This window comes from Grus americana, chromosome 1, assembly GCF_028858705.1.
Source record: "Grus americana isolate bGruAme1 chromosome 1, bGruAme1.mat, whole genome shotgun sequence".
Lineage (NCBI taxonomy): Eukaryota > Metazoa > Chordata > Aves > Gruiformes > Gruidae > Grus > Grus americana.
This window is the reverse complement of record NC_072852.1, coordinates 149635246-149779424: the sequence shown is the minus strand read 5'-3', so window position 1 is coordinate 149779424 and position 144179 is coordinate 149635246.

The window sequence follows — 144179 nt, the reverse complement described above, 5'->3', positions numbered from 1 at the left end:
GCAGGTGTTACAGTTGGGACTACTAAATAGATAATATGTCTTCACACATGGGAATGTGACAGCATACAGAGCAAAAAGCATGCCTCATGGAAGATGCTTCCTTTTTTTCCTTCAGTTGAAAACAAAGTAATACAGGTCTCAAAAAGGGGAAAACGCTGTGAAAGAAAGGTAAATAATTGCCCCTCTGGGTTTTCATACACAACCTACCTCACATGTGCAGCAATGCCTGAAGCTAATCTCTCAGTACTTTTTGTAGCTCCAGTTAGAGTGATATTTGGCAGCTGCTCGATGAATCTGGCTTATCTATTGCAAAGTACGTGAGTGTGGCAACTGCTATCTTCACCAAAAAAAGATTGGCTCAACAGTATTTGTCACATTTTCCTTCTACTGTTTCTACCCCCAGGAATGTAACTTTTCTCTATTGTTAACCATTTTTTTTTCAGTCTTTATCTGGCTACAGAAATGGATTCTGAAGTGGTGCGCTGTCCCACCAGAGCTGCAGTTTGATCCCAGTCTGACCACTTCTCTGCATATGTCCCCAAACTTGACTTGGCTTAAAACAACTTCCCTGCTTTTTTTTTTCAAGTAGACTACTGCTTTTAGAAGTTGTCTACAATCCTTTTGCTCTTTCTGTTTTTCTCCATACTGAAGAGTAGAGTCTGATAACACAAAGAACGGCTCACTCACCTCAGGGCTTACCACCATAGCTCTACCTGTCCTGCTGCCCAAACCAGTGGGTCACCAGTATGCAAACAATGTGATGCCCAAACCACTTCTGGCTGTGTGGAAAAACGCATTGAAACCAGCAAGGCATATCCATTTTGTATAGACTCCTCTTCTACTCTGGAGATGATTGGCCTGTAGTTTGTCTGCCCAAATTAAGTAAGCAATGTAGAGGCTTGGAATAACAATCTCAGCCCATTTTAGGTACCTAAAATAGGTCAGAGGAGTCATGTTTAAAAGTGACTATCCCTGTCCTTAATAGAGAGCTTGGAGTAGTTAGCTCAAATGTAGATACTTTAAATTTGACTGATGCCCATTTTGTATTGGCTTGGCTCAAGCCCTAAGATTTATTGTCAACATCACTAGGTATGTTAATCCACACCCTGGCATTGCAATGGACCAGGGAAGCTGCAAGGGCCCTCCTGGGTCTCCTTTAAGTGCTTGGAGTGAGGAAGGTCCTGCGTCCCATGGGGCCAGGGCAAGGGATTCTCTCCAGGCATTGAGTGGAAGCAGACTCAAACAAATCTGCCAAAATTACAGGTTTTTGAATTTCAAATGTTGGCAGACGTGATCTCGGTAGTTTTACAAGAGCATGAGAAGGCCATCTGGGGTCAAAGCAAGGCCTCTGCCAGCAGTCTGTCTTTCACAGTAAAGGATACCCAGGGAAAGGAGTATAAGAAATTGAGCAAATCCAGGTTTTCTGGCTAAGTTCTATGCTGGAAACAAATATCAAAAGGTCCTCTGCTTCCATTTCCTTTGTAGTGTTCTTTCAGCTTTTCTCATTTTTAGAGGCACTCACACTTCCAGAGACTGAAGTTGGGACAGTATTGGATATCTCAATATCTTTGAAGGCAAGAAATTTGAGATTCAGAACTAATACTAAAGATACTCTTTCCAAATTTCAACATTGGAAGCCTTGCTAAGGAAATGAGTGCAAGTATCATTCCATAGCATTTTCACTTAATCTCTCTAACCTCCTCTATCAGGGCTAAAATAGTTATAATGCAGATGACATCTCAGTGGTTCCTATTAGCCATAGCAGCAGACACAGTTCACAAAAAAAGAATACATTTTATGGCGAAAACCAGCAGGTTTTTGTAGGACTTATCAAACTATGTTAAACTATTTTATCCCAGGTTTTCTGATGCAGATGACTAGCAATCGTTCTTCTAGATCTGTCCTGCCTGGAATCTGCTAATATTAATGCACTGACAAAATGATTTTGACATAAGGAACCACGTACAGTAAATTGGATTCCCTGTTAAAAGTAATGAAATCATTATTAATTAATTTTAAAATGTGGGTGATAAAAAACTATGTTTGCCAAATAGAAAAAAGACAAGCTGATGAGGGGAAAATAACATTTTTAAGAAAGCACCACTAAAGCCCAGGTCTGATCTTTCATGAGACTGGGCCCCTCTTGAAAGGTATATTGAATACTTGAGGAGATCAGCACAAGTCGGTCCTCAAGGATGTGGGCAAGTGAAGCAACAGCACATACTGTGTTCTAAAATGTTTTGGCAATGGTCTTTGTGTCACATTTATAAATGTCTGCTATGAACAATAAACAGTGTATCTCACTCTTCTGTCCCAATGTTCCTACTGTCAGCAAAGCGGTGCGCAGACTTGGTGCACTCCAACCAGCTTAATCCATACATTAAATGTTCACACACAGCAATTCACAGGCTTCGCATCCACCTGCACAATGGCTCTTCCTTGCCCAAACCCAGAGGTATGGAGCCTAATCTCAGGCCTTCTGTGGTTATTGGATCAGCTCTCACAACTCAGGTCCTGAGGTGAAGTAACATCCTGGTGTGTTGAAGTGGAAAATATCTATGACTCAAGTCCTGAGAAGGAACAGTTTCTGATCATGCTGTCTACACAAGGAAGTCTGTCTTGGAAGCTACTTTTGTGTAAACAAATTGTGTCCCCACAGTAATCTGGTAAACTGTCTGGTATGCATCGAATTTTGTCTGTGGAAAGAGATCTGAAAAGCTGTTGAATGTGTCCAACAAATACTGAGCTAAGTTGACCCCTCTCACGTATAAGCAGGTAACTGTGTGTCACTGTATGAACATCCCACTGTAATAAGCCTACCCGCAATGGCAAATGAATAGTACGTCAGATCCAGCTCTGAACAAAGTCAATGGAATCATTTACATTGATGTGAATGGGAGCGTTTACATTGATTTCAAAAGAAGGAAGATTGGACCACCAATGGATAGATATCATTCTCCCAGAAACTAATCTAAAGTACAATAAATCCTGTAGGAATGCTCCAGACCTTCTTTGCTTGAGCTTGCATATGTTTTAGAGGTATGGTTCTGATGTTAGTGTTTTAAAAATGTAGTGCAGTATTCTTTGCATAATATTCAGGCCTATTGTCTGCTCTCTTATTTTACACAGACCACACTGTAAGCAGCTGCATTTCATCACTTCCATCTCAAGGATGTTTGTTCAATTCAGGTAGTCTTTTGCATTACTTGAATATTGTACATCATACATGGAAAGTAAGCTCAAATAAGCATCACAAGAAAACCCTCTTCCCTTGTACACAAGGACTGATCAGAAGCTTGAGAAAGGAAAAAAATTCTGGCCTATAGCTAACTTGAAAGATTTTAAACAGAAAATACATATAAGCTGTATTAAGAAGAAAAGGCATACATCCAATTGGATTAATGCATCTGTATAATTAAACGTGTATAAATTTTGCACGATAAAGATGATGTGGACTTTACTTTTTCTTAAGAAAGAACCTGTCCTGTTCAATCAATGCTATCTAAGTAAAAAGGTGATAATGAAAAATACACGTAGTCATAGTAAAAATAACCCTTTCTTCTGCAAGCACTTTAAATAAGGATCCTCAAAGATGTTCACATATTGTAGGACCTAGAGATGGCTATCTGCATCTGAATCATTTCAGAGAGCTTAACATGTCTCTGTAGATTGGGGAAGAAAGTTTAAAAAGTATAACAGAAAAGAAAAAAGAGCACTAAAAAGAACACTGAACGCTTTTTCTCTTTTTGTTTTTTCTGAACTTCTGAACTGATTTTGTTGAAGATTGTGAGCGACTTCAGTACAAAGCAAGAAGCAAAGTGGAAATTCTATTTCCCTCATCCTTCCCAGCCAGCCTCAGTAATTCCCCAGGAAAAGCATGCTCCATGTTTCCATGACATGTCAAGCTTCATTCATCCTTTTTTCAGCACTCCATTTTGCAGCCAGTGTGCCAGAGAAAGCACAATCCTGTTTCCATACAGTCAAGGATTATGCATGCATTGTCTCTGAAACAAACATGTGTGGATGTGTTAAGTTTGGCCAGGCACAAGCATAGGTTTTGGATAGATCTGAACCACCCATGTACCCCAGGACATGCCATCGAGCATTGTGCAGAGTTTATTAATGAATCCTATTGTAGTTGAAGGTAGGCCAGAAGAGAAAAGCCTGACTGCTTGTTTTGTCTTCAGCAGGGCATTAAAATGCCTCCTTTAGTCGAAGCCAAGAGGCAGAACTAATAAACATCAGGTTGGAAGAAAGTAGAGCTGCAGCCCTACCTCTTGCTATAGCTTTATTCCTAGGAAAGGCTTTATCAACAGTGTGAGAGCCATGGGAATAAGACGACTTTCTTAACGGGCAGCGACCATCTTTCAGACTACGACCTTGCCAAGACAGGATTTTATTTTATATTTTAAACAAATGATTTTGTGCAGCCTTACATCATATTTTAGACAGGAAGGCAAGGAGGATTTTAATTGGTGAAAAGCTGAATTTCACCAGACAAACGGATGTAGAAGCAATTATTTAGCTATACTGTATACATGACCTTAATATAACGGGGAGAAAATGTCCTTACAAGTTCTGGTAGTACTAGACATTTAGGAAACTTGGATACAACCGGCATTTCATCACCTTAATTTATATTTCATTTCTAAACTTTGCAGTGTGGGAAATCCCCTTAATGAAAAGTAGAGGGTAGGTAGGTAGCAATACTGCACAGTTGGATGGCTCTTACAGCAGTCACTCCTTTAAAAGTACACACACACATGCACACAGTGCCCCCCTCAAAAAGTTTCTATTTATAATTTCAGGAAGAACTGAGTAGTAGCCCTGATTTTTAGCAATTAATGGTTTCTAATCTGCCAGAGCCAGAAACCTGCACTGCCATTAATTCACCTGCAGACTTCCCATTGTTTTGAATGGGAATTGTGCAGGGAAGTCAATTGCAGGAATGGACACTTCATAGCAGTTTAAATGAAATGAGCTTCTGCAATGAACAAATGAACACTGAAGCCAATCTAAGCCAAGAAAAGCACATCAACATCCTGAGTGAGAGCTGACCTGAAAGGATGGAACATCAGGTGCAATTGTAATTTTTCAGTTTTAAGAGACAGATTAAGTGCTGAGAGCAGCTGGCAAAATGATAGAGATTATTTATAAGCATTTTTGTTTTTTCTGGAGCTAGGTCCTGTTCTGAAGGTCAAGGGACAGACCCTGCTGCTGCTTAAAAAGAACTTTCTGGAGGTGAGATCAAGCCCATGCCACTTGAAAAGCTTAGTGGTTTAGTTTGGCCTTTGAATAACACCTGCTCATCCACTCAGCACCAGCCTTCTAGACCATCTAATGGAAAAAGGAAAGGCAGGCTGAACACATCTGGTCTTTTCAGTAGAAGTTTCTCCTGCTCTCACTTCCAGTGTTCCTTCACGGGCACTGAGTTTATTTCCTTAAGGAACAAGTTACTGGGCTCATGATTCAATGAACCCCAGGGGATCAGCTGTTGTCCACACACCATGACATCCCCGCTTCCCCCCCCCAGTAATGCCTTGCATCCACAGAAGTGCTTTGCAGCTGAACGGACAAAGGTTTCCCAGTGAAGAGCTTCTCGTTGCAGGGGTAGGCCTTTCTCCCTGTCCACACAGGGGTGGGGAGTGAATGTGAGGAGCAGCAAATAAATTCAGGTATTGCACTACCTTTCAGGGGAGGAAGCAGTACATATTTGTCCTCAGATCAGATCACAGTACAGCTCTTGCCCCAGCCTCAACTCACAGACCTACTGCTGTTGTGCTGAGATCAAAGAGGACCTAGGAACTATGTAAGTGTGATAAAGATTAGAGGTTTCTTAGTCACTCTTGGATGATGTTATAGGCAACTTCAGCTAAAGGTATGTGAAACTTCTGTTTGGCCTTTAGGAAGAAAAAGGCTCAGTATCTCTTCAGGAATGCCATACTTAATATTATGCATACATGATTGTATCATACATGATAAATATTATGCATACATGATTGTATCATACATGATACGTATGTGACTGTCTCTCTTACATGATTGGTGATCGCTAAGATCTCAAGCTCCATTTTAAACTTAGACTTCCGTTTCCCTTGGATTAGTTTTATTCCTGCTAACCTCTAAAATGAAGTCATTCCAGAACAAAAAACTCTGCCCACATTTTACCCTTTTCTCTGTGCTCAGTTCCATACAAGCTTCCAAAGAAATTTGCTAACTAGGTTTACTTTTCATACTCAGTGTTATAATTTATAGTGATTGACTGAAAATAGAGAAGAAAAAAGAAACAATGCTGGAAATAATGTGTTGTGTTTCAAATATAAGTTATAACCAGGTATCCTGATTTTTTTTTTTTAATTATAGCAATTCCCTTTAGTTATTTTATGAACTTAGCTTTTTGAAATGATATCAAGATGTGAGGTCCTACCTTCTCAAAATCAGCCCCCTTTAATGTTTCACGTAAAACATACCAAGATTACACCACTTTTCATAAACCATACAAAATCTTAAATGGATCCTGACAAATGCAAGCTGAAAGTCTTTTTCTAAGTATAGTCCAATGATACAGCCAGGACAAGGAAAACTAAACAGTTAAGACATCAAATTTTAAATAGCACAAATAAATAAATAAATAAATCCCCTAAACAAACCAAAACATTATGTCAGTACTTCTTGCCCTTGGAGAGGTGTTCTGGATAGTTACTTACAAGGATTTTCCTTTCGCAGTGATGGAACTGCATTACAATAGCTGAGCTTCTGGCTGGACGGTGACACACATAAGGACAAATTTCTGTCTACATACATGCAATCTCTAGTTTTTGAAACCCCCCTCTCCCCAAATCTGTCATTAAACACTGAATTTTTTCTCTCTTGCAACAAAGAAATGTAAATGTATGAAGTGCATAGATTTAGGTTGCTATTATTCTATATTCAAATAAACTTAACAATGTTATCTGGTTTTGTCTGATCAGATATCATTGTTTGGAGCAACGTGCCCCACAAAGTAATTGAATCAGTAAAAGTATACCATATGAGCCATGATCTTCTTGAAGTAACATTGCAGCCTGAAAAAACATTGAGAGACAAAGTCTAGCATGCCTAAACAAATAGGAAATCAGAAAGAACTCATAAAAGCCTTTATAATATATTACTATACTTTACACTCCAAAAGTCCTTTTCAACTGTAAAACACTTGGTAAGCATTAGACAAGAAGTTATCACAAATTTCCTGTCTGATTCATGACATTTTTTTACTCAAGCTGCTGATGGAGTAATTGATAGAGAGAGGCGAGTAACCTTTCTAATTTCATGAAAGGAGTCATGATGCTGTTCAGTCTGAAGGACTGAAGGAAGAAGGAACTCAGATTGATTTCTGGGGAAATTGTGAGACAATGTCAGAAGAATAAAAAGTAAAATTTTAGCTTTCCTTAAATTCCACTTCAGAAATCTCAAGGACAATACTAAACAAGTGAAAGTAATTTACGGATAGATAAGTGAATCTTAAGTGGATCATTTTGCTGCTCTTTTAGAAAAGATCAGAATTATACTTGTACCAACAAAAATGAAATGTATGGCAGTGACTATTGCTGGGATAAGTCTCTGTGACAGGCTGCGTTTCCTGGCCAGACTCAGAGTGTGAGAAGGAAAATGCTCTGCCTTAAGTGGAAGAGCTCTGTTTTTCCATTGTCAAAATTAATTTATTCCTGCACAAGAGTGGGACTCATTTCACATACCTTTAACTATCTTAATGTTAAATGTTTGTTTTAAGCTAGTCATCTAACCTGCCTCTATAATTAATGGATACAGATAAGCACTTCCAGAGGCAATTCATCCCATCCTAAAATAGTTATCTTAAATAGCAATTTATTCCTAGCTAAATTAGCCATCTTAAACTGCTTAATTCTGGCACCTAAATCAGGTAAGATGAACCTTAAACCAAGAATTAGCGAAGAATAGCAAAGCCAGTGCAGTATCAAGACTTGCATGGTGAAAACACAAGTGTCTGTTGAATAGAAAACATGACAGTCCAAAGTCTTCTGTGAAAGCAGAAGAAATTCGTGCTCAGCGAGCTTGCCTAGGCTGGTAGAAACATCTGTGCAGGATTCAGTGTGCTACAAGATTCTTTTGAGGAATGAAACACTAGTGCTGATAGAGAGATCCATACTGGAAAAGTCAGCGAAAGCTTTTACGGAAAAATAGAACTCCGAGTACTTTAATAAAAAAGTATTTTGCACCAACCTATAGTTTGTACTCAGTTCAACTTTACCAGCTAACAGTGTCAGGCCTTCAACATGGTGGAAGTTTCTGCCAAAAGACCTTGCTCTGATCCAGTCTTCAGAGTCTCTCCATTTAGCGCAATAAATGAGATAAGAGGACCACAACATGTAGAAGAATCCGCATACCTTGGGCTAGGTATGGGCTGGCAGGATAGGAAAGCACATGGTATGAAGCCACAGTATGGCTTCTGGATATGAATGGTGTACTGCCCACAGCTCTGCCACAAAAAAAGAAACCAAGATTCTTAAAAAAACCCCTCAAAATTCATTTGCTCTGTAAAAAAAATTACTTGCCTGAGGTGATGTGTTCAGGAGTGGGAAGACTAACCCATATCCTCGGGAAACTGGGTGCACCTCAAGTGATAAGAGGAGAGAGGTACGATGAAGTGAATTTCTCAGCTGATTGTTTCAAAGGCACAGTTTATGAGGGAAAACATTACATTTTAAAGTCTAGTTGTTGACACCAAGGAGTTGGAAATGGAACCAGGTCAGATTCTCCTTTTGTTTACACAGTTGTAAGTAAAAACACCCAAACAAACATGCGGCACTTAAGTGACCAAGCCTGACAGTGTTTTCTGAAGATGCTGGTTACAGAGAGAGGTGGGCTTGCTCTGCCCACCCTGGGAGAAGGGGTGCCTGCACCACATGGTTGTATCAGCAGCGGGATGCCCAACCTGATCAGTCACTGTGAGAGGCAAGGCACTGTGCGGGGCTGCTGCCTTCGTGTGGCATCCAGAACAGGTCTGGCCCACGTGTTGTTGAGTTGGAGTAGAGGCAATGCAACCTCTCTATATACTCACACACTTATGTATGGAATTGAGAGCAGCATTTGGTTCAATACAAACTTTAATACTGAAGCAACAGGAATCTTACTTCATTTCAACTCTGCAAAAGCCAGGAGTCCGGTCCATGCTCCAAGGGTCCCTCTGAGATCAATGGAAAGAGACAGTAATCTCTGGGTCAATTCATCCTGAAATAGGTGTGTCTAAAACAGGTGGAACAACCCATCCTCTGCTTCTCTCTTTCCATGGACCAGAAAAGAATCTTAGATACCATGTTTGGACCAGATATCTAGCCCTTAGAAAGTTAACATCAGCTGAGATGAATCCAGTCCAAAAGACTATTTTAAGGCAAAGATAAATCAGTAATTTCACCATAAGAAGTATGCTAAGGCTGTTGTAGTTTTCCCCAAGCCAAATGTCACAAACCCAGGAAATTCATTGCTCAACTTAAGCATAAAAGATATCCCAATGTATTTGGGTACAGAAATGCAACTAAGACATATGAATAACTTTAACTGCTCTCTGAAGTATTGCACAGAAATACACAGCATGTCTGTAGTGCCAAATTAGACCAACTGATTTGTAAAGCCATGTTAGATTACTTTTTATATCTCACAAATGTCCACGCACAAATAAAGAGCTTAACAATTTATTCCCATACGTTTTTTATACTAATGAATTCCTTGCCTTACTTACAAGTTTTTAAATAAATATTTTATACATCATTGCTGATAATCATTTGGCTATACGCTGTATCAAGTTACATTTCATACGGCAATAAACACACACCAGCGTAATAAGATTAAAGCAGAACAGAGTATGAACACATTCATATACTCATGCATAAGAGTTGAGGGAGACCAATAAAAGAAGAAATCATTTGTATAGTCTAAAAGTGGTACATCAGCCATTTTCTGGGCCTCTCCATACAGGGAGAGTTCCACAGTGTGTGTGAGAACAGATGAAAAAATGAGGCAATTGACTGGAGTGCAGCACTTTTTTTTATAAGTTTTTGCCTAGAGCAGAAGGGAAGCATATATTCCTGTATGGATAACTTATGTCCTTGGCGTTTAAGGGCCATGAGCTGCAAGAGTCCTTTTTATGATATCATTTTTCTTAATCTGGTTAATGTTTGAATAGAAGATAAATAGCTTTATAATGAATAATAATAATTATCACATAAATAATTGCTTAAAGCAATTTTTTGGCTGTCATGGAAATTAGGATATCTAAGTTATCTTAAGAATAAGGAGATTCTGACATAATATAAAAGGATTTTGAGGGAATGTCTAAAAACAATGAAGCAGTGTCAAAGATTATGTGTCAGTTGTGCCTGTATTTTTAATGTTGCTAATTGAGACAGGATGGCACGTTGGGAATACTTTTTAGGCTTTCTTTTACACACACGAGCTTGTAAATTAATGAAAATTTAAGTTTCTGAAGCGTGTATATACTTCTGCTGGAAGTGCTTATTTTTACTAAATAAAAAACATTAAAAATGCAGACTGAAGCATGTAAACAGAAATGAGATAAAATAGTACATAAAATTAAGAAATATGCATTAAAAGTGTATGTCTTTAAGCAGCAAACCGCAAGCTGTGGAAAGCTACCATTGAACTACTGTGTTCACAATACTCTGGCTTAAAGATGCAGCTACAACACGAACATCAGAACTGACATTACAGCTGCAGTGCGGTTATTGATGTGCTGCTTGCCTAGAGAGGGCTATATTACCTTTATATAGCTAACATCTTTTTTCCTTACAATTCCGTTGGTTTTTTTTTTAAATGCGCACAAAATATTTTCCTTCAGAAGAAGACTGAAGAAATCATGAATCATACATGACAGCTGTCAGTTAAGCACTTTTAGAAGATTCTCAGATACCATATTGATGGAAGCACTCCAAGAAGCTGAAGAGAACAATCCTGTGCTATCAAGAAAACTGACATGATGGTCTAATAAGTGTTTTCTGAATCTTAATATTTGGGAATTTGTGATCTAGAGCTGACTTATCTCACAAACAAACACATGCCACTCATAGGCTACTGACAGTAAGAAAGACATGATAATTTTAAACTGGGACCAATGACAGAAATTTAGGGAGAAAAAGGGAAGAAGTTAACAGAAAATTCTACTTTGTGATTCAATTTGTACCATACATTGAGGTCTTATTTGGGGACCCTTTTTGGAAAGTATGAAGCTGTATACTCTCTTGACACCAGTTCAGTCCATGGTCCCTAACTGTTTGGTATCAATGCTCTATGTGACACCACAGTACATCCTGTAGAGACAGGGATGCTCCATTTGTGAGAAACTCATTGATGGTGGAGTAGCATCACACCTGAGGACACTGCTTCTGCCATTTTAATAAGCAAACATGTTTTCACCTTTGTAGGGATTTGCAAGGAACAAATTTCCCTCTGTCCCTTTCAGGGTCTCAGAAAGACTGTGGCAATATTGTAAGGGAAGGATTAAGCCCTTCTGCAATTCTAAGAAGCTTTTTTGAACTTGGCAATGAGACCGCTCTGCAGGACTTTGTCCCATCAGCCCAGAGAGAAACTAAAACTAGAGAAATATGAGGGACTCCAGAGCAAAAAGGAAAATTTTCCATACCTAGAAACCAGTAGCCACAGTGCCCTCATCTCCTCCATAAGGCGATCTGAGCCAGTCAGCTAGTCAGCTCTTCTCCATCTCTTCCCCTTCTCTTCTTCCCACCAGGTTTTAACCTTAACTGTACCTTCTTGTCACGTTTCTTCTGATGACTCTGATACTTGTATGAGACCTGGTAAATCCATTCAGGTCATTGACTAGACAGAAAGTGAATCCACCAAAAATTGTGAATGATGTTCTACTGGTGTAATGAGCTGAGCTGTCTCACAGAGGGCTCAGACGAGTGCCAGAGCGGGTACCAGAGAAGAAAGTTGGCTGGAACAGGAGGCAAAGCTGCCTCTTCTGAGGGTAATGAGCTGTTTCACTGGCTAAGCTCCCTTGTCCCTCACCGTGAACCTGCCAACTAACCTGTGACCTAATGCTAAGTTAAAAGAGTAAATGTTCTACATCTCTGTGACAGTATTCAACTGAAAACAGGGCTTTCCAAATTTTCAGAGAACTAGGAACCAATCACAAGTGCATGTCCACAAGAATCTCTGACTAACTTGTGCAGTGAACTGGTATTTTTCCCTCCCAGGGAAGTAAAATGTTAAATATCACACTTCACAGATCCCTAGAGCTACTGCCAACTAAGGATGTTCTATGGCTTCTATGTTCCAGAGAATCTAAATACTTCAATAGAAATGCGCTTAGAGTTGCTCTCTGCCTATCTCATCTGTCTGGATTTAACTTCACCAGAAACAATACAAAGAGAAGGGAAAGTACATCTGGCTGGCCGTTCGCCCAGTCTTGATGGGGGGAAAAAAACCCCAAAACCCCCCAACAAAATCCAAAAAACACAGACTTGATTTCCACCTCCTTCTTTACATAAGGAAACCAAATGATTAGAACTTTTTTTGTGTTCTGGAAAAACAGAAATGAAATAAACATGTATGTTTTTTTCCTGAACTGACATTTGGCTTGATTTTGTTTTAAACAACAAAATATTTTTTTCACCATATTTTAATTCTCTTGTAAAAGTAAGAGAGGAGGAGTGAAACTGTCACAACTGAACTATGTGGGCAAATTATTGGTTTTAAATGAGATACTTTGTACATTGAAAATATGTTTGAGATATTCAAAGAATTTCTACCAACTTTAAGCAAGACATGCCTGAGTATCAACTCACAATGATGTAACATTTTCAGTATTTACATGCCTCTGTTTTCTGGTCAATTGCAAACAGTGCTGGAACTTGTCTGCTCAGTCTCAAAATAGTCAAACCCAATATTAGTTGTGAAAGATTTGGGGGATAAATTACTTTTCCATGCTGGGATACCATCCTTAGGATTAAAGACTACACAACATTCATCTAGAATATCATTGCTGTCTTAGAAAGAGTTTGTGTCCATGGAATGAGTTTCTGCTCTGTGTCAGCTCATCAGGCGAGCTGCTGGAAGGTGAAAAAGTCTGGGAGTTCAGGAGCTGTGGAGCTGCGGTGGCTTCCCATCGGCTCAGGGGCAGGGTGCCAAGGAAGGAGGCAGGTGATCTGTCAGAAAATCAGCAAGGAATCAGCTGCTGCTTTATAAAAATGGAACCAACTCAAGGATATTTCACTCTCAGTTTTGATAAACATTTTTCAACAGAGCAAACCTTTCAGCTGAGCTTTCAGGTCAGCTCTGCTACAACCAGACAAATTCATCTGAAGTGGGGACTCTGAAAATCTCCATGGCATTTTCTCTTTGCTTTGCCACCTCCATCCAAAAACTGTGTGAGTCTTTTAACCGTTTATGCTCACTGAGGGGTTCAAAGTGATACATGTCAGCCACGTCTCCCTCCACCTGCTCCTAGGTACCTGTACTGGTGGGAAGCTCAGATTAACTGTCCACAACTCCTCTGCCGCAGTGACCTCCAGTGGGAAGGAGCAGAAAATGGGAAAGTGCATGGATGGCAAACCAGCCCTGCCAAACGCAGAAAGGTCACAGGAGATGCATGACTCTTGGCAGCTGTATGCAGGAATGGGGGGAGGAACATGCACTGAAGGGACTCTGAATCACCGGCATTGTTCGGACAAGATGGCCTTAGGAGGCCCAAGGTTCATGCCAACACAAACTCGGAGAGTCACACTTGCTCTGGGTCTCAAAGTTGAGAAAACAAATCCCCGTTCCAGTGTTGGTTATATATGGCAGTAGTTTATAGCACACCTCAGCTCCCTTGAGGCCAAAAGAGCCTTTCATGACCATTATTTTCAACTTTATTCAAACTCCAAGCTCTACAGATAAAACGTGGAGTAAAACAAAATCCTGGCCACAATTTTCTCCCCCAACGAAGCTGTCCCTTCTCCTTGGAGGTGTCTACCTGCCTACCTGCCTCTTCTCTTCTGTTAGTTGAGAAATGTATTTGTCCTGCTTGGGCGCTTGCTGTGTCAACCATTACGGCTGCTTCTCTGATCTGAGCACAGGAGCTGGATTCTCTACTCCACTCTTCTCATCTCTGGGCATGCTCAGTGAAGAAGTTGCTGCTGGTTTCAAGAGATACTCAAGTTGTTGTGAAGCCTCTGCTTATTGCTGCTCTTAACATAATTTGCTTGTGAGTCACCCATACGTAGCATCATGAAATTTGTGCTTCTAAAAATGCTTGAAATGAATGTTCCAGAAATTAATATAAAACAGTAATATGATGTTGACATCCCATTTGCTATAATAAAACTTCATGAACACTGCAAAGAAGAGAAATTGGCCCCAAACACCTAAAAATTACAATATGCTAAACTTCTGCAGTGAATCCATGCTTTTTCTTATGATTAAGCCATTTATCAGTTTTAATACCTGGTCTAATTTCTAACTGACTGTAGTCTTCCTGCAGTTTGTCACTGTATCTTTTTGTGGCTGTTTCCTTTCTGTTTAATATTTGCCTATTTTAGTTTAAATCCCTAGAGCAGAACCCACAAACCAAACAAATACTCACAGAAAACAGAGAGCAGCTCAAATGTCCTTGGAGACACTCAATTTTTTGTTTGCTACCATTTGTCATCCTCTGCTCAGAGAGAGATCAACAGTTTTTAGCACACAGATCAATATTCTCTTAACCCAGACCTAATCTAAGGAGAGTTTCCCCAGGTTTCACCTTGGCCTACTCCTATGTGCCATAGTTGCCCTTTTTTTCAGCAATAATTTTGTCTGTGTAAGACAGCAATTTTTCATCCTTTGGTCAAAACTGGTGACAAAAGAGGGAATAATGGTTCCTGACATATGAAATGATAGATTTGACACATGGCATGCTGAGCTGGGAGCTTTCACGTGCCAAAGTAGAAAGACAGATAAGCAGCCTAATGGCCCTCCTGACATTGCTGCCTCTTTTTTTTTCCCCTGGTATACCAAAACAGGCTCTGCTTTTTTTTTTACTTTTTTTTTTTTTTCTTTCTCTCCTGGAGAAGTTTTTTTTTCTATAACTCTGGGCAGGAAGCAAGGAAATGCACTCTACTCCAGCCCAAAATAAACGTTTCCCTGTCCTGTAAAATGATCAATCTATGCCCTTTTCCTCCAGCACAGTAAGGGCAATACAACATGCTGCTTGAGGAAATACTAACAAATATAGCCAGTGAGAGGGAAACAGATGGGACTAAGAAATTAAACCAGCAGATTTCTGGAAGGTATTCAAAGAGGAGAGTTTATAATACTGAAACAGAACTGCTCTTTAATTTTTTTATTTTTTTTTTTTAGTTTTTTTTTTTAAAGCAATGATCATCAAGATTTACCTTCGGCAGGGCTCACACTCTCCCTGCTAAATCCCCCCGCGGAGTGATAAGAAAGGTCCCTTTTGGTATCGTTCTGGTGAAAGTAAATCGCGTTTCCCAAAAGCCGGTGCCAGCCTGGAGATAGACAGGCTGCAAGTTTCCCTACCTTCGGTACGCTGGGACAAACACAGCGGTCTGTGTACCACGGGGCATGGCTCCAGCCGTGGGATCGTGTTACATCTTTACACACAAAAGCTTCTTTCAGAATCTAAACTAACAAAACAGGAACAACTTTTATTCCTGTATGGTTTCCTCTGGAGCATGTGTTCACATTTAAAATCCTGACCTATGTGTCATTTGCTTGCATTCAAAGTTATTTGTATTGCTTTGGTATTACAAAGCAACAGCCAGCCCTAACCTCGCTTGCTTACCAATAGCCTATGGACTTTGGCAAAATGTTTATCCTCCTCCGGTACTGGTTCATAAATTCTTTTTCTCCCACTTTCTTTTTTTTTCCCCTTTTCCATATTTTATGGCCAGACAGTTGTGTTAGCAGCCAGCTTATTTTTCTCCACAGTAATAGTTCTATGGACATTTTAAATTTGATCCAATAAAGGAAGAAAAAGAAATGAATCCAAGGAAAATGTTTTACTCACAAGGTCATCAAACATCGGAATCCGATGTTTGTCACCCTGCATTTAAAAATATCACAGTGTTTGAATGTTCTGGGTTATTTCTTTACAATTTTCATAAATGTTTAAATATCCATGTTATACATAAGGGAAACATTATATGTATATAGATCAAATGCCTTTTTTTTTTTTTTGCTTCCTTGTAATGCATTTTTTTTTTTTACCCTTTCCCTTAATGAAAAACATTTTCCCTATAAGTATATACTTCGGCACATTCTATGGTATTTTTCACAGTTTCTACATTTTTGACATTTCAGCCAAACCTGCAAATAGTAAGAAATCAGATTGAAGAACGTGAAAGTCCAACATTTAATTTTTCTCATACTTACTTCCACCAATAACTCAGAAGAGAAAGACAGTCTTTTAAAGTACAAAATCAAAACAAGTCATCAATGAGACATCAAACCAAATAAAAATACATTCTTTTGATTGCATAAACTAAGAAAAAGCTGCATCAATGAGGTATAAAGAGGTCAGTTCTTGGATGCACGAGTTCCAAACAGAAAGCAAGCATTCTGCATTATTAAAAAAGGCACAAATAAAATAATTAGGCTTTAGTAACACCTCCTTATGAGAAAGTCTTTTTCACTAAATGTGGTGAATCACAACACTGTCGAATAAGGCATGGTGAAGCACACGGAAACTATTTCTGACTTTCACTGTGCTCTCCTAAAAATAAAGTGTAACTATGGCTAAATATATTGTAAATGAACTATATAAAACAGATTTCAGCTTAGTAGACAAATGTAAATATTGTTAAAAGACAGCCTCTTGCTTCCCTTATAATAAACTTACTGCAAATGACTAGGTTGTGATATTGTTTGCTTCAACAAGGGCTGCAAGTATATGTTATTTGTCAAAATATTCTGATTTATCAATTTGGTTCAAACAAAAAACACACACAAGAAGATAAAGAGTTAAGATGATGTTTCTTGTTGTAGAATTAATCAGATTCATATTAGCAGTAGTAAATGTCATGTTGGCACCTTTTCTTTCTCACACATTACAGTTTCAAGTCTTTGCTATGAGGAAATAATGAAGTAAAGATATGCAGTGCCATATACCATGCATCTTTTTTGTCAGTCTGCATAAGAAATGAATTGTATCTGCTACTAAGGAGGTCACGGGGGCAGCAAGTTAAGAAGAATGCTTAAAGAAAGGACATGTCAAAGGAAACAAGAACTTATTTTTTCAATACTTTCTAACAAGTATTGCAGTTTTGGGGAAATTAAATGCTCATAATAAATACCCGCCTATCCTGAAAGCGTTTATTGCTTTTCAATGATGCAAAGTTAACCCTGGTGACCAAATGACCCTGAAGTCCCCACTGCAAACTCATGAAGATCAATAAAAATGGTCTAATGTTACAAGCCCTAAAATTCATGCTTCAGTAGTAGTGTGATCAGTGGGAGAAATGCTACTTTATTGAGAAGATAAAAAACTTAAGGACTGCAAAAAGATCATGCCAAACGAGATGTACATCTCATGAGGTTACCCCACAGTGCACTTTGTTGGTTTTTTTTTTTAAATGCCATACTTCCTAGTTACACTTCAAAGGTAAAAAATGGGCAAAAAAAAAAAAATCTTCATTGCCAGCAAGAAAAAAACTGGTTTTGACAGTTGGATGATGCTTGTGTCTTGTGGTAAATTTTCAGCTTTGCCTACAAACAGAGCCTTTCCTTCCAGCAAACGCTATGCATATCTTAAGCGTGGAGTTAAGGCAGAAGCAAGCTATTGGTGTGCCAGATATTGCATCAAAATTACAAAATGCATTTTAATTTTGTGCAATGACTAGGAATTAATGCCAAGTGTACTGTCAGCATGCAGCAGAGCATCTCTCTGATCACGCGAAATGATTGCCTGAGATATAGCAGCCTCCACTGCCTGCCGTCCTGTAGGTGCCACTGCTGCTAAGTGGAGCTTCTGAAGAAAACTAGGTGAAGAGGCATGAAGTAGATGAAGAGACGTGTGACTGGGGGGTTTTAAAAATGAAAGACCCACGGCATTCTCATTTACTCTACGGATGCTTTCTGCCACTCTGACGGTACCAATGAGCTTGTCAATTCTTTCTAGTGTGAGGTCAAAATGTATAGAGGAACCTTAGTAAAAAGCAAGACTCAGGTCTTAGAGGTAATAAATGGTTAATAGAAAAAAATAATTTTATTTATTTATTTATTTATTTTTACTAGCATTTAAAGAGATGGAGGAAAAAACAGACTTCAGTAAAACTTTACTGGAAACTAATCTATCTTTCCACTCTCTTCACATCCAAGTCACACCCTTCCCTATACCCTGAGAAACTGATAGGGGCACTACACATTCCTGAATGGAGAGAGAAGGGAGAAGGGAGACTAAACCAACATCTTTCTGGAGTAGTTGCCACTTCCTTTATTTCAACTTCATAAATCACATAGTGCAGCTTGTATCTTGTCCATTTTCCTGGGCTTTCTCTGTATGTGATCTGGTCAGAATTTTTATTTATTTTTGCTCAAGAAAGATCTTCCCAGGAATATATTACATTCGTTACCACAACGATGACATCTTGGGCTATAACTGATGGGAGAGATTGACAGAATAACTTTGCCCTGATGACAAAATCATTCACACAGTAGGTAGGACATCAAGATTCACATTTGTGCTGAATGTCACTCTGACCAGGAAATCAAACTACATCCCATGTTTTTGCCGTCACCGCCAGGTCATATAGAGAATGTGGTGTCCCAAGAACTGCTATTGGAGCTGTTTCATTTCCTATAAATAATTAAAAAAAATCCAAGAACAAAACAGTGTGCCATAGTTGGACTGATTGCCTAGTCTAGTGGTGTAAAACTGATGACCAGGTTGTTCCCTTAAGGACTGGTCATGAAGTACAGCAGCTCCAACTGTGCACACGAAGGCAGGCCCAGAGTTTCCACTAGCCTGGTAGAGCAGGGTGTGGGAAGCAAGGCTTAAGTCTCCCGTCTCAGTCACGCGGAGTGCGAAGTTGTATTTTGGCCTTCTTTCTGTTAGATAGAGGCTATACCTGTGTTTGTATGGAGTACAGGAAGAGCCATTGCATTTTAAACTTCAGAAGTTCTTTGTTTCAGCCAGATTGGTAACAAATATACATTTTTTCTCACTCTTAAGATACTTCACATTGAGAAAGGATTTTTGTCAACCCAGCTGAACTACTGTGCTGGTTTTGGCTGGGATAGAGTTAGTTTTCTTCATAGTAGCTGGTATGGGGCTGTGGTTTGGATTTGTGCTGAAAACAGTGCTGGTGACACAGGGATGTTTTGGTTACTGCTGAGCAGTGCTCACACAGAGCCAAGGACTTTGCTGCTCCTCACACCACCCCACCAGCGAGTGGGCTGGGGGTGCACAAGGAGTTGGGAGGGGACACAGCCGGGACAGCTGACCCCAACTGACCAAAGGGATATCCCATACCATATGACGTCATGCTCAGCATATAAAGCTGGGGGAAGAACAAGGAAGTGGGGGGACATTCGGAATGATGGCGTTTGTCTTCCCAAGTAGCCGTTACACGTGATGGAGCCCTGCTTTCCTGGAGATGGCTGAATCCCTGCCTGCCCATGGGAAGTGGTGAATTAATTCCTTGTTTTGCTTTGCTTGTGTGCGCAGCTTTTGCTTTACCTATTAAACTGTCTTTATCTCAACCCATGAATTTTCTCACTTTCACCCTTCTGATTTTCTCTCCCTTCCCACTGGAGGGGAGTGAGCGAGTGGCTGCGTGGGGCTGAGCTGCCAGCTGGGGTTAAACCACAACTACTCACTGACCAGTACACAAAGAAGAAAACCTACCTATGAAATAACTATTTTGCAGACATAAATGGACCTCTGTGGACCAGACAATCACTGAAATGGGTACCCGATTTACAAGCAGACAGATGGCAAAAATATGCCACACAGTCCTTCGTTCTTCTGTGTCCCCATCATTCTTCCATAGATCCACACTGCAATGACGAGTCCATCAAACTAAGAATCTGTGGATTTCTCCAGTTGAAAAGTGTTGCTCAAGAACATCAGAGGAAGCATTTTCCTCAAATAGAAAGAATATAAAAAATTCACAATTCACATCTGGGGTGTAATGGATGGCCAGGTGGCCAGATATAGTTAACTGTCAACACTTTGTATTTCCCTTTGCCATTGGCAAAGTTTGCACTCAGAAGTGAGAGTATAATGTGAAGAAACTAAAGCATGAAACCACTTAATATCATAATGGTTTGTGTTTGAAAAACCAAGTTGTCTTTTTTTTTTTTCTTCCCAAGTTTTCCTCAGTACTTGTCATGTTCACTGGCTTGCACCTTGCCAAACAGTATTAAAGAAACAAGTAATTTATGGACCTTCTTGTGATGACTACATCAAGGTTATAGCACATTTTCCTCTATTTTTCTTTTCCTCTGTCATGATAAATTGAGAACTGACCGGTTTGTATTATTGTCGTATAATTCTAACAATTCATTTCCAGTATAGAAAAATGCCTATGTGGACAATGTTATCACTATATTTATACTGAATAGTACATTATTACACAACTGCTTAAAGTAAAATGTTGCTTAGTGTATGAGCATCCTAATTCTCTCCTATTTCTATTTTTGTCCTGAAGACTGTAAATGTTCAGTGGTCCTACTTTGCACCTAATGTGCTTCTCTATGCTGCTTTTGCTTACACATTCCTGAAATAAGAGAAAAGTTCATGGAGGCTGTTTTAAGGCAGGGTACAGTAAAATATTTTCAAAACCCTAACAGCACCTAATAGGAAATTAGTTGTTTGGAAATACCTTCTTTCTTCATCAGCTCATGGTGGTTGGTACATTAGCAAGCAACAGTTCATTCTGCTTTTCGCAGAGAAATCATGGTCAGAAGCAGTCTTTTACAAATGCGATGCATGGTCTTTCTCTGATATAGTGTACGTATACCCTCAGAAACACTGGACATGATCTAGCCCTAAGAGAACTCTCAACATTTTAACTTGTTATCATTCTTAGCCAATGGATATTTCATTACATTTGGATACTATAACAGACTTAGTCCTGGGGGGGAAAGAAGAGCGAATTATGGAACTGATGTTGATCATCTATACTTCCACCTTGTGAGAGACGGAAGATACTCAGTACTTCTGAAAATCAGGTTTTACAGATTCTATCTATCAGCAGCTGTGAATAAAATGAGCCATCCAGATGAACTTGAAATAATGAAAGACAGCCTGCAACGTATTTCCAGATCTATCTTAGGTCTAATCTGCTAAGTGATAAAAATTGAAAAAGATCAGGCATTCACAGAGCCCATGGAAGGAATTTAAAACAAAGGTGTACATTTCATCCACAGGTTTATAAGTGTGAATAAATGTTCTGGATGTGTTTTTTCAATGCAAGAACCTAAGCAAAATATGATAATTTGCTAGCTAAGCCAAAGTCATGCAGATAAGAAAATACCAGTATTCCCATAGAAGGAGGAAAATATTTAAGTATTTGTCAGTTGCTTTAAATCTTTCTAGAAAGAGTTAGCATAGTGAGATTTCAGTTGAGTCTCAAGTTACTAAATGCAATCTTTTCAAAGACTAATTCTTTGAAAAATCATTGCATTTCACACTCTTCATAGAAATCATTTACAAAAACTGAAGTGAAATGGAACTGATGGACTATAAGCAGCGTTTGCAAACCCAAGGCTCCATTCAAATTAAAGATCACCACATTAGGAGACATGGCTGCCAGACTGGAACATAAACAGAAATTAACTTGATAATTTAGTAGAAACATAAGATATATGAAGGTATGGTTAAATGAAATGAGTCAGCCCCTAAAATAATACAAATATCTAAACAACACCCAGTGATATAGTGGAATCCTCAACTTATTTCTAGAACAAATCCTGAACCAAATCTTACATGAAGTTATGATATATTCAAGTTCTTCCTCTTTCCCCACCTCCTGACATACACTTCTGTTTTTGACAGAAATACCAAGAGAAAAAGCTCTCTTGTGTTATTACGTGGCTTTAACTAGAAGCTGAAATGATGGAAATTCTGCAAGAAAGCCTGTTATACAGTTTCAGGGATTTCAGATAAGGATCCAAGAATTCAAACCAAATCCAAATGCTGAACCTTTTGAGATACACTACACTTTGAAGGCGAGTGACTTTATTCTGCCAGATGGGTCTTTGAAATGCTCTGCAGTGCCCACATGACTCATCAACAAAATTTATTTGGCTAAAGAAGCAGTCAGGGAATATACTGTACTATACTGTACATGGGCCCTCTAGGACAGTTCCAGCTGGAGCCTTAGGCAAGATTTATGGAAATGGAAATCTTAGGAGCCTTCGTGCCTTTTCTTCCCATTTGCTGTGTTGCATCAATGAAACGATCGCGTGCAATCTTATCACATGAAGGCAAATGTGCTTGTTGGTGGCAGCACCCCCTGAAATGAGAGCAGCTGCACAGTGGGGAGGTGAGCTCCACGCAGTCAGAACAGGCAACTGAAGGAGGAGGAAAATCCCATGTCTTGAAATCAGGAGAGACTACCAAGACAACAGTGAGGGTGTAGAAGAATGGCATAAGTCTTTGCTCCATGTGTTCAGGAGAAGGGAGTGGGGCCACATGGGGCCGCTTCCCTCCTCTGGCACTGTGAAGTACTGTTAAAGATCAATACAGTTAATACTGTGATCCCCTTATCTGTTTTCCTATTCCTTTCCTTCTCAACTAGTGAAAGAGCTCCTCAGTACCTTTTTACCTGGCCAGTGTCTCTCTAAGCGTTAATAGTGAGGATAGGGTATCCTGGAGACCTCAGAAAAGATGATGTCCTTTCTGCACTATGAAAGCCTCAGCAGGCTGCTTTAGTGATGCTATAGGAGTGGAGAGAGGTTCCCTACAGTATCTATTAGTGTTTCCTAGCTCACACAGAAAAAAGAAAAGAGGGAGAGTGGGTCTTATGCAGCTGGCAAAGTGGTCTAAGAGCTTTCCTGAGCAATACCAGGGTAAATGTCAGGGAACGGAGGTGCCACCTGTGTTCCCCACTGCTGCACCACTAGCATTATTTTGCCTTATTTTGACACCACAGTGTCCACAGAAAGGAAGCCAGGGACAAGGTCTCGTCCTGGCAGTGTGGCTCCAGGAGGTCAGAGGAGCCATGGCAGTACCGTGTACATATGCAGGATGGCAGGGCTGAGTGGGTGACCAGCTACTCCCCACAAGTATTTTGCACTTTCAGGGCAAGCTGAGAAACAATTTCTGCCATTAGTAAACACAGCCATCCTCTTAACTATGGACGATAACACCAGATTGAGTATATTAAACCCCTAGGCTCAGTGTGGATGTTACTCATGAAATGCAAATAGGTGAAAAAAGGAAGGAAGGTCGTTTGCTGAGGTTTAGGAAGTTATTTGATTAAGTAGGTACCCTTCAGAAATTCAATTAAATATTAGGCAAAATATGAAGTAAACTTTGGAAGGGTTAGGAGGATTGGCTAGCAATGAGAGTGTTATAGTTTAACCTGGCAAGCAACTAAAACAACCACAATGCAGTTTGCTCACTCCCCACCGCCCAGTGGGATGGGGGAGAGAATTAAAAAAAAAAAAAAAAAAGTAAAACGCATGGGTTGAGATAAAGACAGCTTAATAGGACAGAAAAGGAAGATAATAATAATAATAATAATAATAATAATAATAATACAAAACAAGTGATACACAGCACAATTGCTCACCATCCACAGACCACTGATGGCCAGCTAGTTCCTGAGCCATGGTCTACACCCCTGGCCAGCTTCCCCGAAGTTGTATACTGAGCATGACATCATATGGTATGGAATATCCCTTTGGCCAGTTTGGGTCAGCTGTTCTGGCCACGTCCCTTCCCAGCTTCTTGTGAACCCCCAAGCCTCCTCACTGGTGGGGCAATATGAGAAGCTCAAAAGTCCTTGATTTAGTATAAACATTGCCTAGCAAAACCCAAAATATCAGCATGTTATCAACATTATTCTCATCCTAAATCCAAAACACAGCACTATAACCACTACAAGGAAGAAAATTAACTCTATCCCAGCTGAGCCCAGGACAGACAATCTTCTCATCATATCCCAAGCTTTGATGTAATTAATTTTACTTTTTTTTTTTTTTTAAGGAAATGGAAGGAAGGGCAAGAGAATAGAGATGCTGAAGTAAGAAGAATGGTACAAAGAAAGTTTTCTTAGCTTTTGATAAAGAACAGAGAGATCTAATTTCATGTTTCACATTCCTCACTTTAGCTTAAGTCACTTCATGAATGTCCCCATTGCAAGGAAAACGCTGTCAACAGAGAATGACTGCTCCTGTAGTCTGGAACTGGCTATTCCACGAGGCTTAAATGTTTGAAAAACTGCTCTTCCAGAAAGAAACTTGTTATGGTTTAACCCCAGCCAGCAGCTCAACCTCACGCAGCTGCCGCTCACTCCCCTCCAGTGGGAAGGGAAAAGAATTGGAATAGTAAAAGTGAGAAAACTCAAGGGTTGAGTTTAATAAGTAAAGCAAAAGCTGCACACACAAGCAAAGCAGAACAAGGAATTAATTCACCGCTTCCCATGGGCAGGCAGGGATTCAGCCATCTCCAGGAAAGCAGGGCTCTGTCATGTGTAACAGGTACTTGGGAAGACAAACGCCATCATTCCGAATGTCCCCCCACTTCCTTGTTCTTCCCCCAGCTTTATATGCTGAGCATGATGTCATATGGTATGGAATATCCCTCTGGTCAGTTGGGGTCAGCTGTCCCGGCTGTGTCCCCTCCCAACTCCTTGTGCACCCCCAGCCCGCTCGCTGGTGGGGTGGTGTGAGGAGCAGCAAAGGCCTTGGCTCTGTGTAAGCACTGCTCAGCAGTAACCAAAACATCCTTGTGTCACCAACACCGTTTTCAGCACAAATCCAAACCACAGCCCCATACCAGCTACTGTGAAGAAAATTAACTCTGCCTCAGACAAAACCAGTACAGACACAACAGCAGGTCATGACATAGTCCCTAACACCCTGAGGGGATATTGAGTGTTAGGTGTCTCAAGTTGAGCAGCTAAAAATTAAGACATCCACTCCCATGATCATCACTGGAAACACTGGCTTATTTTGACCTCTTTGAATATTATACATGCAAAATTATTGTCATGATTTAGGGATAACAGTACAATATTAACTTCATATTTTCATTTTACGATTCAGATATTCTTACTAATTTGCTGTATGACATTAAAACCATGCATTCTACTGAATATTTTTACAAAGCAGCAATAGCAATTAACATTTCATTTTAGCATGAAAAGGAGATCTAAGATAAAGCTCTTCTATTTGAAAAAAACAGCAAATAAGTATACTTATACATATGTGTATATGTACATGTATATATGAATCACAGTCCATAAAAACTACAAGTCAGAGCAGATACTAAGCAGTAGTCTGCTTTGCTATTGCCATGTAACCTACTCTGAAATAAATCATGACGTACTGAAAGTCACATGCAGGAATGAATAAATTCTATCACAGTTGCATGAAGGATGTTCTCAAAGCTCTTCATATCTTTACTTACTATTTTTTTTTATTATTTTTAACACTGTCAGTATGTTTCTTAGCAGTTTATACATGAGAAATGTAATTTTCTGAGGTTAGGTGCTTCACAACTAGAAAGAATTAGGAAACACTTTTTTTCCTTTGTATTTCATTTGATATCGCCTATGAATCATTTTTCGAATTCTGGTGAAGCTAAAAGGTATTTTTGAGAATCTGTCGAGATCACATTCTTACATTAAGAACAGAACATTAATGCATTCCATAGTAAATAAGTGGAGATCAATAGTTTAGTGGATATGTAATAATATGCTTTAGTTTTTGAGGAAATACTAAATAAAGGTCTTTCAGGCCTAGCACAAATGTATTTTTTTTCTTTTTTTCAGTCTGGTTTAAAGTAATACTGGATTGTCTGTTTTCTTCATGTAAACTTTTAATCTGCAGTGCTAGCTTGCCTCAAGCAAATTATGTCTATAGGGTGTTTTCCAAACTGAATAATTCTAGAGGGATTCTGAAATGTCTTTTTCCAAATAATATATGAAAAAAACTTACTTGAGAAAGAGTCAGACCCATAAAAGCATTACAAAATATTTTAAGCAAAAAACACTTTGAAAAAAAAAAGGAGAAATTTTAAAAAGTGGTCTAAATAATTGCTGCATTAATATAACTCATGCATAGTACCATGGTTGAGGTGGAAGGAAGATATCTGAATAACATTGTCAATTAACAGAAACTGTTTAAAAGATTATCCCTAAGGCCATACTTTCAAAACTTCACTAAACAGTATAATACAACACAGTGTATTAATTATAACTGGTCAGAAATCTTTTTCATGAAGTATTTTTTCATCAGAAATATTCAGCTCCTCAAAACGTGAATTTGTCACAGGGATGAACCTGCTAAAAAAACCCAACAAACCAACCTAAACCAGCAAAGATTAACATTTGGATCCATTTCTTCAGGTTCCACAATGAAATTCCCAGTCAGAGAAAACTGCTTGATGGCCAACGGAGCACTCACTTAAGACACTGAAAACCCAGGATCAAAACTTTTTATTCTTCTTCATGGACCATGTTAATAGCTCAGCCCAAAGACTGCTGTGACCATGCTGAAGCTGACCTTTTTTGTCAAAACTGTTCAATACTAAATCATAACTGCAGCAAGATCTTGACCCCAGGAATGATGCGTGCTCTAGCCATGGGTCTAGAGCCTAATTCTCTTTGGACAATAAGGAGCGATCATTATAACTTCTACAAAGTGGAATAGCTGCAAGGCACAACTGAGAGACCCCCCCAGCCAGTGCAGGGAAGGCCCTAACTTGCAACTTGGGAAACTCAGGTTCAGATCCCTTCTCCAAATCAGGCAGAATTGAATTTGCCTGCAGCCTAGCCACTAATGCTTCCAAAAAGTACAGCAGCAACTCAGTTAGTTAGTTTCCCTGACTCAGTACTCCATGGAAAAAAAGATGCAGATTCCTTCATGCTCTGTTTCTTGCCCTAATCTGCTAAAAACAACTCTAGTTACTATAGTAGAATAAAGTTTCCTTTATGACTTGGAGCACATGTTGTAATTTTAAATAACTGTTGCTATAAGCACAAAGTCTTGGTGTCCATGATGCCACAATGAAAACTTCTGAGTTTTTCCTCAAGCTCTTCCCAATTACTTTTTAATCCAAGAAACAGCAAGCTGGAAAGACAATCTTGATTTCTCTTCCTTTTTTTTTTTTTTTTTTTTGGTAACTTTATCTGTTAGAGTTTCTTTGCCTATCTTGTCTTCTATCCCACTATGTTTTTTCTGCTCTGGCACCTCTTTTCAATAGGTAAAGATTTTACTTAGAGAGATAGGACAAAGCACAAGTTATTTGCACAGCTACGTAAGTAAATGAGATTAGATTGGGTGCCTACAAGTCAAATGCTCGGAACAGAGCATTACATCTGCAGCTGCCTTATGATCGCTGTAAGTAAAATCTGTACTGCAAATCTAAGGCATGACAGGCAGAATTAGTCTTTTATGGGCAGCAGGAATCCTGACATCTCCTGACTTTTGGATCCTTAACTTTGCATATTAACAACTTTTAAAAATACATATTTCTAATGAAGTGTTACCGGTGTATTTCTTCATTTGAATAAAAAAAGTAAAAAACCCCAGGGTCTGTATGTAATGATCGTGGCACTGTACAGAATGCCAGAGGTTAAGCTCTGAGTATCCAGTGCTACAGCAGCGCCAGCGACCACCTGAAGGACAGAACTAGTTTTAGTGGCGACCAAGGGGGCCCAGCTGCTATCCTGGAGACAGAGAGGTTCCCGATTGCAGGTGATTGGTGAAGAAGAGGCTCAATCTTCCTCCCCCCATCTTCTCAACTCTGTCCTAACGACACTCAAGAGAAGCTGTGGCTGAGTGCTGGACCTGGAGAAATCTGTCTCTGTGAGAAGGGGAATTTCATTTCACACCGTTTTCAGATGCTTTAACACTTGATAGTGCTGTCTGACTGCTGCTGTGTTCACAGATAATGAAAAAAACATATTCTTAATTTGTATAATGGTTCTACGACTACTGTTCCAGCTAGGTATATACCTGTGAGGGTACATACCTTACTGCTGTAGGGTTCTACTGAACACTGGCCATTTGAGTTCCCTGAATTAATGCCAGGGAGAGATTCTTAACCATTTCTGGTGATTCCCATACTGGATATCGAATAAAACAAATCGTGTTTAGCAGGATCCTGCTTTTGTATATAACCTTCCTCACTTCAGCAGTGCTTCATCTGAGTGCTTGTCCATCCAGGGTGGAGTCTGACTGAAATCTCCATGGCTATGCAGGGGTTTGCCCATACGAAACTGTCTCAGTGTGAAAGTCCAATTAAATAAATATGCATCTTCCAATAAAATGAAGCAGCATTGGAATATGCAGCGGAACAGAAATTTGCTGTGCAATGCTCCAAATGCTCAGTGGTGAATTTACAGACAGAACTCTTCTTGGGGCAAGACCTGCTTCTTTATTATTAATTTTCATGCTGCCTAATATTACTGAACTTGTGTTCTTGATGTGAGTACTTTAGAATTTCATCATAATAGGTATGATAAGTCATAAAAATGAATCTTTCCCTTATATTAAAAGAACAATCCTACAAAAATGCATGTATGAATTAGTAATTATTACCATTCTTAAAATACTAGAAAAATAATTTAATAATAGCATTGGAAAAAACCTCCACCAACATTTCATTAAGCATTGTTTTACTATATAACTGCATTGTGAGAGTGGGTTGTTAAAATTTCTTTTAATTATATATGAGCCTGAAATAAAGTCCTCCCTTTACAACTTCCTCAACACCATTTTAGGGATGAAATCTCTATTTGGAGCTTGATTATAGAGCTCACTACTTTTAATCTTCTTTTTTCATGCTTTGACAATTGCAAAAAGAGCACACCCCCACCTTTCTTCCAGTGTCCAACATACTAAAGAATAGTTTTATTTGGTTATTTTATATTCCAAATTCTGGATAATATTCTGGCAGTATGAAAAAACCTGCTGTTTTCATATATACTGCTTCCCTGATCATATTTTGACAATGCTATACATATTCAAAGTATTGATGGAATAGCATATGACTACTGTATATCCATCAACACCATTTCCTCCCCTTTTTTCTTAAAAACATAATTAATCCTATAAAATATATAAGACCAGAATCTTTGAATGCAAAACTTTCAATATATTTTTATATATGTTTCAAATAGTACTAAGTCACTAGAATTCACTTCCTTACATGGGCTAACTTGAAATATAATTACCTTCTACCTTTTTTAACTAAGTGTGTTAATGCAAAACTACAGCTAGTGTAGTTCAGTAACTGAACAGTGGCTTAATCCTCACATGATAAAAATATAATGTGCTATCTTTAATATATCAATGAATTAATCCCATGCAGTAGTATAAACCACATAGTAACGGTAATTGCTTAACAGAAATTTAAAGGGCAGTAATTAAAAGAAACAAACAAAATCTTAATCAGACTCATCATTTACTCATCTGTGGGTTTTTTTATTTGCAAATCAATGTTTGCAGTACACAGTGTAATTTATTATTTTGAAACTAATGAAATTTTCAATTTTCAATGTTATCAAAGAGCTATTCTCTTTTTTAGAGTTGAAGGATCTTCCTGTATACAAGAAGAGCTAAAGCCATTTCTAAAATGCCATGTCCAATGTGTTATTGAATAGTAGGATTTTATTAGTTTGTATCAGAAAGGAAAAATTCTCATACAGTAACTTTACAGGGCTCATTTGCTTTGAAGGAGGGGAAAAAGAAGACAGGCGGTAGACTCAAAGCAGATGCTATCATGAAATAGGCTGATTTTATGTTTAAAAGCTGGTGTGTATAAAAGGCAATTTGCACACGCATTAAAGAGAACCAGGAGAGATTATACAATAGGAACTGACATAGTAAAAGGGACAATACCAATCTGAAGAATCCCAAAATCAAACAAAATTCTACCTCGGTGGAGTAAACTCATTGTCCAACATGTCCAAACATATTCTGAGGGCATGCTTCCATCCTGTAGGATACCGTAATACTGTCCCAGTCAGCATGAAATATTGTATATAAAAATATTATGATAGATAAAAAGTAATGAATTACTGTGACTTTCGTTCTTTATGACTGTACAAATACTCTATAAAACTTCTCGGTAATTGATCAAGTTTTGAGGGAAACTGTGCTGTTCCGGTCCCTATTCCAAGCTTTGAAACAGAGAAATCTGTATTTAAAAAAAAAAAAAAAAAAAAAAAAAAAAGTGTTGCAATAAGCATAAAAATAGATTAAAGACCTGTAAGGTCATTGTAAGCAAGTGGCAAGTGTACAACATTGTCAGTGGTAAAGACAGCAGGTCATGATGATGCGTGGTGATTCATGAGAAATGTTAAGACTTGGCAATGGTATTTGGGAAATTGGGAAACCTTGGCCTAAAGCCAGGGATTTCATTACCTGAGTGCTTTACCAGTGCTGTTGTGGACACACCCCTCAGATCCTTGCTCCACAAGCTTTAGGCGGAAAACGGGTGAGTGCAGCCTGACGAGACTGCTGCTGCAATCTCCTCGAACTGGTACCCACACAGCGTCTTGCCTTCCTGCTAAGAGGAAGACAAGTTTTCAAGAGATTTAAAAAAAAAAAAAAAGCTCTGCACAATGATTAGCTTTGGATGCAATGACTATTCAAGGAGCTTTCACACTGGGCAATTAGATTTTTAACCGTGTTATTTGTAAATTGGTCCTGGGTAGTTCAGGTTCACAAGCCAGAAAAGTACATTGCTACATTTTACACTGTCATATGCTATCAAAGCACTCTTAAGTGTGACATTTAAACTTTCCCTTGCGCTGTACCTGTGATGGCAGTGTATAATGAACAGGATTCATTGGAGAGTTTGAGCAGTCTGTCTGATTTTGCAAGAAGAGCAATTTTCATGGGTAATTTTTAAAAGGAAATGAAACAGAAACAGCTAAATCTCAAGCCCACGAATTCTACACCAGGCCAAAATAGTGAGAGTTTTTATATCTAAAGAAATTCCTGTTTCAAGCTATTATTACAGAATGTGATAAAATCATCTAAACAAGGAAAGCTCTTGCACTATGCAAACACTTGCTACCATGTAATCTCTGCAGCACTGACTAAAAGGAGAAAACATACTGCAAAGTAATCCCAACATTTCGATAAATAATGTGAATGGAAAAGGAGTTTAAAAAAGCAAGAACCTATCCTTCCATGACGCTTTTGTTACCAATTGATTCATTCGAAGGGACAACAGTTACATTTTTGACCGTGTTCTCTATAAGTTCGTCAGCACAAGCCACGGTGCCACAGTCTCTAGAGCAGACCCCAGACTAATCCAACCTCTTCTGCTGTAGGAAAAGGCACAGCTCAGACAGAGGCGCAGTGTCGGAACCCCGGTGCCTCAGTGAAGATTCTGCCATTAAATTCAATGGGAGGGGAAAACGAAGTTCGGAAAGCAAATGCAGGCTTTTCCTGCTTCAGCTCCCGCTGCTCAGCAGAGTTTTAAGTCAGTGGAGGATGTTTACTTCCATTCAACGATCTCCAGTGCAGCATCCCACAGTAACAGAATGTAAGCCAGGATGGCAGCCCAGCTTTACTTTTACATCTTCATGCCACTAGCAATCAATTTTCCATATTTTGGTGACAAAACTTAGCTTTCCTCACCTTACATTAGTAGTTGTCTATTCTAGATGCGAAAGACCGAGACCGTTAGAGACAGTCAAAGCAAACATTGCAGTGTAGCCTCAGAAGCTAGCAGGGTAAGCGTCACATTTTCAGCAACGAGTGTCCCATGACTGACAGAGCTGAGACAGAGTGCTTTCTGCACATCACTCTTCCACAGCACAGTCTCACAGTCTGAAGCCTGAAGAGAGAAGTGAATATCTATAGGGTGAAATTGGAAGATCTGATTTACGTATGAATTACAGATCTGCTGTTGTACAGTTTTGGATCTGGAATCTCTTTCTGTTTCGGGGGGACCTTTGAGAATACTCACTATTGTCACAGGGTATGAGTGGACTGTCGTAAAGTAAGTACAATATTATCCTAAGTTATTACCATTTCCCAATAAGGTAATTTCCTTTTTTTACAGGAAAGAATACATCTAATACTGTAATAGGACATTCATTTCTTTCCTCTTAAAGTATCTGAACAGTGTGTTAGGTTAAAGTTCTTCAGATTCCTGAAATTTATGCTTTAGGTATTTTAGAGGATTTGTGGATTTTTGATGCTTTTAAAGAGACAAGATAGAGATGCTTTCAAGTTTGTCCTCTGCATGACTGTTTCTCACATAATCTTTTCTTCCTGTTTTAGTATTTTGATAAAGAAGGTGTCCTGATGGTTAGTTCATTTTACCAGTCTCAATAAGTAAGTGTTTTCTTATTGTCCTAAGAAAAAGAGGTCTGAGCAGGTATACTTCACGTATAGATGAACATGTGTATGCCTATGTGTATATGTTCATCTGTTGTAGCATAGATAACTCACTGATATAATTGGTTTTCAGTTGTTGATTTTACCACACTTCAAAACGTTACAAGAGATTCCTGTACTGTCCTGCCCATATATTATTGTATCTTATGTATAGAATATAACTTAATTTACATGGTAAAAAAAAGATGAAGAACAATTTTAGATGCGTAATTATTTTTGTAAAGAATGAAGTTTCCTCTTACTTATTTAAAGCAACTGACCTTTTATTTTATTTAAAAGTGTTCCCTATGAACACACCAGTGCCTTGAGTTTAGATATTTTTCCTTATTTTTAATATAATGTCTCTTATTCAGCCTCTCCATTAGCCCTTTCCCATAATATCTTAAGAAACATCTAGCCAACAGTTAATTCAAGCTATAATGATGGCAACTAGCTCCAACATGTCCTCTTTAAATTGCATGAGCTCACTTTTAGCACGTATTATTTCCACCCAAATCACTCTCCCTTTTTTGCCTTACCAGGCTAACACAGAATAACCTAAGAGGGTCTTACCAGATGAAACCACTAATGAAAACAGGTTCATGGTGTAACAAGCAAGAGAAAAGTGTGCAAAAATGTTGAAGGAATACAGCCATATCCTGAGCCACTAGACAGTCAGTTGTCAACATGAACTCACATAAAGAAATGTATTTTTACTGGTCATTCCTTATTTTCAGTGGTTGCCTTAGGACCAGAGCTTTGCAGAGCTCAGCTGCCGTGCAGGTGTTTTGATGTGAGCTCTTTGTAAACCTTCAGTAGGAGTTTGAGCTCAGTAATAGAAACATGCACTTATAGCAGGCAGGTCAATGGCTGATGGTGTGTTACAACAGAGCTCCTCAAACAGCAGAGGCATGTCTGAGCAGATCTGCATAAACTGGCTTCAGGAGTCATAAAACAAAATTTTTACTTGACACAGGCTCTATATATAACTATATAGAATCACAACTTATATTAACATATGAGATGGGCTTCAACTCCTGATTAAAGTACCCAACTTAGGTGTCTACAGGTTAGTGCCTATATGTGATATGTGTCTAGGTGTCCAAGCACTCGATACGGCCAATGCCGCCTGGAGGACTCATCAGTTCATCCTAAAGCAGACAACTACATGTGATCAATTAGGCTAAATCTGATTCCAAATTAACCTTATCTGGTGGTGAAGATAAGGTTCCTGAATGTATGTGCATATACACTTTTAAATTTGCGAATACACACGCACATAAATGTATAGAGTAATCATTCTTCTGGTCTCACGTGACCATTGAGGACATTGTTTCACACTTTTCATAGAATGTGCATTTGGTCATATACACGAATATTTCTGACTCTTCTTCCATATTATTCCCATTCCTTTACAAAGGCTCATTTGCCTGTACAGAGGAGTGCAGCCTCTGGCAGACTGTCACTTTCATTTCCCACAAATACAGGTCTTTGGCTCTGCACCACTCTTCAGGACACTGATCCACCCACTGGAGCCATCTTACAGGAGAGGTACTCTGCGTTAGAAAAGAGGCTTACTCAGATTGCTCCTTCAGGAGCAAAATGGGAGCCCTGGATTCAGAACCTGTCTTCATTTTCTCCTAGCAGCAGAGTTAGGCACAGCCCCTTTCTTCAGTGAGAACCGGAGGGGGTTATTTCAGAGCAGCAACATATGTTAATAAATTGTGTTTACAGAGGCATAAATTCCACTACTAGGGGGGGAAAAAAGGGAAAAGGCCTTTGAATATTTTAAAGCTTTCATCTTAGTAGCCACACTTCTATCCACAAAGTCTCCTCTGTAATTGGCTTTTATGTGGGTCTGCTAATGTGTTCTGAACTCCCATCTCTTAACTACGGGGTAGCAGCTATTCAACAGACAGCATTTTCAACACCTTTATCAGTACAAACAAACCATTAGCTTATTTAGAAAAAAAAAAACCAACAAAACCAAAAAACCCCCCAAAAACCCAAGCCAAACCCACAATCAGACATTAAATCATCCCAGTGCTGCTGAGCACCAGGTCCTCATTCACCAGTTCAGAACTTCTTTCTTTTCCTTTCAGTTTCCAGCTGCTCCCAGGGCAGCTGGCAAGGCTGGCTTTGCAGTGTAGTATGGAGACACTCTTTGCTGGTGCCAGCAGAAACAGTGGGAAACGCTCCATCCTGAGCTTGCTTTGGTCCTTCCTGAAAGCAACGAGCAGGAGGGAAGGGCTGTTTGGCCAGCCTTGCTTCTGCACCCCTCCTCTGCTTACCCACAGCCAGACAGGCTTGCAATGGCGGGGTGATACTGCCTGCCAGCCTGTAGCACGGGGGCCCTGCGAGATCCACAGCAGCAGTTCCTCTTGCAAATCCTTGCTTCAAATGTGAGGCATCATTTCAGGGTGGGGAGGAGACCGTGAGAAGGGAAGAAGAATCTTTAAGACTGTTTCAAAGACAGAAGCAGGGCTGACATGAGCAAATGAAGTGCCTTGAGCAACATTAACACAGAGCGTGCACTGTAGAAGAAAAACAAAACTAAACCCACCAGGCAGGGCTGTGACTGAAAGCCACACCGATTTCACCGTAATAAAGTCGTGGGTGTTATGGCATTGTTGTAAGGGGTGAAATTCTTTCACACGCTGAGCAACGCGGAGGCCTGGGGCCCTGTGCAGGACTACAGGTGGCGTTTGTTTATGGCCAGCTTTACGCGTAACGCAACCCTTCTCAAGGAGGTGTCATAAACTGCTTCACAGCTGGTTTTACATGATACATGTGCAATATGTTGCACAACTTGCTTGTGGGACTTCTTCCTCTGAGGACAGATCAGAACAACATACCTACCGCGGTCATAATCCCCTATGCATGTCCCTGCCTGTGAAAAACAACATTTCTCCCATACAATTCAAGGGAACAGAAATCAGCAGAAAGATGTAGTGCAGCACTAGTCCAGAGACAGCCTACATGGGCTCAGCAGAGGAATCTCTAAAGGACACACGCCATGCTCCTGAAGCAGAGGAGTTTGAATTGCAGGTCAAACACACTGGAAGAGGCCACGGTATGCCAAATTCAGACACCAGTAAGCCAAAAGTGGAGGTGTTTTTGATGTAGCCCCTTGCCCTGTCGGGAAGCAAGAAAGATTTACCTAAGTCAGTGACCAAAAGTCCTTCAGTAGAATCAGGACAAAAGGGTGAAAAGAACTTGCAACAAAGTAATGCTGAAATTAGGGAAAGGCACCTCCAATGCTCTAAAGACTACGTTTGGGTTATCCAAAGAAAAACTGACGATGTTGCAAAGAATGTATGCATTGTATTGACAGACCCTTGATGTTTCTGTGTTGTAAGTGGTCAGGTGAGCAGCCAGTAAATGAATCTCCTGATGTCATGTCATACATAAAGCTGACATAAACTTGACATCCTACACCTCACGAGGACCAAAGCTTTGCACTATGTAGGGCAGAGACAGTACTGCCTATAGCCTTTGGCCTTACTGTTAAAGCACTCTGAAGACTGCTGGAGTGGAGCTCCTATGGCGCAGACTACAACACCCTCCATCACTATATGTTGACATCACTTGTTTAGAATTTTTATGGTCAACGCAAAGGGAGTAAAATGTTATTTTTCCTGCTATTTAGGATAAAGTATGCTCTCTGCTGATCAGATGAAGCCCTTTCAACCTCACAGATGCAGGACCTTATTTCTCATCGTGAACATCAGGTGCAAATAACATGGCCATCACCTTTCCCTAAACTGCGTGCTCAGTGATACACTGGACTGGTGTTTTGAATGGGTGGTATGTCCATTGGAGAAAACTGCATATAAAAAGACCCTATCAGCTGGAGCCTTTGGATATGCAAGAATAACAGACAGAGCCCACTGGTGTGAACACACATCAGGAGTTCAGACAGAATGAAATTTATGAAGCAAGGACACAGTTTCTACATTTTCCACTTATTTTAAAGAGTACCATGCTCCAAAGCTGCAGAGCTGTTCTTTAGTAAAGCTGCTCTGCTAAAATGATAAACAAAATCTGTTTCTTTGAAGCCAGCAGGAGTCCTTGAAGATCATTTCAGATGCAGTGTGAGTCGTGCAAGGAATGATCTAAGGCCTTGATCACAACACATAGGGAGGGACTGAATTACTCTTCTTACGTATAAATATAAGTAAGCTGTGCAGGACCTAAGGATTTTCATATGGCCCTGTTGTTGAGGGTGAAGTGGACAAGTTTTGACAGTAACAACAGGTCTGGGAAAGGGTGAGTCCGGGGAGGAAGGTCTGATTCTTTAATTAGAGCAGAACTGAATTAGGATTTCTCAGCTGAGGAAAAGACAGTTCTTGTGATGGGACTTGGAAATAGTCAAGAGTAATTATCAAGTGGTTGGCTTCAACAAGGAACTGCAGAGGAAAAGGCAAAGTTTCTATTTTCAGTGTTCATTTAACATAACCCTTTATTCTGTTTGCAGCCCACATGATGACGCAACATCTCTCCATTTATATTCCCAGATTTTGAATCATAAAAACATTAATTCACCTCTTAATTATTCATTTAGGAGTTTCTTTGTTGGGCTCTCAGGAGTACTATATTAGGCATTTCTTTTGTAAAATGCAGATTTAGAATGTAAGAGGACTGAAGAGTTAGACTCTTTTGTAAAACTACAGAGGATTTAAAGTGAAAACCATATGAAAACAGACAAACCTTCAATTAAAAAAAACGAGTCTGCAAAAACACAGACTGCTAGACTGAAATTTCATGTTCTTTCCATGTCTCTTTTCAAATATGTATGTAGTCTTTTCAGATAAAAATGGAATAGTAGAAAGAAAAGTGTAACTTCAGAACATTGTAAAAATATGTAAGACCAATAAAATTCAGATAGGTATATAAAACAATGATTTTTCTTTTCATATCTCAGAAAGATTTTGTAAAAAACCAAAGAGGTATATTAGCTTTGGAGTTTTTTGGCTCACATTTCACGGTGTGATCAAGAGACTCTGTGAAGTTTTTTTGAGGATAAATTTTGTTATAAAGAGAGTGACTAAAATAGATCTTATTGCCTTGTAGACCTTAGTCACGATAAAGAAAAATGACACTAACAACAGTGTAACAGGCAGTAAGAAGTGTGCGCCCTATCTCTTTTATACTACAGTGTTAACACTGGTTTAGATTTGTCATAGTCCTTTATTTAATGGCACCCTCACTCTTTTTAGTTTTATTATATTCGGTGGGGTCCCCGTTGCAAGAAATACTTGGGCCTGTTGGAGTGGGTCCAGAGGAGGGCCATGAAAATGATCGGAGGACTGGAACAGTGCTCTGATGAAGAAAGACTGTGAGGGTTGGGGTTGTTCAGCCTGGAGAAGAGAAGGCTTGAGGGAAAGATACTTACAGGGGGCTTGTAAGAAAGACGGACAGAGAGTCTTTCTACCAGGGCCTGTAGTGATAGGAGAAGGGGTAATGGTTTTAAATGGAAAGAGGGTAGATTTAGATTAGACATAAGGAAGACATTATTTAAGATGAGGGTGGCGAGACACTGGTAGCCCAGAGAAGCTGTGGATGCCACCCCCCGGAAGTGTGCAAGGCCAGGTTGGATGGGGCTTTGGGCGACCTGGTCTAGTGGAGGGTGTCCCTGCCCATGGCAGGGGGTTGGAACTAGATGATCTTTACAGATCCCTTCCAACCCACACCATTCTGTGATGCTATGATTGTATAATGCTGGCAAAAACAACTGTTCACCCTCTTTCCAACACACATAGCTCAAGTGGCATCACAGTACTGAAGCCACAGAGAAAAGAGGTTTCAAGGAAATTTGTAGGGTCAGATTTCTTCAAAGCAGAAAGACAGAAAAAAGACTACAGGCTTGACTTCAGTTTTTTCCTTCACTAACAGTCTTCAGTGATTCACTCAGTCATGTTCTCTGAATGAAAGGAAAATTGGCCATCATAGTCTACTGGAAAAACCAATACAGTTTCCTCAGTCCTCTATTTCCCTAAGCACTTAAATGATAATTTTAACTGAGCTGTTTCTGAACCTTGGTAAAAAAAGTTTGGTAAGTCTGGATGTGATTAAGGATGTACTTCTTTCTTAAAATAAACACATTGAAAAGTCTGGAACTCCCTTTTAAAGATCAAGGAATCTCCAGTTACAAAACAAAAAAGCAAAAAAGAGTCTCCCTTGGATCATCAATAGCCTTTTGACTTGTCTACAAGTATACATGCACTGTAACGTCTTGCAGGTTTACCTCCTGGGTATGTTTACATGTAACTTTATCATGCCATTGCATAGGTGTAATTTTATTGACAACTATGTGATATGCATTAAACCTTTTATTAAACATTAGATTACCCTTCTTACATAAAGCTTGAGAATAGATCAAGATGACAAGGCTGAGTGTCTCTTAAGTGACATCACACTGTGGCTATATTTATGTAGGGTTTTTTCCCCTCCTGGAGGCTGGAGGCGAGAGTATTTTGCCAATGTGTTGTGACAAAGGAAGCACCTCCATTAGAGAGAAAATTACAGATCAAGCTGAAAGCTGTACTTTATATCTATTCTTCAAGCAGACCTAGGTTACCAACTCATGGTTTTATCCCTAATGAAACACAAAGAAAATTGCATGGCACAGTATGTATTCTTTTTCAAATTGGAAAGCAGGCTTCTTCAGGAAAACCGTAGTTATTCATTGCTATACCTTACACATGTATGAGCCTGTGTGTATGCACAGCATTGAGACATCTACCCATACAGATTATATCTGCCTATACATAGATAGATCTACTACATTTAGTTCTTTTCAGGTTACAATAATGATGCAAAAGTGTGTGTGGGGGAAGGCCTTCTACTGACAGTGGTTGAAAAAAAGAGAAGTGAATAAAGTGGAAATGCTGTGCTTACCAGCTCCCACTGTTCAGGCCACAGAGGGTCACTGAACTGCAGTTCATTTCCTATTCCACTCTCTGACTCCAACACTTTGAAGGCTGCTGTAGGGATGTAATCATTCTTCTTGTGCTCGAGTGAAAACCACACAGAAAGATCAGTCATTTGCCTGCTCTGTTATTCACCCTCTTCCTCTTTTCATTTTTTTTTTCTGCTGTTTTAATCTAATTGTAAAGATCACTATTTCTTTGAAACAGTTTGAAATTTAGATTTATTAGTTAAAAAGATCTTATGACAGCAGCTGATTGCTCTCTGAATTCTACATGTTACACACTTCACAAAGTTAAGGTCCTCCAGTGGTATCTACAATATTTGCTCTTTTTTGGAGGTTCAATTCTCTAGAAATTCCATTTTCTAAAAGCTCTGATTTATTCTGAACAATGTATATTATCCATCACCGATAGCAAGTATCATCAATGAGCAAAATGTAGATCCAAATTTACACACAAACACAGGAAAAGGGGACACAAATATGGTGAAAACTTAATTTTTAATTTCTAGTGTTTTCTTGCAATGGGATGATATGATACCTTCGATAAGATTATTTTAGTATGTGTGATGGTATTATTAGCCTTAGAAAAATAATCTCTCTTCAATTTTTCTTCTCTTCCAGTGTAAGACCACAGACGCTGGGGTCATGAAACAGCTGCGTGATGGAGGCCAGGTAATGGGGGAAAACCATGTGCGTTTGGCTGCAGTGATGGAAGGAGGGAGAGACAGGGCCATTTGAACATGGGTCCCTGTAAGACTGCACACACTCTGCCATCGTGATCTTTCCCCTGGTGGTACTCCTAATCCTGACACCTACAGATCAGGCCAAATGACTGCATCATCATGGTAGGGTTATGGATCAGCGTGTCTTCATGCTGATGATGAATAAGTGTCACTGCACGAGGCTGAGTAAGCCTTATGGCACATGATACAGTGAGACCCGTTCTCGGACTGTGGGACCATGATGTTACTGAGCTGCTGAATGCAGAGTCTCGCTCTGAGAATGCCCTTTGTCGCTGTTACAACCCTTACGGTCACTGCATTTGGTCCTTTTGGGCACTGAGCTACTATACTCCGTCCAGAGTTTAAACAGAATTTCAGCACAAAAAACCCAAAGGAATCTGGGAGACAGAGGAGGTCGTGTAGGACCTGTAAGAGCATGGGGACAGGTTCTCCCTCTCTGATTCTGCCTGGGGAACAGGTTACTTGTTGGGTGTTATGGCTACAGCCAAATCCTTGGTTAGAGTAGACCAAGTGTCTCAGAAATTTTGGGCAATTCTAAGATTTCCCTTGCTGCACAGACATCTAGCTGCCTGACCTGTGAAAAGCAAAAGAAAATGCAAAAAGTAAAGACACAGAACAGAAAAATGGTGGTGGCTTCACTGCTGGAAAAAAATCTTCATGCATTAGCAAAAGGGTGTCCGTTTCTACCCATTGTGAATGCTTGTCCTTGTGTTACTTAAATTCACTTAGTTGCATTAGGAAATCATCCCCCAAACCCATGGAACACCTGAAATGTTCGTTTCCGTAACACAGCAACAGGCTCTTAAAACATTTTTAGTAGACTATTGTTCTTACAATTTTTACCACCCCTTGTCAAAATAAATCAAACCGTGATAATCTCCACAAGCACTTTAAAAGGATTAAAATTATGGGGAATCATTTTATATACCAAATTACTTTGTATATTTCTATTCTCTTGAATGAGAGGGGAAAATGAATTGGAAATCAAAAGAGGGAATTGCTCTTTTGATATCAGCATTTTCTTTTCTATGGGCGTAATTAAATAGATCTTAGAAGAGTGAGACACAGAAAGGAGAGGAAAGAGGTAAGAAAGGATAAAGGGACAAAGGGAGGTGGGGAAAAAAGGTATTCTAAGGCTAGAATTAAAATATTTACGCAGCTTATTTATCTACGAAAGACACAGCCCATCAAGTTCTCATCTCAGGATTGCCCTAGCCTGCAGAAGACCGCAGCTATGTCTGGGGCACTGTCTGCGTGACTTCCATGCCGCTGTCCCTGACGTCCCAGGTAACAGCGGCAATCTGGATGGTGAGGAGGCAGGGAGGGAGGGCAGGAGGCCAGAGGAGTGCACGGCTGGAGCATTCCTACTGCAGCCTGCTTGTTCTCTGCTGGTGGACCAGTTCCCAAGGCAGCTGGCATGCAGGAGAGAGCCCACACAGCTGCTCTGAGCTGTTACTGGTCTCAGGTACCACAACTGTTACCCGTGGGGACCTACGCGGCTGAGCTGTGCTCAGCAAATGCTCAGTACATCAGTGAATCTAGGCTGCTGGAATAACTTCTTATGTTTTCAAGCAGTATAATTTTATAATATCAACAGGAAGGACCATAAATAGATGTTAAGGGAAACTATTTTGGTTTGCATGCATTAAATCTGCACTGCAGATAATATTTTCCTCATTTTATTCCCATACAGCTTGCTGTGGGGTTTTTTTTTAATTGTTTTTGTTTTGTGGGTTGTTTTTTTTTTTTTAAAATCTCAGTACAGGGATTTCCACCATTCTTCTTCTGGAATACTATCAATTCCTTGTCATAATCCCGATGCTCAAGAGTTTTAGGCTACATCCTACAATTCTTTGTGAAAGGAAATAAGGTGGCACTAGGACAGTGGCAAGTCACCTAGTCTTATCTAAGAGGATGTTTGAAAAGTGTTAGCAAGGCAAACTAAGTGGCAGGAAGGTAGGGTGCAGGCACTATGTAGTATTAGGCAGTTTGCCTTCTCTCTCTTTTCTTCCACTACTCCATTTCAGGAAATCTTCCTACAATAAAGTCTAGTTCACTGGGCATCCAAGAGTAGGCCTGAGGAAATGCTTCTCTATAACCTCTAAGCTTTTTTAGAGCAAAGCATGTGTATAAGGGAGGGAAAGGAAAGAACTCAGAAGGGATAATGACAGCGAGATAGAAGTAGAGGAGAGCGAAAGAAGAAACTACTCAGACTGCAGTGAATATGGAGATGCCTCTCGCCATCTCTGTGTAATGTCCAGCCTGCGAATTTCTGGTCTAGCACAGAAATAAACATTGATCAACAACACATTTATTTTTCCAAGATTTCCTCCTTCTTTCATTTTGATGTAAAAATTGAGATATACCAAACATTCTAAGTACCTCCAGGTTCAAAGAATCAGGAGACAAAACTTTTCCCTTCCTCTTTAAATCTTCCTTCTGCCACACCATTAATTTTATGTAGCAGAAGGACGTGTGTAGGAATGTAAAATGTCTTGGGAAACTCAGAAATAAAAAAAATCAAGCTGAAAATGGTGAAGTGAGGCCCCATTAGTGAGTTAAGACCACATGGTATAGGCAATGAAATGTGATTTGTACTTTTTTGTCTCTCATAGGTGCCTATGTTTTAAGAGGAAAGGTGGAAAGTGGGTATAGTCTGATATAATACAGCTTTTAATCTACCAGTGAATGAACAATGGTCCAGGAACTTCAGTCTATATGTTTTCAGATGATGACAAGGGTTTTGAGAGATATATTAAATGTATCTTACTATGAAAAATAAAGTCTACTTAGTTAACTTTCTCTAACCATAAAGAAGTGTCCAAAAGTAACTAAGCTGGGAGGAAAAAATCAGGTATGAAGCTGAAAAGCTGAACTGTAAAACAATTTGAAAAAGTTGAAGATCCAGGGGAAATCTGAAGTTTGTCCAAAGCACCTGAAGATAAAGAGAGTTTATAACTGGTGAAATCCCCTCTGTACTTTGCACAGGAGATATCAAGTAACGAGAGCTAATCTGACAGGAGGTGAATGATACAGTGCATTTCCTAGGGACTCAAAAGAAGGTTCATTTATAATGTTTGGATAGAAGGCAGTTCCCACTGAGGGAAAATGGTACTGAAAATTAAACTCTTTTAGTGACATGTTCTGTCAGATACTGGGATTAGGATTGGACTGTGGCAGGGACATATTCCAGTTTGGATAATCACTAATATTTTCTTTAAATAGGAGTGAGAAAAGAAACCCTCCAGAGGAGGGGTCAGACACAAAAACACACGCTCTCAAAAAATATCTGAGGATTCCAGGAAGCAGATTTCCCCTTTCATGCATATTTTGTTTATCAATATATCTGGCTGTCCAATAGCAGCAAGGGAAAAGGGAATTGTGTAGTCAGGCACTGGCGCCCATCTCTTTGGAGATCTATCTCATCCATTTCGATGCTAAACTTTTTTAGGCAGCTTTTCCTAGTGTTTCTGGGAAATATTAGCAGCGTTTTGCCCCTTCTCTTCTAAAGCTTTTGAAGCACTGAATGCAAGAATTTTCCTCATAGCAGGTTAAGTTCTGTGCAGAGGTTTGCTTTCATAAAAACCATTGACTTCACTTTTTACTGTGTCCGTACGCTTTTATGCTGGCTGACCAGACTGTTCTGGTGTTTATATTTAACAAAATGGATAACTGCAGAAACAGAACATTTTAAATGGATGGAAAAAGATATTCACCGAGTGAATTTTAATCCTGTGGGAGTGACTAGTACAATGGAACTGGATTCAACTTGCAGCCAAACAGCAAAAAGAAGCAGAGACAAAGGAACAATAGAAAGGAAGCGAATATATATCCGCATATGTAATGCCACATATCATGGCGTGAAACACTCCCACTATCGTGTCTCGTTCAATATTTCATAAACTATGAGAAAGCTAGAATCCCTCTAATACTTATGGCTGGATGAAGGACAATTAATTTCTCAAAACTTTGTGCTTGCTTTGTAAGGAATCTTACCAACAAAACCTTTAAGAAATAGAAAGAAATGGAAAAGCAAGGGGAAAAGAAGAGATTTGAGGCCTGAAATGTATTAACAGAAGGGAGCAAGTGCTAAAATTGCTGAGAAATTTCAGGATGCAAATGAAATGCGGTAGAATCTCAAAGTAATGACTGGTTTCAACATCCCTAGTGCTCCACCTTGTTCATAAAGGATAAACCTGAGGATGACCACATTTGCTGAAGGGACAGAGACCTGACTCCACAGAGAAATCCATTACTGTAGTAACCTTCAACTTCAGACGGGTTTCTTAATACCTTTCCTTTTCATGAATCTTGAAAATCCCAGGATAATAAAATGTTATTTTCATTTTTGGAAAGGCTTGTTTCAGGAGTCTTATTTACAGTTTTTCCCCCTTACTTCTTTCTGCTGAGAAACACTGTATGGATGGGAAGATAATTAGAAACACAAAGGGACAAAGATAGAAACAAAAATAAAATGCTAGGTGACATTTTATTTCTCTCTTAGGTGGAGAACTTGTTCTTTCTTTACTGGAGCTCATATTTTAAGACATTAGAAAAAGTAATTCATGACAACTGACATGGATTTTTTTTCCCCATATACAGAAAAATCTATACATAGAAATCTTTCTGGAGAATATAGGAAGCAACAAGTAATACAGGAACAGCATATATATTAATCAAGAATCATGTCTGACTGAAAGTGCATCTCTTTATCCACAAAAAGGGAGAAAAAAAAAGGCATTCTAGATGAAATGGTTCAAATACACAGAGGAACCATGCTCACACTACACTGAAGCAGATTTTTTTTGTTTAATGAGCACAGATGGGTCAAACAGAACTTACACCCAATATGTTTAAGTAAAATGCCTGCATACATGTGCGTGCACACATTTACACATGTGCACACACACGCACAGGAAAAATAAGCAAGGAAATTCTTTCCGATAGCCAGTTTCAAGAATACAACTGTTCTCCTGTGCTAGAAGCTGTTGCCAGCCAAATAAAATATCAGTGTTCCACTAGGAAATGGTTAGCCAAACAGAAAGTGCAATGAATCTGCAGCTGATGAATATAAGGATTTCTCCATGAAATCCCCTGTGTCAGGAATTATTATAGAGGCTTTCTGTAGTTTAGGACATTCCCAAGACTGGTTACTCAGTGTTATGTAAATGACAAATGGTTATAAAAAAATAACTTGGAACACATGAATAAGGCATTTGGTTAGCAGGAAAAGGGATCAATATAGTTTTGACTAGAGGTTTGAAGTAGCTTCTTGTGTTAAAAATAACAACACTACAGTAGCCTTCCTATGGCTATCATTATATCAACTTACAGATGTTAAAATATGTTTTAGCAAATGTAAAGAGTTAAAAGGTGTTTCCTTGCAAAATAGAGGGACTAAGGTTCAGCAATTTTTCACTTTTTACAAAGCATTAGTACATTGATAGCAGAATGATTACCTTGTATTACCATCATTTTCATTCTTCTAGTATGAATGATTGGGAAAACTAGAATGATGCATATTAATACTGATTCAGCAACTTGACAGTGCTAAGTGGGAGATATCTTTAGGGGGTTTTTTTGGTTTTTTGTGTTATACTTTAAAGAGGCTACAAAAGACAGAATTTACAGGCCCTACGCAGATGTGTGTAGGGAAGATTGAAAGAAGATTTTTCTGTTCACCACCCACACCCCACACAAGAACCAAATGCAAGAAGTTCCCAAAGAGCTGATGAGAAGCAAAAGGACTGCAGATCACCAGGGAGTGGCGTGCAAAATGCAGTCCCATTGCGTGCTGAGAATTAAAGGGAAGGAGAGATATTTTTTGACAGAAATCAGTCAACTGCAGTGCCTCACGACTGGAGGGAAATGGAGTGGTGAACGTAGCTAAAACCTCATAGAGGAAGGGAAAAGCTCTGTGCACAGTGACTCCTGTCTGGGCGCATAGATCTCAAATGCCTGATCTGACCTGCTGTTCTCAGTTCGTATTCAGATGAATGCTGGCGAAATCATTCAGAACTCAAATAAACGAGGAATAAAAATATAATAAGAATTTCAAAATTTAACCTTATAATAGGCCATTCTCTAAGGTTTCTTCTCATTTCCCTAAGTTTTATTTTCTCTTTGTGCATATATGAATAGCCTACTCACCACTGAAACATCCACATTTTGTTTTCAAATATTCTGTATGTCTTCGAGTAGGGTCTTTTCTCAATAACTTGTATGCTACTTTTAACCCCTTAATCTATGTGTCGAGCCTCTTTATAGCCACTTTATTAGCCTTCAATACTGTTAATCCATTTGTATAATATGCCTTTAATACAAGAGGGCTAGGGCAGCACATGGTATTCCAAATGTGGTCTCACTAGCTTCTTACATAGCGCTCGGATATTTCCTCTGACTTAGGTTCAATACCTCCATTTATAAGTGCCTCAGTTTTGTTTGCTTTTCCTTTTTTTTTTTTTTTTTTTTTTTAAGAAAAACACCACCAAAAACCTGCTGTTAAGCACCAGGCCAACTACTTTTGAGTCTTATTCACCAACCCACCCCTCCCTGCCACTTCCCCCACTCCCATCCTGCACTACGGAGTGTATGGTTATGGACGGACTGTGTTTTTTGGGTTCAGCATAATTCAAACACTGTTTTGTTCTTCTGGCTGCAAGCTTGCTGTGGTATGGATCAGATTATCACTAGAGCCGAGCAAACCAATTTGGATTAAATTAAGAGAACCATTCCTTGCCTCACACAGATCTTTGTTTGAAGTTTGAAAATGTCAGTTTAATTTTTGTTCACCTGCTGCTTACTTCCTGGTTTTGGTCAGGACTGGAATGCTACGATATTAGGAGAAATTATGCTCCTTTGATATTTTCAGATGAAATGGAAAGAGGAAATTGGAGATGAAGGATGGTCTTGTGGTTAAAAGAACTGAACAAGAGCTCTTGAGATAAAGGTTTAATACCAGGTTGTGCCACAGGCTACCTTTATGATTCCAGTCAACTGACAGAAACAGAGAAATTGCCCTACTGGATCAGATCAGTGGTCCATCTAATCATTTATCACCTCTCTGTATCTCATGTCAGCTTCACAGAAGGATGCGGAAGCCTCTGAAAAATGCAGGTATAACATGCCTACAAGGGAAATTCCTCCCAGCACCTCGTGCTCTGCAGTATTCTATCCCCTTCTACAACTCTTAGCTGTTTCTAAATCCCAACATTTTGCTTATTTTCTCCACTGCTACCGAGCACTGTGCAGAGATCTTCATTGAGCTGTCAAGCCTTTTTTCTGAGTTGTTACAGCTGTTTTCTCTTGTTCTGCCCCCATGATCAATGGGGGCTTTCTTGACACTGTCATCTTGTCTGGTCAATGCCCAGAACTGGATGCCTTATAATTTCCCAGAACTCAGCAACTGCATGACTCAGAGCATGTGGTTATAATTGTGGCACAGTCCTTTTTCTTTCTACGCTAGTTACAGTGCTTGAGCACGAATGATGTGTTCAAATGCTGCCTGGGATTTGAAAGGAACACTCCAACACCATTCTTTTCTTCAAACAATAGGTACTTCTGTGATCGAGGTATTGTTCCCCAGTCTTTCAGACCATGGCCACTATTATTCAGGTTGTTATAAATGAAAGGTTATTATAGCTCCCTAACAAGTCCTGGAAAAGTGTCCGGCTGCTACAAAACGTAGCTGTTAGAGTTCTCATACTCACACGGGCAGAGTTTTCTCCTTGATGCTGTTCCCAAAACCTCTGTTTATAAACAAAGGAAGACCCCGCATGGGGAACAAGGAGCCCATACTTCACTGCTTGTGGGTAAAATATCACACATTATAAAGAGAAACCTCTGCTCATTTTACAATGCTCTGAAGAGTTCTGTTCCATGTCACCTAAGCTTTGCTGCCTTGCGATGACCTGATCTGTGTTGTAGGACCACTGCCACAAACGTAACTAAAAAGATACAACTCTGTGGTCATTCCCACTAATTTCTGCATGGACCACACTTGTTCTGACTACTTGGACCACATTTTGATATTGCTCAAGCTGAACAGCTTCCTGTGCAAACATTATCAGTGAACTAGGGAATCAGGTGCACTTTATTGTCTCAAAAAAATATCAGATACTAGACTTTTGCTTCTATATCAGGTCCTCTTCCATCACTTTTAATCTTTATACTGGAAATTATGGCTTGGGACCTTGGTCATGGTCTGTCATTGGTGTTGCCTTGATTCATAAAGAGTGTAGGGATGAAAGAAACAACTATAGGAACAGCTATTCTCTTGTCCAAGTGTAAGGAGCAGGCTTTGTAAGAATCTAGCTTGAGGCTAGGAACAGATGAGGCAGAGCTACATCAATTGTGTTGGACCATTACTGCTTCATACCTGTTATCTTGGGCTGCATTAAAATTGATTTAAACTGCTGAAGGCGTGCTCGTATCTAGGTTGCATGACCAGACTCCTTTTCTATGTAGTGTGTGGAGGGGAATTGGGCTTAAAACCAATATCAAGATGGAATTTGGTTGAGAAGTGCAAATAGATCTAGAAACTCAGAACTGCTTTCAGTCCAGTAATAGAGATGCATCCAAAGAGATCTTACACCAAGATGAGTAAGGCAAAAGATTATTTTGCCTGCTCTGGGTGGCAGTGGCAAAATATCAGGGACTCACAACTGGCCTCATCCTGGCCATACATGGCTTGAAGGGGAGAACTGAAACCTCTTCTCTGGGCAGTACTCGCAAGTAGATACTTTCTGGTTTCCCAGAACTCAGCAATTCTATGACTCACAGCATACTGTTATAATTGTGGCTGTCAAGTCTCTCAGTCTTTTTTCTTTCTACATAGTCCTGGAGGCCCGCTGATCTGTCCAAATAGCATATGAAATCTGAAAGAAACATTGCAATAGGATGTTAAAAAGCAGAGACGCTCTTTTTGTCTTAGAAAAGCACACTGGGCACAGATACAATCTAAGCAGAAACGGTTGCCATTAGTAATATTTTGATACCGCAGCCATGCGGATTGTAAGGAAGCATAAAAATTAACATTGCTGTAGTTGTATTAGTAAAGGTGACCAGTCAGGCACCATTTGAGGTCACATGCAAGAGCCCCAGCTGCCACAGAACAGATGATGAGTCTGATATCCAGCACACAGCGAATGACAGAGCAGCCACAGGATGGCTTGCAGTGCTGTCAAGGCTTTCTGCCGAGACTCCTAGCAAACCCTAAAGGTTCAAGGGTCATGAGATCCAAATGAAAAAAAAAAAAAAAAGAGAGAGGTTCCTTCTTCAGTGTATACAAAAATTAGTCTTGCCACACATTCTACAATTTAGCAGCCTGATATTTAACTCATGTGGTACGTGGTCTCTGTCTTCCCCACCTAGCAGGTTTCCTACTCAGTAATTATTTGTGCTATTACAGCTTTAATTCTGCTCTTTTTCATGTTTCTAAGGATTTTTGTTCCCCATACATGTCTCTGGAGCTGGTGAGGCATAAACTTCTGCAGGGACTCATTGTCTCTTTCTAGGGACTTTTCATACATCGCATCTTTCAGGAAGGAAGGAAGGAAGATGATCAGAAGAACTCCCCTTTCTTGTTCACAGAAGGGAATAGAGAACTGTATCTTGAGATGCTACATTCATTTCATTCTCTTTCTGGCCTTCCTTGTTCCTTCCTTCTTTTGAGAATAATATTAGTTCCCTAAAAGAAAGAGGGATGAGGGGAACCCTTCCAGTTTCTTTGAGTACCATCATTTTGAATTCTTTGCTGTTGGAGCAAGCAAAAGTGCATGAGACTGATGACCAGGCAAGGGCAGAATTTGTGAGGATGTAAGGGCTTTTCAAATCATCAACAGGTTAGCTCTCACCCAGGAAAAAAAACAGGTCACTCACAAAAGCATGGCAAGGAGACTGATAACTGGGGAACTTCAGGCAGGTCTAGAGCATAAAGAACACATAATCTAGGAATAAACAAAGTCCAATGAACATTCTGTCTATTCCTTTTAAAACCCAAAAATAATCCAGTGTGAAGACAGCTAACTAATCAGTACCACTGCCCATCAAATATCTCCAAAAACAGTAAACACCAGCTGTAGCTCAGTTAAAATCGACAGCTCACAAAGGAGAAACTTTAACTCAGAGCTGTATTTCTAGTCAGGGCCCTTTAAATTATTTTAAAGACCTTTTTTTATTTTAGAAATCAAAATTATATCTAACACATAGAACAGCGGGAAAGAAATGAATACAATATAAGGAATAATCCAGTATTCTTTACTATTCTTTACTATTGAACTCAATAGTTCAAAGATAGGTAATCCTTTCACAGCGCCAAAATCACTCTGTATGCATAAAAGACTTTTAAAAAGGGGTGCAAAGCAACAATTTGGATGCAATTTAGTTTTCAAAGAAAAAAACCCAGAGACTAGAGAAGCTCCTAGGGACCACAAAGACTTTTCTTTTTCTTGTACTGTCTTCTCCTCCTATGAATGAATGAAAGAATGAACATTTCTTTTCATTATTTCTCTGTCACAGAAGCTTAGGTTTTATACCCTAACCTTTCCAACTGCCACCTTGTATACCCTACAACTGCTGTCTTCTCTTCTTTTGCTCTGTCTGCCTCTCTGAAACCATAAAGGGTGACCTTGTTTTCCTTGTGCCTAGGAATATGGCTTATGGTCCCATTCTGCTCTACCTACTCGTCTCCTTTTTCTCATATGGCTTTTCTGATACTAGAAAACCCTTCCATCAAAAAGTCAACCAGATGGGTAGCTAACTATATGCTGGGGGAGAATGTGAAGATTCTGAAATTTCACATGTCTGAATGAGTTAAAAGAACTATCAGATCCTTCTGCCTTGCATCAGAATACAGAAGCAGATGCTGAAATGTTAGTAATTGAACAGCTTTTTAAAGACAGGGAAAAAACCAACAGTGGAATGAGTTAATTAGATAATGAAGGGGATAGATTTAGTAATTAATTCAGGTTACATAAAGCTTTTGAGAATACTATGCAGAAAACTCATTGAGAAAGGTCCATCAGGAGCTTGAATGTTCTCCCCCTCCTTCTCCTGACATTTCTGCCTCCTTAATGTGAAATCATTTCTGAAAAATGCTCCCAAAATTTTTGATAGAATTCAAGATGTAGTCATCAGTGAATACAGAGATTTTTTCCTGCTTCTGAACAAATGTTTAAGCCATTTGCTTTGGCAAGAAGGGTGAAAGATCTTGTATTAGATATGTGTAGAACAAACTTCTTGATAAGAATTCTGCTATGGGAACACACCTGGGGATCAGTGACAGAAAAGAGGACATACTCGTCTTGCAGATGAAAGGGGTGCAAAAACCCTGCATGTACACATACTAGGGAAGATGGGGTGTGTTTTAATCTCACATAACACAGGTGACTTTCAGTTAATCTGCTGTCATATAGTATCCATTTTATCTTCCAGAGTATGGCCTGGATTGTTTATAATCAGGAGTCACACTGTTCATTGATTAGACCTGGATCTGCACCAAGACAGTGGAGTCCGAATATTTGTCAACTGCCACCATCATGCAAGCAAACTTCCCAGGAGGTGATGTCACATGATCTCTGGAGATGATACAGTTCACCTTAGCAGGTCCATAACCGCATATGATATCTACCACTGCATCAGAAGGGCAGGGCTGAATAGGCTGGAAGTTCACCAATCCAGAGGTTACTAGGAATCATGAAGAGACTCTGTGGGACAAGCCTACCATGTCAGCCCCAAACACTAGAAGTTAAATGGACCAAAGGTTTTAGACAGGACTTAGATATATCATGGTTTAGCCCCAGCTGGCAATGAAGCACCATGCGACTGCTCGCTCACTCCTGCCCCCACCCCCCAGTGGGATGGGGGGGAAAATCAAAAGAAAAAAGGTAAAACTTGTGGGATGGGATAAGGACAGTTTACTAGGACAGCAAAGGAAGAGGAAAATAACAAAAACAATACTTATAAGAGAATATACGAAGCAGGTGATACACAAAGCAATTTGCTCACCTCCTGGAACCCAATGCCCAGCCTGTCCCTGAGCAATAACCCCTCCTCCCCGGCCAGCTCTCCCCCTTATATACTGAGCATGACATCATATGGTATGGAATACCCCTTTGGCTAGTTTGGGTGAGTTGTCCTGTTTGTGTCCCCTCACACCTTGTGAAAATTAACTCTATCCCAGCCAAAACCCAGGACATTATCCACCTCTTATTCTATACCATTTATGTCATGCCCAGATCCTACACTTTATAATTAATCACCACCACTCTTCCTATCTTCAATATATATATATATACGCATGTGTATATATATACACACACAAGCACACATCATTCCATTAGTCTTGGATACGTGGGAATCTACATGACGTACTTTCACAACCAGCTTCTCTAGCTGGGCAGCAATATCTTGCCACAATGGTGCAGCTCAGATGGGTTTGCCTTTGCGCTGCCAGTTGCTCTGCTTCCACTGCTGTAACCAACCCCACAGGGCATTTGTCACCACCCATGAGTCAGTACAGAAGTAGAGCACTGGCCACTTTTCTCTTTCAGCAATGTCTAAAGCCAGCTGGATGGCTTTCACTTCGGCAAAATGACTTGATTCACCTTCTCCTTCAGCAGCTTCTGCGGCTTGTTGTGTAGGACTCCATACAGCAGCCTTCCACCTCTGATGCTTTCCCTCAATGCAACAGGACTCATCAGTGAACAGGGCCTATTACTTCTTATTTTCTTGCAGTTTATTATACAGTGGGGCCTCTTCAGCAGCTACCACCTCCTTCTCTGGCAATATTCCAAAATCTTTGCCTTCTGGCCAGTCATGATCACTTCCAAGATTCCTGCATGACTGGGGTTTCCTATTCGAGCCCACTGTGTGATCAGTGTGAGCCACTTACTCCAGGTAGCATCACTTGCATGGTGTGTAGAGGGGACCCTCCCTTTGAACACCCAGCCTAGCACCAGCAGTCAGGGTGCCAGGAGGAGCTGTGCTTTAGTACCAACCACCTCCAAAGCAGCTCAAACCCCTTCATATGCTGCCAATATCTCTTTTTCAGTTGGAGTATAGTGGGCTTCAGACCCTCTGTATCCCCAACTCCAATAGCCCAGGGGTTGACCTCAAGTCTCCCCGATGCTTTCTGCCAGAGGGTCCAGGTAGGACAATTGTCCCCAGCTGTGGTGTAGAGCACATTTTTTACATCTGGTCATGCCTGGACTAGCCTACAGGCTACTTGCATGAGCTCTTTCCTGTTTAATTTGTTCAAAAGCTTGTCATTGCTCAGGGCCCCATTTGAAATTGTTCTTCTGGGTCACCTGATAGAGAGAGCTTACAATGAGACTGTAATTTGGAATACGCATTCTCCAAAACCCACAACGCCTAAGAAAGCTTGAGTTTCCTTTTTGGCAGTCGATGGAGACAGAGCTGCTATTTTGTGGATCACATCCATTGGGATCTGACGATGTCCATCTTGCCATTTTATTCCTAAAAACTAGACGTCTTGTGCAGATCCCTTGACCTTACTTCATTTTATGGTGAAACTGGATTTCAGAATTATTTGAACTATTTTCTTGCTTTTCTCAGAAACGCCTTCTGCTGCGTTGCCTCATATGATGATGTCATCAATGTATTGCAGGTGTTCTGGAACCTCACCCTGTTCCAGTGCAGCCTGATCAGTCCATGGCAAATGGTGGAGCTGTATTTCCACCCCTGGTGCAGTCGATTCGAGGTGTACTGGATGCCCCTCCAAGTGAAAGCAAACTGTGGTCTGCACTCTACTGCCAAAGGGATTGAGAAAAACACATTAGCGATATCAATTGTGGCGTACCACTTGGCTGCCTTTGACTCCAGTTAATAATAGTTCTAGCATGTTCAGCATGGCAGCACTCAGCAATGGCATGACTTCATTCAGGCCAGGATAGTCTACTGTCAGCCTTCACTCTCCATTAGACTTCTGCACTGGCAGACTGCATGGGACTGTTAAAGGGTGAGCGAGTTCTGCTGATCACTCCCTGGCTCTCCAGCCAACGAATCAGCTTATGGATGGGAACCAGGGAGTCTCGGTTAGTGTGATATTACCATCGGTGCACCACTGTGGTAGCGATTGGCACCTGTTGTTCTTCAACCTTGAGCAACCCCACAACAGAAGGGTCCTCTGAGAGACCAGGCAAAGTAGAAAACTGTTCAATTTCCTCCAACTCCAAGGCAGCTATGCCAAAAGCCCATCAGTAGTACCCTTTTGGGTCCTTGAAATACCCTCTCTGGAGGCAGTCTATGCCCATGATGCATGGAGCCTCTGAGCCAGTCACAATGGGGTGCTTCTGCCACTCATTCCCAGTTAGACTCATTTCGGTCTCCCGCACAGTCAACTGTTGGGATCCCCTTGTCACTCCGGAAATACAGATGGATTCTGCCCCTTCATAGCTTGATGGCATTAGGTACACTGTGCATCCTAGAGCCTTATACTCTTGTGGATCTGACATGCCAGGCCAATGAGTCCACACAGTCCAATAAACCTGGTTGTCCCTTTCCTCCACCTGGCTGGAGGCATGGCCCTTCTAGTCCTTGTCATTATATTCATTATTCACTTCTTGTAAAAATGACTTACAAGTCCCTTCAGGAGGATCATAAATACGATCAGGCCTTCCACTAGGCCTGGAGAACTGCTCACTGGAAACTGGAGCAGCAATTTTCCTGGAAGAATCCCCTTTTGGGATTGTTTTTCCTTGCAGCCCCCATACTCATGCCTCTAGGGTCGAGGTAGGTTTTCCATCCAACTTCTTCATGTTCTCTCTGTGGTCATGCAGGTAAAACCACAGGGTGCCTCGTGGTGTGTACCCTCTATATGCTCTCTCTTGAGCAGAGAAATGCTTACTCCTAATAGCTGAGATACTGGTCCGTACAGGCGGGGAGTAGGGCATATTCTCTTCAAGTTGCTGGACCTTCTGGAACAGTTTCTCTACAGCTAATACGAGGGACAAAGAGACACTTTCTTCATATTGCTGGAGTTGGCCAACTGCTTCATCCACTGTTGGTGCCTCTTTGCCTTTCCAGTCCATTACTACCAATGAGTTGGCGTATGATGATGGTGCACTCCATAGAAACTTCTGCCACATGGATTTTTTGTGACCCTAAACAAGACCTGGAACACATTCAGGAGACATAGCAATAGGACCATGCTGGCTTGAATATCCCAAGGGTATTCAAAATCCTCAAAAGCTGCTAAACCAACCTGAAGGAAAAAGGGGAGGTGAAGGAGCGGGAGAAATTATCCCCCCCACTACCTTCCCATAAATTGGGTGTGAATATTCATACATTCCGAGAGATGTCGTCTGAGGTACGGGCATGACAGCAATGCCACATACAAATACCAGCTTGATCTCATGACCAGTGATGTTATCATATCATAAGCTGATATTACACAGTACAGCAACATGAGAATCCTGACCCCCCTCCCAGAGGTCATAAACAGCACCTCAGGGAATACATACAGCAAGTATGGGTTTATATACCACAGCCATGTGAACAAACAAAACACCATTGCGATCAGCAACTATTTACCTAATATAATAAATGCATACAACAACTTTGTTTTAACATGCTCTGGTCAGATCTGTCACCTCAACCCTTCATGCCCCATGCTGGGCACCAAAAAAAGGACTGTCGTGGTTTAGCCCCAGCCAGCAGCTGAGCACCACATGGCCACTCACTCACTCCCACTCCCCTGGCAGGATGGAGAGAATCAGAAGAAAAAGGTAAAACTCGTGGGTTGGGATGACAGTTTACTAGGACAGCAAAGGAAGAAGAAAATAACAACAATACTTATAGAAGAAAGTGGGTGATATACAACGCAATTTGCTTACCACCCAGAACCTGATGCCCAGCCCGTTCCTGAGCAGCAACCTCTCCTCCCCAGCAAGCTCCCTGCTTTCTATACTGAACGTGACGCCATATGATATGGAATAACCCTTTGGCTAGTTTGAGTGAGATGTCCTGGCTGTGTCCCCTCTCACCTTCTTGTGAAAATTAACTCTATCCCACCTGAAAACCAGGAGAGATGCTTTAAGGTATCCTTAGGCATTCATGTTGGTATAGCTCCCTGGCTTTTAAGATGCCTGTAATCTCCAGGTGTCAATGCTTTCACCAGGTCAGTTCTGGAGCATGGTCAAGACTGAATTGCTCCTGTCTTAACAGCACTGGAGCTCCAGGCAGGTACCTCATTCTAGGCTTTGATTAGGCTTGAGGTCTTCATGCCTGCCTCAAATGTAATGCTTGGTCTTGTCAAAACAGGCACGTTGGAATAGAGCCTGCACAGAACCAGCTACAGAAATCAGAGGAGCTAGCTGCCTCTGCAGATCAGGGGCAAGGATGCTCAGTCAGAGCACTCGATGTTTGTTCAGTTCTTCCTCATGAGTTCAGTTCTTCTAACCTTGTGCCTATCAGGGGCATCCCCTCATTAGGAATTTATGGAATAGCATGCAGTGTTAATACTGTCTCAGTCTCTTCTGTTGCAGTTGTTTTAAGGATATTTAAATATCCCCTGACCAAACATAAAGAGAGTGATGCTACAGCACAGTAGCTGGAGCATTCATGTAGGTAGGGAATGAACATGTCTCTTCCCCCCATGTGAGTGACTTAATCAGCAGACGAGAGAGTTTGAATTCTTTTTCTAGAATTTGGTTATTCCATCAAAACTGGCACTCCAGTAGGAGGGACTGGGAGACCAAATCCATGAACACTTAATTGACATGCTCAGATTCTTGAGTGAGAGCTTAAACCACTACCCTGAGCAAAAAGGAGCAGGGGCAGCACCATCATCAAATCATTTGGTGAAAAAAGCATTAGCTGCAGACAGGGTTCCAGATTATGCTACTTTACTAGCAGTGTGCACTGTCCTGTAACAGAAATGTTGATCCTATATTCCCCAAAACAGCATAGGCGGATTTTTTAAATGCACACCTCTTCTACTGACCAGCCTAGGCAACTCCCTGATCAGCATGCTTACTTTGTAGATCCCATATGTAGACACCTATTTCCTTCTAAAAAAGTTGTATGGCACTTTTACCATTACTTTGGGAGCATATTAAATTAAGGTAGAGAATATAGTCCAAAAATGAGAGAGAAATATTTGAAAACAACCAATTATAAGTACCTTTCATTACACAGGTCCCTGCACACTAATATGTATTAAAAAGGCAAGCACTGACTGTGAAGTCAAATGTAGAAGTGCATTTTTGATGCACATACCTGAAATCCTCTAAAACCAGGGATATACCTGCTCAAGCCATTGAAACAAGAATCAAGATTATATGAAATAAAATGTGACTGCCAGGATTTTTGAACTAATTTTGTACCTTTGCACAAGTAGGAGCCATTTGCAGCTGTCAGCCACCACAAAGTACTGGTGAAGGTTACCACCACTTAAAGTACGTACCATAAAGTCAAATATTCCATTTGTGTGGAAACAACCGGTTAAGAAACAAATTATATCTTGTGTGATAAATCAGTTCTTCAAAATCACATTCTTTTGTATGAATCTCAGAGCAGTAGCTTTAAAATTCAGATCCCACACGGATGCCAAGAAACCAAAGAAAGCCATTCTTCATAGGATTTCATTGTGATAATGACCACAGCAGTGGCAGCAAAACTATTACAGATGAGCTGCACTGAATGTGATATGAGTTAAATATCTAAAGTACAATTCATCAGCAGTGCATAAATAAGTAGGAATAGACAAAGCGAGGAGTAAAAAATATATACTTCATTCTAGCAATACATTTAGTAACTTTCCATAACCCATTTCATTTTTCCACTGATTTTTTGAGCCAAACATTCAAGACTTAGTTGAAACTGAAGATAATGTTAACACTTTGTCAAGCATTTGAATCGCTTCCAGCATATTGTAGTATAATCCGCTGTCCACAAACATCCCCTTCATTATTGCCTAATTACATGCAAATTTCATAAAATGAATGAGTTTTAAGTACTTGTCAATCTGTCATCCTAGGAACCACTGAAACATTTTGACTGCTAGATAAATAATCAGCAATAATCACACTATGCAAATTTGATATTTTCTGTACAATTATCTGAAACCATAAATAACTGGACACAAAGACATTTGGCATTCTCTCAGAAAGACTTGACCTACAGGCTTCTTTATTCCCAACAAACATGCCAGCAGAATTTTTAAATTTTCTGCCTAGCTAAACATGACCAGTAGGGAAAAAAAAAAAAAAAAGCATTTAGTATATTAATATTTTATTTCAACCTGGGCAAGGTTTCTTTCTTCTGCTTTGTTAAAAAAAAAAAAAAAAAAAGAAGAAAAAAAGAAAAAAAAAGATTAACAGCATTTGTTTTTCTCAATTCCACTTTCTACCACAATTTTATTCCTTTTGTTCTTTGCTTTTCATCTGCAATTATCAAGTTGTATTTTGGGTTTTGCTTAATTTTTTCCAGTAATCAGGGAATGAAGTGGGAGAGGTTGATGCTTTTCATTATTCCTCCCCACTGTACCTGTTGTAGATCTTCTATAGTGTTTCCTACCATGATTCATTTTGACATTTCTAATGCACTGCAAGCAGAACCAATACCAGGAGGCTAATTATCAGGATTACAGACAAGCTCAGAAATACATAAACAGCAAATGTAGGTGAACTTGTGGACTTCACAACTACTTTTATTTCTTATTTACTTTGGTAGGGTTGCATATGTGTGTCTGTGTGCATATATGTGCATATGCATTTTTCTGTGTGTATTTTATGAGTGTGTTTTGAATCCTTAAATGTTGGCTCAGAATCTGATGTGTTTCTATAAACAGTAATAAAGCTCTTGAAAACATAAACAAGTAAGAAAGTGTTTTTTCATTTTTCCAACTTCAAATCTACTCTGAGATAGATATTTCCATTAATGTCAACCACTGAAACAGCACAAAGGCTAGATAGTAGACAAATAGCACAAAATCTAGTTTTAAGACTATTTCTTTCTTGTTAGTTTATAAATGAATTAATATTATAGTTGCACCACTTTGTGTAAGAATTCTTGGCCCTGATCCAACTGCCACTGAAGTCTCAGGAATCTGCATGTTGATATTAACAGGGTTATTATAAAGGGCTTAATGTCATCTTTTTGTTTAGACTTTCCACAGCTAAGACAATTGTTTATACAGAATCATTTATGTGATGAATTTCGGCAACTCAAACTGTCCTTGGATAGGGGTTAGTTCATTAAGACACAAACGGGGGGGGGGGGGGGGAAATCAAATTATAAACTTAAATGACAGATATTTGTCAAAACTGACCTTGAAATTACACAATTCAGAAACCTGGTAGCAGGGATTTTGGATTTTGGGAATTTGTTTTTATTGGAATGTGCAGTGTGAAACACTGCTTCTTATGATTGAATGTCCATGCCACACTACTTACTAGCAGACCCATTGCTGTATAACAGAAACCATGGAAATTTCAAAGTATCAGTATATTCAGTGAATCATCCTTTACTGCAGAAATATGAGAATTATTTTAAATAATGTGAGGATTTCACAATTTGTTCATGAACAATTTGTGATTTGGCAAAAGTGTAATGAAATTCATCAGATAAATTATGTTTTTTGGACTATTTCCTTACCTACAGAGAAGCCTGTCAAAGTGTTAACAGGTCAATGGCTTATTTTTCAATATCTGCCTATAAATTTAAAGAGTGTGTTTTTGTGTATTTATTCATCACAAGTAAGAAATTAACAGGAAAAGTATGCAATACCAGAATCAGCATCCAACTTTTTATGGGCAGGTTAGCTGTTAAGAGGTGACTAGGTAATGACAATCTTTATTTATACTCCACACCAAGCTCTGGCAAATATGTGATGGCTGCATAACGTAAAGTCTGATGCACTTTCAGTATACTTACAGGTTCAAAATCATCTCTCCGAAACCCTTTTTCTTATCAGGGATCTTAATGGAATTACTTTCTATCATCTTAGCTATTCAGTATTCAAATATTGGAATTCAACAGAGGCATGTTGATATGTGCATTTGCAAATTGTTTCAAGACTTGCAGAAGCAGCAACAAGCCCAGCCAATAAATGTGTACCTGCTGGATAAGAAAAAATGAAATGTGTGTCAGGCTGTCCTTTCCCAAAACCTGACAACATAAGTAGGAACCACAATAATATTTGCATGGTGATTACTTAAAGACTGTACAAGCCATAGAGTTCCATGCAGCATCATTTAAATTGTGATTGCTCTGGAATCTCCAATGGCAAAATATATTAGGATTCTGAATCCAAAATATTTTTGTAAATAAAGTCTCTTGTACCTTTTACGCATTCCTTTTCTTCATTTCTGTGTATCTACTTTACATATTCTGTATGTTTAAAATAAAGACGATTATTTCAAAAGTAGGTTATAGAGTGCTGAAGCTATTGTCATTAGCTGAGCAGAAAGATGGCATCGTGTGAAGAGAGGGGAAAATGCACACAGGTAAAGACAAGTGAGCCACAAAAGACAGATGAATTAATTATTTTCCATAGTACAAAAATACCAGGAAAGGACTTTCTCCTTTAAACATTCTCTCACTGAGAAGTGACATGTTATTTTTGATGTGGACAGAGACTTATTTGGGGAGGAGAGAAGCATTAACAACGACTATTTATTGCCAAGTAAGTGCCAAGTCTTATCTGGAGCAATGACTCTCACTGATGATGTAACAAAACTTACCAATTAAAAACATGTCTGCTTTCATTTGCTGTCACATAATCAAAAATTAGGTGCAAAACTAATGGAGAGTTAATTATGTATGAATATAGAACTTATGCTGTGCCCAAGTTACACACCCAAGTGCATTTTTCAATACTCATTCATTGTCACTGAAATTAATTCCAACATCCATTCTTCCTTCCTCCATCCATCCATCCACATCCATCCATCTCTCTCAATACTGTTGTTGCTTACACCACTTACTTACACCCCTGACAATGGGGTAAGAAAAAGCAGTAGAGAGTAAAGCAGTTAAAGAGTGACATTATCAATACTGATTTGACTTTTCTGACTAGCAGAGCACTAAGCTAATATAGATCACAGGGATGAACTTGATTCCCTTTGGTAAGAGTGTGTAAAGAAGTAAAGGATTTAGGAATTCAATTTTCCAAACTTGGAAAGTGGAGAGAAGAGGGGGGAAAAAACCCAAACAAACCCAATCAAACAACAAACAAAAATACCAACCTGAAAAAAATTCCTTAAAAAATCCTCAAAAAAGTTCCAGAAATTTAATTTTTGAAGACTAATTTTTCACATTGAGCAGATACAGTGACGTCTTTTGCCAGACAAAAACTTGACACCCCTTGCACTGTAATCTGAGTATACTTGTAAGGTATTGGTAACAATATCTTCTGCATTTATGACTGCTTTATCTGGCCAGTTCTGGCTGATGCCACTGAGAGAAAATATGTTGGTCTTGCCTTGCACCCCAAACAGAATATATTATTGACAGCTGTATTGGTAGCTGCACTGATCCTCTCCAAACAGTGGATAAGATTGGATTCTAAAAGATAACAGGAAATGTTAGAGATTGAATTTTAAGGTGGTTCCCATGCAATCACTGCAAAAATTCTAGGAATCAGTGCATCTCTCCAGTTGTGGGGGTTTTTTTGGTTGTTTGTTGGGTTTTTTTGGGGGGGTGGGTGGGGTGGGTGGTTGTTTGCTTGCTTTTTTGTTTGTTTGTTGGGTTTTTTTTTTTTAATATAGTCCTGACTGCAACAATTAACCTTAGCACACATCTCCTGTTCATTGTATGAATTCACCCATTGCTTTTGGGGGAAATGCTTGTACACGTGTAAGTAGATATTTAAGCAGCTCTTCTGAATCACACTCTACTGGTAAGATGCTTCAAGGAAAACTTTGTATTGAGAAAGAAACACATGCAATTCTAAGAAATTCAGCATATACATGGAACAAGTACAAAAAAAAAAAAAAAAAAGGAAATATAAGTCAGTTCCCAGCAGAATTAACAGAGGCTTATGCTCAAACTAGAGTATTATGATTTCTTCTCTTCTTCCTTAAATATGCACTGTTTTCTCCAGCCAGATGAAAAGACTGAACAGAAATATAGCTGAGAAAACATCTAAAAATGACACCCATTGAGCTATGACAGATTTGGCAAATAAGGGATGGAGAAGAAATCTCATGTGGTCTACCTGATCCAAGCATATAAGGTCAAGTTCACCTCCTGTTTGACACGGATAGCAAAAGCATGAAAAGCCTTATAAATGAGAAATCAAATAAAAAGGAATCTTGAATTACAAGGCCACAATCAGAAACAAAAAATCAAGTCAGTTTCTTATGATTCATGAGTGAGGGCAAAATCAAATCAGGGCTAATTTCCAAGTACTGTTTATGATCTTGCTCCGGTATTAGCAGTATATCTAAACTATAGTTTAAACTTTGCTAAAGGTAAAATTTTGAGTATTGAAAACTATAGATGTGAACAAAAAATATTATTACTGAAGTGATGCTCAATGCGGCAGGAGAGAAAGGAAAACCAAGACTGATACAGACTGTAAACATTGTATGGTACATATCCCCGGTGAAGGCTCTACCTGGATACTTGTGCCCAACTTCCGGACCATAGAATGAGATAATAAAGGTAACCTGGAAGTCATAGAAACAAGAATAACTTGGAATGATATATTTACTTATTTTTCAGAGGTCACAGGTTCATTACTTGAGCTCAGTGGGGAACTGAGGTTACAGAAGGCTGAAGAATTGCGATAAACTATAAATGGGCATGTTGCCTCCATGAAGAAAGCCAAGGAGGGTATCCATTGCAGTTTTGAACTCATGGTGTTAATGAAACAAATATACAGTTGGTTTTATTGTATCAATTATCATTTATCTTTTGGTGCAAATACTGAAATTTTACGGACCATTTTTTTAATTCTTTAATTTCTTCTTTTAAGGTCCTTCAGGCCTTTTCCTTCACTGTGGTTTTTTCTGTGACCATTAGATGTTGTGTCTACACTAAACAACAAAGAATCTAATTACTGAGCAGAATCAGTACTGGGTTTTTTAAAAAATTAATTTAAAATGAGAAATAAATACATACATTCTTTTACAGAGCTTGACATATGCAGATACTTAGTATCAAACCAAAATATCCTAGGTGAATATAACATATTCAGAAAGAAATAACTCAGCCAAGAACTTAATGGGGCTGTATAACAATCATTATTCCTGCTTCAATTGTCTAGTGGTCCTAAACTGAGTACCCCAAATATTTTCTGTACTGGTGGTAGTTTATGGTGCGTGAGATTTCCACTAGATAACAATGGGAAGATGGTTGGCAACATGAAGTGCCAGCAGAATCACAGTCTGGAGGAGAAGAAAGGGGGCGGTGTGTTGTTCCACATCCACCAGAACCTTGTTTTGATAAGTTATATCTTGAAATAGATTTGAAGTAATAAGGTAAAAATCCTGCGTTCTTAGCTAACAAAAAATTTCTACAAAATCTATGCTTTCTTTGAAAATGTTGATTTTGATGAAGTTTCATGTTCTGTTAAGGAAATGTTTTGCCAGAAATCTTTCAAAAAACTGTGATATTATGTATGAAATGAACCATGCCTTTAAAAAAAACTATACTTTCTTAAAGTCAAGGATTTAAACATTCACTATTTCCAGAACTAAGCTAGGCATTTCAGTAAGATAACCTTATTTTGGCCAGCTAGACTCTTTCAGTACGGTGCAGTGAACACTTGCTGCAGTTCACTCGCTGCTTCTGCACTGCCCCATTTCTTGTTCGTCCTTCTGTATTGCAAGCAAATACAGCTGCTAACAATAAAAGTAAAGTCCTGCTATCCATTCTGGTGCTCGCTGCTGCAGCAAATACTATTTTGCTTGGAAAGAAATTTGATGGGGAAATCTCACCCCGAGCTGCGGACTTATATTGGAGCATTCATATGTACTTATGTGGAAGGTGCAAGCACAGTCCCTCAGCAGTTAAGAGCTGTGAGGGAATAAAGGCTGCTCAGTACGAACACAATGTTCAGAAAACTACGTCATAAACTAACAACCAGGCACAAATCTGACTCTTTTCTCTCCCTCCATCCCTTTTCCTCTGAGCTGAATTTCAAGCACCTCTCTGAAAGCTTGGAAGTACTAGACTTTCTCAGCAAAAATATTGTAAATAATCTAGTCACCAAATCATTGTAGCTGAAATTTGAAAAATATTGCAGGGTGAAGACATCTCCCTTTGAAGAGTTTTTTCCGCCCGAGTGGTTTATGCTAAAACAAGTCAATGGCATAGTCATACCAGCTTAAAATAAAGTTCTCTGGGAAATTTGGGACAATTTTAATTATAGACTTTCCTCTCTGCTTTACCTATAACAAAAGTATAAACTATGTGTTTGGGCTCCTTGTCATAGTTATGAGTGTTACTAGATATGTATACAGTTCCAATCTTTGTGGCCTCAACACATCATATTTTACAGACTTGCTGCTATATAAAAGGAAAATTAGTACATTTTACTACTTCCACTGAGGTACATACAATAATGACAAAAAAGTTTTTTCCTCAGTTGTTTTGGTATTACATGCATTTTTTATGATGCTGTCATTATTACTCAATTTCTAAGGCCAGTTCTTTTTGCCAGTAGTTAGCCTGTGGAGGTAAGTGGTATTTAAAGTATAATTCCATCCATCAGCTTTTCTGAGTGCCAGTATCTTGACATGAATTGCTGTGCATTTATCAGCTGGGATATGGATAGTCCCATTAAGTTATCACAGCATTACACTATTCAGGGAGCTTAAAATTCTTGAATGAATTTGTTTATTAAAAGTGTTACATCCGATGATAAGATACTTCTTAGTGAAGTTACACGTATATCAGGTGAAGTAAACCATATCTCAGGTTTTGTTGCCTTTATTAGTCATTATGCATTTATACCTGTTTCTCCTACGCCTTTAGTGCCTGCGCAATGTGTCAGAGAGCAAGATGTCAGACACTGTGCTATGGCCAAATGCTCAACTGATAGAAATTTACCAACAGAAACTTTGGCCTATTGAACTCCTACACTGAACTATTGATTTCAGAGCAAATAATTGGGTTTCAAGAACTCTTCAACTGGTTCTGCACAATTTTTTAGAGGGCAGTGGCAGAGAAATGGCATTTGGGGACAGTATAACCGTGGCTTCTTTCCTCTGACGTGTTTTCTGCACTGAAGCTGGCGAGCGGTTACCATTACTGGGGCAATTCATAGCGGTTCAGTACTTTATTTAATGCATTAGAAGACTGCTACAGTTGAAGCTTCACGATCTTGATGGATAGCTCTTTTTGTTCACATTTAAGTTTCGATTAAATTTTTCATCAAAATTCAATTTTTGGTTAACCAGTTCACCTTTCGCCCCAGTGATTTCCCCCCGGCTAGCTCTACTCTTGACAGATCAGATAGACTGTTTTGTAGCAACTGTTGAGGAATATGTTAGGATCTATGGTGGAAGTCTTTGCTAAAACAGTACTGCAGTAAGTGGGTGGTGATGAGTTGCAGTCTGGTGCTCCTCCAGACTGAGGTAAGATATTGGGATGATGTGTTAGTTCTTACCCAACTCTAAACACTGGACATCTTTTCACTGAGATTATAATGCCAATGACACAAATTAAAAAAATATATATAGATTTATGAAAACATTGCCACTGTCCCATGACTTATATTCAGCTAAGTATTTATACATTGTTTTTCAGTCAATCATTGAGAGTTTTCAGTAGGATAAAAAATGTTCTGTTACTAGAAATGTATATGTAGCATATTATCCACTAAATAACAGGACAGATTCTTAACTTATTGCACTGGTTTACATAATTTATAGTTTGTAAAGAAATAAAAGGAGGATTGATGGCACAAACCCCCCTAAAAATTGTACCATTATACGACACTAAATCAAGTAAAAAAACCTGTTTCTTAAAATGTAAAAAAAGCTGGTGTCCCAAACCCATGATTTAGATTTGTAATCAATACTTTATATTAATGACAAAGCTGCCTTTTCAATTCAACAGAATCGCACATATGGTCCCTGCAAGGCTTGTGACTTGATGTACTTAAGCAAAATTTTCATTTCTGATTCATAACATAACTAATCAGTGTGATTCTGAAAGTCATATTGGCCAAAAAAATTAAATATTTTTTCAGAATAGGGTAGAAAAATGGGTGGAGTCTACTAATAAGTGAAAAATAAACTGATTCCTAGTTAAAGTGTATGACATTTACAGAATGCCTAGCTTCCTTTCAGTCCTTAAGTCATTGTTTAACTCCCTTCACTGTTAGTGATTCACCTCCTTTCTTTTTCTTTCCCTCACATAAACTACTGTTTTTCCACTTCAAAAATCACTGCAGAAAGTCTGCCTTTCTCATCACTCTTGCCCTTCAGTGTCCACAAAGAATGTCCTGTTACTAAAGACATACACTAAACTCACCTCACACAGTTAATAATTAAACAATACTTTTTTACTTTTTGGGTAGTGGTATTGGGGAAGGTTGTCACGGATTTCAGAAGCTAATTAAAGCCCATAAGTACATCTTTCAAACAGCTTCCTTTCAAAAGTGATCTAAACGTTATTCCTTGCTGCTAAACCTGTGGGATTTTTGTACTGGAATGGCAGATGAGGTATGTTATCAATCACACAAGGCTCTATTAATTTTATCACAACTCCGATGGCTGTTGACATTAAATGGCACAAATTTGGCCATTGTGGTCCCTGAGGTAGTGCATCTTCACATCCTTTCAAATGCTAATTATATTTTTGACCTTAAAAAAAAAAAGACTGTTTTTATCCCCACCAAGCCCCCTTTCCCTCCCTCCTGATAGCGGAAACATTTTCACAGGGCCATTTCTCTGCCCACACTGCTTTGCTGATGGGATTTTTCTCCTTTTAATTTTTTCCGTTTTTTTTTTTCTTTCTTTTTTAAATTAAAAAAAAAGCATCCTTATAAGATTTCAATAGCTATTTAGGGGAACGGTTGCTACACAGTAGTGCTGACATTAGCTTTCACTGAGATGAAGAGAAGAGACCGCTTGATGATGAAGACATTTCAAGGACACCACCGGTATGGAATAGCTTTCTCTCTGGGTCAGTCAGTGTTTCAGATTGCTTAATTACTGCAAATTCACGCAGGTAGCTGTGATGAACACATGGAAAGCCATTAGGAGGTCTCATCTATTGTTTAACTTCTGAGAGAAAAAAGATAATTGTTGAAATGGTGAAAGAGTTCTGCTGAAGCTTTTCATAGGATATCACTACCTGTCAGTCACTGGAAATGTCTAAAATAGTTTTTGTCATCTCCATATTAATATTAGGCATATCATTATTAAACAAAATGGCCGTGTTATATCTGTTTCAAGGTCACCTGAATTACAACAGCAATATTGTGTCTTTTTTGCATAAAATAGGATATTTCGTACTTTATCTTTTTGGATTTACTTGCAGTCCTCCTTATGACATCTTTTCTGAAATGTTAGTTCCTTCACTGTGGCTTTGTATTTAACTAGAAATTAAAGCACTTTTATCCTAAAAAAAAAACAAACCCAAACCACCACACAAGCAGAATGCGGTACATTCTTTACTATTTAAGATGACAGGTGTTTATTGCACCCAAACATAGCTTCATGTTCATAAAAAGAAAGTGTGAATATATGGGATCTTTTGTGCCAAATTCTCCCTCAGACTTTTAAACTGAAATTCAATTGAAGTCAGGGATCTAAGGGCAGAATTCAGCCCTTTCATATAAGGACAGTGGGTGATGAGCTTAAGAGAGAGGAAAAAAAGAAACTTAACATTTTTTATATATATATATATATATATATATATATATGAGCATGCTGAAGATCAGAAGTTCTTGATTCATAGACTGGCTTTATTATAAAATCAGTATCAGGGTCCAAATTGGTGATTCCCACTCAGTTTCCTTCACAGAGACACCTCTAGTTAGATGAAGGGATCTTCGTTACACCAACTCTGGTCTTGTCAGGGCTCATGAGGTGTAATTTGACAAGGACAATTTCACTCTCTCTCCTGAAAAGCCATGAAATTACGCAGCGAAAATGGTGGTTTGTGTTTGGATGTTTCTAAAAGCTTCTTTGTTTCTTGTCTTTACAAGGAATTGTGTTTGGGATATTTTCTAGCCTACGCTATGCAGGTGATTGGTTTGGATGACCATGATCCTGCCTTGTGGGCATACATACTTGGACTCATGATTGCAGAACTGGTTGAGCAGCAGGAAAGTACTAATGCGTTCCCACGGAAATGGCAACTATAGTAATCATCACTAAAGTTAAACACTGATCTTACATTTAAGATGGGTATAGTTCAAAATGGATGTACTTTCTAATGTTAAAAAGTAATCGCTTATCAAAAGCTGCTGCAGCAAGTATTTGGGACTACAGTGTTACTTCTTCCACAGTGCTGATGCACTGTGAGTTTGAAACTATGATCTGTGAGGAGTAAGGAACACACCATATATATATATATATATATATATGGCTAAAACAACAGGTTCCACCATTTTAAAAAAAAAAAAAAAAAAGACATTTTTATCCAGGTTGTATTTTAGGGTTTTGAGAGAAGTCTTTAAAATATTTGCAAAACTTAAAGGGTTTCATTTTGGAGTATATAGCAACTCTTGAAATAGAAAGTTTGGGCCAGTACTTTCCAGACTTCAAGAGATAGCAGAGCAATACTCATACAGTGGTGAAGCACTAGGATGGTGTTCAAGAGACTTGACTTCTAGTCCCTTGCTAGCACTGCTCTGCTGAGAGGCATTTGAGCCATCTGTTTACTTGCCTTCAGTTCCCTCATCTGTATAATATGATAATGATACTTGACTTCTCTTCTAAAGCAATCAGAGATCTTGGATGGTGAAAAGTCTTGTACGAACAGTAGGTACTATTCTAGACATGCACTCATGTGACCCATGACACATTTGGCCCTTAAACTTCCATTTAAAAGAACCCTTTCACAACCATGCAACCATTGTTTCACTACTCCAATTGTTGTAATGTGATGAGGAAAAAAAAGTGTTCCTTACAGTAAAGGGAGTCCAATACGAAATTACAGTGAAACAATATTCAGTTATAATTGCATGGTAAGAGTTAAAAGGCTTTTTTTTTTTTTTTTTTTTCCCCTAGGAAATTACTTTGTGTCTCTCTTAAGAATGTAGGAGCCTGAGGATATCAATAGCTCAAGAAGGTTCCTACTATATTCTATTTATGGAGAATTATTGAGACGAGATATGACAACATCATTAGCAGCCAGTCAGCAAGCCTGATAGTGCACAGTAAACTTAGAACATCTTTATAAACTGACCACTCTTGTTTATATTTTGGCACTTCTTAAAGCTTGTTTTTCAGGTAATGTACTGTAACATTTTCCTTGGAAGGAAAATATTCATTCAACGTATTTTACAGATGCATTGAATTCTTTATGATTCCCTTTAAAAGGTATGTTTTTGCCCGTAAAATGCTAAATAATCTTGTTTTATTTATTTTTTCCCCAAGAATTCCAACACTGATTAGTCCATGCTAAGAACTAATTGCTTGCCAAAGTTCATTAATTTGATTTTAAACCAACAGCTGAATTATACAAAGGAAAACAACCATTCAAAACAGATAAACTTCTATTATTCATATACTCATATAATTTAAAAAAAAACCCCACCAAAACAACAAAAACAATTTATTTTTCTTTAAATTGTCAACTTCTAGCCCCAAGCACATTTTTTATTACTAGTGCACAATCCTATAAAAATAGAGCTTTATAAATGAAAACATTGACAGACCCTTAGCGATAGTGGCACTACAGGGAATAGCTATAAACAACATTTTTATTCCTCAAGCATACCTTACCCTTGAAAGTTTACACTAATTACCTGTAGTTTTGTTAATGTTTTAAGCTGCCCTTCATCTCTCCCATCCAGACATACCACTCAGCTTCCTCAACAGATATATTCAACAGCTTCTGTTCACACCTGACATCAATTTCCTTTGATGTTCACAGTCTAAATGAGAATGCTACAGCAAGCTGTATTTGTGAAGTATACAGGATGCCTTTAAAATGATGGCAGGTATTTTCCTCATTAAAGCAGCCATAACAGATAGTTAGATATGATGCTGTCCCTCACCTTCCTGCTAATTAATGACTATGATTGCAACCCAAATAAGATCAGGCAATTAAATGTGATAACATTTCAGAAGCGAAGAAAATGTACAACAATCTTGGAATAGCTTCCTGTAGATAAATAAAGTTGATCTTAGCAAAATTAACAGATAAATGTACTATTCTATCAAAAAATTGCACAAACTAAAGAATGTAATAATTTTACTCTTAATTGAAACACGTGCTACTGTGAGGATTGAAGCAAGTCCCATATCTGTTTTGTCATTTATATTAGCAATAGAATGGGTTGAATTCTTCAAAGGAAGATTTGCGAAAGGACGTCTTTACTACTAAAATATAACCCGGAAAGATTTCTGCATCAAGATGGAGAACCTCTCTCAGTTCTGTGTTCTGCACCTGGGTATCCTCTAGCAGCACGAAACATCCCAGTGCTTCCTGTTGCAGTGCCTGTAATGGCCGTGACCGAGCACTCAGACTTTATGAGCATACTAAAATGTTTAGCAGAGACAAAGTTAATGTTTAAATTTGCCATCATGAAGTTTCAGAAATGACGACTGTGATAGTGAAGGGGAAAGTTGTGATTCTTGGAACTACTGATCCCTGACAGACTGAAGCAGACAACACAGCATCAATCCATATTTCCTCCCACTCCAGAGGATTTCTGTACCCACACCGGGGCTAGTGATTGATTGATTGATTGATTTTGAAAGCTCAGGTGATTAAGCCCTTTTAGTGGTAGATTTACAATACAGTTATCAATTCTGTACCTATGTGCCAGTTTTAGTACAAAAGAGGGTCCTAACAACAATAGAATGGAAAAGACACATGATCTGGTCAATTTTTTCTCTACTGGGGATAGTATCTTTATGAATGCAAAGTGCTGGGCAAGATGTGGGAGCTACCATGCCTTCTTCTTTTTACCTTATCTGGAGAGCCAGGGGTCAGGTCACATTTAAAATACTAAGAAGAGTCCCATTGGAACAAGAAAAGTTTTTGAGGACTACTGCAGTAAATACATTCTTCATTTTCGGCAAGCACCGACACTGCCACACATTGGTTTTCTCCTTCTCTGACCTTTAGGTTTGTTTTGAGAAATGTGAATCAACAACATCCATCATCTCCTCTTTAAAAGGCTCTTCCTACCGCTAAGTTTGATCTCCAGCAATGAGCACCCTTCTTCAGGTGCAGTGTTGCTACCTGCATCTTCTGACTGGCCCACACCATATCTACAGCCCCTGCACGCTCACAGGGTTGTCCGAAATCACAACCATGACAACTCGGTCAGTGGACAGGCATGTGCCTGAAGTATGCCTCCAAGACCAGCAAACTGTGATGGATGACTCTAAGCGAGAGATTAGTATATTCACCAAAATCACTCGCTAGACATAGGGAATACTGATGAGCAGTGCTTGATATCATAGTGTCACAGGGAAAGATGATGCCCCAGGACATTCAGGCCAAGACCAACAAAGACAAATAATTTTCTCCTTTCTGAAATGTACACTTCTTTAAGATGCAAGGTAAATAGGTAAATGAAATGGGTAAATGAAAGCAACTTTCCTCTCCTGAGTGGATTTGTGTGGGGACAGTCAGAGATTTGGAGCCAAGAAGAAAAATCTAGAGCTGTGTCAAAACTTCATGGATATTTTGAACAGAGAGGAAAGCGATGAGCTCTAGAAGTAGTGTTCTTTGTTATTGCAGCATTGAAGCCTTTGGTCTGCATCTTTGTTCCAGTTCCCCATTAAACCTGAAGGTCAGGATCAAGGGGTTAATGCAGGATTTTCATGAAATATTAATTTGCTGCTAACTTCACATGCAGTAGTTTAACATTCCATGTACGATTTGGTTTAAGCAGTGGCTGGGGACATGTTTATATGCAATTAAATGAAAAAGCAGTTTTCCTACCCTCTCTGACCTCTGAAGTGAAGAAAAATGTAACTGTGCAACATGTTTTTTCACTTACACATTGATGATCAAAGGTAAGAATGTTTTTGTGAACTAAATATATAGTACTTTGTCAGATTCTTAGTTTGGTGTTTTTTTTTTTTTTTTTTTTCCAAAAGCAAAACTTATTAAAAATATGTTAACGTGCAGTTCAGTTTTTGTTAACTACTCCCTCCCTCTCCCCTTGGTCTGACAATGATAAAAAAAGTATGCATTCAAATGCTCAACTTACAAGAGCATGGGCTTTCTGTGACCACTTTTAGGATGTAAAGCATAAGTGACATCATAAGTCAAAGCTGTGTTGCCATAGGCCTTGTAGGTATGACCCAGTGATGAAAGAATTTGCAAAGTAATACAGACTTATCCAGAGAGAGTGTGTAGGAACTTTCCAAATCCTTGAAATCAAAAGGTCATCCTAAATCTAAAAGGCTAAGCTCAAAAATAATTTTGTCAAAATAAGAGATGGATGATCCTTAGGATGGCTCACAAGGGCTGTAATACAGTTGACATTTTTACTTTGAAACCGGTGTCATTCTAAATACATATTCAAAATTGAAAACTAGCAGATTTTTATTTTTCTTGCTCCTTCCTGGGCAATACAGACCTATGACTTTCCATTTGTTTATGGAGTTAAAATTGTCATCTCGTCCTCCCTCCTTACATAATGTTATGTTGAAAGCATTGCAAACTTTTTTCCTGATCTGGCAATCTACTATCTCTGTTTCAGACATAGAAATCAGGGTCCTGGATGGCTGCTTTGAGCCTTTTATCACCTCTTCTGGGGTTCTGCCCTGGTAATGAACATTTCCCCATGTCATCACTCACAAACTATCTTCAATTTAAAGGCATTCCAGGCTTATCTCCCTCACCTTCCCTCTATCTTTTTTATCTCAGGGCTTTTTTTAGAGCGTGCCAGACCTTTCCACGCTTTCCAAAATACATCAGCTGTTACTACCTTGCAATGCAACTTTCATTCAAACACTTTTATGCTTTCCCCCATCCTATCCCTAAACTGCAAGGAAAAAACATCTTAACGATATATATCCCCACAAAATTAGTCTGCTTTCCACATAAGATTTCAAAAAAAAGAAGAAATGGTCAATATATTGCTAAATTGTGCACACTTATTATGCTAATCAAAATACTTTCATTGTTATTCTACATTCATTTTGTTCATTAGTCATGCTCACTACTTGTCTCCAACAATGTGGAAACTTAGGGGAAAATTCAGGGGTCTGTACCAAGAAGCAGGACTGACCAAGGCTTCAGGTGCCATTGGTTATTATTTTTTAACCCTCCAAAGTGACAATGGCGTTGGATTTACTTTAGATATTATTATAGGACTTGTTAAAATCCCCTGTGATCATCTAAGGTAAAATTTATTAATAAAGCTTGGAACAAAATCAGCACTATGAAGACAGACTTCTGGATATAACAGTTATGGTTGGACAGTGAGAAAGGAAGAAAACCATATTCACTAAGTACAACAGTAGCAACTCCAGTATGTACCTGAAATTCAAACTGAAGCATTTGAAGATTTAACACAGCAATAGAAACTTTCTTGTCCCAGACATAAATGTGGTGATAGTTTCAGAAAAATGAAAAACTCTGTTATACCCTTGAAAAAAAATTTCTACATCAATGGTCATAAACTGGTATACATCATTATGTTTGGGATGTTTTAGTATTTATTTATGAGTGGTACAGGTCCACAGTGCTGATGGAACTTTGAATATAATTTAATTCTGATCTTACTCATCTGAAAGACCAATTTGGAGCAACAATGAAGTCAGTGGAAACACACTTCTATAAAATTTGTGCTAGGTGACAGTCAAACCCAAGAAGAGTAGTGCCTGACCACTGGCATTTAAACAAAGAGGCACATCAGCTTTTCACAGTTTTTTTCTCTGACTTGAGTCACTTCTGAGACTTTTTTTTGAGGTCTCCAGAATAAATTTTAGTAACAAAGAACAAAACTTTTTAATATTACAATTTCCCACCTTTCAGAGAAGCTGTTTCTGTTAATCCTGAGAGCTAGATTAATTGCTTTTAGACAGGCTTTTCTCTTCAGCCTGGATTTACCAACTAAGAGCCAAATTAATCACAGGCATGACCCTAATGAATTCACCATATTTATGCAAGTTATTTAGTTCTAGATCTTTTGTGATGAAATGCAACCAAATTCACATCCTTCTCTGGTCTGTCAATTTTATTTAAATTCCCTAAGCTTTTTCATTTTATTTTTATCAAACATAGATGATCTCTCTGATGGATCTCTCTCTACCTGTAAATAAATTTTTTTCCTACCCAGAAGAGGAAAGCTGTCACTAACTACCCAGTTCTGATCTCTTACATTCAAAACATATCAGGTTTGACAAAATAAAGCCTAAAACTTTGGTGGGAAATAACCACCTAATTTTAAAATTTCTAGTTTAATGCAAAGCTAGTTTTGCAATTGCTGGACTTCCATCACATTTTTGTTATATCTCTTTTAAATTCACTTAATGTTATTTCACAGGCAGATCACAGCTGAGCTGGATGAAACTGAGACTTAAAATTTTGATTCTGGTAACATCCATGGTGTTTTGCCAAGGCATTACTCTAAAATCAGGTTGTCCCCAACCTGTCCTGCCCCAGGGGCAAGACTATTGAGCAACTAATGTGCTATGGGTAATATTCTGTTTCTCTCTCTAGGTTGTCCTCAGCTTTAACTGTTTAATTGCCTGTGGCTGCATATATGTAAGAGAACTTTGCAGACAGTCTGGTTTCCCCAAGCCACTACTTTAAAGGAGTTACAAACTGGCATTTAAACATGCCTGAGTTATAGTCATGCCAGCAGAATCAGAAACACAGCAAGAATACTCTCTTGTAATATGTCAGTTTTCCATTGTAGAGATTTATCTGCTCTACTAAGGAGGCAGACAGGCATGAAAAATAGCAAACTTGAGAAAGTTAATCAAACTTTTTTAAAACCTCAGAAGGGGTTTCCATCAACAGCAATGTGAATGAAGGTTTAGGTTACAGCTTGTTATATTCATCTTGACCTTAACCATAAAAACCTCAGTGATGGCCCATACTAAGATGTGTTTATACCTCTTCTGGGGCTGAAAGCATATGCACAGGGAATTATTAGAGCTTTCCTGAAAGGTAGGGCTAGTGTAAGCACACTAAACCTATCCCAGGAAAGAACGTGTAGCTGACTCTCATGATCTTCTTGTCCTGTTAAAAGTTTGTATAATTTAGAGAGACATCCGCTAAATTCTCCGACATAATCAAGCACCAAAACAGCCACTTTGAAAGACTGTGTATTTATCATTTCAATTGGGCTGAGCAATACTTGGCTGAAAATCTTCCCCCAAAGAGTTCTCATTAGCACTGCAGCAAAATGATATTTATTCAGAGCTCTTTGTTACCGTACTATCACTATCAGGCTAAACAAAATGAAATAACTAATGTCTAACTTAGACATAGTCAATGCATGTTAGTGTTCAGAAATCAGTTCTCTTCAGTTAGTGAGTCCTGAACCCAGTTCCCTGGAAATATTCTTCTGGACACAGGACATTTTCCTTCCTGAGTTTAAAAAAAAAAAAAAAAAAAAAAAAGAATCCCTTCTGTTTCTTGGACAAACACAGATATGAATATTACAATAAAGAGTATATAAAGAGTCTTCTGTATGACTATGGTTTTGCAGTTTAGGACAGTAGAGCTCATACAGCTCCACAGACCTTGCCACAACACATCTTGAGGAATGTTGTTCTGCTACATGATTGGATCTTTCTGCCAATGGGGCCCATAGGGGAGGAGACCATGGAAAAGAGACACTGAACCATTCAGGAATTCAGGTGACCATAGGTGAGTTGGGTGAATCTGCTCCGTTGGGTCTCTGGTGATCTCAGGCATGAGATGTGGAAATAATTTCTTTCCTGACAGTGGATTGTTAGCTCAAGGATGAAAACTACTATCTAATCTTCCTAAAACACTCTAACTTACTTTTTTGTACTGTTCATATTATTTTGCTCTAACCATCTCTGAAGCTTGGTCCTGACAGGATTTTAGTCCCATTCCTAGGCTTTTCTAATGATTCACTGAGTTCTCAATGTAAGCTATGTTTTGAAAACAATCTCTTCGTCTTCTGAAATGGCTCCGTCAGCAGACCTCAAAGTAAGACAGAAAGAAATACTTTCTCATTACTTGTCTTTTAGAAAGGAGGAGACTGAGGCACAAAAAGGGGCAAAAATATGGCTGTGGTCAACCATCAGGGTATCTGAAGAGGTAGAAAGAGAACCTAAGTCACCAGTCTGGTTCTTTCCCTATGGGCTTGAATACTTTTTTAAGAGTAATAATATTCACAAAATCTCCTTTACAGCTATTGTCTTGAATGACATAGCTATCTCTTTTTTTAAAAATAACCAAACCCGTCAGCAGAAATACTATCTTACCCATATCTAGTGCCACAAAGAGTTTCAGAAAATGGAGATGAGACTGAGAGTTGATTATCTGATTAATTTTGCCAAGCACATATCTAGCATAGAAAAGTATTCTATGCCTCAAGCAGTGTAGTACAAATGTCCCAATTAGATGCATGACTGATTTTGATTTGGCTCATTATTTATGCAGAACATTGGCTACTGGCTTATTGTCTTATTAAGACCTGCAATATGACCCTTAATAGTGATTGTGACTAATGCTAGGAACACTATTCCATTTTTCTTAAGGCTGCACATATTTGTTATTATTATTATTATCCTTATTAATCTCTTTCTCTCTTGACAGAGATCTGAGATGGAAGAGAAATAATTTCCAAATCTTAAAATACTTGCATGTGAGCAATAGCATTACTTTACCAAACTTTAGCTGCCCAGGATTTAGACCTGGGAGACTATGCAAGTTGCCTAAAATGCCCTTTATAGTCAGTGGTGGGAAAGAGGCAGTTCACATTTCAATCATCAAAGTGATTGAATTATCAGAAGGTAGTATCTAAGACACATCAGATGATAACTCACTTTCCAGAAGCAGTTACTTCATTCTATTGATGATAGAGGATATAAGACTGACTGGCCCAGATTGGGATGCTCAAATTTTGATTGCCTTCATTCAAACATTTGAAATCTGTCCCAGGAGACTCCAGGAAACTTGATGCTCTCATGTTTAAAGAAAATCCTCTGAAGCCAACTTTTACACTGCTTCCATGAAGTACTACAGAAAGATTGTCACTAGAAGAAAATGCTTTCAAGATATTTTAAGTGAAAATAAAAATTTACTGAAAACTATGTTTGCTCTTTACTGGACTACTTTGCAATTTTTCTTTGCATAATCAGTTTCTCTGTTGCCATAGGGTCATGAAAGTTTTCAGTGTAAGTCTTTGAAACCTCTGAAGGATCATGCACGAATACCTTCCTGCCAATTCCTGCATGTCAGTCTCAGACATGTCCAGCACCAAATATCCATCACTAATAAACAGCTACAGGACACGCAAGGAGATAGAATTGTTTCAAGGAAGTTTATTCACTGAAAGCAAGGGAATTTTTTAAAGAAATTAAATGGGTAATTAACTCTCTGCCTCATTAAGTACACATATGGTTAGCCACCTGAGTTGCTGGAATTTTAAAAGCTATTGCTGGAGCATAAGAAAACCTCAAGATAAAGTCCAATATAGTCAATGGGACTATGGAGCAACCAGATGGAGTTCACAACCCTTTTCAATCACGTTTCCCTAATACACTAATAAATGAACTGACTATTGAGAATAATTTTGGAAACACCATATTTTAAGCTAGCATGGAAGAGCAGTCTAGGGAGGCAATTTTTCAATGTTTGTAGCTGTGGTATTAAGACCACGGATTGAACTTCAGCCAGCACAGCTCCAATTTTTCACACAAACCTTTTGCAACTTACTCTTCTTGATCAACCCAAGCAGCGAGTATTTTTCAGCAAATTGATCTGGTGTGTGATTAGGAATAATGAACGCATTTAAGAAAATTATGAGCTGTTGACACGCATTTCATGAATGTAGAAACATGATCTGTCACAATGGATTTTCTCCCATCTAGGTACAAGTCATTTCAATATTATGGAATCACTAATAAAATAGGAAGAAACATTTCTACATTAAGAGGCTCAGACAACATTTATCTCCCATTAGCTTCAGTAAGTAGTGTGTTCACTTGAGTCTTATTAGTATTTAGACATACAGTTCTGAGAAATATTTTGAAACATTAAAAAGTCATCAAAATTAAGGAAATCCATAATAAACATGTTATACATGCATAGCAAAATAAGCAGCAGTGCTAATAAATACTAGTCTCCACATCTCAAGCTTTGGACTCTCATGCTTTTATTATGTGAAAGCTTTCACTAGATTTTCCCTAGTGTGGAGAATCATGGTTGTGCACGCTGACCTGGTCTCTCTGGTATGTAATAAAGATTGATCTCGAGATTCAGCTTCTTTCTCAGTGAGGACACTAACAAAGCGAATTCACTACTACCCAGCTGTCAAATTTTGTTAAAATTGGCCAGCAGGTACAAAAAGTATTGAGATAGATACATACGTACACAGAGAGGTTTAAGTTATACTGCATAATTCTCATCTCCTTAGGAGCCAGGCTAAAGGTAGATGGCTATCTGGTCATAAGAATTCATCTAGTTTAAAAATTGAACTAGTGCCTCTGCTTTGAAATAAATGCAAAAGCCCCAAACTTTCAGCTCTCTGGAGCTACCATGGAATTATCTTCATACTTTGTGTGGGGAATCTGGTACTTACAAAAGAATGATAAAAACCCCTTAACTTTCATTTACAGTACATCAGTCATCTTATATTAAGATGAGATTCACATTCTATTCTGCACTTTTTTTGCATCAGCATCCATAATGTAAAAATATCTCTTTAGAATTGAACTACGATGAATATTCCTCTTCTCAGGAATGATTCTAAAGCAGCAGGTGCTCATGTTTTGTTAAAAAAAAAAAAAAAAAAAAATTGCGAATGGCTCAGGAATCCATCACAGTACATGAGATTTTTACTTACTCATGGTGTCTTCAGCCTTAGTTTGTATAAAATATTGAAAGATGTGTGACAAACAACTGCTCTCCATGAAATCAAAAATATCAAGAACTGTTCTCCCATCTCATCAAAGGTTCCTCCTGGAATGTTTCTTCCACCTAGTCCTGCACAGACTGTCCAAAGTGGGTGGATCTAGACCATGTTCATGACCATGTTCATTCTTGCTCCCACAGAAACCACTAACAAGAGTAGGGAAAAAATCCCTGCAAAGCAGTTCTGGGAGAAATAATTTTTCATGTCATTATTAAATAAGAGTAGTGGTAGGTCTCTTTCATAGGATTAGACATGAAATTATTAAGAAACTACTTGAAAGTCCTCATTAGGGAAAAGGAGACTGAAATCAAATCCAGTAAACTTCAGTGGGACTTCCGGTGCTCCTCACTTTCATTATCTGTGCTGTAGATATCAGAGAAGAAAATTTACCCCAGTTTCTTTAATGACTACTAACTGTACCGTGACATTTCTTTTTGTATCCTCACACAGATGAACAATGTACAATGGTATGATGAATATAAAAAGGTTGAAAATAAAGATTTCTTCAAAAAATTCTTTCTGTTGCAATCAGAGCTCTTAAAATTAGCCTAGCCTCCCAACTGCTTTGTCGGTTTTCTTTCTCTAATTTCTTTGGAATTTACCGGCAAATGTCCAGGAAGTTTCTTAATGAAATACATGCTCAGACTATTTCTACAGTTTCTTTAAGTGTTAGATCTCTCTTCTTAGAAGGATAAGGACATTAATAGTGAATAGAAGAATTAATCAGGCAGCACAGTGAATGAATAGAGCAACCATTGCATAAACTATTTTACTGGCTTCTCCTTTGTTGTGGTTTTTTTTTTCTTCTTCTTTTTTTTTTTCCTTATGAAATTTAAGTCCCAAGGATGTCAAGACCCAAGCTGAGGAATAAGGTCCTACATTACTGTTAGTACACTTTAATTGATATATCTCAGCTTTTTGCCACTCTTATCTTCTATTAAAGATTTTTAAAAAGCATGTGTTCTTCAGTCATGATGTACAGCACGGAACCTCAGTCTACTCACTGGTTATGTGAACTACTGTGGGACAACAATTTCTCAGGCAATAGTACTGGTTGTAAATGGTCACATAAAGCAAAAATTGAAGCATTCAGTTTATTACATATTATATGGGATGAACTGAGTGATATAGTAGATGATGGTGAACTGTGAGACAATTTATTTATCCTTTTTCATTAAAATTTGATATGCACTCATAACTCACAGCAGGCAGAATGACATTTCTTAGTTTACAATAGAGCATCCTCCATATCTCAAATTTAAAAATAAAGCACTAGTTACTGCAAACAAAACATTTCATTTAAGATCTGAATAACAGTTAGGTCAAAAAGATAACTACAATCATTAATCAACACTAATTATTATTTAGGTACACATATTGGTCAGCTTATGCTAAATGCAGCAATTGAACATGTTAAGTGTCATTTAACAGTCACATATGCTGCTCTATATTTTAGGCCATAGATAAAAATAAACATCCATCTCAGTTTTCCTTACAGAATCTATCTGGAATACCTGTCAATAGTATTTTATTCATCTATTTTAGATGTATGTAAGAAACTCCTCACCATGACATCTGATGATCTGTCTAGTCATAATTGTAAAAATAGTAAATCTAAAAAACTGTGTGCTCCCTCTTGCCTGACTCTCCAGTAGAAAGCTATCTGTTGTGATATTTTTACCCCTAAATAACATCAACTAAAGAGGAAAAAAACCACCCCACGCCCCAATACAGAGACAAATGAATAAATAAAGGAAGGAAATAATATTTTCAGCAGAAATGCTGTCAGTGTTAAACAGGAATTTTCATGTAATCTGTGTCCCAACTAACCATCACTGGCTGCACTCAGATATTTACCTCTCACTATTTTTCCTAATGCTTTTCTGTGAAAGAAAAGAACGAAATGTTTGCAGCACAACACTAGAGCCACTAGCCATGACACCTTACAGAAATATAACCTTTTCTATAATAGGAATAAGCAGTTGGTTTTACAACATATATTTTTTTAAAGAAAAGCAAAAAAATAGTGAAAAGTACCTACATAATAAAAAATATGGCCTTCCATGACCCCTCTCACCCCAAGTAAACAATCTTAACAGGAATTTTTCTACAGGTACACTAATGGTGTATCACTTATGACCACTGCTGCAGACAGAATACTGAGCTAGGTAAGACCTTTGGCCTGACCCAGTACAGTTATTCTTCTCAGCAAGTTACAATGGAAAAGTTCAAAACCTAAAACAGTACCGATAAAAAATAAATAAATAAAAAAAAAAAAAAGAGAAGAAAGAAATAAACCACCTGTAGTATACAAAGACATATATATATGCTTGGAGATTTACTGCAACTATCAAGATGATATACATATAAATGATATGGTAGTCAATGGATGTTTCTTACAGGAAGGAAAAATTGTTAAAAAATCCAAAAATCCAAATCAGAATGAAAATTAAAAAAAAAAAAAAGAAGTCACAGGCTTTTCTGAAAGAATTTTCTCCTCAAGATTTGTTTTGAAAGAAATTATGTAGATGCTTTCTTTTTGCAGGTTTTAATTAATTTCACTTTCTCTTTGTATGCAGCAAATGTTACAGCTTTCTAACAGAATATGCCTTTTTATGGCTATGTAAAAGTGCCATTTTTTCTCATTAGCAAATCATTCTAACAGAAACATTCTGAAACAGTTCTAATATGCCTTTATATGTGATGCGGATGCATCCAGATGTATGCATACACACAGACACACACCCTCAAACAGAACAGAAACTCTTCTGAGATGTTTGCCTTAGTCATTAAGGCCACGTCTCAAAACGTTCTCCAAGTGTAATGGCAACAATCTATTATGAGCTCATTTTTAAATAGCCATCCTAAACATTATTAAAATGCAATGGAACAGGTTAAGTTACTATTTTGATGACATCTTTAGCAGGTGATCCTCAAGAATAAGCCTGTTTCTACCTCCTATTTTTCTACTTCTATCTGCAGGATGAAATGTTTCTCCTTGTACAGTGAGACCCACACAAAGCTTACTCACTTTGTAAGCCTTGCGTAAACCTATTTTCAGGTTTAGTAATGAACAGGCTTTTCATAAGCTTAGTGAACAGGAGTGAAATTCAGCTTTTCCAAATGTAACATAGCGCCTGTGGAATAGAAATACTCATTTGCAGAGCAGCCTACGATCTTTCTGGAAATAATATACAGTTACACTCTGCAAACGAGATGTATTATCATTATGCTGATGAGAAGATCAAATATTTCTTTTTCTTCCGTAGTCAAAATATTGTTAATGGATGATTTTCTGCCTGGAAGGACATTTTATTGAAATTATGTGCTGAGCCCACCACTCGTTGACTGAGTAAGATGAAAACAAATGAAAAAAGAAACCTGCATGAGACTACTTTACGAAGGAAAAAAAAAAAAAAAAAGAGAGAGAGAGAGAATCAGGAAATGGGGATGTTCATTCTTATTGTGTATTATATCTCTTTTGTCTTTCCCTTTCAATCTTGTCTTGTTGGATCGTGTATTCTTCAGAGTAGTGACTTTTCTAGCTATTTGAGTAAGTCTTGGCAACAATGGTGTATATTCCTAGTTGTTTCTTGGGCATTGTTATGGCACCAATGAATAAAAACGGCAAGGATGTCTCCATTGAAATGCTTAGCCATACAGGTTGCAATTTCCAGGGCTACCATTGCATTTCAGTGAGAGTTTGGCAATTTTAGACTTATTCTTTCAGACTTCCGTTTTATTTGTTTATTTGATGTGTCGCTGTTCTGTATTTCTTTATTTTTCAGAGCTATCCTGGCCAGTTTATACTAGTTAAATTAAAAAAAATAAATCACTTAAAAGGTTTCTTTCTATAATTTTGAATGTACAATACATCAATCATCCTGTCAGTTGAAAGGCAGTACAATGCTGTGCTTAGCTGAAGTAGTAGTCTTGATGATGATAACGAGCTATTAAATTTGTTTATGCAGTGATGGAAGGAAGAGCCTAAGAATTATGATGGAAGGGAACATCCTCCCTACAGTCACTTCTGGGTATTTCTGCCAATTAAAAAGAAATACGTAAAAGGTGGTACAGCCACACTAACATTTGCGTACCTGTACTTTGGACAGTATAAGCCACTTTCAGACTGATGCTACAAGTTCCTCCCCGCTCCCAAGCACGTCTCCAATTCCGTCCTAGCTGCACAGTCACACTGTGCCAATCAGCCCCTCCCAGGTCATTGAGGAAAGCAGTAATGACTCCCGGGCTATTTTTCACTTTCAGTTGCTGTTATGGAGTGTTTGAAAACTTGATGAATATCAGAGTGCATTTTAGCATAATACTCAGGAGCTGAATAAAGCATAGAGATACAGAAGACCGATTGATATGAATGACATATCTCTGCTATCCATTAGAAAGACTGCATACACAATAGATTTTTTGGTTGGAAAAAAGAACGGGATGACTTTACTAGAGCCATTTGCCAGCTGCTCAGTGAATAGGTCAGAGGCATAAGAAAGATAGCTTCCCTGTTAAGAGTGTTAGTTGCATTGCTCATTCATCATGCACACTCATTGTGGTCTGGCTCTCTGTAATAGTGGAGACTGAGGAAACAGCTCAGTTTTGATTTCCTCCATCTTCAGCTTTCTGATGAAATCATAATGTTGCTTTGATGACATCATAGTCTCCTGCAATTTCATAGTCTGCATTATTACTTCAGTCCAGGATTAAGAAATGTATCGAGATCATCATTTTGATAGAACATACGATAGAATACACATTCAGTTCTCCATTAACTTGTGATACCTCACATATATCTTTTCTTGAACATACATGGCTCCGAAACATATTTTATCAAATGCCATGTACAGAATCCTACTGAGCATAGAAGTACAGAGAAATAACTGCATAAGCCAACTTTCCTGGTTGCTTGGAGAGATGGAAGGGAACAGCTAAACGCCCTGCCTGTTCCCTCACAGGAAGAAGTCAAAACAGCTCCTATCAGATATGCGCCTTCCAAAAAAAGCCACGTGCAGCTCTAGAAGCGCAAGTTGGGTATCACTGATTTAGTCAGTTCTTCCATCTGCAAAGAGCCCAAAATGCTTTACAAACTTTACAAGAAGCATTTCATCCAACACTGAAGTGCAGCCGCCTATGGAGCGAAACTTGGCAGCTGTTTAACAGAAAACATAAATCCTACATAATAGTTTAGGGGAAGAATTTTTTAAAGAATAGTGCAGATGGGAATGCAGGGAGGTAGAATATAGTTACATAAACTGGGTGTATATATAGGCAGGAGATGCAGGTTGGCCAAAACAAGAAAAAATTAAAATTTCTCATAACACAAAACATTTCAGGCATTTTGATATATGTCTCAGAGAAAATTACTTTGTAAATGCTTAAAGAATATTATTTTTGTTTGTTTCCTCTCCTCCCCCTCGCAATGGGTCTATTTTAATCGCTCTATCCATCTGCACGTTAATTGAGAATGAAGTCATATCAGTGCTCAGAGACAGCCACCAGCACTGCTAGCCATGAGGAAAATAATTTGTCAGCACACAGAAATGTTACCACTTCAAATACAAAACATTCACAGCATTTCCAAAGTTGAAAGCCAGGTCTGTAACACTCATCCACAGATGTGATTCTTGATTTTCAATAGTATAAAATTCTCATTTTTACCTCTTCAGGGCCATATTTTTAATGTTTTGATTCGATAAAGAAAACTTTTAAGAGTCTCAAATTTATACTAACCCATTCAGTGATTTAAATTTGGAGAAAATGTACAGGGAAAGAAAAAGGAAAGGAAAACAAAACTTTGGATTCTCTTATTCTTTGTCAGTGTCTTTACGAGGCCCTTTAGGAATTGTGCATGTTAGAAAGCACCAGTACTGTAACTATGCTGCTAAGTTAAACAGCCTCAGACTGCCCTGTCACTGAGGCCAACTGGCATGAAATGGCTTGCATGCATACTGTTAAACTGTTTTAACATCCAAATGATTGCATTCAATTTGTATATGTATGTGGCTTACATGGACTCCCATATTGTGCGCGAGTGTTACGCAGGACAATGCTAGCTGGCCTGAGTCAAAACAGGAATCATTCGAGACATTTAATAGAATAAATGATTCAATTTCAAGGTCTGGAAATGTTTCCTGGCACTGCTTATTTTACTAGTGTAGGTGTAGTCTAGAAGTAGTATAAGCAATTAGTATCAGTAGCTCAAAAATAAAACACGTTTGCAGTATTTTGAGAGAAAGACTGTCTAAGGGACGCTGAACAGTAAAGCATATAAAGCATTGGTGAAATCATTTTTCCTTTTAGCAACTGTAAAGGTTGTTAAGTACAGATCATTGAATGGGACTAGGAAAACTGATACAGTATTAAAAAATTGCCTTTTTTTATTTTTACCGTTCTACTAGAATTGTGGAGGGAGTTTGTGTGTGTTTTTGGGAGAAAATCCCAGCATTGAAAAACTCTGTGTCTGAAGCAGTGGCCAGCGTTAGACCATGGGGAATGGTCTAACAAAGTGCATCCTTTCCTCCTCAGCACATTTCGCCTCTCTTTTACCTTCCAGAGAAGAACGCATTCCAACATTGAACATCTCCTCTCCTCAACCTGACTGGAGCCACTGGTACTGTGTAAAGCACCAAAGTACTCTGTAAATGAGGAAGCATTTGGATGTCGGGTTGGGTTCAAACCATTAAACAGTTAGGAGCCATGTAAAGCACAAACAGCAACTTTTCCTCTGGTTTGGGATTTTGAACATCCCCAAAGTTACATTTAAATACACAGTGGTGGTTGAGGTATCTATCTGTAAATGAAATACAATCAGCAAAAATATCCACATGCTTCACAAAGAGAAAACAATTATTATTAGTTTAGGTTTCCCTTATAAGAACTTTCATTAGTTTTCCATAGCACTAAGGAGAGGGAATAAAATGTAAGTGTGGATTTTCAATAACTTTGCTGGCTTAAACCTTGCTGGACATTATTCAGATAGAGAGCACTGGGAAGTGATGGAATTTCAAGTCACCCATTCACCCTGGGGTGCTATGAACTAAGGCCATTAAAAAAATCAACATCAAGAAGGATAAGGTCACTTAAAACATCAGTTAAAATGCATGGAAATTAAGTAAAACTTATGCCAGTAAAATATGTTCAATAAAGTAAGTAAAACTAAACAAAGTCCTAACAGCTAAGGAAAGTTGTACAAGGAAAAGGTCTAAATAGCAAGAAAAGGAGGGTTTCCACTTGAGCGTGCTATTTGCAGTGTATTTTAACCTGCTTCAATATACTGCGCAATTATTGTATCCAATACATTGAAGCTATCTGCCCTTACACAGTGAAAGTATTACATAGCAAAATAGTTGGAAGAAGAATATTTTGATTTTCATGGGGTTTTCTGAGGGTTGCATTTAGTTTTTTCCGGGGTTTATATTAGGTATTTTATTGTAATAATGGATGGTAATTATATATCTTCTCCTCAAATTGATCATAAATACCCAATAGCTAACTTTCACCTGCGCGCTAATGATGATGTATGGCACTTTTGTTTATGATAATTCATTTATATCATCGAGGCAAGTGACATGACATGATTCTTAAACTTTTAAGCTAGCAATGCAAATAGGTAAATTAGCTTTCTTAAAAATGCATCTTTTCAAAAATTCGCTGTTTGGTATTTGCTGGTGCCTTTTTATAAACTCTTGAATTGTAACACTAATAAAATAATAGCGTTTCTGCTTGGTGCATCAGCCAAAGCATTCATATAGTTTGCCAAAAGGACAGGTGCTAACAAGTGTTTTGTTTTTCTTTAACAGAACAGTTACTGCTCAGTGAATACCTGACCTTTGCTTTAAAGTTTTATTGACAATATAATGTTGAAGATGTTGGCTGAGGAGATTTGGCCGGGCTGCTGAAAGCAAGCAGAGAGACTCCGATTTAAAAACAGTAGTGCAAAGAATAAGATGCCCACTCCTTCAACACTTATTGGTGTTAAACGCTAAGCTGCTGTGCTTTCCTCGCCTCCGAGCAGATTCAGATGCTCAGACTCACAGGTAGCCAGGCATCAGTGCATAGCCATCCTTCCAGAAAGGAGACTCTGGCATGACCTGCATGCAGCTGAGCACCAGGGAAGCTGTGAGCAGCCTGTCATTCTGATTACATGGCCTGTTGAGAACACGGGATTTAAAACAAATGGAGCCAACATAAGCTGGTGGTTTAGGGGGAAAAGGTTGGTTATTGCCAGAATTTACGGTACAAAAGGACCGTCTTTGCCAGTATTCCAAAGATGATCATCCCTTGCCAAAACGTGCAGTTGGCCCACATGAGAGCTGCTCAGTACTATTTCTAGGAAAAGCACTTTTTACAGAGGGACTGGACAGACTGTACACAGTATAATTACAGTGGATAACAAACGTGCTAAATCCTTCTTTCTGAAGAAAACCCACTCTGACAAAGCCAGCTGAATGGCTGCTATCTACTCTCCTCCCCTCCGACTCGCAAAGCCTGAATTTAAATGTGATACCGCTCACAACAGCCTGGCCTTTTCTTAGCAGTTAGAGGCTCTTCACTTGACACAGAAAGCAGAAAATTCTGTACCGTGCCACCTACCTACAAATCCATGATGGGAACCCCCCTGTTACAGTGTCAAATATACTTCTGAGGGGTCTTTTTAAGTTTCTCCTCTAAATTCCTCTGTCCTTTTCACTGAGAATATGCACTCCATCAGAGAAAACTCTGGAAAGAGACACACAGGGTGTAATGATTGGGAAGAGTTTGAAGAAAGCTTTGACCAATCCTGTGTGAAAAATAGCAACGCCAACAAGGAGTGCCTAATTCCCCTCATATAGCTCTGCTTCAGAATGACTCCTTAAAGATGACATTCACCTAAAGTTAAAATTATCAGTGGGGGTAAATAAGGACTTTCTGTTTTCATGCATTAAATAAGCCTACTGGCTCCCGACACATCCAGTTGAGGGGGGCGGTAGGAAATTCCTCTGTTATATATCTGCCCAGAGATTTCAGGCCCAGGGAGGGGTATGAGCAAGCAGGCCGTGATGTGGTGAGGCACTGGAACAGGTTGCCCAGAGAGGCTGTGGATGCCCCATCCCTGGAAGTGTTCAAGGCCAGGTTGGATGGGGCTTTGGGCAACAGGGTCTAGTGGAGGGTGTCCCTGCCCATGGCAGGGGGGTTGGAACTGGATGATCTTTGAGGTCCCCTCCAACCCTAATCATTCTATGATTCTATGATTCTATGATTCTATGTGGGATAGGTCACTGAAAGTTTTACTGAGCTTATATGAGCACAGTCACATCCACAATTCAGTCAAATTAAGGCTGAAGTCTTGTTCACCTAAGCCAACGCTATCGTGAAACGTTCTTGAGTTTCGACTGTGATCTGGGACATACCCTCGTGTGCTACGGGCATGCAGAACAGGTCACACCTCCAGGCAAGACTGCCGGTGCAGTCAGCCCCAGCAGGAAGCTGGTAGCTGACAGCTGAAAGAGGACAAGGACCAGCTTCCCAGCACTCGCCTTGGCCAGCCCTGGCTGGGAACTGCCTGCCCGCTGCAGGCAATGTCAGTGCCACCTCCCACCTGCGCCTCCATGCTGGCCCGGCTCCACCTCGAACGATGGGGGCAGCTGGGGAGATGGATGGGGAAGCTCCTCCTGTGCCTCCCCCTAGAAATGGAGCTCTCCTTGGTGTTATGGTGGGGATGGGGGTGGCACAGGTCAGCATCCTTGTTTGGTGGGTTGCCAGCCAGGCTGTGACTAAGCTTGAGACTGAAATCCCTTGCTTTTGTAGACATAACCTTCCTCGTCTTGCAGTTGAGCTATTCCCCAGCAGGAGAAATCAGCAGCTGGGGATAAAGAGGACAACTGAGGAGATATGGCCAAGGTGCATGAAGGCAGGGCTGGAGGGACCGTGTGTGGGGAAGCCTGGTGGCAGCTGTCAGAACTTGACACCAAATGCCTGGCCAATGTCTAACCACTGCCCCTATATCCCTCTCCCTTCCCAGTTGACAGGAGGCACTGCTCAACCAGGCAGCCATCATTTTTGGTCTGGGGCCAAAATGCATCAGTCAGCCAATAAGTGAGTGTTACAAACATGATCTACTGGACTAACTCTAGGATATATATTTTCAAAGTTCATATTTATAGTTTGCAAACTCTGTCTTTCAGATAGCAAGTCCTAGTAGCACCAGAAGCTGTTGAATATTCCAATCAAACACAAAATTAGAACAGGATTCTGTGCCACAAATACAAAGTAAAGCCATCTGCCAAATTTCTAAAATACCTCACCTAGAGATCTGGTAATTTCTTGTGTAACATGAGCATAATATACAGCTTGCCCCTAAAGAAACAGCCTCTGCTGTGTTTAGTAGATTTTATAGTAAATCTTAATCATTGAAAGACTATCTTCATGCTTATGGGTTACTTTAGAGATGGCAACTGTTGCAAAGTTTCCAGAGAAGGGACAAAATTATTCTATTATTTATTAGTTCATTTTAGGTCACTGGAGAACTTCCAAAGACATCTTCCTTTCCCGTCTTATAAACCCTAAGAGTTAAGTAAGTATTCTCAAATAAGCGCAATTTACAGTATGTCAGCTTAAAATAAAATCATAACACATTTCTAAATTGATAGAAATTGCATAGCACCAAATGAGAAATAGGGATTTTTATCCTCTCATTTATACATGCTTGTCTCTCTGTCTATAAACATATGTTTGCACATACTGTGTATTGATAGATTAACATATAAAATTACAACACTGCATTTGCAACACTGTACTTAAAGTTGTGTCTGCATTTTTACTTCAGGGGTTTATATCTCAGCTATAAAAAAATATCTCTAGGCTGAATCTTGGCAAAGATTGACAAGCTACAAATTATTATTTTCTTTTTTAGAAAAATTAGGCGAAAATGTCAAGACAATAATCCCATTCTTTTCATAGTGTCAAAAGGATGTATGGACTGATCCAGAATGCATGTTAGTTGATAACTCAACCAGAGCCAAGAGAACAAATTTTCACTATTATGGACTTGGCTCATTTTGCTGTGGAAGTGAAATTCTGCACCCTCTTAGCCACTAATGGGCTCTGCGTTCTTTCTCTGTTTTTAGTAACTTAAAAGAAAACAATTTCCTTAAACTATTTACTAGTCATCTGTAAACATTCATGATTAACAACAAATCTATTCTCAATTTTAGTGAAAAATGGCAGAACTGATTCAAAAAGCAGTAAGATCAGCTAGGGATTTCACTGTAAGGGCTGGCTGAAAACACAGAAGCAGAGAAGACTGAATGCTAACAGATCTAGTGGAGTAGCAACTTCACTCCAGACAACAACTGGAGTTGATTTTAGAGGGACTTTATACAAACTCTAGCAGGAGGAGAGATGTAGGACAATCTACAAAGTAATGGTTCTTCAGCATTTGCTATGAGCAGGCCCATTTCTCCTATTCTGTCCTCCATACATGTTATTTATAGCTCCTGCCACTGTGGCTAAGAGATGGGATTTGTCCTTTCATATATCTATGCAAACTGCAATATTCAATGAAATCAAATTATTCGCTAACTTTTATATAAGCATTTCTGCCACCAGAGCTTAGTTCAAAGGAAGCAGTATAGGATGTTGGATGAAAAGTTGATCATCATCATCATAAAGAGCAAAATTGAAATCTGTTCTAGAGACTGCAGAAAAACCTGCTAAGGATTAAGTAGGAATTGTGTGTCTCTCAGGAACACCGTGTGCCAAAATATGTCACCCTTTGATGGAGCTTCTGCAAGCAGCCTGACTGGGTTGCAATAGCTGCACTTCAAGATAACAAATAAAACAGCATGTGCATCCAGTGGGATAAATTGTAACTCCATGAATGTCTAAGGTGGGGAAGGCTTCTTTCCATAAGAAGCCAGTAAGAATCTTTCCATTGTGCAAATAGATGTGAGATAACAACGTGACAGGCCTCATTAGCCCTCACTGGCTGGAAAAGGGCTGGGGCCCATTTTTCACCATTTTAGGGCGCTCAATAGTGAAGAAAGCAGAATGGCTGCTGTCCAGATATTCAACCCTCACTCACGTCACTTTAACCTAAGGGAAAATGAATAGAGGTTTGTTTAAGCTTAAAGCATAGCATGAGGACAGACAGCTATAGGTAGCAATATGTAAAGCTGCCCCATATGAACTGCTTGAGCTGGAGACTCAGATTTCCTCAGGGCACATGCCTCTATGGTCCACATTGGCTGGAGAAAACCAGAACGCACACTGCTCTTATTCAGAAGTGAAGATCACTGTGCGGGCCATGATGCCTCCTGGCTGCCATGACATATCCTGCATTGCCCTTCATAAATAGATACCATATTTTTTTTGCCTGCTCCCAGAAACTGGCAGAATTAGTGTTAGAGTGGATTGTAGGCAGGCTCAGTAAAATACTACTCATAAGTAGGAATAGGGCATGTTTTTCTAGGTGAGCCAAGTATTGATAGAACAGAAATGCTTATTTAAGTAAATAAATAACATTTCGTCGCCTTCCATAAAACATTTCATTCATCTTCATTTAACATCAAACCCTCAAATAAATCTATGTATCTAATGTATTTTAATTAAGCAGAGGACAGGTGAAGAGTTTTTCTTTCAACATCTCCAGTTGCACTCTGCTGCTCTAGTCAATGAAAGTGAAACTATAAAAACACGCCTTCATTATTAACGCTAATTTTTACTTCATTTTCATTTTTGCTCTCAGAGAATGGATTGTAGTGCTATGCATATGGGATGGTACACCATGGGAAGGGAGAAAACTCATTAACCCCAAGAGGTAGAAAAGCTCTGTTCACCCATATTTTTGTTTTCTTATATCTACCTAAAGATTTTTAACTTTCCCGGTAAAAAGTTCTCAGGATACGGATTATCTCACAGACTTCTCTCTTCTTCTCACCTTACTTCATAGTTCCCATTGCAAGACTTCCACAGAAGAGATGTACTGGAAGTGCACAATTTCAGAAGAGAACCAGCACTGTATCCTTAGGCATTCCTGCGCTGACCATCAGCATTCAGCGGGAGTACTGCAGTTTCCGTGAAAGTGATTTTTACCTCCAAAAGTACTTTAAAATGGAAGTTCCAGTACTGAAGTCTGATCTGCGTACGTAAAAGATGAGTCCAGTGCAGAGTGCTCTAACTGTAGTGCAGTTTTGTGTTCTGACCCAAAATGTTCATTTAACTGCATCAACTTGGAAGACCAGGGCCTTTAACAAACTACGTAAAAGAATAAAAGCAGCACCAGCAAAATACATTGCTGATGTGAAACATAGCATGCTTTTAAGAGTGGTCATCATGATTACGTGGCAGTTTTGGAATGAAGAGTGCTTTTCCAGTTGAAACTAAAAAGCAATTTTAAACTCTTGGAGGTGGAATTTTGGCTAAGCCTCACTTAATTTTTCAGATATAGATATATATATATATATCTCCCTGGCACTTTTTCCTAAGTGATCATAAAATCTTTACATGTCATTGTATGACAGCACCTCTAACAGCAGAGTGGCCCCATGACACAATTCTGGCACACTAGTTCACTGGAATAATGCCCAATAAAGTTAGATCATCAAGATTGTTTCCTGTATATAGCACTTGAGTTTTCCCTGGAGCTCTGATCCATGAACTGACCCAGTCTAATCCTACTTAGCTTTGAGATCAGAACACATGGAGTAGGTGGCATGCAGTTGGATGCTCTGGAGATAGAAAAGTTTTCTATGCCATCAGTCCCAGAAAATACACACACTTCTTACTGCACCCTCGAGTAAAAACATATTTTGCCTTGCATGACTACAGAACATTATATATGATATTTTATGTTTCTTGTATCACATTATTTAGAAGAATTATTTTATGTCTCATTACAAGATAGCTGATTATGATACAACTTAAGATAGTAACTCTCTACAAGTAAAAGGCAAAAAAGCAGTTCACAAAGAGAATGCAATAAACCTACATTTAGTATTCTTTCCTATGAAGTGGCTTAAGTTTTTTTGTTTTTTTTTTTCCTGAAAAAGAAGGGGGGAAAAAAAGGCTCCCTTCATCTCAGTAAGTCAACACATTAGTGCGTAAGAGGTGCAAAGCTTTCCAGTACTTATAAGTTACAAGTTAGACATGACTATGCTCCCTTTTGACTTTTTTTTTTTTTTCTGCCAGGTTTTTTTTTTCATTCTGCACTGTAACTCAAAAAATTCAAATAAAAAAATTCATTAAAAATTTATCCACAGATTTACCATTTAGGTATTTTCAGTAAACTTTACCTACCCACGTAGCCCTATGCTGGAAAGGAATCAGTTGTTCTGGAGTGATGCTGGTTGACTCCATAAATCATTCTCAGAAAATTCTCCATTATATCTTCTCACCAGGGTAGGCTCATCTGCAAGTGATTGACAACAACTCAGCATTCATTTGGGTTTTTTGATTTATTTAAATACATTCATTATTGCTCACATACCACAATGATGTGTATTAAAAATAGATGATACATAGCTAATCCTAGCAGTTCCATAAAATTGTAAATTATTATGTGCTAACTTTGCTGCAATGAATAGTCGCATAATATCTTCATTGTGCCTTTCCAAATAACTACGGAAAGAAAGTTCAAAGTCCACCTCATAAAAAAGGGTGTCTGAGTGTGGTAAAGACAGGGCTAAAGGTGGGTGAGAGCACTATTTGTAACGGAACAGGGCTATCATATCATCTCACTGACACCCCGTTAGACCAATCTGTCAATCAATCAATCGTTTAAGAATCACCCATAGAAACCGTCACTAAACCCAGGTTATTTAGCTCTTTACACCCATTTAAAGCACCATTATGACCTTGTAGTTAGCTTCAGTTATGCAAAATATATATATACTATATTTTGCATAGAAATAGCAAAGGCAGGAAGTTAATAATGCCATTTATAAAACAAAACAGCCCTAATGTTAAGTGAATGGCTTTCGGCCACGGTTCAGCCAGGTAATGAAACATGTGCCTGGATTTAAGCGCATGAATGACTCTATCGATTCAAAAGCACTCTGCAGGTGCATGCAGTTCCGCGTGCACTTGAGTTGTCTGATGGATCAAGGCCTCCATCAGTTACGAGAATAACACAGAAAGGTGTTTGTCAGGTGGATTTCAGCGCTGTATGTATGCAAGGACTCTGCGAGTGAAAATTACCAAAAAAAAAAAAAAAAAGGGGGGATAAGTCAGGAAAAAGAAGATGCCAAGAGTAGCGTGGCATGCTGGCTCCGTCTCGCTGTGGCACGAGCGCTGTGGAAGTGGCTGCGGTGCTGCTCTGGGACCCGGGTTTCAGCGTGCTGATCTGCCAGCGGCGGGCCGGGCAGGCGGGAGGTGACTTTGCTTCCCCTTGCCGTTCAGCTTACTCTCAGGCACGCTGAGCCGTGTGCTGGATCTGCAATGGCACCTTCCTTTCGGAAGCTTCTTTCTACAACTGTACTCGATCGTGGCTCTGCAAACCACCGAAGGAGCACACCCCAGGTGGGGAAGCATGAGGGCACGAATGAGCAGCTTGGTGTAAACTCACTGCAGCTTCTCACCGAACTACAACCAGAAGGAAACAGCTGCCCATCAGCTGCCCGCTCCATGCAAAACGGTGTGTTAAAATACACAAGCGTGGCTCCACAGAAAATGATACCTCAATATATATTCGAGAAACTACAGGGGGAATAGTGGCCGATGTAATACAGAGGCTCCTCATGCAAGCCTGTTAGTAATCTTCACTGTGACTGAGGGAACATGAGTAGTTTGTTTAATTTATGTGCAGGTAAAACTGTAAATGCCCAGAACTTTTGGTGTATCACAGACCGGTCTGGACCCTAACTGTCAAGACTTGTTGTGACTGAAGAAGATGGTGAAGCTCCCATGAACTTCAGCAGAGGCAAAAAGGCACCTTTAAGAGTGCAGGATTTAACCCAGGCACGAGCAAACACAAGGCAATGGAGCATGCGGACATCACTGGTGAGTAAGCAAACAAAAGAAGGCCTCCTGAGCAAAATGTGTTTTAATTTGATATTTGTAGGAAAAAAAGGGGATAAGGGATTTAACCAGTTTGTAAGTGTTAAAGCAGAGGATGAAGGAGAATAGCAGACTAAAAGTTGAGAGCTATTTGAGGTCTGGATAAAGGAGGCTGGAGAAAGAGTTTGGCGGGGTGGGAGGGGGCTGGTGAAGGCAAGAGCATAAACGTAGTTCTGGACAGTGCTTGCATGGGATACAGGACTGAGTAATTCACTGGTGACACACAGGGTACCCTTGAAAGAATTTAAAGTTGGTGGACTACTAAAATCTATAAATAAGGAACCTCTCTAACCAATATTTCCATTGCTTTATTAACTTGTCTCACACTCCTCTGTCTCCCAGAATGCAAGAATACTAAATAGTTAATGCTCTGAATAAAACATCTCTCCAGCCCACTTGTGATCAGTATGCACTGAAATGTGCCTGCTCAGACAATCCCTCTGACCTGAGGAGCATATAGTGCATTTATTAGCACTCTGCGCTACTGTCCAGGGTAGAAAGGGTTCAGCTACTTCTAGCGTAGGCAACGTGGTGTTTCCCAGTCTTCACTGCCTGATCTCAAACACTATGCTAACAAGCTTTCCAGTTTTCCAACCAGTTTTAGCACTGATCTCCTTGTAAAAAAAATAAATCTGAATGTACAAGTGCAGAAATCTGACAAAGACGAGGTACACCACTGCAAAATGCAAGCAACTTCAGTGGAATTTGGGGGTACCAGCATCCTCATTATTTGCTCCAAGGCACCCTAAGGAAACTAAACCAGCTTCTCGTGATAGAGGAAGTCTTCTGTTGAAGCAAGGAGAGCGCTATTTTGCTGAACAGCACAAACCAACGCAACAATAGTGTTTACAAAGAACTTCAGATGCTTTACAATAAATCTGGATGTGCTTAAAAATCCCATAAGGGTTTTAAAAAAATCTGAATGTGTTTTCTCAAGTAACTATTTAAAGCATATTAGAGTTTATTTAATTGCATTGGGATTTTTCAAAGCATATCAGGGCAAAACAGTAGAGTATAGGCCCCAATATGCTAATTAATAGCTAGCTAGACCCCTGAAATAAACCTGCTACACTTCATTAATCAGACAGTAATTGAATTGGCACAGTACTTCTGTGCAAACTATATGTAGATTGAAGTACCAGTCCTGCCAAAGGAGAGGATAACTTTCTCCACAAAAGTATGTTTTTGGACAATGCATTAACATTTTTTCAGTGGGCAGTTGGCCTTTATAATTCATACTTTTCTACATGGTAAAATCTCACATTACTAAACTCAGTGAATTATTGCTCATGCTGCGACAGTTTTTTAGGTAAGTACTTTTCAATGACCACAAGTTCAGCTCAGTGGAAAAGGACAAATCACAACTGGTACACTTTGCTTTGTCATCTAAAGACAATCTGCCAATTAATGTTATTATAAAATAATAGCATTGAACAGATGTTTCATTTACAACATTTATTTTTGACTGTATGAAAGCTAACTACCTGGGGATTTAACTGGCAAATAGTGGCTACTTTGCTTACAGAAAATGAAACAAGAAATTTTCCAGCAGAGCTGATGAAGTGTAATTTTGGATAGTCAGATCTGATAAAAGAGTTAACTGGACCAAAAGGAAATGGACAAAAAAACCCCTTACTTTAAATTTATAACATTTTTCTTATGAAATAACTACTTAGCATTCCTCCAGCGTTAGAAAAGAGGCCACATATTTGCGGTATGACCTTGGGCAAGTCACTCTGGTCGGAGGTGCTTTTCAGGGTATCCGGCTTGTGTTCAAAGCCAAGTGCCAGAGGCATCTTCAACAGCACTGAGCTGTTCAATCCCAGTTTAAATCAGTGGGAGTCAGACACTCCAGCATTTCTGAAAATTCAGAGATCTATATCTGTGGATCCCTCATCTGACCTTCTGCCATTGCTTGCCTGTCTTCCCTGCCATAGCCTTCTGTGGGACTCTCCACAGGTTTCAAGTCAGATATCCAGATAACCTGAACTGGATCCTTAGTATCTGGCAGTTCTGAAGTTTTCAGTATCTTCTGCTAGATTGCTAATGTTGCTTTAAGGAAGTTACTATAAAAATATTTTATTCATTTCCTGGAGTTTGCAGCCATTATTATTGGGGGCAGGGGGGAAAACACTTCATGATTGCAAGCAAGCACACCAAGTTTCAGCTGTAAAGTAAGACTTGGAGAAATTTATAAGTGAAAATAACCCTGGATGATGAAAACACTTGAATATTCTTAATTAACTATAAGCATTGCAATGCACACCAGCTAAAATGTGCGCGTGCATGTGTGTGCGTGCACACATACACACTATGTATTTCACAGTGCCAAAACACTAAATTCCTATGGTAAGATGCAACTAATAAGCAGCAGAGGGGGATGGGACAATTTTTAACATATAGTTGTATTAGTATATGCCTGTCAAGGCAACAATAACAAATTAACATTATGTTAAAGGGGAGAAACAGCTGTGATAGTCTCATCATTTATCAGAGGAAGCTAAGATCTTTGATCTAAGAAAAACAAAGAAAATTACCTAGTGTTTTTTCAACAAACAGTTTAAACTGATTAGATATTTTGAACTTCCATGCCTTTTGAGGGAAACACTATCCTTAGAGTTGGCTTGTTAACAAAAACTGGTGTAACACTTTGGGGAATATATTCTCCAGCTATCTTATTTCTTCTAATCATTGTCCCCTTTCACTGGAGAATTTCCCATTATTCAGCAACATATGGACCAAACATTTCTTCAGTAATCATGTCTGAACAAAGTAATCATTCCCTCATTAACCAATTATTCCTCAGAATCAAATGAAACAGACATATTTGCTAAGACAATTTCCTTTAATAAACCCTATGGAACTGTACCTTGCGCGTATCCCATTCAAATAGTTTAATTCAAAGATCACAGTGTAGATGACAAAGAGGGATTCTTGTTTTACACTGACAATAAGTGATCTCAGGAGCAAGGTTAGGGATGGAATTAATACCAGATTAAAGAAAAAGGCAATGTTAAAAGAGCAGTAATTACTGGCTAAAAATTTAACCTTTTGTATTCCAGACTATCCCTTTTCTGTCTGCTTGAAGCTCAGAGTGCAATTCTGTTCATTTTAAAGGAGCTTGAAGTACAGGTGGAAAGACAGGCTCAGAAAGGGCCAGCAGTCTATGCAATACTCAAACACATACACACCCACAACAGAAAATAATGTTTCTATGCTGGACGAGGAAATACATCGTCTTAATATGTGGCAGTTCGGAAAGCACCCAGGCAAAGTGTATCTGGTAAGCCTTTAAAAACTTCTGCCTATTGGGATTTCTGAGTAGGCTGATAAAGAAAAATCTGATCTTGAAAGCTCAAAGTAAAATTTATCAAGCAGGTGTGTGTTTACTTGTTGCATACAGTAGTTTCATTACCTCTGTCTCAGATACAATTCACTTCTCTCTTTGATACTTAGAAACTTCATTATAAACGCAGAAAACTAACAATGTAATGTTATCCTAGCTTCTTTCTTTTTAGTACTGAAACAGATAGTTGCAAACCGAACAATGAACTCTCTCTTTAAGATATAGCCAGGGTTTCAGCATTCTTCTGTTCCTTTGTTTCTTCTTGCTGTTTTCAGAGAAAAACACAACCTGAGAGTGTGTTGTAGGGATAGTCAGTTGAAAAGCCATATTCTTCAGCTTTCACTTGGCTAAAACTCCCAGGGGCTGAAAGTTGTGACCAATATCTTACAGTGCATTTTGAAAATTGTAAGGTCTCTTTAAGTATTACTATCATCAGGTATTTCTGCTTTGCAGTCTCGAGTCAGAAGAGGAAAACAAGAGCAACCAACTTTTTCTCTAACACATTCTCTAGTGTTCTTTCAGCAGTAACTTGCAACTTGACAATACCACCCTCAGAGCCTTCCCGAGCCTAAGATGCAGACCGCTTCATGCATTTTTGTTCCTCACAGCAATGACCGTGGATCTGTCATTTCTGCCACCATTGCCACCAAACCTTAGCCTGTGAATCCCCCACGTGCTGACAGCGTATCTGTCAGAGCATCTGTGCTTCCCTGTCCTTCGCCTCGCTGGTTGCCCCAACCCAGCAAGCTAGATATAAACTAGCTCACTGGACATCAGTAGCAGCCCATCTGAGATGACATAAAAGTCAACCTGTGCTGCAAAATTTGAGCTAGAACCTGGGTAAAATACCCTGTTAGCCTGTGCTCACCCTGGTGAAACTATCCGTCTCTTTGCGTTTTAAGAGTCCTGAGTTATGTTACCCCTACGTGTTAATTCATTTGCTGAAGCAAAACTTTTTGGACTATATTGCAGATTATGTATGCAGGAGACATTATTTACAAAAGCGAAGTATGCTGATTATAATTAACCCATGATTATGTCCTTATTCAAACTAAAAATTAGCTCACAGTTGGGACAGATATGCCAAAAATACCTTCAAAATTGTCATTCATATACCCAAATGATCTGTCGTCTTATTCAGATTATCTTTCTGGTAGTGTAAGGGTACTGTTTTCAAAATTCTTACACTAATTTTATTTCTCTGTCTATAAATCAGAAGTCTCAACCAGTTAGTCATTCACAAGTGCCAGTGAGACTGTGAGATCTCCACAAACTAGTGGTGACAGCTGTCATTCTATTGTGAAACACTTTCTAAAAAGTTTTATTCTTTACCCCTTGTGCTGAGGATCTGGACACTTGAGACAGGGCTCTGGTTTTCAGTCTGTAATTTTCTGAATATTGGCATGAAATCACAAGCCAGCTGATTCACAGCTCTCATGCCCAAGGGATTCTGAGATGAAGTCACTATAAGTGAACAGCCTACACATATTTTTTTAAAACAAAACCCATTCACTTTCATTTCTGGATTTGGTCTCAAGGTAATAAATACAATAATCAGTTCTCCTTATATTTAGAGGTATTTTACTCTCTTTATTATAGTGTTGTCTACCAGAGTTGCAATGGTTCAGTTTCAGCCGTCATTTCTATGACAAACAAATAACTAGCCTTTAAGAATCCACTCAAGGATGAAATCTGGCAAACATGGCATCTGCATGAAAACAAATTCTCTCCTTTAAAAAAAAAATAAAACCACTAGTGTGCTTTTTTAAAAAAAAAATAAAATTATTTTGCTCTTTTGCTCTATAGGCTTTTAAAACAGAGAACAACTGAAAAAGCTTTGGGGGATTCGTAGCTCTCTTTCTATACAATTTCTATTATTTAATATGCTATGTAGGTAATGACACCTCTGTGTCTTTCTGACAATACATTAAATTCCGTAGAATCTTAATCCACACCCATTACTTTGTTTTGCAAAGATACTTTAACTCACTAGCTAAATACGCTACTTATTCAAATATGGGATCACTGTAAAAATGTAGTGCTTTCACTTTTCCAAAGTAAATGATGCTATAAATTAAAACACAAAGCAGGCAGCAAGTTCACTACAAAACAAAACAAAAAAACCCCCATCCTCAATGGACAGATATTGTCTATGAAACACTGAGATTACAGATATTTATCCATAAGTTATGCAGCTACTATTATATGTTTGTTCATGATTATTGCTCCAGACTTGTTATGGTAAACCAAGACCCCTAGTCTACACATTAAGTATCCTGAACAGTATAATTTAATATGATAGTTTTAAAAGCCTCAGTATACATTTCTAAAAACTGCAATGTTGATGAACTGGAGGTTTAAAGTTTCCTACATTCCCACATGTAGGGTAGGCTGTCACAGCTCTAGGAATATCTTTATGACCTCTCTGGAGAAATGTATGTGCATCAAGGACATCAGAATCAAGCCACTGCAATTCTCTGGGCACTTACTACCATGCTCCTACTAAGAATTTTGTTTCAGCTGTCCTACTCTGCCCTATTTGAGATACTCTTCTGCTTGCCAGCCTAAGTGCCTCAACAACTCTGCAAATGCCATCTTACCCAAAATGCCTACTGCCATTTGTATGTGCAACACTTGAACAAGTAATTCTTTTTTTTCCCCACCTTTGCACAAAGTATTCAGCCTTTCCTATGCAGATCATGCATAAAGTTACACTATTAGTTAATCTTCTTGTGAAGTAATTTTCTAATTTCTCTTTTTTTGTCAAGCCTTTATTAGTGCATTTTCCTTTTAGGTGAGACCAAATATAGCTGATTTTTTTCATAATATATTGAACATTTAAGCACACGTTGAATTTGATGATAGCACGGTCAGCCCCTGAGACAACGCTGACTTTGCTCTGTTTCTTTTTAGCGACTGGCAAGATTGGTTTTTAAGCTTGCTTTATTTTGTTTTGTTTTGTTTTGGTTTTGGGGTGGGGGGTGTGATTTGGTAGCAGGCTTGCAGGGTGAAAACCAGTGCCAGGTGAAGTCGCTCACTTGGCCCCAGAAGCAATATGTTTGGAGAGAAAAGACAATATAACTGAGCTACTAAGCCCCCTCTTATTGCAAGGCTAATTAGCTTAAGTGGTTTGCCAAGTAAATGCAATATTACTGCTTTTGGAGCTAGCTCAGTTAGATACTATTTTTGGAGGCCTCTCCATGTTAATTAAACATATTTCACTGCATGTTGTGAACATGTCATTAGTTTCTCTTCTATTTCTAATTAATGAAGAACCTTGACCATAGCTATGAATCATTATATTAAATTTTTATCTTTTGTCCTATAAACGGACACATGTTACAGAAATTAAATAAACAGAGTGATGCACAGGAATTTATCAGTCATTTCTAAGGAAGCTGAAAAGCTTCCATTACTAGAGGGCAGCTAAAAAACCCCGAAACAACCTAAAATCTCATTCAGCCCTCTGCCCAGCAATCAAAGACATCTTTCTGTTTCTGTAAGGAAGTCTGAACACAGCTGCTAAACTAGTCCAAACACCTAATGAGAATTCAGAGTAGGGTGTTTTAAGGAAGAACTTATTTCAGTTTGTTTCAGGCAATTGGTTTCAGGTGATAGCGTAATAACCTGTGCAGAAGCTTCTGCCAGGGGCTTCTCATGGATACAAACACTATATTGCTGACACTTTTCCAAATAGATTTTGAATGCTTCAGCATTGGAGCGGAGTTCAGCTACCTAATCCACTTTTTGATGATCATATCTAGTAAGGTGTCTCTGCCTGGATTATACTGACTAACAGGCTAGTGGCCAAGGTCAACGCATGGTGCGCCTTTTCTATTTTTATCATAAACAGGGATTCAGTTGAAGGTCTATGCCGAGGAAGCCCAGCCTACCCACTTTGTAGCGATGTATCCTTATCAGGACATCACAGAAAATTATGGTGTAGACAACTTTAAAAAAAAAAGGCACTGAGAAAAATTAAGCTTGAAATCTCAGATTACTTATCACCTTATTGAAGGGCCAGCGTGTTCCAGAGGTGGAAAAACACTCTGGGGGTGAGATAAGAGGCAAAGCCTGCTTGGCAGGGCTGATCTTGCAGCCAGCTCCTGCTGCTGCTCCGGGGTTTGGGGGGACACGCTGCGTGTCTTTGTCCTACAGAATCATTCCCTGCTTCCACTGTTCACCCGAAGGCAAGGGTCTTCAATTTAATTTTTAGTTTTAAAGACAGTCTGCACTCTTCAGTATTTCCCCTTTCACATAAGCGGCAGGTATCGATAATTTTTGACACCAAGCCCTGTGTGCTTCTCACTTTTAACTTACCCATGTATCTTGGTTTTGGAAAGTAATTTTAGAAATCCTCCTTGTTAAGCAGCAATGAGGGTTCACGCAAAGATTTTCTTTGCCTTAAGTAGACAAGAAACAAACTCAGAACAACAGGCACCTCAGCAAAAAGGGTTTGGACAGTACTGCCCGAGCTACTCACTCCATCCTGATGCCGAAGGCTGCCAGCTAGCCGAGGGGCAGGTAGTGGCATGGATCTCCCCGCTTCCTCCGCTTCAGGCTGCGCCCCCGCGTATCAGGGCAGAGGTAGGTGGGCAGGTTTGCTCTAACATGGCAGGCTATGAAATAGGGTGGCTGATATGTGGCCTCGTTTTTTAGCATGGTATGGGCAAATGGACACATTTGTTTTCTACGTCTTTACTCTTGGTAGTGCCTTTATACGGCACACAAAAGTTCTTGTATAACTGGGAGAAAAATATTGGAGTCAGATGAATTCTTTCATTGTCTGTGAGCACTGTGCTGGAGAAACAATATGCTTGTTACCAGAAAGTTTCCTTTGCTGGTAACCCTTTGCTTGGACAAGCTAATTTTTTGAAACAGCATCCATAGCAATTCTTCACATCATTGTTCTTTCCTGTAAGCACTTTCAGTATAGTTTGCCTCTACTTTATTGATCTGAAAAGCCTTTAAATATTTGACCTAGTAAGAAAAAACAATATGCTCTGACTGATACCCTGTCATGAAATTTTGTCTAGTGTTTTTGTTAGAAGCACACGCACAAGCCCATCATATACATGGCTAATATTTCATCGCACTGAATAGCTATGTTGTACCTAAAAAAATATAACTTTTTTCTTTACTTTTTTTTTTTTCCTGGAAAGTATACAAATGCTGACAGAATATGATTAATAAGGAATTGAAAGATTTGATATTTCCAGGGGAGCAGGGTTTTTTTGTTTGTTTGTTTGGGGTTTTTTATTTATATCAAATGACTTTTGTAAAAATAATTATTTTTGGTCAGTCAAAATATTTAGCTTTGTTTCCAGTGTGTGACTGATTTGGGTAATATATGAAAAATATATTTCTACATGGGAGCTAATTTTAAAGTTTAGAAAAATGAAACTTTGCATTCTGAAAGTGCTAAACCAGAATATTTCAAACTTACTGAAATATTTTTTCTTGAAATTACAATTTTAAAGAAATAAACTTGCCTTACGGAAAATGCTTTATGCTGATAGGATTCATTCAGACTGAGGTTTAAATTCACTATCCTTGAATGCCCTCAGACAGTACAGTTTGATACCAGTTCAAGGGAATCGAATTTCAATCACTAGAAGGTTCATAGAAAGTGATCATAGAAGAGGCATAAACACGACAACCCATTTCTAAACCTGAAGTGAATATTCATCTGCGTTTTTTGCAATACTCATTCAACTCTATAAAATATTCACTGTTCATAAATAAATCAGCGCACCTTACAGCTACAAATACATTAACTAAGTTTAGTTTTCTGTCACTGGGGCTAATTTTAGAGCTGTGTGAAAACGATTAAAATGTTTTCATAAAAAAATTGGCTTGTAGATTTCCATTTTGTTACTGACAATGCCTCACCTGCAGAACGCACTTTTTTCTGCTCACTGTTTACAGGCTCACACCATTTTTTGTATTATTAAATGGAAGCAAGCAAGGTAGCTCTTTTGCTGCCTTCCTGCTGAGTACTTAGAGGGAGGAAAACAGAGCTGGAAGCAACTGCGTTGGGTTTCCAGGACTCCCCTCCTCCTACCTGCTCAAGTTCCTCCTCCCAAGCCCAACCCAGTGAACGTGACTGCAAAGTCCTGACCCAGGTGTCAACAGAAACCGCTTTTCCATAGATTCCCATATGGCAGTAACATGCCACTGGAAGCAGGGTTTCAATCATTAATGGTCAATTGAAATATTTTGGTTAAGTCGATCCACTCAAATAATAAAAAGAAAATGTAGAAATAAGCACTACGGTTTTCAGTGGCAGGCTAATTTTAGAGCTTTATGAAAATGAACATGCCAAAGAAAAACAGAAAAAAACCCCCAGGATTTTGGTCACAAGAAAAAGATTCATCTCCATCTAGCATTAGCAGTAGGACTGATGGAAAAAAGAAGACAAGACACTTCCTGGTGCACACATGGCACCACATACGCAAGACGTTATGTTAGGACTGCTCTGCCATTGGATTCCCAGGGGGTACTGAAGTACATCTGATCCTGACAAGCTATGGAATCCCAAAGTCCTACGAGTCAGTATGATGACTCATTAAATGTGCTACCAAAAATTGTTAAATTCACACAGGAGTCTTCTTTTACAGAACTTCTAACTTGCTCCTCCACCGTCGCACGTCTCACTGCTCACAGCTGAAGTGTTACACTATCTAACTTGCAGGCTTACACAGCCAGTCCCTGCACTGAAAAATGCCAGAAGGAAAACATATTCTGTACCCCATAAATCATAGACACTGGAGTTGGCCAAAACGGTCTCTTCTTTTTTGTGAATCCCCAGTCTGAAGTAAGTTGGGCTGTTTTTTCCTATTTATGTATTACTTCTCTTATCAACAGAACTATGGTAGAAAGCAATATACATCAAACCTGTAGCTAGCATCCTCAAGTTATACATAAGTTTATGCAGCGAATAGATTAGGGAATAGAAAGTCTACTCTGAAGCCCAGGCAACATGCTCACAGCTGAGTGAAAAGAAAAAAACCCACCAGAATATGAAAACATTTGGATACTTCCCTAAGCTATTCGAAGTAGATCTGGGAAATGCTGGGATAAATCTCTCCTAACCACATTAATGGGTTAATTGGCTCTACTGAGGGCAAAGGAACCTGGCAGATTTTCACCAGCTGAGAGCCTATGCCAAAGTTTTCAGATTTTTTGATTTTTTTATTCTGGCATGATCCTGTTTTCCTTTGGTATTTGTCTATTCCTGGCATATGTCCCCCATTCCTTTTATGAACAATAAATCAAAGAAAACATTTAATTCTTCTGAAGCGTCTACCTCTCAATAAATTATCCTTCTATTCTCTTTGAGGCGCTGCCGTCTCCTTCACTGACCTCCTGTTCCTTAGACACTTGAAAAATGCCTTAATATATATCTAAACTCTTCTGTGATCCTCATTTCATTTTTCACCTTTGCTTTCCTCATAATTTTTGGTGAAATTCATTCTCTAATACTTCCAGATCTCTCTCATACCTGGGTGTTTTATACCTCATGTATGCCTCTGTCTCAACCTTTAATTACTTTTTCACATCTTTATTTACCCACATTGACCTTTTTTTACTTTCTAGTGTATATATTGCTGGATAGGGCACGTAACCCTTGGCCATACATTAATTTATCATTGTGCATTTTCCATTTCCCTTCTGTGGCCTTTCCACAAAATTCTATTACTTTATTCCATTGGATTTCACCCAAATCTTACCATATGTTTTGAAATTTCTTAGTCTGAATTTCAGCATCTTATCACCAACCATTTAGCTCTGACTTTATTATTAATTATAAAATCTGGGTTCCAAATATGTAACCAGTAACACATACTCAGATGCACACAAGTTTTCTTTCCGAAGGTCCATGCTGTGCGGCAGGCTGGGAGCCCTGTCAACGGAGCTGTACACCTATCCAAACTCACACAGAGCCGGAGAACTGAGGTCCTACTACATTCTGCTCTTTTGCCAAGTTTTCCCTGGGCATATTCTGGAATTTGATCAACACATAGGACTTATTCATAGGTAAATTGTATGTTTAATTAATTTCACTTCCTATTCTGTTCAGGAAAAAAAAATAAATTTATTAGTTACCTCCTTTTACATTTATGAAATATATGCACTGTCCCCTCAAGCATAGCCAAACATTTTAAGTCTTTGGATTTCTGTTTAAGTTGTAGAGTTGAACAGTGAGCAGTCATGAGCCGGCTGGCACCATTTCTGTGTTGCTGTTGGATCGATGTGGCCCTTGTGATTGGGCTTCCTAGTATAAGCACTCTGCAGCAGCTGATTTTAAAGGTCTTTTTCCATAAACAGTGGTGCCAGTAAGACTAAATCAGACGCACAGAGTTCAAGCATAAAGAGGAAGCAAACACAGCCAAATGAATTTACTATGAAAGTGTAAATGAATAATCACTGAAAATTTTTTGTAGCAAGGGTTTTCCAGTATTATTGACAGCGATCAAGGAATTGATCATTTATGGCAGCACTTGTACAAATTGATTTTTTCAGGTCAACTGCAAATGAAACCTTTTCCATTTCCTGGCCAAAGTGAAAAACAAACAAATATATTCTGCCAGTTAGGGATAAGTTCAAAGTGTCTGGAAGAAAGGTAGTATCGCTTCCTTGGGCAGCATGAGTAGTAACTATCTGCTGATTGAGTGTGAATGCAGAAACAGACCAGCTGGTTTGGGAGCTAGAGCACTCCTTACCTGGCAGAAAACTGTCTTTATGGGACAGATTGTGTGTTATTATTGTCCACAGCTGAGAAAAAAAATCAACAGAAAAACCAGTTAAACGATTCTGAAAATCAGCCTTAAGATGACTCAAACAGGGGATTTGGAAGGCAAGGTACATGGATTCGGAATTTGTTTTGTATAACTTGCTTAGCGGGTACCTATTCCCAGTCACAGAACTCCATACGCTTCGCTTCGGTTGCCTTCATCTTTGCCATCTTTTTCCCGCAGTCTTAATTTCTCAACTCTCTCAACCTGTTGCTTCATTTCAGCTCGTAAGGACTATGGCATGCCGCTGCAATCTCCGATACAACAGGAAGCCCTCTGTAAGCGGGGCTCCACGGGATACTTTCATGCAGAGAAGTAACACTGGATTAAATTATATGTGTAAAAGCCAGCAGAGCTCTGGAAGCGTTCAGCAGCGGTAGGGCTTATGCGGAGGCAGAGGAAGTTGCAACACCCATGTAAGATGTGACACTTCCAGAGGCTTTGGCAGGACTACGCTCCGCGTATCTGCTGCACAGATACAAACGCACAGCACGTGCTTCTCCGCGGAGCCGCTAGCCACTGTCTTGCTACAATGGATGAAGACAGTTATTGGGCAGAAAGCGTCACGTCACAGGACTTACTCATCAGTTGCAAGGAAACATTGTCTCATCGTGTGGACTGGCTCTCATTGGTACACCTATGTTAAGTCTATGTAATGTGCTAAGAAACAGATACGGTCTGAAACACCCACGATCCTGAAACGGAGTTTCAAGTAGGATCTTATTTGTGCATTTTGGTGCTTGTTAATCATATTCATTCACTTTCCTAGCAGGCATATGGGGAGAGTCTATACAGAAGCCAGCCAAGAGGAAGAAGCAACTAAAATAAACAGATGGGTGGACAGGGAGGAAATAATATTAAGTAGTTAAACACATAATATAGTGTCTGGAGAGAAAAATAAAAGGGCTAAGAAAAAAATATCAAGCAAGAACCCTTCTCTCCTTCCTTACAACACACACGAAGCAAGTGATAAGGGCTCTCGGGGAAAATTGTAAAGTGTCTGTAAACAAATACAGAGATTGTAAAGATGAATATAAGGGACCTAACAGCACATGCAGAGGGGTCAGACTCCATTTTGTGTTACCCTGGAATAAATAAAAATAACTTTACTGGCTTTCAGTGAGGTTCTTCTAGATTTACACTAACATAATTGAAAGCAGAATCTGGCCCAGAAAGTGGATTCTTGAATTTAACCAAAACATTATGATGAAGTGAAAAATCAGCAGAGGCTAAAATAGTGATGGATATAAACTCCAGCTGGTCAAATAATGAAAGACAGATTCATGAAGATGTGACTCAAATTAGATTTTTTTGCTACCAGTGGAGTCATACTCTTCATTATTCTCCTAGTCTCCTATTTAAAAGTTTAGTCATCCAGCCATGGCAAAGAAACAATACCGTGTGAAAACTGTAAATGTAGTAAACAATTCACCAAATGAACCATCCGAACTGCACAGGAAAAACTGAAGAACTCGTTATCAGTAATCAGTGTCATGAAGGGAAAGTAACTTACAAGGAGACAAAAAAATTCTCTACCTCTCTGATTCCCCTATTACTGCTCAGCCAGCTCTGGTGTGAACACACTGAGTAGGTGCAGGGCACCACCAGCAAAAGGAGAACAAGACAGATCTTAACTCAAGGGTTTAAAATCTGCTTTATGCAGAACATATAGCAAAAATGCCGTAATGTCCATGTTGGGAACTCCTTAGTGCTACTGAGACCAGTCAAGTGATGGTGGCAACAAAGAAGGGACAAGCCTATTTGGCATTGGCTTAACTTCAGTTCAGCAAAACTCCCTTCCCAGCATATTAATACAAAGCTAGCAACAATACTCGTCGCAGAATAATGAAGAACTTTGAAGCACTGGTAACCACAGGACAGAAGCATAAAAGATCCAGTGTCTGGACTGGATCCAACCTGCTTGGTATAATTTGAATTTACAGAATTGCACATTATATTTTAAACGTATGTCTTTAGTCTGTGTAGCTACAAATAAAAGGAGATGTTGCCTTACCGAAAACCACTAGGCTTTGCCGTCCTGTCTGTCAGAAAGAGAGAAAAAAACTAAAACAGACACGAAGAAAAACTGAAAAGAGTAAAAGAGGTATGTCTTGAAAACTGCCCACCAAACTACTACTCACTTAGAGCCTTCTATGCAATGGTAACTTCGTGGTTGTGCCCATGAAAGCAGAAAGTCTGCATCTTTTGAAAAAGGGTAGCGTTGGCTGCTTAGATGTAACAGAGGAAAGAACGATGACCCAGCTCTGCTCTCCACTGATCCAAAGTGGGGCAGATTTTCTGCGCTCTTAGGCTCCCGGAAGGATTTTGTGAGCATGTGGTGCTTCCCTTTTCAGTCCCGTCGCCTTCTCTTCCATCCCTAAGAAGGAGACAACTATTTTGGACAAAGTGAAAGTTTTAGATATGTGGAAACTCCAGTGATTCAGTGAATCAAATCTTCATCTTTTAGGATTTGGAGAAGACTGTGGAAATACCATAGCTTAAAAGAGCAGACACAAAGTCTGCCTTCCTAGACTCACTAAGGATAAACCGGTATATGTATTTTCTCTGTGAGGTCTTCTTCCCCTCCTCCATTCCTTCCCCCGAGAAATATGGATACTCTACACATTCACCCAAATGGTGTCATCCAGAACACACAGCTGTAAATACTGGAGCTGCAATAGATTTTTTCTTTTTTCTTTTTTTTTTTTTTTTAAATGTAAAAAGAAGTATAAAGGAAAGGGAGGAGCTGGGAGGTTTAATTATTGTCTTTCAGAGGTGCAGAAAAGTCTGAGGGGACTCACATTTATGGAGAGACAATGATTTTATTTTACTGTAGTGCATGAAGGGAGCGTAGAGGGAATTCTGTGAAAGAAAATAAAAACATGACTACTCTGAGACTGCTTGTCTGGGAATTACTTTGGGTTGCTGCTGGGAGCAAGGAAAAGATATCCAGAGGAGGAGAAAACAGCAATATTAAGCCGCAGGGTCTTGTGAAGAAGGGAAACAGAGCGCAGTGAAGCACGAAGTGTGCTGTGCTCCTCAGGCTGGGCTGTGCTAGTGTTACGCTAACTCATTGACTGCCTAAAGCCATGAACTTGAAACTGGGCTGAATCTTCACGGAGACTCTGGAAACACACATTTCTTTCTTAGAAGACAGGTGTAACTACAGAGTTACATTACACCTCTGCCTGTTACTACTTCCAAGTTTCTGAAGCCACAAAGAAATTTAAAATAATTTCAGTTATAAGTACCTATGCAGATTTTATTCCCAGTTCATAACAAGCTCCTCTATCTCTCCCGATTTAAAACATTTACCATCTGTAGTCTCCACCTTTCCACTAAGAGCAGTGACATTTTTTTCTATTCAGATTACCTTAATATGTCTTTATTTGTTGCGAAAGAGAACCTTTTGTAGACTTACAGGCTTACAGCCTTACAGGCTGCAAATTATGGTATTTTCCACAAGCCACTCAGAACCATACTTGGGTGTTTAAAAGATACATTCAGAATTTTACGCTGCCCTCGGAAGATGAGCACAAGCTCACACTAAATTCAAGGTTAGATTAGAAATGAACATTTTTTATCATTCTTCATACTATATAATAGATTGTTTTCTGCATTGAAAGCACGTACCTGAAATTTCCTGACTTGTAGATTCCCCCAGGAGTGGTTGCACAATGCTGTGCTCTCCATTTTTGGATGAGATATTGCCATGTTCTGTCCAAAGGGTTCACATGAAGTTGTTACTTTGGACTGAGTGACTCTTCATCCCAAAATGAGTAGGATGGATGAGAAGCCGGAATTTTATTTTCAACACTTTTTACTCTCAGATCTGAAGAGTTTTCTCTCTATTTTTCATAAAAGAGTGATGCTATCCACTACTGGGAAGATTCCCATACTCTGTGTTTGTGTTTAACTGCCACTTGCAAGAATTATGCAGACACATCAGTAGGAAAAATGCAGTTCTTCAATTGTGTTCAGAAAACATGGGGATAGCTTTTCTTTATTATTATTGGTCTAAAAAGCATTAGTATTGACTTACAGATGGTCACCTATGCTGGAAGCTTATGAAAGAATCTTAAATTGTGGAAAGATTATTCTAAATTTAGGGAAGCATCAACTCCCTAATGCTAAAGGTGGAGTCATGCTGCTAAACATATTAGTATTTCTTAATTCAAACACCTGTTCTGCCTGAAAGATACATAAAAAAGCTCTTATTTATTGCTTGCATCTCCATTTCAGATTTAATCTCACTATAAATTCATCTCATGTTAATTTATGTGCAAACAAAGACACACACATTTTAAATATCCGAAATGCTGGAAATAAACTTATTTTTAATTTTGTGCTTGTTTTCCATTTGTCAACCAGCAAATGAAAGGACTGAATAAATCATGCACTAATTGCCAGCGGTGCTAAATTTAGTGTGAGATCTGGAATCCTTTTGATCAAAACCGCTGAATATGAAATCGTCCTCAGCTCTCTAGGCAACTTTATCCGCCTTTCTATTCTCCATCTGTCAGTCACCTGGGAATTTGTGAACTATTCCATATGTCAGGCTTGTCAATCACAATGGAATGTGGGAACTATCTGCCTACTGCATAGGAATTCTTGTTAAAAATTAATCTGCATTAAACTAGATGTTCTCTATTTTGAATACCGTATTGTTTAGTGTTGCTAAACATTTTTACCTATATAAGGCTAATGAGAAATTATATTTGACATGGTTATTTGGGTATGTTTTTGTAAGGGTTTGTTTTTTTTTTTTTTAATATACACAAAGAATTTTTTTTCTAGTCTAGTTCTGGAAGACTTGGGAAATGTTAGTTTTATCACCTATTTCAATTGTCCTGAGTTTTCTCAGTCATTTCTTCAGGGTCTGGAATTTTAGATTCTTTTTTTTGGCCCAAAGGTGATTTGTATTTCTAAAGAGGGGTAAGGAAGTTAGTTGCAGCCACTTTTGACCGGATGAAATTAGAGGGAAAAGATAGATTCTCTCCAGTCCCCTCCCATGTGTTTCATTAGAACTTGTTGAACAATTGAACTCAGAAACATTAAATATATAATCTACGTTAACAAAGACAAAACAAGGACACGGACACTTGCTTCACCAAATGAGAAGTTGTGGGAGCTTCTATTTTGACTTCAAGAAATCTTATTACAAAATTCTGTTTGCTTTCACTGTATTTTCATAAGGAATGATTTAAATACAGCTTCTGTTACAACTGGGTGATCTATGGACATATTTATGGAATCTTCTGCTATTAAGAAATGTTGTTGGGACACTTCTTCAATTAAAGTTGAATTCACATAATTTTAAGTGGAATTAGCTCTAGTCAACCACGATTTTCTAAAGACGTTTAAAAGTATATCACAGCATCAAATAGCCTTTCCAATAAATACTCTAAAAAATTCAGATTCATGTTTATGCTGTTGCATTACATGCAATTGGGTTTGGTGGGGAAGGAGCACCTCACTGGACAGCTCCAAGGGATCCTTTGGTGACTTGTTTTCTTATTCCAGCCCTTCTCCTCATTGCCCTACTCCTTGCTGTCATATTTTCCAGTTAGTCACCCACTTCCACTGGTTGGCAAATTCAAGCAGGCTCTGTTTGCTGGGGGCTGAAGTTTCATTCACCTGAAGTTCATGTGGCAGAGGGGGCACCCACTGAACATGTACCTGGAGCAGTGACTCCCATAGACCACTCGGGGCCAACGTGGCACCCATCTGCCTTTAGCCACTGCACTGCTATGCTAAAAATTAGTAATGCTCTTATCCAAATTACCAAAATACTCAAGTTATCACTGGCAGAAATCTTAAATTTTGTACTCTTTGCCTTTTCTACTTCTGTGGCAGCAACATTGCGCAAACATGTCGTTTTTGCTTTTAATGTCCTCATTAAAAGAAAATGTAAAGCTTATACATGTTTAAACCGTGAAATAAATACACATTTCTATATGACATCTAAAAGCAAGAAAATATCAAAATCAAGTTCTCCTTTATCTTCAGTATATAGAAGAAATGTTTGAAGATGATTTAAAGGATATTTACAAGCATAACTTATATAAATTTTTTAAAAGTTATTTATCATATGAAAAGGCAGACATGTAATGACAAATGGTGTTCCTCAGACTTCCAATACATTCCTTGATAATTCTAAGTTGGAAGCAAAAAATTATATTTTACTGCAATGAATGCTAGTATAAATTTTTTCTCTTATTATGTTCTGTCTTAGTATTATTTGCTAGGGCACATAAATAGTGACATTTACATTTCACTTATAATTAATTGTGACTGTGTTACTATGAAGTTCTATTTTTTTCCTATTTCAGACTTGATAAAGGTCTTGTATATCTAAAAGTTTGACTGTTTCTTCCAACTCTATCAGCTGCTCAAATGAAAGCAATAATGTAACTTTACAAACTTTTCATAATTTCTATTCCATAGCCTCACTCAGGACCTAAGCACAATTTCACGCTGTCTTCTGCATGGTTTACTTCTTCCTTCTTATACTTTTGGCCTTTAAAATTTTGAATATTTGCACAAATAGCGCCACCCTGGTTTTAGCCATCTTCTGAACTTCTGAAACTTCTGAAATGTAGCAACTTCATAGTGTTTCTGAGAAATTTTTCAGTGCTTTGTGATTATGTCAGCAATTTGACTAAGATCTTCCTCTATGGTTGTTAGTAGTGTCATATTCTAAGAAGGTGCATATTATTCAAAGTAAAATGGCACATGATATATACATAATGCTGTAGCAGTGCCATTGAAGGTCATGTACTACAAACTCAGCTCACAGGAAAACAGTCTTCAGGAACAAGGTTTGGTTCTAAATCCTCCTTCCATCTTGGAAGTGAATCGGGATTTGTTATGCTTTATTTTTGCTCCCTTTTAACCAGATTGAAACTCATGAAAGAACTTTTCCTCTAATCCCATGACTACTTAGATTTTTATTACAACCTCCCAGTCAGGACTGTACTTCAAGGCTTTCTGGAGGAACAGACACATTGTGTTGTTTGGATAAAAGTCTTTTACTGCAGTGACTTCTCCAAAGAAGCTTACTAGTCTGGAAGGAAATGATTTTCCCTTTCAGAGTCCAAGAACTTTTGTATCCATCAAACTGTAGCTCTCCCAACATTTTGTCACTTTACCTTCATGGCTTACTTTTTGTTGCCTTAAGATGAGGCTTGGTGCACCAGTGGATGCCTCAACTAGGTGCTGGTTCAGTTGCTCTGCAAGGGAAAATTAACAGGAGTAGTTGGACCTTATATTGACTAATCGTTACTAGATGGGAAAAGAAATATGAGCATACTCTCACCTCCAAATGCCAATGATTTTAGGCAGAACTAAGGAAATTAAAGCTGCGTGTCACCAGTGCATACAGGCAAAAAAGGATGATGCACTAGGTAACCCAACAGTTGCCCTAAATTTATATCTGTCCCAAATCTGTTGGCTGGTCTAGGCAGGAAGTGCCTCTCTCTGACTCCAGCCTTCACTTGCAATTCTAGGTCAGTCTTCAGGACAATTGACAGAGCCTGGAGGCTGGGCTCACAAACAGCTCAGCCTCACTCCACTTAGCAAATATATTTTGAAACATAAACAGTTCTGACATAAGGATTGCTTCCCTGATTTTTTTTTTCAATTAATTTTTCAACAGGAAAAAAAAAGTTTTTGAAAGTTTACTTTCAATTTTTAAATATTTTTAACTCCTCAAGCAGTACTTTGCATTGAGGACTTCTCCCAGGAGCATCAGGCAGCTCTGTGTCTCAAGCACAGAGGGAGCTGATCTGCCCCCTCAATGTCACCTGCTCCCTTGGCAACCGGCTCCTCCTTCACAGTCTGCTGTGACGTGGCTGCCCTTCTCTGACATCACTGTTCTGTCCAAATGGGCCTGGCTTGGGAGCAAGGGTGAGCAGAGGGGTAGTCAATGAACTTTATTAAGCATTTTGTAATTAAACACATATTAAAAATAAACAGTCAGAAATTAACAAAAGCATTCTATGCTATCTTGAGATGTCAACTTGATATATGTATTTTTATATATATTTATGTATTTATTATTATAAATAATTATATATTTATGTGTATATATGTATAGATATACATACACATGCACACTCGCAGGTCTTTTCTCTTTCAGTTGCAGTGTGTCTGTTAAAGAAATGCTTTTGAAATTTTTCATTCAGAGTTCTCCAAAACACGCCTCAAATTAATATATTACAGTGGGTGAGAGGGCGAATATGTAGGAAAATTGAACCATCTAAAGCTGGGCGAAGGCAGATGTCCCTTTCTAAGTAAGAATGCTGTGTAGTCCTGTGACCATGCCAAAAACTTCCAGCAAAGTAGGATGAGCTGCAAGGGAAGTAAAGGAGAGAGCAATAAAAGTTTCAGGAACCTCCTCCTCCCTCAGTGTGCTGCAGCTGATTCTAAGCATAGCATAGTTTCATCTTGACTCTTAATTGTAAGAATGTGGGTTTTTTGAGGAAAGACTTTTAAGGGTGAGAAAGGAATAATCTTTACTGTTCTGATAGATACCAAGAGTTCTAAAGGGTCTCTTTATGGAAGACATGAGGGAAAGAGAGAAGTTTAAAGGTGCCATGTATGATCTTAGCAAAGCGTTGCTCTTCCTGTTCCTTACAGCAGAACATTTTCTATGATGGCTGCATTTCCATGTCTGCGTGCTTTGGGTGTAGCAGATTATGCATGAAACTACTGATTTACTGTGAATTAAGAGAAAAGCAGATCTTTGACACTACAGCTGTTAATATATTTTTCTTTGATTGTGTTTAACCAAAACAAATAATGTTTCAAAAAGAGAAGAAATTATCTACCTATAGAAAATGAGAAAGATGTCCTAAACAGAATGATCACACATCTTCCTAAGTTTATATCAAAGAATATAATGTTCTTCATGTGAATTTGTTTCCTGCACCTATTCAGAATACATATTCATTCTGCACTGTGAAAAAGCCTGTTACCTGTATTGCAGCCACAGAGGCTATCCAGCCTTTTTATCAGGACATTGGGATGCTAAAGAAAGCAGTGGGCAATTAATGAAGTGTTGAATTTTCTTTCTTTCTTTTTTTTTTTTTGTCTTTCTCTTCTTGTCCTTGCTTATTCGAACAACTGGAAATAATAATAATCCCCCCCCCCCAAATATACCTTATCGACTGTATTTTTTTCCTGATTTGTAATCCCACTGTATACTGTAATCATAAGAGAAATTCAGCATTTAATAAGTGGCCATCATATTTCTTCTTGATTTTTTAGCTGAGAGATGTACATGTGCAAACACACCATACACTCACACAAAATGGTTAATATTATAAGCTAGCCGTTGCCAAACAGTGCAGTCTTGACCATGAAAATGTAAATTCTGAGTATAAAGGAAAATCGTGATTAGTCTTGTTTTATTTTTGGTGACCTGTGCATTCCAAAATACAGCAGTATTAAATTTTTAAACAATCTTTTTTTCCCCCTTTCTTTGCTGCCTAAGGATGACTTAAGCCTTGTGCTGTTGCCTAGCATAAATCCCTTCCTGCTTCTTTCCCTGATTTCCAGCAATAAGTAAGTGTCACTTCAGCTTCTGCCTGAGCACGACTGATTGGCATCCAGGACAGAAGGGTCTCTCTCGGAGACCGCATGAAGATACACTTCAATGTGAAAGCTCAGCAGTGATACTGAGCTTTCTTACTATGAGACATCTTCAAATAAAAATGAGTAGATGCTTAGCCTGCTTCCTTCACTGCTCTTGCCTTCCACTTGAGACTGCAGCTCGTGCCCTCACTGCTGTGGAGATTTTTGGGTGACAGCTACTCGTAGTCGATCCTCAGCTCAATGCCAGAGACAGTCCTTGCTGTCCATTCAAAGTATCAGGCTAAAGAAAAAGATCTGAGCCTTCTCCAGTCGTAAGCGGTGGACTCTGGCTCATATTACATCATTTGCAAGATGCAGCTCTTCGTCTGTAAACAAACTGAAAAGGGGGCTTTACTGTCAGTGAAATATCCAGACTCGAATATGACTTATAGCTGCTTTTATTTATTTATTTGTTTGTTTGTTTGTTTATTTATTTATCTGTTTTGGGGGCAGGTTATCTTGTCTTTTTTAAAAAACAGTGGAAGAACACCAAAGCGGGACTTTGAAAAATGTTACAATGTATAAATAGCACCGCTGAGAGCAGAACACAGGCTTTGTTGTGTTATCACACAGCAGATCCAACAATATACTACAGATCCATATTGTCAACTGAAATGGAAAAGAAAAACAGTTCAACAAGAATGCTTCTTAGGAAAACTACCCAATTTACTTGTGTGTGTCTCAAGGCCAAAGCATCGCATCTTTGCACAAATCATTCTTCTGTAGTGAGTAACAGCAATAGTTTTTCAAGTGATTTTCTGTTGTGTGTCATAACAGGCTTTCTATTGATGTTGCCAAAAAAGCCTCTACCATGATTTTAAACTAGAAAGGGGTACACAGTTTTTATTCTAGAAGAAAAAAAGTCATATACTAGATATATTATCAGTATTAAGCTCATAGAACCTGAGCAAATACACGTTTTCCATATTAGCAATAATGTTTTTCATTCTTTTGCTGTAGATTGCAAGGGTGACCCTTTTATTGCACTGTGTTTTGGACTTCTGAGATGACTTTTACCAGTTTTAGACCAAATCTTCCCACCCCAATAGACGAAAAGTATTCAGCCAATAACGGTCACTTTTTATTGTGTAACCATTACTTGGTTACTCTAGCCAATCCACAGATATTGGCTCAAGCATACAAGACCAATTAAAACAGGAACACTAGCAAAAAACCATAATAATACTTACTTCAATTTATTAGTTACGGTAAATGGCTTACAATAAACCAAAAAGCCGCTAACAGATTCTGAGACGGATGCATTGCTTCTGTACTGTAGATAATTAAGTGTTTTGGTGGGAATTTGGTTCATAGGACTGATATACAATTAGACAAATTTGTTCACATATCATGTTTCATTGAAGTCTGTATGAGTCTTCTATGCTTGGCAATGGGTCCTGATCCTAGATGCTTTTATGCCTGATTAATTGTCAATATTAGGCAGGAGTTTGCTCATTAGCTCCTAGCAGGGCACATCTCAAATTGCAGTGAGCTCCATTTAGAGATGATATGCTAACTGTTAATAAACTGCATGGATTGTGTGTGTGTGAATCTCAGTTAGCTGACTATATGCATGTACATATATAATACTTATATTATGCATGTATATACACACACACATAAACATACATACATGTGTGTATACATACACATGCACATATCGGTTTGCTCCCTGGAAGAATGGAATAAATACAAATTATTCCCCTGTATACAAGTTGTGGCTGCAAGTGCTGCTAACTTATTCAGGGCTCCCTAGTGAATAAAAACATCCCAACATAAATTTACTGTGTATTATTCATGCTACATTTTAAGTTTTCAATCTGTCATGTCAACTGCTTTAAATCATATCTAAACCAATGTGCTAAACAGACGTCACTTTTAAACAAAAGGAAGTAAATTAAAGAACATCTTGCTGTACAACAGACATTTGTTTTGTATATTCATTTCCCAAGGACTTCATTTCTTGATCAAGAGAGATAGAAGGTTGACAGAGAAGCAACTGATAATGCAAACTATTTTTTTCCAGATCAATTTTACCTCCTAACTAGTAATACTGCCGTGCTCAACAATTCAGCCTCAGTGATAAAATCTGACTATTCCCAGATCACAAAGTACTTATCATGTCTAAAAGGTAAATATGCTTTATTATCATAATTGTTTCTGCTCCTAGATTTTGAAACCTCTCCTGATAGCTGAAGATGAAGTTCGTATGACATTATTAGTAAAACTCTTTGGTCAACAAGCTCATGGGAATCAACAGCAAGTTACAAAAATGAATCAGCGAACTTCCCATTGTGAAAGATTGCGTGCTGAGCACGAGCAGTAAAGAAAGAAACACCGGAAAAGTAAAAAACAACAAAACAAACATTACCTATTTCACTCTCATGTGTGAGGGAACAAAGGTGTAGAAGTAGCAGTGAGGGCTATTCTTTAAGTGTAAAGCAGTGAACTAAAGCCGTGATCTAGCTGCTTTCAGTCTTCAATGGGACAATGCTGCCTCCACATTCTCCAGTGCTGTAACTACATTTCAGAGGTGACAATGAGATACTTGCATCAGGAGGCCTTCTGTAGCAATAAGGCTGAAGAGTTGGTACTCACAGTGCTCAAACATGAGAAGGGGCTGTTTGTGTGTTTTTTCAAGGAATTCTACTAAGAACCAAAGGTTACCAAGTTGAATCAGTAAAACAATCCTCGGATTAACTGAAAAGGAATACAGAAATATGAATACAAATAGCTACGCAGATCTCTGTTGGGAAATACAAGACAGAAACAAATGTAAGAAAATGGCCTTTCAAATAGCCAGAACAGGCACAAATTTGCTTTGATTTTTTTTACAGTATTTGTCAAATGTTGTCTTCCATTATCACCAACAATAGGGCATTGGCTCACATCTCCTGAAGCAAGCAACTGCTGCAGGATTGACTGCCAGGTAGGGCTCATCACACTTGGGAATAAGTAAGGCACCATGGTTATCTCCAAAATTGAAGCAGTTCCCAGAAGGTATTTTTTCAAGATGATTAGGTTTGAGGTAAATCTAATCCCCATTAACATTTCTTAATTTGTAACAGCTATTTCTTTGCTTCAGACTTTAACTTCTGCAGCTCTTACCACACTGAAGGAATACATTTGGGTGTAATGCAGAAATATCAGGTTTGGGGGGGGTTGATTTTAGAGCCAAAATTCTTTCTGCTCATATTCGAAGAATAGAGGAAGGCATTTTGGTGACAACCAGAGAAAACACGCCTGGATGGGAGACTCACAAGTCTTCAGTATCGTTCCTCCCATGTTCCTCCCATCCTTCCACACTGAGAACTGATGAGTCAAGGTACAGATTTGTTACAAATAGAAAGACATCAGGCACATCTTTTGAGAAGCAAGCTACAGAGTGGTAAAAGTCTCATAAATTAAGATCTTTACAGACCATGAAGAATCTGGAATCTAAGAGATTGCTAAAACCTCATTTGAGGTTTAATCTAAGGATTAATCTAAAACTGTGACTAACACACTTTGGGGACTTGCTGTTCCACCAATTATGTTAAAGCATATGCTAAAATAGACATGATCAAGAATATGTCTAAATATTCTATTAGGAGTTGGTCACTGCTGAGAAAGCATGTGTGGAGGGAATGGACTAATTATAGGAAAATGCTTCCTTCTTTAGGGGAATTAATTTTGGAAACAATAAAATCTTTTCCTTCATAATATTAAAAGTGAGTTCAATGTTCAACCACAATGTGAGGAATAAGCCTGCAAAGCACGGATACCTCTTTATCCAGGTAGGTTTTAAAAGTCAAAAGAAGAGTCACTGTATTTTTGATGACTAAAATAACCTAAAACCCTACAACATCTCCAAACTACAACTTCAGACACGTGGAGGAGATTAGAGTATGTAGTATTTGGTGGTTTACAGAAGACACTTTGAAAGGCATTACGTTTTCAGAAAAGTGTTGGACATTTTTTAAAATCAGGCAAATTTAAGGAGTTTCAAATGCAGCATTAAAATATCTCTCTGTCTTCAACAGACTATTGTCAGTAATTTTGTATTTCCTGAACTTTTCATAAACCTTATTTCGGGATCTTCCTCACTCTCTTTGAAATATTTTTTCAGAGTGTCACAGTGAGGATAATGCATACAACCTCTTTTAAAAACAGATTAGATTTTAGTTGGTTCTTACTTTTGCTCACTCAAAATGCTGCTAATTTACTGTTGTGTGTAGACAACTGCAACAAGTTTGACCAATAGAAGCAATAATTAAAATAGCAGGTAGCCTTCATTCATTACAAAATAAATTGTACCTTTTACAATTTGCTTAGCAGAGCAACGGTGAGAATAACTTTGCCCAGTTCCATATGGAGAAGCCTTTCTCTTCCTAAATCACTGACATGCTTTCACACTCCATGGTTCGCTGTAAAGCAGAATATGTTTCTGCATTAAAGGAACCATCTCCAGCAGTCCCCAAAGTAAATTATTCATTCATCCTGCTTAGCCCTGTTTCAGAACAAAAGCTTTTATGAGGACATACCTGCACTCAGTTTCCTTGTTCTTGGGCTGTAAGACTGGGCCATGTATGCCATTATTGTCATTACATGATGGTCATTACAACATAAGGAAAAAGAAATATTCTCACAAATTCTTCAGGAAAAGAATAAAGTCTTGAGCAAGAGAAAGACAAAACATTAACCCTAAACCTGAGGCTGCTTCAAAAAGCCTTTGGAGAAAAGAAGGATAAGTTCAAAAGAAGGATGAGTTTTCTCTATCTTGGCTGGTGGTAAAATAAGCCTAAGCGCAACTCTTTGCATGATCAACACTGAAGGACACTTAAAAAAAAGAAGTGGCAAGGGTCAAGACTAGCTGGGACTTTCATCTTCATCCCTGATCTTCTCCATTGATTTGCCAACTTGAAATACCTACTGCAGGATAATGACTGGTCCCCTAGAGGCATAAATGATTTTAAGATGTGAAGGTTGCTGCTCCTCACCTTCCTCTTAAAAAAAAAAAAAAAAAAAAAAAAGGTCAAAGGTTCTTGAATCAGATGACTTGTTGACAGCAAACATGGTATTTGGATTATGAGCACATCAGAGAAACATGTCAGTGATTTTTGCCTTAAGAAATGTGGAAGATAAATATGTAATCATACAGCACTGGAGCATATAGCACTCTGCTTTCCAACGGAGTGAAGCATTAGGTATTGAGCGCTAGTTGAAACAAGCTGATGTTTGGTGCTAAACATCAGCAGCTGGCCACTACCTGCAACACAAATTCCAGTACAACCAGCTGTACGTGCTCAGCTAGCACGCAAGATTCTGAACAGGAAAACTTTCACATGTAAAGTACATCTAAATGGAATCTGAGGAGAGAAAAAGAAACAAAAACTGAAAAAGGAGAAAAATGGATACAGCAAGCATAAGTGTCTCTCCCACTCCAGGTAGACACCATTTTCTGATGTGGTTCAGCACTAAGAGGAGAGGTGACTGTCCCTGCTGATAGGAGTCTCTGCTGGCCACATAAAAGGCTGGAGGGTCCTGATGCAAGATCATTGCTGATTAGTGCCTTTGCCTGAAGAATCATATTTGTTACTGCTGAATACTCCCAATGAATCATGTTTCCACAACGCCTGAGTACAGCACAAACAGCAGACCATCTCCATGCCTACTAAAATTTAAGTAACTTCTATTATACATCTTAACACCAGTCTTTTCTGTCCACCTAAGTGAATGAGAAGGATTAGCTGCTACTAATAAGGGTCCATGAAGAGAAATAACTTTTTTCCCCTAAACTACAAGACATTGGAAGAAAGAGCAAGAAGAAAAACAGGGAAAGTGTTGAACTTAATTCTGTGATTGAGCTTATCAGAATGCTCAGACAGTTATGACAGTCCATGCTCAGGACTTCAGATACCGTGTTTCATGTCAAGAGGGTTCTACTCAGATTTACTTTACAAAAAACTGTACTTGTTTGGATATTGGAGATGGATGATTATTACATGTCTCTTTCTTTCTTTCTTTCTTTCAGTCAGGCATCATTCTGTTAACTTCAAAAATTATCAAAAGTGTAAAAAAGTATAAAAGTAAAAAATATTTTTCTAAGGAAAAGAATCAACAATGGTTATATAGAAAAAGCTCAGGCAGGAACTGATATAAATTATGCTGACCATAAGGTTAAACAACTCTCTCCTATTGTAACTGGAAATTGAAACTAAAATCAGAACAAAATTTCCTGGTAGGAAGGGAGGGAATTTAGACCAGCTCAGATAGGAAAAAAAGCCTCTCTGAGTGGTTTAAGTAAAATGTTGCATATAACATCATTAGAAGCACAGTTGACATAATTTGCATGATTTATTAACTTTCATATGGCACTAGCTACTCATTCAAAGACAGGTTGCATAATCAAAATACCCACAGCCATTTTGGCTCTGGAGGTTTCCAAAATTCATTTACTTTGATTCTCAAGTAGTTTTTGCCTTTCCACTTCTCAGGTGATAGATACAAGTGGGCAGGATAAGTCTATACTGTTTCCTTATGGGGTATTATGTGTGGAATGCCTCTATTTCTGGGAAGGAGGTTAATGAGTGAGAAAAAAGAGAGACCGAACTCAGTCATAGTGATAACTGAAAAGGGAACATAATTCCAAAACCCAAACCCCATTTAAAATGCTCAGGGATTTTAATTTCTTTTATATTTTTATCAGTGTTACCAGCTGTACTTTTGCACTGCAAAGTTGTTTTTAAGCCAAAGCAGAAGATAAAATTATAAGATAAATGCTAAAATTAAAACAAGGAAGTCCTAGAAATCTACTAAGAAAGTCAATTGTTAAGAGCCTTCCTTGTAGTATTGACAAGTAAACTGTTCCCAGTAAGTTTGCCAAACTGCTCATAAGCTTTCATTCATGTAAACAGAGCCTTCCCCCAGTTTAAATTGCACAGTACAGTGCACAGGCATACTCAGGCATATTTCATCCTCCTTTCCACATGTATTACTGCATGCTTTTGTAGATCAAGCTCAGTGAGTGGGGGGTCCAAGTCTATCAGGTGCGAAACCACACTTCCAAATTCCAGTAAAGACACTGAAGCAAAGCAAAATTTGTCAGTGTAGAAATGTTGACTGGGTCCTCATGAACTCCAAGTGTATTATGTACAACTCCTTTGACCTCTCCAGAGTTTCTTCAATTTTACACTTGTTGGAGCTGAAGTAGAATAAAACCTTTTTTTTTTTTTTTAAATTTCTTCTCCAGTTACTTATGCTTCATTGTCTACTTTGGCAAGAAGAGTACTTCCCAAAGAACAACTCTTCTGTGCATTTTTCCATTCTTCAGTTGCACAAAACATAACATTTTCTAAAGAGTTTACATACTTACACTGGATCTAGTTAAATGGTCTCAACCTATTTGCATAGACAGAGAAAACTCATTTCTATGGTAGCAAAGGTATTCTCTCTTTCTCTCCAAAACTACCCTAGGAAACGGAAGGTACTTTCTTATACATTTTATTTTGGAAGTATGAAATCAGGAGAGAAGTAATCAGAGTAATCAGTGGAAGTCTAACTCTTCCACTTACCAGAAAATAAGGAGAGACAGGAATAAACTAATGTACATTAACTTATGACCTCCCCCTTGTTTTAATCTTATATAGAGAGAGGCAGAAACAGTATCTATCCATCTTAAGAACGTCCTTATGCAAAATGGATATAGCAAAATATCAAAGATCTGTAGCAATGAGAAAAATCCTGGATGTAAATTCCAGCGGCTGATTTACATTCAATAGATTTCTTTTCCATTTGCCTCTCAGATTTTATTTACCCTTTTTCCTACAACTTTTATCATATGAAGCTTTCTTTAATTTCTTTATAAAGAGAGTTACTTGAAGTGAACTGGGCCATCAGCAAACACTCCTACCCTGGGGATAGTGCAGTGCAGAATTTCCTTGGGGAGATCACGGAGAGGACCCTGGCTCTGAGTCACATCAGAGATCAGCTTGGGCACTCCACTTCCCTCGCTGTGCACGGCTCAAGCAGCAGAGATGCTGGCATCTTGGTGAGGGCACAGATTGCTGTTTTCCCGTGGCTTTTTCCCTGTGCAAAGCAGACATGATGGGAATTGCATGGAGGCTGCTGCCTCAGCTGCAGAAGTTGCAGCTAAACAAGCATGCAGAAGTTACTCACGCAGTCAGTCATACTGACTAATGGAGGGGCTGACAATAGTCTGACCTTTAAGGAGCAGCTGTCAAAAGAAGGAAGTCAAAACCATCCATTTTCCAAAAACAGTGGCACAAGGATACAAAAGGTGTTAAGGTGCACGTGCAGTGGACTGTGTCCTTAAGTTCTTCCAACGTACAGACGACATGTTATTACCACTGGCAGTGTCTCCTCTCACTCTCACCTACATCAAATCCTGCAGGCAGCCTAATAGTTTGCATGAAGAATACTATTTCAGGAGGATATTTAATGTACTTAATTTATGAATCAACAGATCTTTTTCTTTGAGAAGCACGCATAATAAGTAAGCAACTTATGTATGCCAATTTGCACAGAAAACCATAGGTGTTCCAGAAACGGAAGAATTCTGTTGATGTCCATGGGCCACAGGACAGGAGCCATGCGGCAACATCTGTTTTGGGATCTTGTCAGAATACAGGCAACCATTCAGTGCTGGTTCCTCTCTTCCAACCTCACCTAACACAGATGAGTAATAACCAGCTATTACTACCACAAACCAGCTGCTTGAAGACTCTGAAACAATGTGGTGGCTTCGTTGCATGTCAGAGAGGCTGCGCAGCTCTGCAATCCAGCTTCGCTCTGAAGGCTGGGCACCAGGGACAAATCCAACTCCAAAGACCACAGAATCGGCTTCTCAAAGTCACGATTCATGCACATTACCTAGCAGAAGTATGGCACAATGTATGCTCATCTTCTGAAGGACTTCAGTGTAAAGGCATACTCATCTCTGGCCTTTCTCAATTTGTAAATTAACTGTTGGTTTTCGTTTTCCTTAAGATTCCTTTAGGTCATGCAGGGCATGCAAGGATCTAGTCTGAAGAATAAGAAATTAATGGCAGTAGCAAGCAGATATAGATAATGAAACTCTGTGACAGGGCTACTATTTTCAGAATTATCTTCAAATCTCATCACATCTCAAAACATTTTTTTTCTTTCAAAAGCATACATAAATATATATATACGCACACGCACAGACGGAGAAAGGAAGCTATCCAAACTTTAATGAAATTTGGCTATTTCTTTTCAGGCTAAAGCAGAAAAAGATTTTTTTTTTCATTGCATTTAGATATTTATCTGAGCCAGAGAGAGTGGATAATCAGTAGTTTCATAGAGTTTGTGGTCCCAACTTCATTAAAAACATTCAAGCAGACTACTAAAGTCACTGCACTTTCTGACACTGTTGTTTACAAATAAAGATCAGGAACACAGGTGTTTTTGAAAGAAACTCCTTCTTCCTCTGCAAGGTGAATTTCCCTGAATGTTTTTTAATGTCATATTATTAGGGACAGAGATGCTCTACAGAGATAACGCATGTTATATGACAGGAGACAACGTGACATTAAGCTGGCATAAACATGATTATTGCCTAAAATTGGTCTTAGGACACTTTTAATGATTGATCAAGTACATCTTTTTAGGATTTCAAATGAATCTGCTCAGATCCTATAAATAATGTTTTCTTTTAAAATGTAAGTTATTTTCCAGCTGCATTCTTCTGTGGCTGTCACTGTTCAAACATCTTATTTAGAGAGCTAAGGAGATGATAGCTCATCACGTAGGTAGTCCTGCATGTCATTTTGTTTTCTTGTCATAGATTATTTTATTGTGTACCTCACCTACTTTCAGGCAAACTTTGCTCCAGTTCACACAGTGCTAACTGCAGATTTCTGCAAAAACATATTTGATCCTTGTTCACACAAATGAATAAGTATTAATTTCATGCTCCTTTTTAGCATTTAATAATGTTACTCTTCCATGTCGGTTTTAATTTAGAATTTACCTTATGCATATATATAAATATTTTGTGAGGCTGAGACCGAATTCTATCCTTATCTGTAAAAATGAAAAAAATGTTGAAGAACACAAACCAGTTCTTACTGACAAAGAATTTCTAAAATAAGCTGCAGCTTTGTGTATTGACTTTTAGTTGTGAACAATAGTAAGTGTAAGATAATTCAGCCTTTACAACCAGTACAGAAAGCCAAATCTGTCTCATTTTCAGCATTAGGCAATACATGAAACCCACCTGGGGATCCTGGGAAAGCCCATTCACCACTCACTTTCAGCTTCGTTTTGTTTTTCTCCTCCCACCGCCCGGCCTACATGAACTCTGAAGGACATAAAATCCTTCTCGTTTTCCCACCTGTAATGAAGTATACCGAAGCAAAAGCCCTGCTAGAAGAACTCAGTTACAAATGCTCTCTTAACCCATTACAACTGCAGCAGTCACGTAAATTGGATGTAGGCGCCGTGTTGTTTCACTTTAAATACGCTCTACCTGTAGAGGTTACCCTTTAAGCTATCTTCTGTTGCCACAGGCACACTAGGTTGAACAGATCTAGCTAAACACAAACAAGGCAAAAATAAAACGTGTGAACCTGTGCCTTGAGAAAAAGACACCCTGCCTTTTCCAAGGATTCCACAGAATGAGCATTTTTGACAATATTTATATATGCTGGGTTTTCAACTCTACCTTGGACCTCCAGTGTACAACGATTCTACACATACACACCCACTCCGTACACACATTGGCATATGGTATTTACAGTACACCTTCCATATTATCATATAACTTTCTTATTTCCCACTATGAAACACAGAGAAAATTTATGCCGTGTTACATACAGTATGCTGTGTTCAAGTGAACCTTACTACATACAAAGTTTCAAGAGCAGGTCTGTGCGAATCATTAACTTTTCAAAAGGCACCAGTTCCCTTCTGTCACTAATGACATGCGTAACAATTTAATGTAATGCTACTTTTAATTATCAGAGCCCTTTCTTTTAAATATCAAATTTCCCTCTCTAAATTGTCCTGAGTTCTCTTTACAGTCTCATCTGTCACTGTAAATGTCATCACTTTATTCCTCCTTTGGATGCAGTGACAGGCCCACTCTTATCCCCAGCTTTATCTCTTTTTCCATCCTTTATTGTACTACAAAGATCCCTCTTTCATAGTTTACAGCTGTATCCGCTTTCCACACGTGGCAAATGATTGCCTCGGTAAAGGTATTTTCTGTTTCAATCTTGCATTTTCCCAAGGGAGAACAAAAGGGACAAGCTTTCTGGAGTTGGTTTCACTGAGAAAATTGTTTAGAATTGCCTCATTCCTCAACAGATTAACGAATGCATACAATCCCGGCTTAAGTGCTATTGTACAGCACAATTTGTCCATTATACTTTGTCCTTTCCATTTAGAAAACCCCCTCACCAATTAAAGTAATACAGCCTTCCAATACCTGCTCCCAATTAAATCTGAGCTGTATTACCTGCCTTGATGCAGCTGGTCACAGATTCCTACCACTTACTAGCATTCATTAGCCCTATTCATTATAAAGGGGCTGGTGGCAGGAATTCAAGCTACTGGCTTTATTCAGGGGCCATCAAAATTATCAGCTTTCAGCACAAGGCCCCAATAAGAACAGGATTAAGTGAAGGGAGAGGGAATTCATACAGTAGCGAAATGTCATTGTTTCTACTTTGCTCGTGTCTCTTGTAGCCCAGTGCATCAGGAGCATCCAGTGGGTGTACAAAAGAAGACAGCTGGTCACAATTGGAAGAAAGCCTTTCCCTCATTTGCTTTCAGCGTAGCTCCTAATTTTGTTTTCTGGTGCCTCTTGCCTCCCAGCCTCCTTACCCCAAAAGGTAGCCCATTGTCTGATCTGGAGCCTATTTACAGATGTGATCATTAACCACTTAAGGTTTGCTGCTGCAGACTGGCTCGGTACAGTTTAAAGACACCATTTCACTTACTGAGATGAAAAAAACCCACATTTTTCTGGCAATATGAAAAAAATAGCCAAATTGCTGAGGTTCACCGCCCACCATTATGGGGCTTTCCCAGGCACGCGGTGCTCCTGAGATGCTCTGCTAGGTGACAGCGTGCAGTGTGGCCAGGTGCCCAACGGGATCAAAAATCATCATCTGCTGCTCTCAAGCGGTTTAAGTGTCAGGGCCCACCCTGTAATCAGAGCTTCCAGGATTTGCTGGGCGGTGGGGGTAGTAAGACAAACAGCCACACTAGAAGCTTTGGGGCTGTCACAAGCAGAGGAATTTGGGGGGAGAGAGGGAGAATTACTCTCTCCTGGTACTCAGAGGTGGCACAAAGTTGTTGTGCCCCAGCTCTGCCCGCTCCAGAGAAGACTGTGGCCACGTCGTGGCCCGCTGCTGGCCTGTCTAAGGATGGTGCAAGCAGGAAGATTAAAAAGAGATGGGAAACAATAATATTACTTGTGAAAGTGGTGAATGGAGAGGCTTGAAAAACTAGCCAAATTTTGGACCAATTTGAAACTAATTCTTTACTGCAAACACTCATCTCTTATCAAGGATCAGCAACATATGCATATCCATAGCATTTTTTAAGGTGGTGGAGGATGTATATTAGTGTTTTCCTCTCAATTAACTTCTAGGCAATTTTCCCAGCTAAATACATAACATCTTTGGCTACGTGCCAACCAAAACCTTAAGACCCAACACTAAATTCTGTACTTATACAGGCAGCTTAGATTTTCATGCGGTGAACTGGAAGAATGCCAGTAACTCCCACCATAAACCTAGCAGTAGGAACACTATATATTTTTTTTATCAAGAAACTCTACTTTACTTTTCCAAGACCACTTGAAAACTGCACCATTTTAATGTTCCTTTAGCACAAAATAAAAGAAAGATTTAACCTGCTATTAAATTAACCCAATTAGCCATTTATTTCATGTAACCTTACACTTCTGAAGGCATTAAATCAAACACACCAACATGTGGAGATTTTTTTTTGTAAGTTATGGTAATTACACACTGCACGCTAGACAATAAATTTCTCGCTAGCCTTTTGCCCTATTCTTTCTCTCTGGAAGAAGATTATTAGAACAGAAACGTTTCAAGACGCCTCCTCGTATACCTCCTATAACACTGTATTGGAACAAGATGGAAAATTTATGCACTTAAGGAAAAAGAAACAGAGAAAAATGACAGGGGGTGGGGGGGAGAAAAAACAAAAGGAAAAAAGAAAATAAGGTAAAATATTTCCAAAGGACTGGCTTCCAGGCATGACAAACTGAAGTGCTCATAAGACTAGAATCTTTGCTGGCACTGCCATTTGATACGGATCGCGCACCAGAGGCCACTGTAGCTGGATGCTACACTTTTTTCTAGGTTTTTTTTTTTTAGGGGTAGGGAGAGAGAAAACCCAATTCAAGGAAAACCTGGCAATAATTCAGAATCAGAATCCTCAAATCTAGCTCTGCCACATCCACGAACAGAGAAGTCCCAGATCCATGTGCGGCATTCCTGCCCCATGGCTGCCATGTAAGCAGGGTGTTGCCTGATGCCCCAGCCCCCCCTTGCCCTCCAGACAATGCCTTTGGCAGCTGCGTTGCCTCTGCCGGTACCCTGTGCTTGCCGGCAGGCCCCTTCGTATGTTGGTGCCATTTTGTCCCATCTGCAGACCGCATTGAAGCAGGTTTATCCCCGAGCAGAGAGCAGAGGGTGCTCCAGGACCACAGCCTCCTCCGCGGCGGAGCAGCATCCCGCCGCACGCTGTGCCTGCTCACAGCCCTGGCAGGAAGACTGTCAGCAACATATTGGATATCCTCACAAAGCAGAGAGAGTGCCCTCCTTGGTTCTGTTTAGATATCTTTCATGGGGCTTACTTTCAAGGATGGCTCTGACTTCTGACCCCGCTGCAGATGGCGTAACTGTTGCCTTGGCAGGCTGCCACTCACTTCCGGTTTGCAGTCTCACGTTCTCTTCCCTTTACATCGTGGGTAACCCTGCTCCCTGCTTGTAATTTCTCCTTCTCCTTTTTTCTCCCCCCCCCCCCCCCCCCCCCCACTTTTGTTCTAGTTCCCTGGCAGGCACAGCTCCTTGGCTCCAGAAGCTTGTTAGGTATTTGTCACTGAAGATTTTATTCTTCCTTCCATAAAGTTCACTCTGATGACGAAACTAATGGAGCACTCAAGATATTCTAGCTAAAGGCAGCCAAAAGAATGGATGAAGCATCTTTCCTTTTTCTTTTTTTTTCTTTTTTGTCTTTTTCTTTTTTTTTATTTTCTTTTTTTTTCCTAGCTGTCAATGTTTTAATTTCTTAGTTAACTTCACTTGTAACCCTACTAAGCACTAACAATCTTTTGAATCTTATGTGGGTTTTTAAATATGAAGGGCTTTGTTATCTTCACAGACTTTTCAAGATAGATTGATAAACTGTAAATAGTAAGAATTTGATATGGCAGCTTGAATTGATATATCTAGAAGACTTTTTGAAATAAATTACTTCCAAGCAATTATCAGTTATTAACCCTTCAGGTATCACACAATACTCAGTAGTGTAAAATATGAACAGTTCATCTGAAAATACATAACCATTACTGTTTAATTCAAATTCAGTACTGGAGAAGTTCAATCCTTTCCATTTTGTTTCCTCCTTATGATGAAACTTTTTCACCTCAGTTCCTTACTTCACCTTTATAAAATACTTGCCTCTCTAAAACATGCCCTCTGCAGTTCTGGATTTACATCTCTTGATATTCAAAGGTAAACCTTTAAAATTTTAACTTCTGTAATATTTAGGATCACATTTTTGATACAGAATTGCACTGTACCCTACATAAAGACCCTCGGTCTTGGACTACTGAGAGCCAGGTTGAGATTCCAGTTTCCCAGTTTCTTCCTAAACAAGCTGAAGTGGGGAGGGAAGGGAATGAGAGATCCAAATTGCCACACCTTTGGGTGATGGAGGAATTCATAGAGACGTCTTGAGAAAAGTGTCAAATTTAGACGAAACTGGACAAAAAGGGGAGATGTGTTTGTACATGTGTTTTGCTGCTCCGAGATGCACTGTTGCAGAGTATACTGCTTCCACCTTTCTTGGGATTTTCATTTAATCCTGTAAAAACAAGGCTTGGAGTGTTCATAAGAAGGTAGTTCTTGAGCAGAGGACAAATATCAGAATTTCCTCAAAGGAGAGTGAAAAACCTCATTGTGGAGTAACCGTCTTCCAGATTTCTGTTACCTAGAACATTTGATGCTGTCATGTGGTCTGATTCTCTAGCAGCTAATGGTTCCCAAGTAACTCAAAACATTCTCATCTTTTAGCTAAACAGACTTCTTAGTCAGTTGAGCCTGAGCCAACAGCTCTGCCTCTGCTAGGTCATCTTTTCCAGACACTGGGTTCTTCTGATGAGGATGAAGGCAATACCAAATACATGTGTGTCAGCTACATCTTTGTAGCACATAGGTTTGTGCTATTATTGCCTCTCTTCAGATTACTCCCGGTTTCACAAAGCACTGGGTAAACTAGCGAGAATTTCCCATCTGTCTACTGTATTTATTTATAATTTCTGGGTCACTTACACACACACACACACACACAAAGTAAAAAAAGAGAACGAACAAAACACACTTTCAGAGTACTTCTTATCAAGGAACTACTTCCATTTATCTGCATTGCCAGGGCTGTCCTCTCTGGTGTGGTGAACAGGAGCTTTGAGGTACCATTTCCAGCCTCCCTGGATAACAGTCTTAGCTGTTGTGGCACTGCCGCTCTATGGTTTTGAATTTTCGCCCATATCTAGAGCAAGTCTTTCCTTACGCTTGTAGGTATGGAGTAGCTTCTTCTAACATCTACACTACCTCTTGACTGGAATGTATTTTATCTCCAGCATATTTGGCTGTTCAGAGATTTGTAGGGTAACAGTTGGTTTTCTTACATGCTGTTGTCACCCACTGGAGGTGATCTTGCTTGCAAACTGTGGTCCCTTGGGGATCTGTGGCCTTAGTCAAACAGGTGTGCACTTGCTGTCCGTTTCATATAACCCATTCAGTTGTGTGCTTGGCTATCATGCCACTAATTGTTGGAATTCACTTTGGAATACCAGAATTTCCCATGAAAATTTTCAGTGATGTGCAGATACTACCTTACAATGATCTTGATCTTCTTTCATCTCTGCAGAGCAGTGGTTGTACTTGGCAGCTCCACATGGGAAGACACTACTCTGCAGGTAGTACTGATACAACCTTTCTGCTCCTCAGTCTGTGCCCAAATGAAACACTGGTTTTCACAGGTATGATTAGATGCTTTACAAAGCTGAAGTAAATATTTTCACTGTCCTCATTTTCCTTGACTAATGTCTCCTTGCATACTTGTACATTTTTTCTGTTATGGTTTGGACCATTGATATGCTTTCGACAGTGAGCAAAACAGTCTGTGGGTTCCCTTGATTTTCTCTGGAAGTACTTTTTTCTCATCTTCAGCATTACTCTGTCAACTGTGCTTTCTTATTTTAAAAAGTCTGTGTGCAAAATAAAGGCAAAGATGTTACACCTGTAATAGACCAACTTTATCAGGTCTTTTGAAAGCTTCTTTGCATTATTCTTAGGTTCTTATCTCTAAGAGAATAGCTCAAAATCTTGTTTGTAGTAACACGTACCGTAAGGTCTCCAAGCCATTTTGATGTACATACTTTCTTTCTGTGAAACGACATGAAAAATGGCCTGCTCTGGGATTTATCCTTTTTTTATGGCTTCTGTTCACCTTCAACTTGTATCTCTCTGTGGCTTTAAGATCATGTACAGAAGTTGTGGTTGTGCGGAAGTTCGATCCTTGTCCAGAATGCTAAGATTTTGTAAAACGCTACAGGTCTTGCTATTCTACCATGTATGAAGATGAAATGTGATGAAATTTTTGACTTTCAATGACAAGGAGAAACCTTTTTTTTTTTTTTTTTTTTAAATTAAAGAATAATTATTTCTGCACTGGCATCAATACTCTCCACCCGTACACACAAAATTGGCCAAACTCTGTCACACCAATGGTCTATTTCCCATCTCCAACTGTGCGCAAGAGCAGACACCTATAGAATATTATAAGAACAGGGCAAGCAGACTATGATACTTCGCAGCCCCTAGCACTGGGACATGTTGATCCATGGATGGTAGCTTTGTTCTTAATAGTCCTTGATGGATTTTTCTTCCAGGAATATGAATGCATCTAAACATTTGGCAACTGTAACATCCTATGGCAAAATTTCTGCAATTTAACTATGCCTACCTTTACATTTCTGGCAGTCTTGTCCACAGTTCACCATTCCTTTTGAATTTTTGTCATGTAATTCTTTGATGCTGTGTTTTCAAATACCAGTTGTATGAATTTGCTGCATTTTTTAAATTTGTATTTCATGTATCTTTTTTGTGATAGAGCACTGTCTTCAGAAAGGAGTGTTGAAAATAGCTAAATTGCTGGCCTTTTTTTCCAGGCTTATCATAAACAGTAAATAAATTTTCTCTGTGGAAACCAAGATGGACAGGTTGCTGGGTTTTGTTTTGTTTTCCCAATGATTGGTGCATGTTTGGACTTCCCTATTTTCTACTGGATTTGCTGAACTGTGCTCCTCCATTGGTTCCTTCCTCCACTGGAAGATCATGAGCTTCATAGTGCGTCCTCCTTCTCCCCAGACTTTGAAAGACATTGTCACATACAGAAATGTTTGCATATACATAGCTGTCTTGAATCTGCAACATGCTCATAGATAATACATGACTCATTTCAAAAAATAATTTCTAATTCTTCTCCAGGGCACCATGCCTTTCTATGGATTCTGGTATCAAGTCTCAATATGGGTTTGATGACAGAATTTACCTTTTGATATCTTTTATTCTCTTTGCATTTAACATTTCATTCACCCACTGTGTATAACAGATGCTGTCCACATTCTGCCAGACTCATGAATGCAGACATTATTTCTGCTGTGCAAAGAGGTAGACTTTTCCTATGGTTTTTCTCTGGAATGTCACTCATTCAGTACCAGTGTCAGCTGTAAATGTTAGTATTATTTCTTCCAGAAACTGTATCCAGGAAGATATTAGTTATCAGAACAGTAGTACCAAGGCATTTAAGCTCACATCATCATTTTCCTTTTTATTCTGTTTTGTAACCAAACAGTATCATTGTTGCTAAAACTCTCTCCTTGTAGGTGTTCTCCAAATGTATTACTCCCACTGCTTCACTGTTTGCCTATGTGATGTACTCAAACATAATGTCTAATGTAATTATCCTCCTTAGGCATGGGCGTTTCTTTTCCTTTGCATGGTGCAATTCACTACTATCGCAAATGTGCATCGATGGTTTCTGTCACTTTCTTCAACAGAAATACTACACAGATCTGGCATTCTTGTCCTCACTATGAACTCCTTTTTGGTGGAAGTCTGTATTTTATCACATCCTGACATTTAGGTATTGGTACTTCTAAATAATGTCATATCCATTTAGATATCCACTTTGGCTAGGTCAAATACTTTGACTATCCTATTGAATTATTCTTCTAATACTTGTAATTTTCCTCCAATTTCTTTTGATTTGGATCCCATATAGTACAACTCTTATGCAGTTCCATTTTTTAAGATGGGAGGGGGGTTCAATCTAGTGGGTCAGAGAACTCTTAGCTATTTTAATGGGACATTTTTCTAAATTCTCCTTACATTTCCCCCCCTTTTTAAGTAGGAAAATGTTTCAGCTTTCATTTTTCAAGACAAACAATCTCAAATAGGTTAAACATCCTGTCCGTTTCTCCCTCTGCTTCAGTGAACTTACAACTAGCAACCCATGCACTGTAGATACTGCTGCCATTTCGCATGGTACATAATAGCAAATGAATAGCTATTTAGATTTGCAGATTACTTATTAAGAAGATATGATAAAGATATCATCTCATTTAATTCTTTCTATCCTTAGTCCTATCTTCTGATTAGTTTCAGTAAGCCATGCTTTATTTCAAACACCGTGAATTATTTTTATTTACACTGCTCACATAAATGTGGAATAAATAGAGAAGGGCACACTAAAAAAAACTTTAGACAAATAATTTGAAGTACAGCTTCCCTCTCAGCAGCTGAGCTGAATTCAGCACAATGGGGAGAGGAGAAAGGGAGATTTCTGCATGAAGAAGAGTCCTAGTGTCACCCTTTTGCCTCTTTTATCAGAGGTGTCGTTAGTTATCAAAACACTGCATTAACATTGTACAGGTTTATTTAAGCGGTTTCACATAGGAGAAAGGATGGCTCTATATGTAGTAGATTAGAAGATGAGGAGAAAACACTGTCTGGAACCCAATCCAGAAGAATAGGTGGATCTAGACCACTGTCTCCCTCTTGAGGGGTATTTTTGAATATATGTATGTGTGTATACATATATGTATGTGTGTATATATAGACATATCCATATACACATACATATATATTGCATATTTGTGTTTATACATACACAGATACAGCATGGATGAACTACTACAAAAATTCGTTAGCCAAGACAAATGGGTATTATTTCAGAGATGGTTGGAAGGACCAAGCCTTCTCTTCATGGAAGGACTTCTGTCACTTCTCATGGGAGCTATACAGTTTAATCAGTTTGATATACATGTGCAGTCATTTAGATTCACACATCTTCTGCAACTTTGACTCACACTTTCTCTCTCCTGTTCTCTATTTTGACAATTAATGTGTTTTGCTACTGAAGTAGCTCATACATGCAGGATCATTTTTCTCCCATGACACTCAGCTCACCATCCGTTTCAGCTGTGTTACTTATCTCCCACACCTTATTGCTTCTCTGAAGAAAAAAAACTGGGAAAGGAGTGAAGTTAATTGGAATAACAACAACAACCACCACCACGTGGAAATGGGTAAGAAAGAAAAAAAGAAAAAAGAAAAAAAGGACAACAGCAAAAGGTACTGTGGGAGATGTCAAGAAACTAGAGATGTCATCCTTTGAGATGATACAAAGTAAGGATAGGTTTTATTTAGGCACTTTGGGGACATTTTTTTGCTTTTTATTTTTTGATTTTCCATCTCTATGTAGACCTTTAGTTAAAAATAGTTGCAAGACAGCAATATCACTACTGCTATTTCCTCTTCAGAGATGGATTTCTTCAGTCAGTTCTACAAAATCTGTTCTACATAACTTTGCTCTGCTGGCATTACTTGCCATTATACCTTACTCATAAGGTTTTTTACCTAACTCTTAGATTTACTCTCTTAAATCAGTGACATTAAAACTGCTGAGCCTTATATCTATGCCTCACATTCCTTTTGGTAGATATGGCCAAAGGAAGGTCTAGTTAAAGACATTTTCTATCATCTTGCATGCACAACAAATGTTCAGGAGCGTGAGCTAGTATCCTCATAAAGTTATATGTCTTTGGCCATCCACCAGAATGCACAATCTGTGACTGTAGCTATTGGGACCTGCACATCAGCTTGTTTGGCTTCAGGACTGCTGCTGCTGGAGATGATCCCGATATAGGCACATAAGATATGAAATGCACCTTTTGATCTCTGTTACAGGAACTGCAGGAAACCAGTTTTAACTAGGCGTATAATAGGTCAAAATGATCAAAAGGGTGGAAGAGGAGTTAACTAATAAAAGACTGTGACCCACTGCTCAAGGCAGGTAGCACTACATGTCAAGACTGCGTAGAAGACAGGTGTTAAAAGACCTCAGTTCCCTGACATACGTAGGTTTGATCTTCCACAGGTGTAATGATTTTAATCTCTGTAGGATGCCCATTCATCATCATCGTTCCATTCATCACTGCTGAAGATCAATGGACACATCAGTTTTAGGCCAAACACAGCATATGCAGTAACATATCGAACAAAATAGCACATGAGGGAGGCAGAAGGGAAGAAGAAGGGGGTATTCATACTGCTTAGCATTCAATGCTTAACTTACTTAGAAAACCAATTTTTCTAATCACTCAGTGTAGAAAGACAGGTTATCCCAGAGCAAAAGCCCTTACAGAGGTGTCCAGAACAAAACCTCATGGTGCCACAGAAGAAGAGAATGTGGCAAAATACTCTAAACTCCCACTGCTACTATCTTTCCATAGCCCCACGGTGAGGGCAAGAAGGAATAGGGACTAGTGCATGCTCAGTTTCAGATGTTCAGGGTCACAGCTGCAAAAAATAAATAAAAAGAATCAAGCACACATACAGCATTAAGAAAAAGGAGACTCCAAGGCCCCTTCCTTAATCTTGCACTATAAATCCTGTTGCATATATTTTATTTGGCAGCAAGCTATTTCAATATATAACACTGACATTTTTCAAACAAGTCAGCTCTGATTTCGAACACTGAAATGCTAAGGATGATGGTATCTTCACCTTAATTCTTTACTCCTGATTAGTCTCTGTGATAACAGAGGGGTTTTTTTTAATTTTCATTCCTATTTTTAATGTTTCTGTAAGTGCAACAGACACTCAGCTTCATATTAAGAGTCACAAAATCTGTTAAACACTTACTGATATAAAATCAATGATTAACAAAACCTTTGCACACTGGTGATGCCTTTAATAATTATTTCACAAGACTGGACCCAGGTGTCATGATAATTACAACCAATAATGGCTCTAATACCTTTTGAATTGATTACCATGGATCTGTTCATACTTGTCAAGACAAAAATAAGCCAAAGACTACTGCAGATATTCTGATTTGCACCTGAAAGTTTTTCAGTGTTTAGAAAGCCCCAGTAAATTAGAAGGAAGTCTAATTGTGTGCATTTTTGCCCAGGCTTTCTAAAATAGACATGAATACTGCATGACACAGGCAATATTTATAAAAAATACATAAAAATAACTAATTCAATTTTACATGATGAATGATAAAAGTAACAATAAGCTGTGAACAGCAACACCACTTAGGATAAAAGCAAGATAAAATTCAGGCGTAGAAATTAATTATCAAAAGTAAAAATTACCTTTTCTCCCTTTGAGCCAAGTTGCTTAGGATTTGTCCTTGGAAATAAGCATACTGGGTACCGCGCAATAAATGAATCTGAGAGTGGTATCAAATTTCAGTAGTGTCTCATTTGCTAGTACAGAATTAAGTAGCAGGGGATCTTTTGCCACATAACTGAATTCAGTCATTTGCTCCTCTACAATGTTTTTGGAGTTTAGAGGTGTTTGAATAATATTTCAAGTTATATTATTACGGAAAGCACTTATGCTTATGATACCCTCAGCCATGGTAATATGTGGATGATTTACCAACCAAGTGATGAAAAAGCATGTGTACTGTGCTTTGTTACAACCATGTACATGCTGTAACATGGGTTGCAACATCCGGTTGAAATATTTATATTTCAAAAATTCTGACATTCACATTCCTGGTAGTAATAAAAAAAAATGCCTAACCTCTTAAACAGTACTTCACATCTTCACTTTTACACACTTAACTAATGAGACAGCAGCAATGTATTTGTGTAACATTGATTCAGCAATATAATGGGGAAACCAATTCATTAAGGCCTACTTTTATCTCATCTAAATTTCAAAAGCATTTTGGGGTATCTAACTTCAGGATTATAACTGTCTGGGGTCCCTACGCAGTCAATGAAGAGAAGGAAAGACAGAGATAGAGATGGAGACATCCAAGAGCAATTCTGCCATGAAGGAATGTGACATTTAGCTTCTCTCCAACCTTTGAGGAGAAATTGTGAGCTGTTATCCAGCACTGGACAATGTTCACATTTTGACCCAAAGCTTCAAATTTAGTGATGCATACAGGCAACCAGTGGCCTGTGTCATGGCTGCCCACCTAAACCCACAGTTCGGCATGCCTAAGGGCATTGCTTGGGAAAAGGTAGACAAGAAGCAGGGTCTGGAGCTGCTAGGAAAATGAAAACCTCAGGCCTCGTTCCCAGTTGCTAGTAGTGTAATTAATAGGCTACTGAAATCAACACAGTTCAAGTATTATAATTATAACTGTAATACTCTCAGGGTATTAGCATGGTACAAAGGCACAGACCTCATGATTCATTCAGTTTCTCCAGATATCAATGAACCTCAGAGAAGATGCCAACAGAACAAACAAATAGCAGACAGACAGTACATCCTCTATCATCACTTTGAGGCAATGATCCTGTGCAAAAGCTGGCCTCAGAAGAGCTACATTACTGGGTATCAGTATAGGTATGATCTAGTCACCTAAAAGTAAGTATTAAGTGTCATTTGAGATACCCTATTGAGTCCTGCCCGGCCATAGCTGCCCAGCCTGGCCATAGCTGCTGCTCTAGAGGAGCATCATGAAGTTGTGGGTCTCCCACAGGTCCTGCATACCATCTGCCTGCCCCAGGAGAATGTCTCAGAATATCTCAAAACAGCAATAAATGCCCATATTTAGGCAAATGACTGAGTGTCAGTTTGCTGCAAGCCAACAGAATTACTGAACAAACAAATCGCTACCTTCTGAGAACAGAAGTGGCAGAATCTGATCCAGGCGTTTTTTCCTACTTGCGCCCCTTGGGATGAATATGTGCCAAGTACATTTAAAATGCTGTCTGTGGACTTTCTTCCCTTCTCTTGAATTAGAGTGACTATTTATCTGAAAGGAGAAACACGATAGATATGATCTAATTTACATTTAAAATATACCAAGATTTGTGGTTAAAGATGTAAAACAATACACATTAAGGGAAATGTCAAAGCCATTCATAAAGTAAAATCTGTTTATAGGTTGCAATATAAGCCGAGATTGTATCAAGTTGTTATTTTTTCTACACTATGTTTACTGCAAATTTTATAAATTCTCATTTCATATTAATATTCAGTATTTGTATTGTATGTGGACACTATGTAAACATGAATGTTCACATTGTCATGTTGTTATGACAATTTGGTTCATTTTTTATAACTTCCATAAATTATCTATGAAGCTGCAAACTAGCTTTATCACTGGCATCATCATTTTCAGAAGCATATTAAATATTTTGTGAAAAGTGTATCAACATGAAGGAACAAAGGGAATAGCTCATCATATTTGATTATTTTATGATATATTTATATAAATACTTAGTATGGTATGTTTGATGACTGCAATCAGGCACCTGGGACAAGCTCACAAGAAAAAGCTTTAGAAGAGTGTCTGTTCGATAATTAATTTAAATCACTGAGAATTTGCAAGTGAAAATAATAAGATTATTATATCTGTGTAATTTCTGGGTCCAGTGTAAGTGTACTGGGACTGGCACCAGCACGCTTTGAGCAGCTGCAATGACCTGGTAGACCTTTTGCTCCTGCAGATTCATTTTAGTGGCCTGATGTCTCTGGATAGATTTAGCCCATGAATCAAGGGTTGAGCAAATTCATTCATGTTCATGCCTGTAAGCCCCTGGGACCAAGTACATGTAAAGAGGAGTCTATGACGTTGCATTAGATTTTAACAGCAGGAGCATTGTCACTTTTGCGGCATTTTCTCTTCAAAGACAGACAAATATAAAGCACTTCTTTTCATCTTACATGGAAAGCATAAAATGCTGCAGAAAAGTAGGCACAACAGAATTTCTCTATAATTGAATGGCAGCCTCTCCATATAGCAGAAATTTCAAAGTAACCAAGCATGCCTGTTGCTTGCCAGCAAGTAGGAAAGCGTGAAGCCATATGAATAATCTGGCCAACCAGTTGAATGAGATTTTATTGTTATAAGATACCATTTGGCATGGGTACTTACCCACTCAAAATCATGTTTCATTTTAGAATTTATGTTTTGTTAATTAAATTAATTAATTTGTTTTATTATGGAATGCTATAGATAGGTTCTATTGGCTTAGAAAATGAAAACACTTCCAGCCTAATTGGCCAGAACCAGTTCATACTGCCTAATTATTAGCTGATGATACGATAATCCTCTTCTTTTTAAATATCACTTATTGTGATATAATTGTGATATAAGTTCCAGTGCAGTTAGACACAAACATTCCTTGGCACATAATAGACAAGCAAGTAAAGTCTAACATAATTTTCAACTTTTTTGTCAATAGTAATATAACAGAATTCCTGCCCCAAGCATTATACAGAGAAAGAGATGCCAATAAATCTCTTTTGTTTCTGCAGGATAACTGAATGAAACTGTGAGGGGTTTTGGCAAGTTAACGTGTTTGTCTACATATCAGTAATTTTCATTTTAGAGGAAGCTCAGACGTCATTGCAAATGATTAGGCAACAAATTAATCTGAAATCAGCAGGAAATCAGACAGAACATCACTGAAGGAAAGGTGAGGCCATGCCTTAATTTATGTTATTGACATATGTTAGCTCCAACTGGGCCTCAAAAGAAACAAATCAGCATTTGCTTTGCTGGAAAACTTCTGACTAGGTCTACTGCCAACCTGCTCTTTCCGCTGGCCTGTCGCTAGTCCAAGAGATTTGACAATATGTGGGGTTTTAATACTGGAGATCATTTAAAACCTCTGAAGGATTATGTAGATTTACATGTGTGCTCTTTCTAATTCCACTCTGTTGACAGCTTCAGATTTTCCAGCACCAAAACAGAGGATTTTCAAGATGATGCTGCAGGTCTGGGACATCCAGGAATAACAGAATACAGTTCAATAAAAGCACCATTCATGGGAAAGTATTACATCCTCCATGTGACACGTGGAAGCCATCGAGCCAATGCACGGTCACTTCACATGACTGAAACGCCCAGTGAAAGTATAGGCGGTGATTAGCCACCACTGCTGCCCAGGCTCTTAGAAAAAGTTTTGCCATGCTGACAAGGAAAGCACCACCAAGCAGACCTTGTGGAACCAAATTCACAGTAGTAATATGGGTCCATCGGTGGTTTTTAAAAAATTGTCTTAAGGGATGTCACCCCATGTTCAGACACAGATCTTGAAAACAACATGGTACTTGGAATTGAGTGATGTAAATGGTTTAAGTCATGGAAAACACACAGTCTTATGGGTCTTAAGTGATAGTCTGGAAAAAAAAATCACACTGAAGAAATACTAGCATGCTAAAGGAGAATACAGCACCTCTGTAGCCATCTATGGAAATTGATAATTGCCTTTTAATGAAACTACGGACAAGGAAGGTCCTTGCAGAAATCCTTACTGGTCTACTAAATAAATTGCAATTTTCTGTGACATAAAAGATTTACTTAATGTGAATAATTACCTATATACAGGTAATATGCTTGAGGGAAGAGATGCCATATAGAGGGACTGTGATGGGTTGACCCAGACTGGACACCAGGTGCCCACCAAAACCACTCTATCACCCCCCTCCTCATCTGGACAGAAGAGAGAAAATATAACAAAAAGAGGTCACTCATCAATTACTGTTGCAGGCAAAACAGACTCGACTTGGGGAAAATTTAATTTATTATTAATTAAATCAGAGGAGGATAATGAGAAATAAAACCAAATCTTAAAAACACCTTCCCCCCACCTCTCCCTTCTTCCTGGGCACAGCTTCATTCCCAATCTCTCTTCCTCCTCCCCCTCAAGTGTGCCTCAGGGGACAGGGAATGGGGGTTGTGGTCAGTTCATCACACGTTGTCTCTGCTGCTCCTTGTTCCTCAGGGGGAGGACTCCTCACACTCTGTCCCTGCTCCAGCATGGGGTCCCTCCCACAGGAGACAGTCCTCCATGAACTTCTCAAACATGAATCCTTCCCATAGGCTATAGTTTTTCCAAAATTGTTCCAGCATGGGTCCCTTCTACAAGGTGCAGTCCTTCAGGACCAGACTGCTCCAGCGTGGGGTCCCCCACAGGGTCAGAAGTCCTGCCAGAAAACCTGCTCCAGCATGGGCTCCTCTCTCCAGGGGGCCAGAGGTCCTGCCAGGAGCTTGCTCCAGCGCAGGCTTCCCATGGGGTCACAGTTTCCTTTGGGCATCCACCTGCTCTGGCGTGGGGTCCTCCATGGGCCGCAGGTGGATATCTGCTCCACCATTAACCTACATGGGCTGCAGAGGGACAGCC